We start from the raw sequence: 144,179 nt of genomic DNA on the forward strand, positions 1-144,179 counted from the left end.
CCTGTCAATGAAAGTGTTTCTCGCCAGTCACTGCTTAAAGCTACATAAAAAGGAAAGAAAAAATAGAGATAGAATCTGAAACTGCTTTACTGTGTCAAGTTTCAAGAAGCTAGCACAAACCGTGTTTGATTTAGAGTTCCAAATACATCTATCTATATAGGAGAAAACAGAGTGAAATGCCAGAATGGAAACTGTTACTGGAAACGTTCGCTTCAACATAGAAGAACGAAATTTGGAGAACCAAGTGGGCTTAGTGTACTGATCATTACCTGAAAGTATCATGCAGTTTGGGTGAAAAAATATTTGCTGAGATTTCTGGAGACTCGTAATTTTTGGAAGCTTGCAACCCCTTTCAATGAAAGTGTTTCTCGCCAGTCACTGCTTAGGGCTACATGAAAAGGAAACAAAACATAGAGTTAGAATCTGAAACTGCTTTACTGTGTCAAGTTTCAAGAAGCTAGCACAAACCGTGTTTGATTTAGATTTCCAAATACATCTATCAATATAGGAGAAAACAGAGTGAAACGCCAAAATTGAAACTGTTACTGGAAACGAACGCTTCAACATAGAAGAACGAAATTTGGAGAACCAAGTGGGCTTAGTGTACTGATCATTACCTGAAAGTATCATGCAGTTTGGGTGAAAAAATATTTGCTGAGATTTCTGGAGACTCGTAATTTTTGGAAGCTTGCAACCCCTTTCAATGAAAGTGTTTCTCGCCAGTCACTGCTTAAAGCTACATGAAAAGGAAACAAAACATAGAGTTAGAATCTGAAACTGCTTTACTGTGTCACGTTTTAAAAAGCTAGCACAAACCGTGTTTGATTTAGAGTTCCAAATACATCTATCAATATAGGAGAAAACAGAGTGAAACGACAAAATTCAAACTCTTACTGGAAACAAATGCTTCAACATAGAAGAACGTAATTTGGGGAACCAAGTGGTCTTAGTGTACTGATCATTACCTGAAAGTATCATCCAGTTTGGGTGAAAAAATATTTGCTGAGATTTCTGGAGACTCGTAATTTTTGGAAGCTTGCAACCCCTTTCAATGAAAGTGTTTCTCGCCAGTCACTGCTTAAAGCTACATGAAAAGGAAACAAAAAATAGAGTTAGAATCTGAAACTGCTTTACTGTGTCAAGTTTCAAGAAGCTAGCACAAACCGTGTTTGATTTAGAGTTCCAAATACATCTATCAATATAGGAGAAAACAGAGAAAAATGCCAGAATGGAAACTGTTACTGGAAACAAACGCTTCAACATAGAAGAACGAAATTTGGAGAACCTAGTGGGCTTAGTGTACTGATCAATACCTGAAAGTATCATCCAGTTTGGGTGAAAAATATTTGCTGAGATTTCTGGAGACTCGTAATTTTTGGAAGCTTGCAACCCCTTTCAATGAAAGTGTTTCTCACCAGTCACTGCTTAGGGCTACATGAAAAGGAAACAAAACATAGAGTTAGAATGTGAAACTGCTTTACTGTGTCAAGTTTCAAGAAGCTAGCACAAACCGTGTTTGATTTAGAGTTCCAAATACATCTATCAATATAGGAGATATCAGAGTGAAATACCAGAATGGAAACTGTTACTGGAAACAAACGCTTCACATAGAAGAACGAAATTTGGGGAACCAAGTGGGCTTAGTGTACTGATCATTACCTGAAAGTATCATGCAGTTTGGGTGAAAAAATATTTGCTGAGATTTCTGGAGACTCGTAATTTTTGGAAGCTTGCAACCCCTTTCAATGAAAGTGTTTCTCGCCAGTCACTGCTTAAAGCTACATGAAAAGGAAACAAAACATAGAGTTAGAATCTGAAACTGCTTTACTGTGTCAAGGTTCAAGAAGCTAGCACAAACCGTGTTTGATTTAGAGTTCCAAATACATCTATCAATATAGGAGAAAACAGAGTGAAATGCCAGAATGGAAACTGTTACTGGAAACGAACGCTTCAACATAGAAGATCAAAATTTGGGGAACCAAGTGGGCTTAGTGTACTGATCATTACCTGAAAGTATCATCCAGTTTGGGTGAAAAAATATTTGCTGAGATTTCTGGAGACTCGTAATTTTTGGAAGCTTGCAACCCCTTTCAATGAAAGTGTTTCTCGCCAGTCACTGCTTAGGGCTACATGAAAAGGAAACAAAACATAGAGTTAGAATGTGAAACTGCTTTACTGTGTCAAGTTTCAAGAAGCTAGCACAAACCGTGTTTGATTTAGAGTTCCAAATACATCTATCAATATAGGAGAAAACAGAGTGAAACGACAAAATTCATACTGTAACTGGAAACGATCGCTTCAACATAGAAGAACGAAATTTGGGGAACCAAGTGGGCTTAGTGTACTGATCATTACCTGAAAGTATCATCCAGTTTGGGTAAAAAAATATTTGCTGAGATTTCTGGAGACTCGTAATTTTTGGAAGCTTGCAACCCCTTTCAATGAAAGTGTTTCTCGCCAGTCACTGCTTAGGGCTACAAGAAAAGGTAACAAAACATAGAGTTAGAATGTGAAACTGCTTTACTGTGTCAAGTTTCAAGAAGCTAGCACAAACCGTGTTTGATTTAGAGTTCCAAATACATCTATCAATATAGGAGAAAACAGAGTGAAATGCCAGAATGGAAACTGTTACTGGAAACAAACGCTTCAACATAGAAGAACGAAATTTGGAGAACCAATTGGGCTTAGTGTACTGATCATTACCAGAAAGTATCATCCAGTTTGGGTAAAAAAATATTTGCTGAGATTTCTGGAGACTCGTAATTTTTGGAAGCTTGCAACCCCTTTCAATGAAAGTGTTTCTCGCCAGTCACTGCTTAAAGCTACATGAAAAGGAAAAAAAAACGTAGAGTTAGAATCTGAAACTGCTTTACTGTGTCAAGTTTCAAGGAGCTAGCACAAACCGTGTTTGATTTAGAGTTCCAAATACATCTATCAATATAGGAGAAAACAGAGTGAAACGACAAAATTCAAACTGTTACTGGAAACGAACGCTTCAACATAGAAGAACGAAATTTGGGAAACCAAGTGGGCTGAGTGTACTGATCATTACCTGAAAGTATCATCCAGTTTGGGGGAAAAATATTTGCTGAGATTTCTGGAGACTCGTAATTTTTGGGAGCTTGCAACCCATTTCAATGAAAGTGTTTCTCGCCAGTCACTGCTTAGGGCTACATGAAAAGGAAACAAAACATAGAGTTAGAATGTGAAACTGCTTTACTCTGTCAAGTTTCAAGAAGCTAGCACAAACCGTGTTTTATTTAGAGTTCCAAATACATCTATCAATATAGGAGAAAACAGAGTGAAACGACAAAATTCAAACTGTTACTGGAAACGAACGCTTCAACATAGAAGAACGAAATTTGGGGAACCAAGTGGGCTTAGTGTACTGATCATTACCTGAAAGTATCATCCAGTTTTGGTGAAAAAATATTTGCTGAGATTTCTGGAGACTCGTAATTTTTGGAAGCTTGCAACCCCTTTCAATGAAAGTGTTTCTCGCCAGTCACTGCTTAAAGCTACATGAAAAGGAAACAAAACATAGAGTTAGAATCTGAAACTGCTTTACTGTGTCAAGGTTCAAGAAGCTAGCACAAACCGTGTTTGATTTAGAGTTCCAAATACATCTATCTATATAGGAGAAAACAGAGTGAAATGCCAGAATGGAAACTGTTACTGGAAACGAACGCTTCAACATAGAAGATCGAAATTTGGGGAACCAAGTGGGCTTAGTGTACTGATCATTACCTGAAAGTATCATCCAGTTTGGGTGAAAAAATATTTGCTGAGATTTCTGGAGACTCGTAATTTTTGGAAGCTTGCAACCCCTTTCAATGAAAGTGTTTCTCGCCTGTCACTGCTTAGGGCTACATGAAAAGGAAACAAAACATAGAGTTAGAATGTGAAACTGCTTTACTGTGTCAAGTTTCAAGAAGCTAGCACAAACCGTGTTTGATTTAGAGTTCCAAATACATCTATCAATATAGGAGAAAACAGAGTGAAACGACAAAATTCAAACTGTTACTGGAAACGAACGCTTCAACATAGAAGAACGAAATTTGGGGAACCAAGTGGGCTTAGTGTACTGATCATTACCTGAAAGTATCATCCAGTTTGGGTGAAAAAATATTTGCTGAGATTTCTGGAGACTCGTAATTTTTGGAAGCTTGCAACCCCTTTCAATGAAAGTGTTTCTCGCCAGTCACTGCTTAAAGCTACATGAAAAGGAAACAAAACATAGAGTTAGAATCTGAAACTGCTTTACTGTGTCAAGTTTCAAAAAGCTAGCACAAACCGTGTTTGATTTAGAGTTCCAAATACATCTATCAGTATAGGAGAAAACAGAGTGAAACGACAAAATTCAAACTGTTACTGGAAACGAACGCTTCAACATAGAAGAACGAAATTTGGGGAACCAAGTGGGCTTAGTGTACTGATCATTACCTGAAAGTATCATCCAGTTTGGGTGAAAAAATATTTGCTGAGATTTCTGGAGACTCGTAATTTTTGGAAGCTTGCAACCCCTTTCAATGAAAGTGTTTCTCGCCAGTCACTGCTTAAAGCTACATGAAAAGGAAACAAAACATAGAGTTAGAATGTGAAACTGCTTTACTGTGTCAAGTTTCAAGAAGCTAGCACAAACCGTGTTTGATTTAGAGTTCCAAATACATCTATCAATATAGGAAAAAACAGAGTGAAACGACAAAATTCAAACTGTTACTGGAAACGAACGCTTCAACATAGAAGAATGAAATTTGGGGAACCAAGTGGGCTTAGTGTACTGATCATTACCTGAAAGTATCATCCAGTTTGGGTAAAACAATATTTGCTGAGATTTCTGGAGACTCGTAATTTTTGGAAGCTTGCAACCCCTTTCAATGAAAGTGTTTCTCGCCAGTCAGTGGTTAAAGCTACATGAAAAGGAAACAAAACATAGAGTTAGAATGTGAAACTGCTTTACTGTGTCAAGGTTCAAGAAGCTAGCACAAACCGTGTTTGATTTAGAGTTCCAAATACATCTATCTATATAGGAGAAAACAGAGTGAAATGCCAGAATGGAAACTGTTACTGGAAACAAACACTTCAACATAGAAGAACGAAATTTGGAGAACCAAGTGGGCTTAGTGTACTGATCATTACCAGAAAGTATCATCCAGTTTGGGTGAAAAAATATTTGCTGAGATTTCTGGAGACTCGTAATTTTTGGAATCTTGCAACCCCTTTCAATGAAAGTGCTTCTCGCCAGTCACTGCTTAAAGCTACATGAAAAGGAAACAAAACATAGAGTTAGAATCTGAAACTGCTTTACTGTGTCAAGGTTCAAGAAGCTAGCACAAACCGTGTTTGATTTAGAGTTCCAAATACATCTATCAATATAGGAGAAAACGGAGTGAAACGACAAAATTCAAACTGTTACTGGAAACGAACGCTTCAACATAGAAAAACGAAATTTGGGGAAACAAGTGGGCTTAGTGTACTGATCATTACCTGAAAGTATCATCCAGTTTGGGTGAAAAAATATTTGCTGAGATTTCTGGAGACTCGTAATTTTTGGAAGCTTGCAACCCCTTTCAATGAAAGTGTTTCTCGCCAGTCACTGCTTAGGGCTACATGAAAAGGAATCAAAACATAGAGTTAGAATGTGAAACTGCTTTACTGTGTCAAGTTTCAAGAAGCTAGCACAAACCGTGTTTGATTTAGAGTTCCAAATACATCTATCAATATAGGAGAAAACAGAGTGAAATGCCAGAATGGAAACTGTTACTGGAAACGAACGCTTCAACATAGAAGAACGAAATTTGGAGAACCAAGTGGGCTTAGTGTACTGATCATTACCTGAAAGTATCATCCAGTTTGGGTGAAAAAATATTTGCTGAGATTTCTGGAGACTCGTAATTTTTGGAAGCTTGCAACCCCTTTCAATGAAAGTGTTTCTCGCCTGTCACTGCTTAAAGCTACATGAAAAGGAAACAAAACATAGAGTTAGAATGTGAAACTGCTTTACTGTGTCAAGTTTCAAGAAGCTGTCACAAACCGTGTTTGATTTAGAGATCCAAATACATCTATCAATATAGGAGAAAACAGAGTGAAATGCCAGAATGGAAACTGTTACTGGAAACGAACGCTTCAACATAGAAGAACGAAATTTGGAGAACCAAGTGGGCTTCGTGTACTGATCATTACCTGAAAGTATCATCCAGTTTGGGTGAAAAACTATTTGCTGAGATTTCTGGAGACTCGTAATTTTTGGAAGCTTGCAACCCCTTTCAATGAAAGTGTTTCTCGCCAGTCACTGCTTAGGGCTACATGAAAAGGAAACAAAACATAGAGTTAGAATGTGAAACTGCTTTACTGTGTCAAGTTTCAAGAAGCTAGCACAAACCGTGTTTGATTTAGAGTTCCAAATACATCTATCAATATAGGAGAAAACAGAGTGAAACGACAAAATTCAAACTGTTACTGGAAACGAACGCTTCAACATAGAAGATCGAAATTTGGGGAACCAAGTGGGCTTAGTGTACTGATCATTACCTGAAAGTATCATCCAGTTTGGGTGAAAAAATATTTGCTGAGATTTCTGGAGACTCGTAATTTTTGGAAGCTTGCAACCCCTTTCAATGAAAGTGTTTCTCGCCAGTCACTGCTTAGGGCTACATGAAAAGGAAACAAAACATAGAGTTAGAATGTGAAACTGCTTTACTGTGTCAAGTTTCAAGAAGCTAGCACAAACCGTGTTTGATTTAGAGTTCCAAATACATCTATCAATATAGGAGAAAACAGAGTGAAACGACAAAATTCAAACTGTTACTGGAAACGAACGCTTCAACATAGAAGAACGAAATTTGGGGAACCAAGTGGGCTTAGTGTACTGATCATTACCTGAAAGTATCATCCAGTTTGGGTGAAAAAATATTTGCTGAGATTTCTGGAGACTCGTAATTTTTGGAAGCTTGCAACACCTTTCAATGAAAGTGTTTCTCGCCAGTCACTGCTTAAAGCTACATGAAAAGGAAACAAAACATAGAGTTAGAATCTGAAACTGCTTTACTGTGTCAAGTTTCAAAAAGCTAGCACAAACCGTGTTTGATTTAGAGTTCCAAATACATCTATCAATATAGGAAAAAACAGAGTGAAACGACAAAATTCAAACTGTTACTGGAAACGAACGCTTCAACATAGAAGAATGAAATTTGGGGAACCAAGTGGGCTTAGTGTACTGATCATTACCTGAAAGTATCATCCAGTTTGGGTAAAACAATATTTGCTAGATTTCTGGAGACTCGTAATTTTTGGAAGCTTGCAACCCCTTTCAATGAAAGTGTTTCTCGCCAGTCAGTGCTTAAAGCTACATGAAAAGGAAACAAAACATAGAGTTAGAATGTGAAACTGCTTTACTGTGTCAAGGTTCAAGAAGCTAGCACAAACCGTGTTTGATTTAGAGTTCCAAATACATCTATCTATATAGGAGAAAACAGAGTGAAATGCCAGAATGGAAACTGTTACTGGAAACAAACGCTTCAACATAGAAGAACGAAATTTGGAGATCCAAGTGGGCTTAGTGTACTGATCATTACCAGAAAGTATCATCCAGTTTGGGTGAAAAAATATTTGCTGAGATTTCTGGAGACTCGTAATTTTTGGAAGCTTGCAACCCCTTTCAATGAAAGTGTTTCTCGCCAGTCACTGATTAAAGCTACATGAAAAGGAAACAACACATAGAGTTAGAATGTGAAACTGCTTTACTGTGTCAAGTTTCAAGAAGCTAGCACAAACCGTGTTTGATTTAGAGTTCAAAATACATCTATCTATATAGGAGAAAACAGAGTGAAATGCCAGAATGGAAACTGTTACTGGAAACAAACGCTTCAACATAGAAGAACGAAATTTGGAGAACCAAGTGGGCTTAGTGTACTGATCATTACCAGAAAGTATCATCCAGTTTGGGTGAAAAAATATTTGCTGAGATTTCTGGAGACTCGTAATTTTTGGAATCTTGCAACCCCTTTCAATGAAAGTGCTTCTCGCCAGTCACTGCTTAAAGCTACATGAAAAGGAAACAAAACATAGAGTTAGAATCTGAAACTGCTTTACTGTGTCAAGGTTCAAGAAGCTAGCACAAACCGTGTTTGATTTAGAGTTCCAAATACATCTATCAATATAGGAGAAAACAGAGTGAAACGACAAAATTCAAACTGTTACTGGAAACGAACGCTTCAACATAGAAAAACGAAATTTGGGGAAACAAGTGGGCTTAGTGTACTGATCATTACCTGAAAGTATCATCCAGTTTGGGTGAAAAAATATTTGCTGAGATTTCTGGAGACTCGTAATTTTTGGAAGCTTGCAACCCCTTTCAATGAAAGTGTTTCTCGCCAGTCACTGCTTAGGGCTACATGAAAAGGAATCAAAACATAGAGTTAGAATGTGAAACTGCTTTACTGTGTCAAGTTTCAAGAAGCTAGCACAAACCGTGTTTGATTTAGAGTTCCAAATACATCTATCAATATAGGAGAAAACAGAGTGAAATGCCAGAATGGAAACTGTTACTGGAAACGAACGCTTCAACATAGAAGAACGAAATTTGGAGAACCAAGTGGGCTTAGTGTACTGATCATTACCTGAAAGTATCATCCAGTTTGGGTGAAAAAATATTTGCTGAGATTTCTGGAGACTCGTAATTTTTGGAAGCTTGCAACCCCTTTCAATGAAAGTGTTTCTCGCCTGTCACTGCTTAAAGCTACATGAAAAGGAAACAAAACATAGAGTTAGAATGTGAAACTGCTTTACTGTGTCAAGTTTCAAGAAGCTGTCACAAACCGTGTTTGATTTAGAGATCCAAATACATCTATCAATATAGGAGAAAACAGAGTGAAATGCCAGAATGGAAACTGTTACTGGAAACGAACGCTTCAACATAGAAGAACGAAATTTGGAGAACCAAGTGGGCTTCGTGTACTGATCATTACCTGAAAGTATCATCCAGTTTGGGTGAAAAACTATTTGCTGAGATTTCTGGAGACTCGTAATTTTTGGAAGCTTGCAACCCCTTTCAATGAAAGTGTTTCTCGCCAGTCACTGCTTAGGGCTACATGAAAAGGAAACAAAACATATAGTTAGAATGTGAAACTGCTTTACTGTGTCAAGTTTCAAGAAGCTAGCACAAACCGTGTTTGATTTAGAGTTCCAAATACATCTATCAATATAGGAGAAAACAGAGTGAAACGACAAAATTCAAACTGTTACTGGAAACGAACGCTTCAACATAGAAGAACGAAATTTGGGGAACCAAGTGGGCTTCGTGTACTGATCATTACCTGAAAGTATCATCCAGTTTGGGTGAAAAAATATTTGCTGAGATTTCTGGAGACTCGTAATTTTTGGAAGCTTGCAACCCCTTTCAATGAAAGTGTTTCTCGCCAGTCACTGCTTAGGGCTACATGAAAAGGAAACAAAACATAGAGTTAGAATGTGAAACTGCTTTACTGTGTCAAGTTTCAAGAAGCTAGCACAAACCGTGTTTGATTTAGAGTTCCAAATACATCTATCAATATAGGAGAAAACAGAGTGAAACGACAAAATTCAAACTGTTACTGGAAACGAACGCTTCAACATAGAAGAACGAAATTTGGGGAACCAAGTGGGCTTAGTGTACTGATCATTACCTGAAAGTATCATCCAGTTTGGGTGAAAAAATATTTGCTGAGATTTCTGGAGACTCGTAATTTTTGGAAGCTTGCAACACCTTTCAATGAAAGTGTTTCTCGCCAGTCACTGCTTAAAGCTACATGAAAAGGAAACAAAACATAGAGTTAGAATCTGAAACTGCTTTACTGTGTCAAGTTTCAAAAAGCTAGCACAAACCGTGTTTGATTTAGAGTTCCAAATACATCTATCAATATAGGAAAAAACAGAGTGAAACGACAAAATTCAAACTGTTACTGGAAACGAACGCTTCAACATAGAAGAATGAAATTTGGGGAACCAAGTGGGCTTAGTGTACTGATCATTACCTGAAAGTATCATCCAGTTTGGGTAAAACAATATTTGCTAGATTTCTGGAGACTCGTAATTTTTGGAAGCTTGCAACCCCTTTCAATGAAAGTGTTTCTTGCCAGTCAGTGCTTAAAGCTATATGAAAAGTAAACAAAACATAGAGATAGAATGTGAAACTGCTTTACTGTGTCAAGGTTCAAGAAGCTAGCACAAACCGTGTTTGATTTAGAGTTCCAAATACATCTATCTATACAGGAGAAAACAGAGTGAAATGCCAGAATGGAAACTGTTACTGGAAACAAACGCTTCAACATAGAAGAACGAAATTTGGAGAACCAAGTGGGCTTAGTGTACTGATCATTACCAGAAAGTATCATCCAGTTTGGGTGAAAAAATATTTGCTGAGATTTCTGGAGACTCGTAATTTTTGGAAGCTTGCAACCCCTTTCAATGAAAGTGTTTCTCGCCAGTCACTGATTAAAGCTACATGAAAAGGAAACAAAACATAGAGTTAGAATGTGAAACTGCTTTACTGTGTCAAGTTTCAAGAAGCTAGCACAAACCGTGTTTGATTTAGAGTTCAAAATACATCTATCAATAGAGGAGAAAACAGAGTGAAATGCCAGAATGGAAACTGTTACTGGAAACGAACGCTTCAACATAGAAGAACGAAATTTGGAGAACCAAGTGGGCTTAGTGTACTGATCATTACCTGAAAGTATCATCCAGTTTGGGTGAAAAAATATTTGCTGAGATTTCTGGAGACTCGTAATTTTTGGAAGCTTGCAACCCCTTTCAATGAAAGTGTTTCTCGCCAGTCACTGCTTAGGGCTACATGAAAAGGAAACAAAACATAGAGTTAGAATGTGAAACTGCTTTACTGTGTCAAGTTTCAAGAAGCTAGCACAAACCGTGTTTGATTTAGAGTTCCAAATACATCTATCAATATAGGAGAAAACAGAGTGAAACGACAAAATTCAAACTGTTACTGGAAACGAACGCTTCAACATAGAAGAACGAAATTTGGGGAACCAAGTGGGCTTAGTGTACTGATCATTAGCAGAAAGTATCATCCAGTTTGGGTGAAAAAATATTTGCTGAGATTTCTGGAGACTCGTAATTTTTGGAAGCTTGCAACCCCTTTCAATGAAAGTGCTTCTCGCCAGTCACTGCTTAAAGCTACATGAAAAGGAAACAAAACATAGAGTTAGAATCTGAAACTGCTTTACTGTGTCAAGTTTCAAGAAGCTAGCACAAACCGTGTTTGATTTAGAGTTCCAAATACATCTATCAATATAGGAGAAAACAGAGTGAAACGACAAAATTCAAACTGTTACTGGAAACGAACGCTTCAACATAGAAAAACGAAATTTGGGGAAACAAGTGGGCTTAGAGTACTGATCATTACCTGAAAGTATCATCCAGTTTGGGTGAAAAAATATTTGCTGAGATTTCTGGAGACTCGTAATTTTTGGAAGCTTGCAACCCCTTTCAATGAAAGTGTTTCTCGCCAGTCACTGCTTAGGGCTACATGAAAAGGAATCAAAACATAGAGTTAGAATGTGAAACTGCTTTACTGTGTCAAGTTTCAAAAAGCTAGCACAAACCGTGTTTGATTTAGAGTTCCAAATACATCTATCAATATAGGAGAAAACAGAGTGAAATGCCAGAATGGAAACTGTTACTGGAAAAGAACGCTTCACCATAGAAGAACGAAATTTGGAGAACCAAGTGGGCTTAGTGTACTGATCATTACTTGAAAGTATCTTCCAGTTTGGGTGAAAAAATATTTGCTGAGATTTCTGGAGACTCGTAATTTTTGGAAGCTTGCAACCCCTTTTAATGAAAGTGTTTCTCGCCAGTCACTGCTTAAAGCTACATGAAAAGGAAACAAAAAATAGAGTTATAATCTGAAACTGCTTTACTGTGTCAAGTTTCAAGAAGCTGTCACAAACCGTGTTTGATTTAGAGATCCAAATACATCTATCAATATAGGAGAAAACAGAGTGAAATGCCAGAATGGAAACTGTTACTGGAAACGAACGCTTCAACATAGAAGAACGAAATTTGGAGAACCAAGTGGGCTTAGTGTAGTGATCATTACCTGAAAGTATCATCCAGTTTGGTTGAAAAAATATTTGCTGAGATTTCTGGAGACTCGTAATTTTTGGAAGCTTGCAACCCCTTTCAATGAAAGTGTTTCTCGCCAGTCACTGCTTAGGGCTACGAGAAAAGGTAACAAAACATAGAGTTAGAATGTGAAACTGCTTTACTGTGTCAAGTTTCAAGAAGCTAGCACATACCGTGTTTGATTTAGAGTTCCAAATACATCTATCAATATAGGAGAAAACAGAGTGAAATGCCAGAATGGAAACTGTTACTGGAAACAAACGCTTCAACATAGAAGAATGAAATTTGGAGAACCAAGTGGGCTTAGTGTACTGATCATTACCTGAAAGTATCATCCAGTTTGGGTGAAAAAATATTTGCTGAGATTTCTGGAGACTCGTAATTTTTGGAAGCTTGCAACCCCTTTCAATGAAAGTGTTTCTCGCCAGTCACTGCTTAAAGCTACATGAAAAGGAAACAAAACGTAGAGTTAGAATCTGAAACTGCTTTACTGTGTCAAGTTTCAAGGAGCTAGCACAAACCGTGTTTCATTTAGAGTTCCAAATACATCTATCAATATAGGAGAAAACAGAGTGAAACGACAAAATTCAAACTGTTACTGGAAACGAACGCTTCAACATAGAAGAACGAAATTTGGGAAACCAAGTGGGCTGAGTGTACTGATCATTACCTGAAAGTATCATCCAGTTTGGGTGAAAAATATTTGCTGAGATTTCTGGAGACTCGTAATTTTTGGAAGCTTGCAACCCCTTTCAATGAAAGTGTTTCTCGCCAGTCACTGCTTAGGGCTACATGAAAAGGAAACAAAACATAGAGTTAGAATGTGAAACTGCTTTACTGTGTCAAGTTTCAAGAAGCTAGCACAAACCGTGTTTGATTTAGAGTTCCAAATACATCTATCAATATAGGAGAAAACAGAGTGAAACGACAAAATTCAAACTGTTACTGGAAATGAACGCTTCAACACAGAAGAACGAAATTTGGGGAACCAAGTGGGCTTAGTGTACTGATCATTACCTGAAAGTATCATCCAGTTTTGATGAAAAAATATTTGCTGAGATTTCTGGAGACTCGTAATTTTTGGAAGCTTGCAACCCCTTTCAATGAAAGTGTTTCTCGCCAGTCACTGCTTAAAGCTACATGAAAAGGAAACAAAACATAGAGTTAGAATCTGAAACTGCTTTACTGTGTCAAGGTTCCAGAAGCTAGCACAAACCGTGTTTGATTTAGAGTTCCAAATACATCTATCAATATAGGAGAAAACAGAGTGAAACGACAAAATTCAAACTGTTACTGGAAACGAACGCTTCAACATAGAAGATCGAAATTTCGGGAACCAAGTGGGCTTAGTGTACTGATCATTACCTGAAAGTATCATCCAGTTTGGGTGAAAAAATATTTGCTGAGATTTCTGGAGACTCGTAATTTTTGGAAGCTTGCAACCCCTTTCAATGAAAGTGTTTCTCGCCAGTCACTGCTTAGGGCTACATGAAAAGGAAACAAAACATAGAGTTAGAATGTGAAACTGCTTTACTGTGTCAAGTTTCAAGAAGCTAGCACAAACCGTGTTTGATTTAGATTTCCAAATACATCTATCAATATAGGAGAAAACAGAGTGAAACGACAAAATTCAAACTGTTACTGGAAACGAACGCTTCAACATAGAAGAACGAAATTTGGGGAACCAAGTGGGCTGAGTGTACTGATCATTACCTGAAAGTATCATCCAGTTTGGGTGAAAAATATTTGCTGAGATTTCTGGAGACTCGTAATTTTTGGAAGCTTGCAACCCCTTTCAATGAAAGTGTTTCTCGCCAGCCACTGCTTAAAGCTACATGAAAAGGAAACAAAACATAGAGTTAGAATGTGAAACTGCTTTACTGTGTCAAGTTTCAAAAAGCTAGCACAAACCGTGTTTGATTTAGAGTTCCAAATACATCTATCAGTATAGGAGAAAGCAGAGTGAAACGACAAAATTCAAACTGTTACTGGAAACGAACGCTTCAACATAGAAGAACGAAATTTGGGGAACCAAGTGGGCTTAGTGTACTGATCATTACCAGAAAGTATCATCCAGTTTGGGTGAAAAAATATTTGCTGAGATTTCTGGAGACTCGTAATTTTTGGAAGCTTGCAACCCCTTTCAATGAAAGTGTTTCTCGCCAGTCACTGATTAAAGCTACATGAAAAGGAAACAAAACATAGAGTTAGAATGTGAAACTGCTTTACTGTGTCAAGTTTCAAGAAGCTAGCACAAACCGTGTTTGATTTAGAGTTCCAAATACATCTATCAATTTAGGAGAAAACAGAGTGAAATGCCAGAATGGAAACTGTTACTGGAAAAGAACGCTTCACCATAGAAGAACGAAATTTGGAGAACCAAGTGGGCTTAGTGTACTGATCATTACTTGAAAGTATCATCCAGTTTGGGTGAAAAAATATTTGCTGAGATTTCTGGAGACTCGTAATTTTTGGAAGCTTGCAACCCCTTTTAATGAAAGTGTTTCTCGCCAGTCACTGCTTAAAGCTACATGAAAAGGAAACAAAACATAGAGTTATAATGTGAAACTGCTTTACTGTGTCAAGTTTCAAGAAGCTGTCACAAACCGTGTTTGATTTAGAGATCCAAATACATCTATCAATATAGGAGAAAACAGAGTGAAATGCCAGAATGGAAACTGTTACTGGAAACGAACGCTTCAACATAGAAGAACGAAATTTGGAGAACCAAGTGGGCTTCCTGTACTGATCATTACCTGAAAGTATCATCCAGTTTGGGTGAAAAAATATTTGCTGAGATTTCTGGAGACTCGTAATTTTTGGAAGCTTGCAACCCCTTTCAATGAAAGTGTTTCTCGCCAGTCACTGCTTAGGGCTACATGAAAAGGAAACAAAACATAGAGTTAGAATGAGAAACTGCTTTACTGTGTCAAGTTTCAAGAAGCTAGCACAAACCGTGTTTGATTTAGAGTTCCAAATACATCTATCAATATAGGAGAAAACAGAGTGAAACGACAAAATTCAAACTGGTACTGGAAACGAACGCTTCAACATAGAAAAACGAAATTTGGGGAACCAAGTGGGCTTAGTGTACTGATCATTACCTGAAAGTATCATCCAGTTTGGGTGAAAAAATATTTGCTGAGATTTCTGGAGACTCGTAATTTTTGGAAGCTTGCAACCCCTTTCAATGAAAGTGTTTCTCGCCAGTCACTGCTTAAAGCTACATGAAAAGGAAACAAAACGTAGAGTTAGAATCTGAAACTGCTTTACTGTGTCAAGTTTCAAGGAGCTAGCACAAACCGTGTTTCATTTAGAGTTCCAAATACATCTATCAATATAGGAGAAAACAGAGTGAAACGACAAAATTCAAACTGTTACTGGAAACGAACGCTTCAACATAGAAGAACGAAATTTGGGAAACCAAGTGGGCTGAGTGTACTGATCATTACCTGAAAGTATCATCCAGTTTGGGTGAAAAATATTTGCTGAGATTTCTGGAGACTCGTAATTTTTGGAAGCTTGCAACCCCTTTCAATGAAAGTGTTTCTCGCCAGTCACAGCTTAGGGCTACATGAAAAGGAAACAAAACATAGAGTTAGAATGTGAAACTGCTTTACTGTGTCAAGTTTCAAGAAGCTAGCACAAACCGTGTTTGATTTAGAGTTCCAAATACATCTATCAATATAGGAGAAAACAGAGTGAAACGACAAAATTCAAACTGTTACTGGAAACGAACGCTTCAACACAGAAGAACGAAATTTGGGGAACCAAGTGGGCTTAGTGTACTGATCATTACCTGAAAGTATCATCCAGTTTTGATGAAAAAATATTTGCTGAGATTTCTGGAGACTCGTAATTTTTGGAAGCTTGCAACCCCTTTCAATGAAAGTGTTTCTCGCCAGTCACTGCTTAAAGCTACATGAAAAGGAAACAAAACATAGAGTTAGAATCTGAAACTGCTTTACTGTGTCAAGGTTCCAGAAGCTAGCACAAACCGTGTTTGATTTAGAGTTCCAAATACATCTATCAATATAGGAGAAAACAGAGTGAAACGACAAAATTCAAACTGTTACTGGAAACGAACGCTTCAACATAGAAGATCGAAATTTGGGGAACCAAGTGGGCTTAGTGTACTGATCATTACCTGAAAGTATCATCCAGTTTGGGTGAAAAAATATTTGCTGAGATTTCTGGAGACTCGTAATTTTTGGAAGCTTGCAACCCCTTTCAATGAAAGTGTTTCTCGCCAGTCACTGCTTAGGGCTACATGAAAAGGAAACAAAACATAGAGTTAGAATGTGAAACTGCTTTACTGTGTCAAGTTTCAAGAAGCTAGCACAAACCGTGTTTGATTTAGATTTCCAAATACATCTATCAATATAGGAGAAAACAGAGTGAAACGACAAAATTCAAACTGTTACTGGAAACGAACGCTTCAACATAGAAGAACGAAATTTGGGGAACCAAGTGGGCTGAGTGTACTGATCATTACCTGAAAGTATCATCCAGTTTGGGTGAAAAATATTTGCTGAGATTTCTGGAGACTCGTAATTTTTGGAAGCTTGCAACCCCTTTCAATGAAAGTGTTTCTCGCCAGCCACTGCTTAAAGCTACATGAAAAGGAAACAAAACATAGAGTTAGAATGTGAAACTGCTTTACTGTGTCAAGTTTCAAAAAGCTAGCACAAACCGTGTTTGATTTAGAGTTCCAAATACATCTATCAGTATAGGAGAAAGCAGAGTGAAACGACAAAATTCAAACTGTTACTGGAAACGAACGCTTCAACATAGAAGAACGAAATTTGGGGAACCAAGTGGGCTTAGTGTACTGATCATTACCAGAAAGTATCATCCAGTTTGGGTGAAAAAATATTTGCTGAGATTTCTGGAGACTCGTAATTTTTGGAAGCTTGCAACCCCTTTCAATGAAAGTGTTTCTCGCCAGTCACTGATTAAAGCTACATGAAAAGGAAACAAAACATAGAGTTAGAATGTGAAACTGCTTTACTGTGTCAAGTTTCAAGAAGCTAGCACAAACCGTGTTTGATTTAGAGTTCCAAATACATCTATCAATTTAGGAGAAAACAGAGTGAAATGCCAGAATGGAAACTGTTACTGGAAAAGAACGCTTCACCATAGAAGAACGAAATTTGGAGAACCAAGTGGGCTTAGTGTACTGATCATTACTTGAAAGTATCATCCAGTTTGGGTGAAAAAATATTTGCTGAGATTTCTGGAGACTCGTAATTTTTGGAAGCTTGCAACCCCTTTTAATGAAAGTGTTTCTCGCCAGTCACTGCTTAAAGCTACATGAAAAGGAAACAAAACATAGAGTTATAATGTGAAACTGCTTTACTGTGTCAAGTTTCAAGAAGCTGTCACAAACCGTGTTTGATTTAGAGATCCAAATACATCTATCAATATAGGAGAAAACAGAGTGAAATGCCAGAATGGAAACTGTTACTGGAAACGAACGCTTCAACATAGAAGAACGAAATTTGGAGAACCAAGTGGGCTTCCTGTACTGATCATTACCTGAAAGTATCATCCAGTTTGGGTGAAAAAATATTTGCTGAGATTTCTGGAGACTCGTAATTTTTGGAAGCTTGCAACCCCTTTCAATGAAAGTGTTTCTCGCCAGTCACTGCTTAGGGCTACATGAAAAGGAAACAAAACATAGAGTTAGAATGAGAAACTGCTTTACTGTGTCAAGTTTCAAGAAGCTAGCACAAACCGTGTTTGATTTAGAGTTCCAAATACATCTATCAATATAGGAGAAAACAGAGTGAAACGACAAAATTCAAACTGGTACTGGAAACGAACGCTTCAACATAGAAAAACGAAATTTGGGGAACCAAGTGGGCTTAGTGTACTGATCATTACCTGAAAGTATCATCCAGTTTGGGTGAAAAAATATTTGCTGAGATTTCTGGAGACTCGTAATTTTTGGAAGCTTGCAACCCCTTTCAATGAAAGTGTTTCTCGCCAGTCACTGCTTAAAGCTACATGAAAAGGAAACAAAACATAGAGTTAGAATCTGAAACTGCTTTACTGTGTCAAGGTTCAAGAAGCTAGCACAAACCGTGTTTGATTTAGAGTTCCAAATATATCTATCAATATAGGAGAAAACAGAGTGAAATGCCAGAATGGAAACTGTTACTGGAAACGAACGCTTCAACATAGAAGATCGAAATTTGGGGAACCAAGTGGGCTTAGTGTACTGATCATTACCTGAAAGTATCATGCAGTTTGGGAGAAAAAATATTTGCTGAGATTTCTGGAGACTCGTAATTTTTGGAAGCTTGCAACCCCTTTCAATGAAAGTGTTTCTCGCCAGTCACTGATTAAAGCTACATGAAAAGGAAACAAAAATAGAGTTAGAATGTGAAACTGCTTTACTGTGTCAAGTTTCAAGAAGCTAGCACAAACCATGTTTGATTTAGAGTTCCAAATACATGTATCAATTTAGGAGAAAACAGAGTGAAATGCCAGAATGGAAACTGTTACTGGAAACGAACGCTTCAACATAGAAGAACGAAATTTGGAGAACCAAGTGGGCTGAGTGTACTGATCATTACCTGAAAGTATCATCCAGTTTGGGTGAAAAATATTTGCTGAGATTTCTGGAGACTCGTAATTTTTGGAAGCTTGCAACCCCTTTCAATGAAAGTGTTTCTCGCCAGCCACTGCTTAAAGCTACATGAAAAGGAAACAAAACATAGAGTTAGAATGTGAAACTGCTTTACTGTGTCAAGTTTCAAAAAGCTAGCACAAACCGTGTTTGATTTAGAGTTCCAAATACATCTATCAGTATAGGAGAAAGCAGAGTGAAACGACAAAATTCAAACTGTTACTGGAAACGAACGCTTCAACATAGAAGAACGAAATTTGGGGAACCAAGTGGGCTTAGTGTACTGATCATTACCAGAAAGTATCATCCAGTTTGGGTGAAAAAATATTTGCTGAGATTTCTGGAGACTCGTAATTTTTGGAAGCTTGCAACCCCTTTCAATGAAAGTGTTTCTCGCCAGTCACTGATTAAAGCTACATGAAAAGGAAACAAAACATAGAGTTAGAATGTGAAACTGCTTTACTGTGTCAAGTTTCAAGAAGCTAGCACAAACCGTGTTTGATTTAGAGTTCCAAATACATCTATCAATTTAGGAGAAAACAGAGTGAAATGCCAGAATGGAAACTGTTACTGGAAAAGAACGCTTCACCATAGAAGAACGAAATTTGGAGAACCAAGTGGGCTTAGTGTACTGATCATTACTTGAAAGTATCATCCAGTTTGGTGAAAAAATATTTGCTGAGATTTCTGGAGACTCGTAATTTTTGGAAGCTTGCAACCCCTTTTAATGAAAGTGTTTCTCGCCAGTCACTGCTTAAAGCTACATGAAAAGGAAACAAAACATAGAGTTATAATGTGAAACTGCTTTACTGTGTCAAGTTTCAAGAAGCTGTCACAAACCGTGTTTGATTTAGAGATCCAAATACATCTATCAATATAGGAGAAAACAGAGTGAAATGCCAGAATGGAAACTGTTACTGGAAACGAACGCTTCAACATAGAAGAACGAAATTTGGAGAACCAAGTGGGCTTCCTGTACTGATCATTACCTGAAAGTATCATCCAGTTTGGGTGAAAAAATATTTGCTGAGATTTCTGGAGACTCGTAATTTTTGGAAGCTTGCAACCCCTTTCAATGAAAGTGTTTCTCGCCAGTCACTGCTTAGGGCTACATGAAAAGGAAACAAAACATAGAGTTAGAATGAGAAACTGCTTTACTGTGTCAAGTTTCAAGAAGCTAGCACAAACCGTGTTTGATTTAGAGTTCCAAATACATCTATCAATATAGGAGAAAACAGAGTGAAACGACAAAATTCAAACTGGTACTGGAAACGAACGCTTCAACATAGAAAAACGAAATTTGGGGAACCAAGTGGGCTTAGTGTACTGATCATTACCTGAAAGTATCATCCAGTTTGGGTGAAAAAATATTTGCTGAGATTTCTGGAGACTCGTAATTTTTGGAAGCTTGCAACCCCTTTCAATGAAAGTGTTTCTCGCCAGTCACTGCTTAAAGCTACATGAAAAGGAAACAAAACATAGAGTTAGAATCTGAAACTGCTTTACTGTGTCAAGGTTCAAGAAGCTAGCACAAACCGTGTTTGATTTAGAGTTCCAAATATATCTATCAATATAGGAGAAAACAGAGTGAAATGCCAGAATGGAAACTGTTACTGGAAACGAACGCTTCAACATAGAAGATCGAAATTTGGGGAACCAAGTGGGCTTAGTGTACTGATCATTACCTGAAAGTATCATGCAGTTTGGGAGAAAAAATATTTGCTGAGATTTCTGGAGACTCGTAATTTTTGGAAGCTTGCAACCCCTTTCAATGAAAGTGTTTCTCGCCAGTCACTGATTAAAGCTACATGAAAAGGAAACAAAAATAGAGTTAGAATGTGAAACTGCTTTACTGTGTCAAGTTTCAAGAAGCTAGCACAAACCATGTTTGATTTAGAGTTCCAAATACATGTATCAATTTAGGAGAAAACAGAGTGAAATGCCAGAATGGAAACTGTTACTGGAAACGAACGCTTCAACATAGAAGAACGAAATTTGGAGAACCAAGTGGGCTTAGTGTACTGATCATTACCTGAAAGTATCATCCAGTTTGGGTGAAAAAATATTTGCTGAGATTTCTGGAGACTCGTAATTTTTGGAAGCTTGCAACCCATTTCAATGAAAGTGTTTCTCGCCAGTCACTGCTTAGGGCTACATGAAAAGGAAACAAAACATAGAGTTAGAATGTGAAACTGCTTTACTGTGTCAAGTTTCAAGAAGCTAGCACAAACCGTGTTTGATTTAGAGTTCCAAATACATCTATCAATATAGGAGAAAACAGAGTGAAACGACAAAATTCAAACTGGTACTGGAAACGAACGCTTCAACATAGAAGAACGAAATTTGGGGAACCAAGTGGGCTTAGTGTACTGATCATTACCTGAAAGTATCATCCAGTTTGGGTGAAAAAATATTTGCTGAGATTTCTGGAGACTCGTAATTTTTGGAAGCTTGCAACCCCTTTCAATGAAAGTGTTTCTCGCCAGTCACTGCTTAAAGCTACATGAAAAGGAAACAAAACATAGAGTTAGAATCTGAAACTGCTTTACTGTGTCAAGTTTCAAGAAGCTGTCACAAACCGTGTTTGATTTAGAAATCCAAATACATCTATCAATATAGGAGAAAACAGAGTGAAATGCCAGAATGGAAACAGTTACTGGAAACGAACGCTTCAACATAGAAGAACGAAATTTGGAGAACCAAGTGGGCTTAGTGTACTGATCATTACCTGAAAGTATCATCCAGTTTGGGTGAAAAAATATTTGCTGAGATTTCTGGAGACTCGTAATTTTTGGAAGCTTGCAACCCCTTTCAATGAAAGTGTTTCTCGCCAGTCACTGCTTAAAGCTACATGAAAAGGAAACAAAACATAGAGTTAGAATGTGAAACTGCTTTACTGTGTCAAGTTTCAAGAAGCTAGCACAAACCGTGTTTGATTTAGAGTTCCAAATACATCTATCAATATAGGAGAAAACAGAGTGAAACGACAAAATTCAAACTGTTAGTGGAAACGAACGCTTCAACATAGAAGAACGAAATTTGGGGAACCAAGTGGGCTTAGTGTACTGATCATTACCTGAAAGTATCATCCAGTTTTGGTGAAAAAATATTTGCTGAGATTTCTGGAGACTCGTAATTTTTGGAAGCTTGCAACCCCTTTCAATGAAAGTGTTTCTCGCCAGTCACTGCTTAAAGCTACATGAAAAGGAAACAAAACATAGAGTTAGAATCTGAAACTGCTTTACTGTGTCATGGTTCAAGAAGCTAGCACAAACTGTGTTTGATTTAGAGTTCCAAATACATCTATCAATATAGGAGAAAACAGAGTGAAATGCCAGAATGGAAACTGTTACTGGAAACGAACGCTTCAACATAGAAGATCGAAATTTGGGGAACCAAGTGGGCTTAGTGTACTGATCATTACCTGAAAGTATCATCCAGTTTGGGTGAAAAAATATTTGCTGAGATTTCTGGAGACTCGTAATTTTTGGAAGCTTGCAACCCCTTTCAATGAAAGTGTTTCTCGCCAGTCACTGCTTAGGGCTACATGAAAAGGAAACAAAACATAGAGTTAGAATGTGAAACTGCTTTACTGTGTCAAGTTTCAAGAAGCTAGCACAAACCGTGTTTGATTTAGATTTCCAAATACATCTATCAATATAGGAGAAAACAGAGTGAAACGACAAAATTCAAACTGTTACTGGAAACGAACGCTTCAACATAGAAGAACGAAATTTGGGGAACCAAGTGGGCTGAGTGTACTGATCATTACCTGAAAGTATCATCCAGTTTGGGTGAAAAATATTTGCTGAGATTTCTGGAGACTCGTAATTTTTGGAAGCTTGCAACCCCTTTCAATGAAAGTGTTTCTCGCCAGCCACTGCTTAAAGCTACATGAAAAGGAAACAAAACATAGAGTTAGAATGTGAAACTGCTTTACTGTGTCAAGTTTCAAAAAGCTAGCACAAACCGTGTTTGATTTAGAGTTCCAAATACATCTATCAGTATAGGAGAAAGCAGAGTGAAACGACAAAATTCAAACTGTTACTGGAAACGAACGCTTCAACATAGAAGAACGAAATTTGGGGAACCAAGTGGGCTTAGTGTACTGATCATTACCAGAAAGTATCATCCAGTTTGGGTGAAAAAATATTTGCTGAGATTTCTGGAGACTCGTAATTTTTGGAAGCTTGCAACCCCTTTCAATGAAAGTGTTTCTCGCCAGTCACTGATTAAAGCTACATGAAAAGGAAACAAAACATAGAGTTAGAATGTGAAACTGCTTTACTGTGTCAAGTTTCAAGAAGCTAGCACAAACCGTGTTTGATTTAGAGTTCCAAATACATCTATCAATTTAGGAGAAAACAGAGTGAAATGCCAGAATGGAAACTGTTACTGGAAAAGAACGCTTCACCATAGAAGAACGAAATTTGGAGAACCAAGTGGGCTTAGTGTACTGATCATTACTTGAAAGTATCATCCAGTTTGGGTGAAAAAATATTTGCTGAGATTTCTGGAGACTCGTAATTTTTGGAAGCTTGCAACCCCTTTTAATGAAAGTGTTTCTCGCCAGTCACTGCTTAAAGCTACATGAAAAGGAAACAAAACATAGAGTTATAATGTGAAACTGCTTTACTGTGTCAAGTTTCAAGAAGCTGTCACAAACCGTGTTTGATTTAGAGATCCAAATACATCTATCAATATAGGAGAAAACAGAGTGAAATGCCAGAATGGAAACTGTTACTGGAAACGAACGCTTCAACATAGAAGAACGAAATTTGGAGAACCAAGTGGGCTTCCTGTACTGATCATTACCTGAAAGTATCATCCAGTTTGGGTGAAAAAATATTTGCTGAGATTTCTGGAGACTCGTAATTTTTGGAAGCTTGCAACCCCTTTCAATGAAAGTGTTTCTCGCCAGTCACTGCTTAGGGCTACATGAAAAGGAAACAAAACATAGAGTTAGAATGAGAAACTGCTTTACTGTGTCAAGTTTCAAGAAGCTAGCACAAACCGTGTTTGATTTAGAGTTCCAAATACATCTATCAATATAGGAGAAAACAGAGTGAAACGACAAAATTCAAACTGGTACTGGAAACGAACGCTTCAACATAGAAAAACGAAATTTGGGGAACCAAGTGGGCTTAGTGTACTGATCATTACCTGAAAGTATCATCCAGTTTGGGTGAAAAAATATTTGCTGAGATTTCTGGAGACTCGTAATTTTTGGAAGCTTGCAACCCCTTTCAATGAAAGTGTTTCTCGCCAGTCACTGCTTAAAGCTACATGAAAAGGAAACAAAACATAGAGTTAGAATCTGAAACTGCTTTACTGTGTCAAGGTTCAAGAAGCTAGCACAAACCGTGTTTGATTTAGAGTTCCAAATATATCTATCAATATAGGAGAAAACAGAGTGAAATGCCAGAATGGAAACTGTTACTGGAAACGAACGCTTCAACATAGAAGATCGAAATTTGGGGAACCAAGTGGGCTTAGTGTACTGATCATTACCTGAAAGTATCATGCAGTTTGGGTGAAAAAATATTTGCTGAGATTTCTGGAGACTCGTAATTTTTGGAAGCTTGCAACCCCTTTCAATGAAAGTGTTTCTCGCCAGTCACTGATTAAAGCTACATGAAAAGGAAACAAAAATAGAGTTAGAATGTGAAACTGCTTTACTGTGTCAAGTTTCAAGAAGCTAGCACAAACCATGTTTGATTTAGAGTTCCAAATACATGTATCAATTTAGGAGAAAACAGAGTGAAATGCCAGAATGGAAACTGTTACTGGAAACGAACGCTTCAACATAGAAGAACGAAATTTGGAGAACCAAGTGGGCTTAGTGTACTGATCATTACCTGAAAGTATCATCCAGTTTGGGTGAAAAAATATTTGCTGAGATTTCTGGAGACTCGTAATTTTTGGAAGCTTGCAACCCATTTCAATGAAAGTGTTTCTCGCCAGTCACTGCTTAGGGCTACATGAAAAGGAAACAAAACATAGAGTTAGAATGTGAAACTGCTTTACTGTGTCAAGTTTCAAGAAGCTAGCACAAACCGTGTTTGATTTAGAGTTCCAAATACATCTATCAATATAGGAGAAAACAGAGTGAATCGACAAAATTCAAACTGGTACTGGAAACGAACGCTTCAACATAGAAGAACGAAATTTGGGGAACCAAGTGGGCTTAGTGTACTGATCATTACCTGAAAGTATCATCCAGTTTGGGTGAAAAAATATTTGCTGAGATTTCTGGAGACTCGTAATTTTTGGAAGCTTGCAACCCCTTTCAATGAAAGTGTTTCTCGCCAGTCACTGCTTAAAGCTACATGAAAAGGAAACAAAAAATAGAGTTATAATCTGAAACTGCTTTACTGTGTCAAGTTTCAAGAAGCTGTCACAAACCGTGTTTGATTTAGAGATCCAAATACATCTATCAATATAGGAGAAAACAGAGTGAAATGCCAGAATGGAAACTGTTACTGGAAACGAACGCTTCAACATAGAAGAACGAAATTTGGAGAACCAAGTGGGCTTAGTGTAGTGATCATTACCTGAAAGTATCATCCAGTTTGGTTGAAAAAATATTTGCTGAGATTTCTGGAGACTCGTAATTTTTGGAAGCTTGCAACCCCTTTCAATGAAAGTGTTTCTCGCCAGTCACTGCTTAGGGCTACAAGAAAAGGTAACAAAACATAGAGTTAGAATGTGAAACTGCTTTACTGTGTCAAGTTTCAAGAAGCTAGCACATACCGTGTTTGATTTAGAGTTCCAAATACATCTATCAATATAGGAGAAAACAGAGTGAAATGCCAGAATGGAAACTGTTACTGGAAACAAACGCTTCAACATAGAAGAATGAAATTTGGAGAACCAAGTGGGCTTAGTGTACTGATCATTACCTGAAAGTATCATCCAGTTTGGGTGAAAAAATATTTGCTGAGATTTCTGGAGACTCGTAATTTTTGGAAGCTTGCAACCCCTTTCAATGAAAGTGTTTCTCGCCAGTCACTGCTTAAAGCTACATGAAAAGGAAACAAAACGTAGAGTTAGAATCTGAAACTGCTTTACTGTGTCAAGTTTCAAGGAGCTAGCACAAACCGTGTTTCATTTAGAGTTCCAAATACATCTATCAATATAGGAGAAAACAGAGTGAAACGACAAAATTCAAACTGTTACTGGAAACGAACGCTTCAACATAGAAGAACGAAATTTGGGAAACCAAGTGGGCTGAGTGTACTGATCATTACCTGAAAGTATCATCCAGTTTGGGTGAAAAATATTTGCTGAGATTTCTGGAGACTCGTAATTTTTGGAAGCTTGCAACCCCTTTCAATGAAAGTGTTTCTCGCCAGTCACTGCTTAGGGCTACATGAAAAGGAAACAAAACATAGAGTTAGAATGTGAAACTGCTTTACTGTGTCAAGTTTCAAGAAGCTAGCACAAACCGTGTTTGATTTAGAGTTCCAAATACATCTATCAGTATAGGAGAAAGCAGAGTGAAACGACAAAATTCAAACTGTTACTGGAAACGAACGCTTCAACATAGAAGAACGAAATTTGGGGAACCAAGTGGGCTTAGTGTACTGATCATTACCAGAAAGTATCATCCAGTTTGGGTGAAAAAATATTTGCTGAGATTTCTGGAGACTCGTAATTTTTGGAAGCTTGCAACCCCTTTCAATGAAAGTGTTTCTCGCCAGTCACTGATTAAAGCTACATGAAAAGGAAACAAAACATAGAGTTAGAATGTGAAACTGCTTTACTGTGTCAAGTTTCAAGAAGCTAGCACAAACCGTGTTTGATTTAGAGTTCCAAATACATCTATCAATTTAGGAGAAAACAGAGTGAAATGCCAGAATGGAAACTGTTACTGGAAAAGAACGCTTCACCATAGAAGAACGAAATTTGGAGAACCAAGTGGGCTTAGTGTACTGATCATTACTTGAAAGTATCATCCAGTTTGGGTGAAAAAATATTTGCTGAGATTTCTGGAGACTCGTAATTTTTTGAAGCTTGCAACCCCTTTTAATGAAAGTGTTTCTCGCCAGTCACTGCTTAAAGCTACATGAAAAGGAAACAAAACATAGAGTTATAATGTGAAACTGCTTTACTGTGTCAAGTTTCAAGAAGCTGTCACAAACCGTGTTTGATTTAGAGATCCAAATACATCTATCAATATAGGAGAAAACAGAGTGAAATGCCAGAATGGAAACTGTTACTGGAAACGAACGCTTCAACATAGAAGAACGAAATTTGGAGAACCAAGTGGGCTTCCTGTACTGATCATTACCTGAAAGTATCATCCAGTTTGGGTGAAAAAATATTTGCTGAGATTTCTGGAGACTCGTAATTTTTGGAAGCTTGCAACCCCTTTCAATGAAAGTGTTTCTCGCCAGTCACTGCTTAGGGCTACATGAAAAGGAAACAAAACATAGAGTTAGAATGAGAAACTGCTTTACTGTGTCAAGTTTCAAGAAGCTAGCACAAACCGTGTTTGATTTAGAGTTCCAAATACATCTATCAATATAGGAGAAAACAGAGTGAAACGACAAAATTCAAACTGGTACTGGAAACGAACGCTTCAACATAGAAAAACGAAATTTGGGGAACCAAGTGGGCTTAGTGTACTGATCATTACCTGAAAGTATCATCCAGTTTGGGTGAAAAAATATTTGCTGAGATTTCTGGAGACTCGTAATTTTTGGAAGCTTGCAACCCCTTTCAATGAAAGTGTTTCTCGCCAGTCACTGCTTAAAGCTACATGAAAAGGAAACAAAACATAGAGTTAGAATCTGAAACTGCTTTACTGTGTCAAGGTTCAAGAAGCTAGCACAAACCGTGTTTGATTTAGAGTTCCAAATATATCTATCAATATAGGAGAAAACAGAGTGAAATGCCAGAATGGAAACTGTTACTGGAAACGAACGCTTCAACATAGAAGATCGAAATTTGGGGAACCAAGTGGGCTTAGTGTACTGATCATTACCTGAAAGTATCATGCAGTTTGGGAGAAAAAATATTTGCTGAGATTTCTGGAGACTCGTAATTTTTGGAAGCTTGCAACCCCTTTCAATGAAAGTGTTTCTCGCCAGTCACTGATTAAAGCTACATGAAAAGGAAACAAAAATAGAGTTAGAATGTGAAACTGCTTTACTGTGTCAAGTTTCAAGAAGCTAGCACAAACCATGTTTGATTTAGAGTTCCAAATACATGTATCAATTTAGGAGAAAACAGAGTGAAATGCCAGAATGGAAACTGTTACTGGAAACGAACGCTTCAACATAGAAGAACGAAATTTGGAGAACCAAGTGGGCTTAGTGTACTGATCATTACCTGAAAGTATCATCCAGTTTGGGTGAAAAAATATTTGCTGAGATTTCTGGAGACTCGTAATTTTTGGAAGCTTGCAACCCATTTCAATGAAAGTGTTTCTCGCCAGTCACTGCTTAGGGCTACATGAAAAGGAAACAAAACATAGAGTTAGAATGTGAAACTGCTTTACTGTGTCAAGTTTCAAGAAGCTAGCACAAACCGTGTTTGATTTAGAGTTCCAAATACATCTATCAATATAGGAGAAAACAGAGTGAAACGACAAAATTCAAACTGGTACTGGAAACGAACGCTTCAACATAGAAGAACGAAATTTGGGGAACCAAGTGGGCTTAGTGTACTGATCATTACCTGAAAGTATCATCCAGTTTGGGTGAAAAAATATTTGCTGAGATTTCTGGAGACTCGTAATTTTTGGAAGCTTGCAAACCCTTTCAATGAAAGTGTTTCTCGCCAGTCACTGCTTAAAGCTACATGAAAAGGAAACAAAACATAGAGTTAGAATCTGAAACTGCTTTACTGTGTCAAGTTTCAAGAAGCTGTCACAAACCGTGTTTGATTTAGAAATCCAAATACATCTATCAATATAGGAGAAAACAGAGTGAAATGCCAGAATGGAAACAGTTACTGGAAACGAACGCTTCAACATAGAAGAACGAAATTTGGAGAACCAAGTGGGCTTAGTGTACTGATCATTACCTGAAAGTATCATCCAGTTTGGGTGAAAAAATATTTGCTGAGATTTCTGGAGACTCGTAATTTTTGGAAGCTTGCAACCCCTTTCAATGAAAGTGTTTCTCGCCAGTCACTGCTTAAAGCTACATGAAAAGGAAACAAAACATAGAGTTAGAATGTGAAACTGCTTTACTGTGTCAAGTTTCAAGAAGCTAGCACAAACCGTGTTTGATTTAGAGTTCCAAATACATCTATCAATATAGGAGAAAACAGAGTGAAACGACAAAATTCAAACTGGTACTGGAAACGAACGCTTCAACATAGAAAAACGAAATTTGGGGAACCAAGTGGGCTTAGTGTACTGATCATTACCTGAAAGTATCATCCAGTTTGGGTGAAAAAATATTTGCTGAGATTTCTGGAGACTCGTAATTTTTGGAAGCTTGCAACCCCTTTCAATGAAAGTGTTTCTCGCCAGTCACTGCTTAAAGCTACATGAAAAGGAAACAAAACATAGAGTTAGAATCTGAAACTGCTTTACTGTGTCATGGTTCAAGAAGCTAGCACAAACTGTGTTTGATTTAGAGTTCCAAATACATCTATCAATATAGGAGAAAACAGAGTGAAATGCCAGAATGGAAACTGTTACTGGAAACGAACGCTTCAACATAGAAGATCGAAATTTGGGGAACCAAGTGGGCTTAGTGTACTGATCATTACCTGAAAGTATCATCCAGTTTGGGTGAAAAAATATTTGCTGAGATTTCTGGAGACTCGTAATTTTTGGAAGCTTGCAACCCCTTTCAATGAAAGTGTTTCTCGCCAGTCACTGCTTAGGGCTACATGAAAAGGAAACAAAACATAGAGTTAGAATGTGAAACTGCTTTACTGTGTCAAGTTTCAAGAAGCTAGCACAAACCGTGTTTGATTTAGAGTTCCAAATACATCTATCAATATAGGAGAAAACAGAGTGAATCGACAAAATTCAAACTGGTACTGGAAACGAACGCTTCAACATAGAAGAACGAAATTTGGGGAACCAAGTGGGCTTAGTGTACTGATCATTACCTGAAAGTATCATCCAGTTTGGGTGAAAAAATATTTGCTGAGATTTCTGGAGACTCGTAATTTTTGGAAGCTTGCAACCCCTTTCAATGAAAGTGTTTCTCGCCAGTCACTGCTTAAAGCTACATGAAAAGGAAACAAAAAATAGAGTTATAATCTGAAACTGCTTTACTGTGTCAAGTTTCAAGAAGCTGTCACAAACCGTGTTTGATTTAGAGATCCAAATACATCTATCAATATAGGAGAAAACAGAGTGAAATGCCAGAATGGAAACTGTTACTGGAAACGAACGCTTCAACATAGAAGAACGAAATTTGGAGAACCAAGTGGGCTTAGTGTAGTGATCATTACCTGAAAGTATCATCCAGTTTGGTTGAAAAAATATTTGCTGAGATTTCTGGAGACTCGTAATTTTTGGAAGCTTGCAACCCCTTTCAATGAAAGTGTTTCTCGCCAGTCACTGCTTAGGGCTACAAGAAAAGGTAACAAAACATAGAGTTAGAATGTGAAACTGCTTTACTGTGTCAAGTTTCAAGAAGCTAGCACATACCGTGTTTGATTTAGAGTTCCAAATACATCTATCAATATAGGAGAAAACAGAGTGAAATGCCAGAATGGAAACTGTTACTGGAAACAAACGCTTCAACATAGAAGAATGAAATTTGGAGAACCAAGTGGGCTTAGTGTACTGATCATTACCTGAAAGTATCATCCAGTTTGGGTGAAAAAATATTTGCTGAGATTTCTGGAGACTCGTAATTTTTGGAAGCTTGCAACCCCTTTCAATGAAAGTGTTTCTCGCCAGTCACTGCTTAAAGCTACATGAAAAGGAAACAAAACGTAGAGTTAGAATCTGAAACTGCTTTACTGTGTCAAGTTTCAAGGAGCTAGCACAAACCGTGTTTCATTTAGAGTTCCAAATACATCTATCAATATAGGAGAAAACAGAGTGAAACGACAAAATTCAAACTGTTACTGGAAACGAACGCTTCAACATAGAAGAACGAAATTTGGGAAACCAAGTGGGCTGAGTGTACTGATCATTACCTGAAAGTATCATCCAGTTTGGGTGAAAAATATTTGCTGAGATTTCTGGAGACTCGTAATTTTTGGAAGCTTGCAACCCCTTTCAATGAAAGTGTTTCTCGCCAGTCACTGCTTAGGGCTACATGAAAAGGAAACAAAACATAGAGTTAGAATGTGAAACTGCTTTACTGTGTCAAGTTTCAAGAAGCTAGCACAAACCGTGTTTGATTTAGAGTTCCAAATACATCTATCAATATAGGAGAAAACAGAGTGAAACGACAAAATTCAAACTGTTACTGGAAACGAACGCTTCAACACAGAAGAACGAAATTTGGGGAACCAAGTGGGCTTAGTGTACTGATCATTACCTGAAAGTATCATCCAGTTTTGATGAAAAAATATTTGCTGAGATTTCTGGAGACTCGTAATTTTTGGAAGCTTGCAACCCCTTTCAATGAAAGTGTTTCTCGCCAGTCACTGCTTAAAGCTACATGAAAAGGAAACAAAACATAGAGTTAGAATCTGAAACTGCTTTACTGTGTCAAGGTTCCAGAAGCTAGCACAAACCGTGTTTGATTTAGAGTTCCAAATACATCTATCAATATAGGAGAAAACAGAGTGAAACGACAAAATTCAAACTGTTACTGGAAACGAACGCTTCAACATAGAAGATCGAAATTTGGGGAACCAAGTGGGCTTAGTGTACTGATCATTACCTGAAAGTATCATCCAGTTTGGGTGAAAAAATATTTGCTGAGATTTCTGGAGACTCGTAATTTTTGGAAGCTTGCAACCCCTTTCAATGAAAGTGTTTCTCGCCAGTCACTGCTTAGGGCTACATGAAAAGGAAACAAAACATAGAGTTAGAATGTGAAACTGCTTTACTGTGTCAAGTTTCAAGAAGCTAGCACAAACCGTGTTTGATTTAGATTTCCAAATACATCTATCAATATAGGAGAAAACAGAGTGAAACGACAAAATTCAAACTGTTACTGGAAACGAACGCTTCAACATAGAAGAACGAAATTTGGGGAACCAAGTGGGCTGAGTGTACTGATCATTACCTGAAAGTATCATCCAGTTTGGGTGAAAAAATATTTGCTGAGATTTCTGGAGACTCGTAATTTTTGGAAGCTTGCAACCCCTTTCAATGAAAGTGTTTCTCGCCAGCCACTGCTTAAAGCTACATGAAAAGGAAACAAAACATAGAGTTAGAATGTGAAACTGCTTTACTGTGTCAAGTTTCAAAAAGCTAGCACAAACCGTGTTTGATTTAGAGTTCCAAATACATCTATCAGTATAGGAGAAAGCAGAGTGAAACGACAAAATTCAAACTGTTACTGGAAACGAACGCTTCAACATAGAAGAACGAAATTTGGGGAACCAAGTGGGCTTAGTGTACTGATCATTACCAGAAAGTATCATCCAGTTTGGGTGAAAAAATATTTGCTGAGATTTCTGGAGACTCGTAATTTTTGGAAGCTTGCAACCCCTTTCAATGAAAGTGTTTCTCGCCAGTCACTGATTAAAGCTACATGAAAAGGAAACAAAACATAGAGTTAGAATGTGAAACTGCTTTACTGTGTCAAGTTTCAAGAAGCTAGCACAAACCGTGTTTGATTTAGAGTTCCAAATACATCTATCAATTTAGGAGAAAACAGAGTGAAATGCCAGAATGGAAACTGTTACTGGAAAAGAACGCTTCACCATAGAAGAACGAAATTTGGAGAACCAAGTGGGCTTAGTGTACTGATCATTACTTGAAAGTATCATCCAGTTTGGGTGAAAAAATATTTGCTGAGATTTCTGGAGACTCGTAATTTTTGGAAGCTTGCAACCCCTTTTAATGAAAGTGTTTCTCGCCAGTCACTGCTTAAAGCTACATGAAAAGGAAACAAAACATAGAGTTATAATGTGAAACTGCTTTACTGTGTCAAGTTTCAAGAAGCTGTCACAAACCGTGTTTGATTTAGAGATCCAAATACATCTATCAATATAGGAGAAAACAGAGTGAAATGCCAGAAAGGAAACTGTTACTGGAAACGAACGCTTCAACATAGAAGAACGAAATTTGGAGAACCAAGTGGGCTTCCTGTACTGATCATTACCTGAAAGTATCATCCAGTTTGGGTGAAAAAATATTTGCTGAGATTTCTGGAGACTCGTAATTTTTGGAAGCTTGCAACCCCTTTCAATGAAAGTGTTTCTCGCCAGTCACTGCTTAGGGCTACATGAAAAGGAAACAAAACATAGAGTTAGAATGAGAAACTGCTTTACTGTGTCAAGTTTCAAGAAGCTAGCACAAACCGTGTTTGATTTAGAGTTCCAAATACATCTATCAATATAGGAGAAAACAGAGTGAAACGACAAAATTCAAACTGGTACTGGAAACGAACGCTTCAACATAGAAAAACGAAATTTGGGGAACCAAGTGGGCTTAGTGTACTGATCATTACCTGAAAGTATCATCCAGTTTGGGTGAAAAAATATTTGCTGAGATTTCTGGAGACTCGTAATTTTTGGAAGCTTGCAACCCCTTTCAATGAAAGTGTTTCTCGCCAGTCACTGCTTAAAGCTACATGAAAAGGAAACAAAACATAGAGTTAGAATCTGAAACTGCTTTACTGTGTCAAGGTTCAAGAAGCTAGCACAAACCGTGTTTGATTTAGAGTTCCAAATATATCTATCAATATAGGAGAAAACAGAGTGAAATGCCAGAATGGAAACTGTTACTGGAAACGAACGCTTCAACATAGAAGATCGAAATTTGGGGAACCAAGTGGGCTTAGTGTACTGATCATTACCTGAAAGTATCATGCAGTTTGGGAGAAAAAATATTTGCTGAGATTTCTGGAGACTCGTAATTTTTGGAAGCTTGCAACCCCTTTCAATGAAAGTGTTTCTCGCCAGTCACTGATTAAAGCTACATGAAAAGGAAACAAAAATAGAGTTAGAATGTGAAACTGCTTTACTGTGTCAAGTTTCAAGAAGCTAGCACAAACCATGTTTGATTTAGAGTTCCAAATACATGTATCAATTTAGGAGAAAACAGAGTGAAATGCCAGAATGGAAACTGTTACTGGAAACGAACGCTTCAACATAGAAGAACGAAATTTGGAGAACCAAGTGGGCTTAGTGTACTGATCATTACCTGAAAGTATCATCCAGTTTGGGTGAAAAAATATTTGCTGAGATTTCTGGAGACTCGTAATTTTTGGAAGCTTGCAACCCATTTCAATGAAAGTGTTTCTCGCCAGTCACTGCTTAGGGCTACATGAAAAGGAAACAAAACATAGAGTTAGAATGTGAAACTGCTTTACTGTGTCAAGTTTCAAGAAGCTAGCACAAACCGTGTTTGATTTAGAGTTCCAAATACATCTATCAATATAGGAGAAAACAGAGTGAAACGACAAAATTCAAACTGGTACTGGAAACGAACGCTTCAACATAGAAGAACGAAATTTGGGGAACCAAGTGGGCTTAGTGTACTGATCATTACCTGAAAGTATCATCCAGTTTGGGTGAAAAAATATTTGCTGAGATTTCTGGAGACTCGTAATTTTTGGAAGCTTGCAAACCCTTTCAATGAAAGTGTTTCTCGCCAGTCACTGCTTAAAGCTACATGAAAAGGAAACAAAACATAGAGTTAGAATCTGAAACTGCTTTACTGTGTCAAGTTTCAAGAAGCTGTCACAAACCGTGTTTGATTTAGAAATCCAAATACATCTATCAATATAGGAGAAAACAGAGTGAAATGCCAGAATGGAAACAGTTACTGGAAACGAACGCTTCAACATAGAAGAACGAAATTTGGAGAACCAAGTGGGCTTAGTGTACTGATCATTACCTGAAAGTATCATCCAGTTTGGGTGAAAAAATATTTGCTGAGATTTCTGGAGACTCGTAATTTTTGGAAGCTTGCAACCCCTTTCAATGAAAGTGTTTCTCGCCAGTCACTGCTTAAAGCTACATGAAAAGGAAACAAAACATAGAGTTAGAATGTGAAACTGCTTTACTGTGTCAAGTTTCAAGAAGCTAGCACAAACCGTGTTTGATTTAGAGTTCCAAATACATCTATCAATATAGGAGAAAACAGAGTGAAACGACAAAATTCAAACTGGTACTGGAAACGAACGCTTCAACATAGAAAAACGAAATTTGGGGAACCAAGTGGGCTTAGTGTACTGATCATTACCTGAAAGTATCATCCAGTTTGGGTGAAAAAATATTTGCTGAGATTTCTGGAGACTCGTAATTTTTGGAAGCTTGCAACCCCTTTCAATGAAAGTGTTTCTCGCCAGTCACTGCTTAAAGCTACATGAAAAGGAAACAAAACATAGAGTTAGAATCTGAAACTGCTTTACTGTGTCATGGTTCAAGAAGCTAGCACAAACTGTGTTTGATTTAGAGTTCCAAATACATCTATCAATATAGGAGAAAACAGAGTGAAATGCCAGAATGGAAACTGTTACTGGAAACGAACGCTTCAACATAGAAGATCGAAATTTGGGGAACCAAGTGGGCTTAGTGTACTGATCATTACCTGAAAGTATCATCCAGTTTGGGTGAAAAAATATTTGCTGAGATTTCTGGAGACTCGTAATTTTTGGAAGCTTGCAACCCCTTTCAATGAAAGTGTTTCTCGCCAGTCACTGCTTAGGGCTACATGAAAAGGAAACAAAACATAGAGTTAGAATGTGAAACTGCTTTACTGTGTCAAGTTTCAAGAAGCTAGCACAAACCGTGTTTGATTTAGAGTTCCAAATACATCTATCAATATAGGAGAAAACAGAGTGAAACGACAAAATTCAAACTGTTACTGGAAACGAACGCTTCAACATAGAAGAACGAAATTTGGAGAACCAAGTGGGCTTAGTGTACTGATCATTACCTGAAAGTATCATCCAGTTTGGGTGAAAAAATATTTGCTGAGATTTCTGGAGACTCGTAATTTTTGGAAGCTTGCAACCCATTTCAATGAAAGTGTTTCTCGCCAGTCACTGCTTAGGGCTACATGAAAAGGAAACAAAACATAGAGTTAGAATGTGAAACTGCTTTACTGTGTCAAGTTTCAAGAAGCTAGCACAAACCGTGTTTGATTTAGAGTTCCAAATACATCTATCAATATAGGAGAAAACAGAGTGAATCGACAAAATTCAAACTGGTACTGGAAACGAACGCTTCAACATAGAAGAACGAAATTTGGGGAACCAAGTGGGCTTAGTGTACTGATCATTACCTGAAAGTATCATCCAGTTTGGGTGAAAAAATATTTGCTGAGATTTCTGGAGACTCGTAATTTTTGGAAGCTTGCAACCCCTTTCAATGAAAGTGTTTCTCGCCAGTCACTGCTTAAAGCTACATGAAAAGGAAACAAAAAATAGAGTTATAATCTGAAACTGCTTTACTGTGTCAAGTTTCAAGAAGCTGTCACAAACCGTGTTTGATTTAGAGATCCAAATACATCTATCAATATAGGAGAAAACAGAGTGAAATGCCAGAATGGAAACTGTTACTGGAAACGAACGCTTCAACATAGAAGAACGAAATTTGGAGAACCAAGTGGGCTTAGTGTAGTGATCATTACCTGAAAGTATCATCCAGTTTGGTTGAAAAAATATTTGCTGAGATTTCTGGAGACTCGTAATTTTTGGAAGCTTGCAACCCCTTTCAATGAAAGTGTTTCTCGCCAGTCACTGCTTAGGGCTACAAGAAAAGGTAACAAAACATAGAGTTAGAATGTGAAACTGCTTTACTGTGTCAAGTTTCAAGAAGCTAGCACATACCGTGTTTGATTTAGAGTTCCAAATACATCTATCAATATAGGAGAAAACAGAGTGAAATGCCAGAATGGAAACTGTTACTGGAAACAAACGCTTCAACATAGAAGAATGAAATTTGGAGAACCAAGTGGGCTTAGTGTACTGATCATTACCTGAAAGTATCATCCAGTTTGGGTGAAAAAATATTTGCTGAGATTTCTGGAGACTCGTAATTTTTGGAAGCTTGCAACCCCTTTCAATGAAAGTGTTTCTCGCCAGTCACTGCTTAAAGCTACATGAAAAGGAAACAAAACGTAGAGTTAGAATCTGAAACTGCTTTACTGTGTCAAGTTTCAAGGAGCTAGCACAAACCGTGTTTCATTTAGAGTTCCAAATACATCTATCAATATAGGAGAAAACAGAGTGAAACGACAAAATTCAAACTGTTACTGGAAACGAACGCTTCAACATAGAAGAACGAAATTTGGGAAACCAAGTGGGCTGAGTGTACTGATCATTACCTGAAAGTATCATCCAGTTTGGGTGAAAAATATTTGCTGAGATTTCTGGAGACTCGTAATTTTTGGAAGCTTGCAACCCCTTTCAATGAAAGTGTTTCTCGCCAGTCACTGCTTAGGGCTACATGAAAAGGAAACAAAACATAGAGTTAGAATGTGAAACTGCTTTACTGTGTCAAGTTTCAAGAAGCTAGCACAAACCGTGTTTGATTTAGAGTTCCAAATACATCTATCAATATAGGAGAAAACAGAGTGAAACGACAAAATTCAAACTGTTACTGGAAACGAACGCTTCAACACAGAAGAACGAAATTTGGGGAACCAAGTGGGCTTAGTGTACTGATCATTACCTGAAAGTATCATCCAGTTTCGATGAAAAAATATTTGCTGAGATTTCTGGAGACTCGTAATTTTTGGAAGCTTGCAACCCCTTTCAATGAAAGTGTTTCTCGCCAGTCACTGCTTAAAGCTACATGAAAAGGAAACAAAACATAGAGTTAGAATCTGAAACTGCTTTACTGTGTCAAGGTTCCAGAAGCTAGCACAAACCGTGTTTGATTTAGAGTTCCAAATACATCTATCAATATAGGAGAAAACAGAGTGAAACGACAAAATTCAAACTGTTACTGGAAACGAACGCTTCAACATAGAAGATCGAAATTTGGGGAACCAAGTGGGCTTAGTGTACTGATCATTACCTGAAAGTATCATCCAGTTTGGGTGAAAAAATATTTGCTGAGATTTCTGGAGACTCGTAATTTTTGGAAGCTTGCAACCCCTTTCAATGAAAGTGTTTCTCGCCAGTCACTGCTTAGGGCTACATGAAAAGGAAACAAAACATAGAGTTAGAATGTGAAACTGCTTTACTGTGTCAAGTTTCAAGAAGCTAGCACAAACCGTGTTTGATTTAGATTTCCAAATACATCTATCAATATAGGAGAAAACAGAGTGAAACGACAAAATTCAAACTGTTACTGGAAACGAACGCTTCAACATAGAAGAACGAAATTTGGGGAACCAAGTGGGCTGAGTGTACTGATCATTACCTGAAAGTATCATCCAGTTTGGGTGAAAAAATATTTGCTGAGATTTCTGGAGACTCGTAATTTTTGGAAGCTTGCAACCCCTTTCAATGAAAGTGTTTCTCGCCAGCCACTGCTTAAAGCTACATGAAAAGGAAACAAAACATAGAGTTAGAATGTGAAACTGCTTTACTGTGTCAAGTTTCAAAAAGCTAGCACAAACCGTGTTTGATTTAGAGTTCCAAATACATCTATCAGTATAGGAGAAAGCAGAGTGAAACGACAAAATTCAAACTGTTACTGGAAACGAACGCTTCAACATAGAAGAACGAAATTTGGGGAACCAAGTGGGCTTAGTGTACTGATCATTACCAGAAAGTATCATCCAGTTTGGGTGAAAAAATATTTGCTGAGATTTCTGGAGACTCGTAATTTTTGGAAGCTTGCAACCCCTTTCAATGAAAGTGTTTCTCGCCAGTCACTGATTAAAGCTACATGAAAAGGAAACAAAACATAGAGTTAGAATGTGAAACTGCTTTACTGTGTCAAGTTTCAAGAAGCTAGCACAAACCGTGTTTGATTTAGAGTTCCAAATACATCTATCAATTTAGGAGAAAACAGAGTGAAATGCCAGAATGGAAACTGTTACTGGAAAAGAACGCTTCACCATAGAAGAACGAAATTTGGAGAACCAAGTGGGCTTAGTGTACTGATCATTACTTGAAAGTATCATCCAGTTTGGGTGAAAAAATATTTGCTGAGATTTCTGGAGACTCGTAATTTTTGGAAGCTTGCAACCCCTTTTAATGAAAGTGTTTCTCGCCAGTCACTGCTTAAAGCTACATGAAAAGGAAACAAAACATAGAGTTATAATGTGAAACTGCTTTACTGTGTCAAGTTTCAAGAAGCTGTCACAAACCGTGTTTGATTTAGAGATCCAAATACATCTATCAATATAGGAGAAAACAGAGTGAAATGCCAGAAAGGAAACTGTTACTGGAAACGAACGCTTCAACATAGAAGAACGAAATTTGGAGAACCAAGTGGGCTTCCTGTACTGATCATTACCTGAAAGTATCATCCAGTTTGGGTGAAAAAATATTTGCTGAGATTTCTGGAGACTCGTAATTTTTGGAAGCTTGCAACCCCTTTCAATGAAAGTGTTTCTCGCCAGTCACTGCTTAGGGCTACATGAAAAGGAAACAAAACATAGAGTTAGAATGAGAAACTGCTTTACTGTGTCAAGTTTCAAGAAGCTAGCACAAACCGTGTTTGATTTAGAGTTCCAAATACATCTATCAATATAGGAGAAAACAGAGTGAAACGACAAAATTCAAACTGTTACTGGAAACGAACGCTTCAACATAGAAGATCGAAATTTGGGGAACCAAGTGGGCTTAGTGTACTGATCATTACCTGAAAGTATCATCCAGTTTGGGTGAAAAAATATTTGCTGAGATTTCTGGAGACTCGTAATTTTTGGAAGCTTGCAACCCCTTTCAATGAAAGTGTTTCTCGCCAGTCACTGCTTAGGGCTACATGAAAAGGAAACAAAACATAGAGTTAGAATGTGAAACTGCTTTACTGTGTCAAGTTTCAAGAAGCTAGCACAAACCGTGTTTGATTTAGATTTCCAAATACATCTATCAATATAGGAGAAAACAGAGTGAAACGACAAAATTCAAACTGTTACTGGAAACGAACGCTTCAACATAGAAGAACGAAATTTGGGGAACCAAGTGGGCTGAGTGTACTGATCATTACCTGAAAGTATCATCCAGTTTGGGTGAAAAAATATTTGCTGAGATTTCTGGAGACTCGTAATTTTTGGAAGCTTGCAACCCCTTTCAATGAAAGTGTTTCTCGCCAGCCACTGCTTAAAGCTACATGAAAAGGAAACAAAACATAGAGTTAGAATGTGAAACTGCTTTACTGTGTCAAGTTTCAAAAAGCTAGCACAAACCGTGTTTGATTTAGAGTTCCAAATACATCTATCAGTATAGGAGAAAGCAGAGTGAAACGACAAAATTCAAACTGTTACTGGAAACGAACGCTTCAACATAGAAGAACGAAATTTGGGGAACCAAGTGGGCTTAGTGTACTGATCATTACCAGAAAGTATCATCCAGTTTGGGTGAAAAAATATTTGCTGAGATTTCTGGAGACTCGTAATTTTTGGAAGCTTGCAACCCCTTTCAATGAAAGTGTTTCTCGCCAGTCACTGATTAAAGCTACATGAAAAGGAAACAAAACATAGAGTTAGAATGTGAAACTGCTTTACTGTGTCAAGTTTCAAGAAGCTAGCACAAACCGTGTTTGATTTAGAGTTCCAAATACATCTATCAATTTAGGAGAAAACAGAGTGAAATGCCAGAATGGAAACTGTTACTGGAAAAGAACGCTTCACCATAGAAGAACGAAATTTGGAGAACCAAGTGGGCTTAGTGTACTGATCATTACTTGAAAGTATCATCCAGTTTGGGTGAAAAAATATTTGCTGAGATTTCTGGAGACTCGTAATTTTTGGAAGCTTGCAACCCCTTTTAATGAAAGTGTTTCTCGCCAGTCACTGCTTAAAGCTACATGAAAAGGAAACAAAACATAGAGTTATAATGTGAAACTGCTTTACTGTGTCAAGTTTCAAGAAGCTGTCACAAACCGTGTTTGATTTAGAGATCCAAATACATCTATCAATATAGGAGAAAACAGAGTGAAATGCCAGAAAGGAAACTGTTACTGGAAACGAACGCTTCAACATAGAAGAACGAAATTTGGAGAACCAAGTGGGCTTCCTGTACTGATCATTACCTGAAAGTATCATCCAGTTTGGGTGAAAAAATATTTGCTGAGATTTCTGGAGACTCGTAATTTTTGGAAGCTTGCAACCCCTTTCAATGAAAGTGTTTCTCGCCAGTCACTGCTTAGGGCTACATGAAAAGGAAACAAAACATAGAGTTAGAATGAGAAACTGCTTTACTGTGTCAAGTTTCAAGAAGCTAGCACAAACCGTGTTTGATTTAGAGTTCCAAATACATCTATCAATATAGGAGAAAACAGAGTGAAACGACAAAATTCAAACTGGTACTGGAAACGAACGCTTCAACATAGAAAAACGAAATTTGGGGAACCAAGTGGGCTTAGTGTACTGATCATTACCTGAAAGTATCATCCAGTTTGGGTGAAAAAATATTTGCTGAGATTTCTGGAGACTCGTAATTTTTGGAAGCTTGCAACCCCTTTCAATGAAAGTGTTTCTCGCCAGTCACTGCTTAAAGCTACATGAAAAGGAAACAAAACATAGAGTTAGAATCTGAAACTGCTTTACTGTGTCAAGGTTCAAGAAGCTAGCACAAACCGTGTTTGATTTAGAGTTCCAAATATATCTATCAATATAGGAGAAAACAGAGTGAAATGCCAGAATGGAAACTGTTACTGGAAACGAACGCTTCAACATAGAAGATCGAAATTTGGGGAACCAAGTGGGCTTAGTGTACTGATCATTACCTGAAAGTATCATGCAGTTTGGGAGAAAAAATATTTGCTGAGATTTCTGGAGACTCGTAATTTTTGGAAGCTTGCAACCCCTTTCAATGAAAGTGTTTCTCGCCAGTCACTGATTAAAGCTACATGAAAAGGAAACAAAAATAGAGTTAGAATGTGAAACTGCTTTACTGTGTCAAGTTTCAAGAAGCTAGCACAAACCATGTTTGATTTAGAGTTCCAAATACATGTATCAATTTAGGAGAAAACAGAGTGAAATGCCAGAATGGAAACTGTTACTGGAAACGAACGCTTCAACATAGAAGAACGAAATTTGGAGAACCAAGTGGGCTTAGTGTACTGATCATTACCTGAAAGTATCATCCAGTTTGGGTGAAAAAATATTTGCTGAGATTTCTGGAGACTCGTAATTTTTGGAAGCTTGCAACCCATTTCAATGAAAGTGTTTCTCGCCAGTCACTGCTTAGGGCTACATGAAAAGGAAACAAAACATAGAGTTAGAATGTGAAACTGCTTTACTGTGTCAAGTTTCAAGAAGCTAGCACAAACCGTGTTTGATTTAGAGTTCCAAATACATCTATCAATATAGGAGAAAACAGAGTGAAACGACAAAATTCAAACTGGTACTGGAAACGAACGCTTCAACATAGAAGAACGAAATTTGGGGAACCAAGTGGGCTTAGTGTACTGATCATTACCTGAAAGTATCATCCAGTTTGGGTGAAAAAATATTTGCTGAGATTTCTGGAGACTCGTAATTTTTGGAAGCTTGCAAACCCTTTCAATGAAAGTGTTTCTCGCCAGTCACTGCTTAAAGCTACATGAAAAGGAAACAAAACATAGAGTTAGAATCTGAAACTGCTTTACTGTGTCAAGTTTCAAGAAGCTGTCACAAACCGTGTTTGATTTAGAAATCCAAATACATCTATCAATATAGGAGAAAACAGAGTGAAATGCCAGAATGGAAACAGTTACTGGAAACGAACGCTTCAACATAGAAGAACGAAATTTGGAGAACCAAGTGGGCTTAGTGTACTGATCATTACCTGAAAGTATCATCCAGTTTGGGTGAAAAAATATTTGCTGAGATTTCTGGAGACTCGTAATTTTTGGAAGCTTGCAACCCCTTTCAATGAAAGTGTTTCTCGCCAGTCACTGCTTAAAGCTACATGAAAAGGAAACAAAACATAGAGTTAGAATGTGAAACTGCTTTACTGTGTCAAGTTTCAAGAAGCTAGCACAAACCGTGTTTGATTTAGAGTTCCAAATACATCTATCAATATAGGAGAAAACAGAGTGAAACGACAAAATTCAAACTGTTAGTGGAAACGAACGCTTCAACATAGAAGAACGAAATTTGGGGAACCAAGTGGGCTTAGTGTACTGATCATTACCTGAAAGTATCATCCAGTTTTGGTGAAAAAATATTTGCTGAGATTTCTGGAGACTCGTAATTTTTGGAAGCTTGCAACCCCTTTCAATGAAAGTGTTTCTCGCCAGTCACTGCTTAAAGCTACATGAAAAGGAAACAAAACATAGAGTTAGAATCTGAAACTGCTTTACTGTGTCATGGTTCAAGAAGCTAGCACAAACTGTGTTTGATTTAGAGTTCCAAATACATCTATCAATATAGGAGAAAACAGAGTGAAATGCCAGAATGGAAACTGTTACTGGAAACGAACGCTTCAACATAGAAGATCGAAATTTGGGGAACCAAGTGGGCTTAGTGTACTGATCATTACCTGAAAGTATCATCCAGTTTGGGTGAAAAAATATTTGCTGAGATTTCTGGAGACTCGTAATTTTTGGAAGCTTGCAACCCCTTTCAATGAAAGTGTTTCTCGCCAGTCACTGCTTAGGGCTACATGAAAAGGAAACAAAACATAGAGTTAGAATGTGAAACTGCTTTACTGTGTCAAGTTTCAAGAAGCTAGCACAAACCGTGTTTGATTTAGAGTTCCAAATACATCTATCAATATAGGAGAAAACAGAGTGAAACGACAAAATTCAAACTGTTACTGGAAACGAACGCTTCAACATAGAAGAACGAAATTTGGGGAACCAAGTGGGCTTAGTGTACTGATCATTACCTGAAAGTATAATCCAGTTTGGGTGAAAAAATATTTGCTGAGATTTCTGGAGACTCGTAATTTTTGGAAGCTTGCAACCCATTTCAATGAAAGTGTTTCTCGCCAGTCACTGATTAAAGCTACATGAAAAGGAAACAAAACATAGAGTTAGAATGTGAAACTGCTTTACTGTGTCAAGTTTCAAGAAGCTAGCACAAACCGTGTTTGATTTAGAGTTCCAAATACATCTATCAATTTAGGAGAAAACAGAGTGAAATGCCAGAATGGAAACTGTTACTGGAAACGAACGCTTCAACATAGAAGAACGAAATTTGGAGAACCAAGTGGGCTTAGTGTACTGATCATTACCTGAAAGTATCATCCAGTTTGGGTGAAAAAATATTTGCTGAGATTTCTGGAGACTCGTAATTTTTGGAAGCTTGCAACCCCTTTCAATGAAAGTGTTTCTCGCCAGTCACTGCTTAGGGCTACATGAAAAGGAAACAAAACATAGAGTTAGAATGTGAAACTGCTTTACTGTGTCAAGTTTCAAGAAGCTAGCACAAACCGTGTTTGATTTAGAGTTCCAAATACATCTATCAATATAGGAGAAAACAGAGTGAAACGACAAAATTCAAACTGTTACTGGAAACGAACGCTTCAACATAGAAGAACGAAATTTGGGGAACCAAGTGGGCTTAGTGTACTGATCATTACCTGAAAGTATCATCCAGTTTGGGTGAAAAAATATTTGCTGAGATTTCTGGAGACTCGTAATTTTTGGAAGCTTGCAACCCCTTTCAATGAAAGTGTTTCTCGCCAGTCACTGCTTAGGGCTACATGAAAAGGAATCAAAACATAGAGTTAGAATGTGAAACTGCTTTACTGTGTCAAGTTTTAAAAAGCTAGCACAAACCGTGTTTGATTTAGAGTTCCAAATACATCTATCAATATAGGAGAAAACAGAGTGAAATGCCAGAATGGAAACTGTTACTGGAAAAGAACGCTTCACCATAGAAGAACGAAATTTGGAGAACCAAGTGGGCTTAGTGTACTGATCATTACTTGAAAGTATCATCCAGTTTGGGTGAAAAAATATTTGCTGAGATTTCTGGAGACTCGTAATTTTTGGAAGCTTGCAACCCCTTTTAATGAAAGTGTTTCTCGCCAGTCACTGCTTAAAGCTACATGAAAAGGAAACAAAACATAGAGTTAGAATGTGAAACTGCTTTACTGTGTCAAGTTTCAAGAAGCTGTCAAAACCGTGTTTGATTTAGAGATCCAAATACATATATCAATATAGGAGAAAACAGAGTGAAATGCCAGAATGGAAACTGTTACTGGAAACGAACGCTTCAACATAGAAGAACGAAATTTGGAGAACCAAGTGGGCTTCCTGTACTGATCATTACCTGAAAGTATCATCCAGTTTGGGTGAAAAAATATTTGCTGAGATTTCTGGAGACTCGTAATTTTTGGAAGCTTGCAACCCCTTTCAATGAAAGTGTTTTTCGCCAGTCACTGCTTAAAGCTACATGAAAAGGAAACAAAACATAGAGTTAGAATGTGAAACTGCTTTACTGTGTCAAGTTTCAAGAAGCTAGCACAAACCGTGTTTGATTTAGAGTTCCAAATACATCTATCAATATAGGAGAAAACAGAGTGAAACGACAAAATTCAAACTGTTACTGGAAACGAACGCTTCAACACAGAAGAACGAAATTTGGGGAACCAAGTGGGCTTAGTGTACTGATCATTACCTGAAAGTATCATCCAGTTTTGGTGAAAAAATATTTGCTGAGATTTCTGGAGACTCGTAATTTTTGGAAGCTTGCAACCCCTTTCAATGAAAGTGTTTCTCGCCAGTCACTGCTTAAAGCTACATGAAAAGGAAACAAAACATAGAGTTAGAATCTGAAACTGCTTTACTGTGTCAAGTTTCAAGAAGCTAGCACAAACCGTGTTTGATTTAGAGTTCCAAATACATCTATCAATATAGGAGAAAACAGAGTGAAATGCCAGAATGGAAACTGTTACTGGAAACGAACGCTTCAACATAGAAGATCGAAATTTGGGGAACCAAGTGGGCTTAGTGTACTGATCATTACCTGAAAGTATCATGCAGTTTGGGTGAAAAAATATTTGCTGAGATTTCTGGAGACTCGTAATTTTTGGAAGCTTGCAACCCCTTTCAATGAAAGTGTTTCTCGCCAGTCACTGATTAAAGCTACATGAAAAGGAAACAAAACATAGAGTTAGAATGTGAAACTGCTTTACTGTGTCAAGTTTCAAGAAGCTAGCACAAACCGTGTTTGATTTAGAGTTCCAAATACATGTATCAATTTAGGAAAAAACAGAGTGAAATGCCAGAATGGAAACTGTTACTGGAAACGAACGCTTCAACATAGAAGAACGAAATTTGGAGAACCAAGTGGGCTTAGTGTACTGATCATTACCTGAAAGTATCATCCAGTTTGGGTGAAAAAATATTTGCTGAGATTTCTGGAGACTCGTAATTTTTGGAAGCTTGCAACCCATTTCAATGTAAGTGTTTCTCGCCAGTCACTGCTTAGGGCTACATGAAAAGGAAACAAAACTTAGAGTTAGAATGTGAAACTGCTTTACTGTGTCAAGTTTCAAGAAGCTAGCACAAACCGTGTTTGATTTAGAGTTCCAAATACATCTATCAATATAGGAGAAAACAGAGTGAAACGACAAAATTCAAACTGGTACTGGAAACGAACGCTTCAACATAGAAGATCGAAATTTGGGGAACCAAGTGGGCTTAGTGTACTGATCATTACCTGAAAGTATCATCCAGTTTGGGTGAAAAAATATTTGCTGAGATTTCTGGAGACTCGTAATTTTTGGAAGCTTGCAACCCCTTTCAATGAAAGTGTTTCTCGCCAGTCACTGCTTAAAGCTACATGAAAAGGAAACAAAACATAGAGTTAGAATCTGAAACTGCTTTACTGTGTCAAGTTTCAAGAAGCTGTCACAAACCGTGTTTGATTTAGAAATCCAAATACATCTATCAATATAGGAGAAAACAGAGTGAAATGCCAGAATGGAAACAGTTACTGGAAACGAACGCTTCAACATAGAAGAACGAAATTTGGAGAACCAAGTGGGCTTAGTGTACTGATCATTACCTGAAAGTATCATCCAGTTTGGGTGAAAAAATATTTGCTGAGATTTCTGGAGACCCGTAATTTTTGGAAGCTTGCAACCCCTTTCAATGAAAGTGTTTCTCGCCAGTCACTGCTTAAAGCTACATGAAAAGGAAACAAAACATAGAGTTAGAATCTGAAACTGCTTTACTGTGTCAAGGTTCAAGAAGCTAGCACAAACCGTGTTTGATTTAGAGTTCCAAATACATCTATCAATATAGGAGAAAACAGAGTGAAATGCCAGAATGGAAACTGTTACTGGAAACGAACGCTTCAACATAGAAGATCGAAATTTGGGGAACCAAGTGGGCTTAGTGTACTGATCATTACCTGAAAGTATCATGCAGTTTGGGTGAAAAAATATTTGCTGAGATTTCTGGAGACTCGTAATTTTTGGAAGCTTGCAACCCCTTTCAATGAAAGTGTTTCTCGCCAGTCACTGATTAAAGCTACATGAAAAGGAAACAAAACATAGAGTTAGAATGTGAAACTGCTTTACTGTGTCAAGTTTCAAGAAGCTAGCACAAACCGTGTTTGATTTAGAGTTCCAAATACATGTATCAATTTAGGAAAAAACAGAGTGAAATGCCAGAATGGAAACTGTTACTGGAAACGAACGCTTCAACATAGAAGAACGAAATTTGGAGAACCAAGTGGGCTTAGTGTACTGATCATTACCTGAAAGTATCATCCAGTTTGGGTGAAAAAATATTTGCTGAGATTTCTGGAGACTCGTAATTTTTGGAAGCTTGCAACCCATTTCAATGTAAGTGTTTCTCGCCAGTCACTGCTTAGGGCTACATGAAAAGGAAACAAAACATAGAGTTAGAATGTGAAACTGCTTTACTGTGTCAAGTTTCAAGAAGCTAGCACAAACCGTGTTTGATTTAGAGTTCCAAATACATCTATCAATATAGGAGAAAACAGAGTGAAACGACAAAATTCAAACTGGTACTGGAAACGAACGCTTCAACATAGAAGATCGAAATTTGGGGAACCAAGTGGGCTTAGTGTACTGATCATTACCTGAAAGTATCATCCAGTTTGGGTGAAAAAATATTTGCTGAGATTTCTGGAGACTCGTAATTTTTGGAAGCTTGCAACCCCTTTCAATGAAAGTGTTTCTCGCCAGTCACTGCTTAAAGCTACATGAAAAGGAAACAAAACATAGAGTTAGAATCTGAAACTGCTTTACTGTGTCAAGTTTCAAGAAGCTGTCACAAACCGTGTTTGATTTAGAAATCCAAATACATCTATCAATATAGGAGAAAACAGAGTGAAATGCCAGAATGGAAACAGTTACTGGAAACGAACGCTTCAACATAGAAGAACGAAATTTGGAGAACCAAGTGGGCTTAGTGTACTGATCATTACCTGAAAGTATCATCCAGTTTGGGTGAAAAAATATTTGCTGAGATTTCTGGAGACCCGTAATTTTTGGAAGCTTGCAACCCCTTTCAATGAAAGTGTTTCTCGCCAGTCACTGCTTAAAGCTACATGAAAAGGAAACAAAACATAGAGTTAGAATGTGAAACTGCTTTACTGTGTCAAGTTTCAAGAAGCTAGCACAAACCGTGTTTGATTTAGAGTTCCAAATACATCTATCAATATAGGAGAAAACAGAGTGAAACGACAAAATTCAAACTGTTAGTGGAAACGAACGCTTCAACATAGAAGAACGAAATTTGGGGAACCAAGTGGGCTTAGTGTACTGATCATTACCTGAAAGTATCATCCAGTTTTGGTGAAAAAATATTTGCTGAGATTTCTGGAGACTCGTAATTTTTGGAAGCTTGCAACCCCTTTCAATGAAAGTGTTTCTCGCCAGTCACTGCTTAAAGCTACATGAAAAGGAAACAAAACATAGAGTTAGAATCTGAAACTGCTTTACTGTGTCATGGTTCAAGAAGCTAGCACAAACTGTGTTTGATTTAGAGTTCCAAATACATCTATCAATATAGGAGAAAACAGAGTGAAATGCCAGAATGGAAACTGTTACTGGAAACGAACGCTTCAACATAGAAGATCGAAATTTGGGGAACCAAGTGGGCTTAGTGTACTGATCATTACCTGAAAGTATCATCCAGTTTGGGTGAAAAAATATTTGCTGAGATTTCTGGAGACTCGTAATTTTTGGAAGCTTGCAACCCCTTTCAATGAAAGTGTTTCTCGCCAGTCACTGCTTAGGGCTACATGAAAAGGAAACAAAACATAGAGTTAGAATGTGAAACTGCTTTACTGTGTCAAGTTTCAAGAAGCTAGCACAAACCGTGTTTGATTTAGAGTTCCAAATACATCTATCAATATAGGAGAAAACAGAGTGAAACGACAAAATTCAAACTGTTACTGGAAACGAACGCTTCAACATAGAAGAACGAAATTTGGGGAACCAAGTGGGCTTAGTGTACTGATCATTACCTGAAAGTATAATCCAGTTTGGGTGAAAAAATATTTGCTGAGATCTGGAGACTCGTAATTTTTGGAAGCTTGCAACCCCTTTCAATGAAAGTGTTTCTCGCCAGTCACTGCTTAAAGCTACATGAAAAGGAAACAAAACATAGAGTTAGAATCTGAAACTGCTTTACTGTGTCAAGTTTCAAAAAGCTAGCACAAACCGTGTTTGATTTAGAGTTCCAAATACATCTATCAGTATAGGAGAAAGCAGAGTGAAACGACAAAATTCAAACTGTTACTGGAAACGAACGCTTCATCATAGAAGAACGAAATTTGGGGAACCAAGTGGGCTTAGTGTACTGATCATTACCAGAAAGTATCATCCAGTTTGGGTGAAAAAATATTTGCTGAGATATCTGGAGACTCGTAATTTTTGGAAGCTTGCAACCCCTTTCAATGAAAGTGTTTCTCGCCAGTCACTGATTAAAGCTACATGAAAAGGAAACAAAACATAGAGTTAGAATGTGAAACTGCTTTACTGTGTCAAGTTTCAAGAAGCTAGCACAAACCGTGTTTGATTTAGAGTTCCAAATACATCTATCAATTTAGGAGAAAACAGAGTGAAATGCCAGAATGGAAACTGTTACTGGAAACGAACGCTTCAACATAGAAGAACGAAATTTGGACAACCAAGTGGGCTTAGTGTACTGATCATTACCTGAAAGTATCATCCAGTTTGGGTGAAAAAATATTTGCTGAGATTTCTGGAGACTCGTAATTTTTGGAAGCTTGCAACCCCTTTCAATGAAAGTGTTTCTCGCCAGTCACTGCTTAGGGCTACATGAAAAGGAAACAAAACATAGAGTTAGAATGTGAAACTGCTTTACTGTGTCAAGTTTCAAGAAGCTAGCACAAACCGTGTTTGATTTAGAGTTCCAAATACATCTATCAATATAGGAGAAAACAGAGTGAAACGACAAAATTCAAACTGTTACTGGAAACGAACGCTTCAACATAGAAGAACGAAATTTGGGGAACCAAGTGGGCTTAGTGTACTGATCATTACCTGAAAGTATCATCCAGTTTGGGTGAAAAAATATTTGCTGAGATTTCTGGAGACTCGTAATTTTTGGAAGCTTGCAACCCCTTTCAATGAAAGTGTTTCTCGCCAGTCACTGCTTAGGGCTACATGAAAAGGAATCAAAACATAGAGTTAGAATGTGAAACTGCTTTACTGTGTCAAGTTTTAAAAAGCTAACACAAACCGTGTTTGATTTAGAGTTCCAAATACATCTATCAATATAGGAGAAAACAGAGTGAAATGCCAGAATGGAAACTGTTACTGGAAAAGAACGCTTCACCATAGAAGAACGAAATTTGGAGAACCAAGTGGGCTTAGTGTACTGATCATTACTTGAAAGTATCATCCAGTTTGGGTGAAAAAATATTTGCTGAGATTTCTGGAGACTCGTAATTTTTGGAAGCTTGCAACCCCTTTTAATGAAAGTGTTTCTCGCCAGTCACTGCTTAAAGCTACATGAAAAGGAAACAAAACATAGAGTTATAATGTGAAACTGCTTTACTGTGTCAAGTTTCAAGAAGCTGTCACAAACCGTGTTTGATTTAGAGATCCAAATACATCTATCAATATAGGAGAAAACAGAGTGAAATGCCAGAATGGAAACTGTTACTGGAAACGAACGCTTCAACATAGAAGAACGAAATTTGGAGAACCAAGTGGGCTTAGTGTAGTGATCATTACCTGAAAGTATCATCCAGTTTGGTTGAAAAAATATTTGCTGAGATTTCTGGAGACTCGTAATTTTTGGAAGCTTGCAACCCCTTTCAATGAAAGTGTTTCTCGCCAGTCACTGCTTAGGGCTACAAGAAAAGGTAACAAAACATAGAGTTAGAATGTGAAACTGCTTTACTGTGTCAAGTTTCAAGAAGCTAGCACATACCGTGTTTGATTTAGAGTTCCAAATACATCTATCAATATAGGAGAAAACAGAGTGAAATGCCAGAATGGAAACTGTTACTGGAAACAAACGCTTCAACATAGAAGAATGAAATTTGGAGAACCAAGTGGGCTTAGTGTACTGATCATTACCTGAAAGTATCATCCAGTTTGGGTGAAAAAATATTTGCTGAGATTTCTGGAGACTCGTAATTTTTGGAAGCTTGCAACCCCTTTCAATGAAAGTGTTTCTCGCCAGTCACTGCTTAAAGCTACATGAAAAGGAAACAAAACGTAGAGTTAGAATCTGAAACTGCTTTACTGTGTCAAGTTTCAAGGAGCTAGCACAAACCGTGTTTCATTTAGAGTTCCAAATACATCTATCAATATAGGAGAAAACAGAGTGAAACGACAAAATTCAAACTGTTACTGGAAACGAACGCTTCAACATAGAAGAACGAAATTTGGGAAACCAAGTGGGCTGAGTGTACTGATCATTACCTGAAAGTATCATCCAGTTTGGGTGAAAAATATTTGCTGAGATTTCTGGAGACTCGTAATTTTTGGAAGCTTGCAACCCCTTTCAATGAAAGTGTTTCTCGCCAGTCACTGCTTAGGGCTACATGAAAAGGAAACAAAACATAGAGTTAGAATGTGAAACTGCTTTACTGTGTCAAGTTTCAAGAAGCTAGCACAAACCGTGTTTGATTTAGAGTTCCAAATACATCTATCAGTATAGGAGAAAGCAGAGTGAAACGACAAAATTCAAACTGTTACTGGAAACGAACGCTTCAACATAGAAGAACGAAATTTGGGGAACCAAGTGGGCTTAGTGTACTGATCATTACCAGAAAGTATCATCCAGTTTGGGTGAAAAAATATTTGCTGAGATTTCTGGAGACTCGTAATTTTTGGAAGCTTGCAACCCCTTTCAATGAAAGTGTTTCTCGCCAGTCACTGATTAAAGCTACATGAAAAGGAAACAAAACATAGAGTTAGAATGTGAAACTGCTTTACTGTGTCAAGTTTCAAGAAGCTAGCACAAACCGTGTTTGATTTAGAGTTCCAAATACATCTATCAATTTAGGAGAAAACAGAGTGAAATGCCAGAATGGAAACTGTTACTGGAAAAGAACGCTTCACCATAGAAGAACGAAATTTGGAGAACCAAGTGGGCTTAGTGTACTGATCATTACTTGAAAGTATCATCCAGTTTGGGTGAAAAAATATTTGCTGAGATTTCTGGAGACTCGTAATTTTTGGAAGCTTGCAACCCCTTTCAATGAAAGTGTTTCTCGCCAGTCACTGCTTAGGGCTACATGAAAAGGAAACAAAACATAGAGTTAGAATGAGAAACTGCTTTACTGTGTCAAGTTTCAAGAAGCTAGCACAAACCGTGTTTGATTTAGAGTTCCAAATACATCTATCAATATAGGAGAAAACAGAGTGAAATGCCAGAATGGAAACAGTTACTGGAAACGAACGCTTCAACATAGAAGAACGAAATTTGGAGAACCAAGTGGGCTTAGTGTACTGATCATTACCTGAAAGTATCATCCAGTTTGGGTGAAAAAATATTTGCTGAGATTTCTGGAGACCCGTAATTTTTGGAAGCTTGCAACCCCTTTCAATGAAAGTGTTTCTCGCCAGTCACTGCTTAAAGCTACATGAAAAGGAAACAAAACATAGAGTTAGAATGTGAAACTGCTTTACTGTGTCAAGTTTCAAGAAGCTAGCACAAACCGTGTTTGATTTAGAGTTCCAAATACATCTATCAATATAGGAGAAAACAGAGTGAAACGACAAAATTCAAACTGTTAGTGGAAATGAACGCTTCAACATAGAAGAACGAAATTTGGGGAACCAAGTGGGCTTAGTGTACTGATCATTACCTGAAAGTATCATCCAGTTTTGGTGAAAAAATATTTGCTGAGATTTCTGGAGACTCGTAATTTTTGGAAGCTTGCAACCCCTTTCAATGAAAGTGTTTCTCGCCAGTCACTGCTTAAAGCTACATGAAAAGGAAACAAAACATAGAGTTAGAATCTGAAACTGCTTTACTGTGTCATGGTTCAAGAAGCTAGCACAAACTGTGTTTGATTTAGAGTTCCAAATACATCTATCAATATAGGAGAAAACAGAGTGAAATGCCAGAATGGAAACTGTTACTGGAAACGAACGCTTCAACATAGAAGAACGAAATTTGGGAAACCAAGTGGGCTGAGTGTACTGATCATTACCTGAAAGTATCATCCAGTTTGGGTGAAAAATATTTGCTGAGATTTCTGGAGACTCGTAATTTTTGGAAGCTTGCAACCCCTTTCAATGAAAGTGTTTCTCGCCAGTCACTGCTTAGGGCTACATGAAAAGGAAACAAAACATAGAGTTAGAATGTGAAACTGCTTTACTGTGTCAAGTTTCAAGAAGCTAGCACAAACCGTGTTTGATTTAGAGTTCCAAATACATCTATCAGTATAGGAGAAAGCAGAGTGAAACGACAAAATTCAAACTGTTACTGGAAACGAACGCTTCAACATAGAAGAACGAAATTTGGGGAACCAAGTGGGCTTAGTGTACTGATCATTACCAGAAAGTATCATCCAGTTTGGGTGAAAAAATATTTGCTGAGATTTCTGGAGACTCGTAATTTTTGGAAGCTTGCAACCCCTTTCAATGAAAGTGTTTCTCGCCAGTCACTGATTAAAGCTACATGAAAAGGAAACAAAACATAGAGTTAGAATGTGAAACTGCTTTACTGTGTCAAGTTTCAAGAAGCTAGCACAAACCGTGTTTGATTTAGAGTTCCAAATACATCTATCAATTTAGGAGAAAACAGAGTGAAATGCCAGAATGGAAACTGTTACTGGAAAAGAACGCTTCACCATAGAAGAACGAAATTTGGAGAACCAAGTGGGCTTAGTGTACTGATCATTACTTGAAAGTATCATCCAGTTTGGGTGAAAAAATATTTGCTGAGATTTCTGGAGACTCGTAATTTTTGGAAGCTTGCAACCCCTTTCAATGAAAGTGTTTCTCGCCAGTCACTGCTTAGGGCTACATGAAAAGGAAACAAAACATAGAGTTAGAATGAGAAACTGCTTTACTGTGTCAAGTTTCAAGAAGCTAGCACAAACCGTGTTTGATTTAGAGTTCCAAATACATCTATCAATATAGGAGAAAACAGAGTGAAATGCCAGAATGGAAACAGTTACTGGAAACGAACGCTTCAACATAGAAGAACGAAATTTGGAGAACCAAGTGGGCTTAGTGTACTGATCATTACCTGAAAGTATCATCCAGTTTGGGTGAAAAAATATTTGCTGAGATTTCTGGAGACCCGTAATTTTTGGAAGCTTGCAACCCCTTTCAATGAAAGTGTTTCTCGCCAGTCACTGCTTAAAGCTACATGAAAAGGAAACAAAACATAGAGTTAGAATGTGAAACTGCTTTACTGTGTCAAGTTTCAAGAAGCTAGCACAAACCGTGTTTGATTTAGAGTTCCAAATACATCTATCAATATAGGAGAAAACAGAGTGAAACGACAAAATTCAAACTGTTAGTGGAAACGAACGCTTCAACATAGAAGAACGAAATTTGGGGAACCAAGTGGGCTTAGTGTACTGATCATTACCTGAAAGTATCATCCAGTTTTGGTGAAAAAATATTTGCTGAGATTTCTGGAGACTCGTAATTTTTGGAAGCTTGCAACCCCTTTCAATGAAAGTGTTTCTCGCCAGTCACTGCTTAAAGCTACATGAAAAGGAAACAAAACATAGAGTTAGAATCTGAAACTGCTTTACTGTGTCATGGTTCAAGAAGCTAGCACAAACTGTGTTTGATTTAGAGTTCCAAATACATCTATCAATATAGGAGAAAACAGAGTGAAATGCCAGAATGGAAACTGTTACTGGAAACGAACGCTTCAACATAGAAGATCGAAATTTGGGGAACCAAGTGGGCTTAGTGTACTGATCATTACCTGAAAGTATCATCCAGTTTGGGTGAAAAAATATTTGCTGAGATTTCTGGAGACTCGTAATTTTTGGAAGCTTGCAACCCCTTTCAATGAAAGTGTTTCTCGCCAGTCACTGCTTAGGGCTACATGAAAAGGAAACAAAACATAGAGTTAGAATGTGAAACTGCTTTACTGTGTCAAGTTTCAAGAAGCTAGCACAAACCGTGTTTGATTTAGAGTTCCAAATACATCTATCAATATAGGAGAAAACAGAGTGAAACGACAAAATTCAAACTGTTACTGGAAACGAACGCTTCAACATAGAAGAACGAAATTTGGGGAACCAAGTGGGCTTAGTGTACTGATCATTACCTGAAAGTATAATCCAGTTTGGGTGAAAAAATATTTGCTGAGATCTGGAGACTCGTAATTTTTGGAAGCTTGCAACCCCTTTCAATGAAAGTGTTTCTCGCCAGTCACTGCTTAAAGCTACATGAAAAGGAAACAAAACATAGAGTTAGAATCTGAAACTGCTTTACTGTGTCAAGTTTCAAAAAGCTAGCACAAACCGTGTTTGATTTAGAGTTCCAAATACATCTATCAGTATAGGAGAAAGCAGAGTGAAACGACAAAATTCAAACTGTTACTGGAAACGAACGCTTCATCATAGAAGAACGAAATTTGGGGAACCAAGTGGGCTTAGTGTACTGATCATTACCAGAAAGTATCATCCAGTTTGGGTGAAAAAATATTTGCTGAGATATCTGGAGACTCGTAATTTTTGGAAGCTTGCAACCCCTTTCAATGAAAGTGTTTCTCGCCAGTCACTGATTAAAGCTACATGAAAAGGAAACAAAACATAGAGTTAGAATGTGAAACTGCTTTACTGTGTCAAGTTTCAAGAAGCTAGCACAAACCGTGTTTGATTTAGAGTTCCAAATACATCTATCAATTTAGGAGAAAACAGAGTGAAATGCCAGAATGGAAACTGTTACTGGAAACGAACGCTTCAACATAGAAGAACGAAATTTGGACAACCAAGTGGGCTTAGTGTACTGATCATTACCTGAAAGTATCATCCAGTTTGGGTGAAAAAATATTTGCTGAGATTTCTGGAGACTCGTAATTTTTGGAAGCTTGCAACCCCTTTCAATGAAAGTGTTTCTCGCCAGTCACTGCTTAGGGCTACATGAAAAGGAAACAAAACGTAGAGTTAGAATCTGAAACTGCTTTACTGTGTCAAGTTTCAAGGAGCTAGCACAAACCGTGTTTCATTTAGAGTTCCAAATACATCTATCAATATAGGAGAAAACAGAGTGAAATGCCAGAATGGAAACTGTTACTGGAAAAGAACGCTTCACCATAGAAGAACGAAATTTGGAGAACCAAGTGGGCTTAGTGTACTGATCATTACTTGAAAGTATCATCCAGTTTGGGTGAAAAAATATTTGCTGAGATTTCTGGAGACTCGTAATTTTTGGAAGCTTGCAACCCCTTTTAATGAAAGTGTTTCTCGCCAGTCACTGCTTAAAGCTACATGAAAAGGAAACAAAACATAGAGTTATAATGTGAAACTGCTTTACTGTGTCAAGTTTCAAGAAGCTGTCACAAACCGTGTTTGATTTAGAGATCCAAATACATCTATCAATATAGGAGAAAACAGAGTGAAATGCCAGAATGGAAACTGTTACTGGAAACGAACGCTTCAACATAGAAGAACGAAATTTGGAGAACCAAGTGGGCTTAGTGTAGTGATCATTACCTGAAAGTATCATCCAGTTTGGTTGAAAAAATATTTGCTGAGATTTCTGGAGACTCGTAATTTTTGGAAGCTTGCAACCCCTTTCAATGAAAGTGTTTCTCGCCAGTCACTGCTTAGGGCTACAAGAAAAGGTAACAAAACATAGAGTTAGAATGTGAAACTGCTTTACTGTGTCAAGTTTCAAGAAGCTAGCACATACCGTGTTTGATTTAGAGTTCCAAATACATCTATCAATATAGGAGAAAACAGAGTGAAATGCCAGAATGGAAACTGTTACTGGAAACAAACGCTTCAACATAGAAGAATGAAATTTGGAGAACCAAGTGGGCTTAGTGTACTGATCATTACCTGAAAGTATCATCCAGTTTGGGTGAAAAAATATTTGCTGAGATTTCTGGAGACTCGTAATTTTTGGAAGCTTGCAACCCCTTTCAATGAAAGTGTTTCTCGCCAGTCACTGCTTAAAGCTACATGAAAAGGAAACAAAACGTAGTGTTAGAATCTGAAACTGCTTTACTGTGTCAAGTTTCAAGGAGCTAGCACAAACCGTGTTTCATTTAGAGTTCCAAATACATCTATCAATATAGGAGAAAACAGAGTGAAACGACAAAATTCAAACTGTTACTGGAAACGAACGCTTCAACATAGAAGAACGAAATTTGGGAAACCAAGTGGGCTGAGTGTACTGATCATTACCTGAAAGTATCATCCAGTTTGGGTGAAAAATATTTGCTGAGATTTCTGGAGACTCGTAATTTTTGGAAGCTTGCAACCCCTTTCAATGAAAGTGTTTCTCGCCAGTCACTGCTTAGGGCTACATGAAAAGGAAACAAAACATAGAGTTAGAATGTGAAACTGCTTTACTGTGTCAAGTTTCAAGAAGCTAGCACAAACCGTGTTTGATTTAGAGTTCCAAATACATCTATCAGTATAGGAGAAAGCAGAGTGAAACGACAAAATTCAAACTGTTACTGGAAACGAACGCTTCAACATAGAAGAACGAAATTTGGGGAACCAAGTGGGCTTAGTGTACTGATCATTACCAGAAAGTATCATCCAGTTTGGGTGAAAAAATATTTGCTGAGATTTCTGGAGACTCGTAATTTTTGGAAGCTTGCAACCCCTTTCAATGAAAGTGTTTCTCGCCAGTCACTGATTAAAGCTACATGAAAAGGAAACAAAACATAGAGTTAGAATGTGAAACTGCTTTACTGTGTCAAGTTTCAAGAAGCTAGCACAAACCGTGTTTGATTTAGAGTTCCAAATACATCAATCAATTTAGGAGAAAACAGAGTGAAATGCCAGAATGGAAACTGTTACTGGAAAAGAACGCTTCACCATAGAAGAACGAAATTTGGAGAACCAAGTGGGCTTAGTGTACTGATCATTACTTGAAAGTATCATCCAGTTTGGGTGAAAAAATATTTGCTGAGATTTCTGGAGACTCGTAATTTTTTGAAGCTTGCAACCCCTTTTAATGAAAGTGTTTCTCGCCAGTCACTGCTTAAAGCTACATGAAAAGGAAACAAAACATAGAGTTATAATGTGAAACTGCTTTACTGTGTCAAGTTTCAAGAAGCTGTCACAAACCGTGTTTGATTTAGAGATCCAAATACATCTATCAATATAGGAGAAAACAGAGTGAAATGCCAGAATGGAAACTGTTACTGGAAACGAACGCTTCAACATAGAAGAACGAAATTTGGAGAACCAAGTGGGCTTCCTGTACTGATCATTACCTGAAAGTATCATCCAGTTTGGGTGAAAAAATATTTGCTGAGATTTCTGGAGACTCGTAATTTTTGGAAGCTTGCAACCCCTTTCAATGAAAGTGTTTCTCGCCAGTCACTGCTTAGGGCTACATGAAAAGGAAACAAAACATAGAGTTAGAATGAGAAACTGCTTTACTGTGTCAAGTTTCAAGAAGCTAGCACAAACCGTGTTTGATTTAGAGTTCCAAATACATCTATCAATATAGGAGAAAACAGAGTGAAACGACAAAATTCAAACTGGTACTGGAAACGAACGCTTCAACATAGAAAAACGAAATTTGGGGAACCAAGTGGGCTTAGTGTACTGATCATTACCTGAAAGTATCATCCAGTTTGGGTGAAAAAATATTTGCTGAGATTTCTGGAGACTCGTAATTTTTGGAAGCTTGCAACCCCTTTCAATGAAAGTGTTTCTCGCCAGTCACTGCTTAAAGCTACATGAAAAGGAAACAAAACATAGAGTTAGAATCTGAAACTGCTTTACTGTGTCAAGGTTCAAGAAGCTAGCACAAACCGTGTTTGATTTAGAGTTCCAAATATATCTATCAATATAGGAGAAAACAGAGTGAAATGCCAGAATGGAAACTGTTACTGGAAACGAACGCTTCAACATAGAAGATCGAAATTTGGGGAACCAAGTGGGCTTAGTGTACTGATCATTACCTGAAAGTATCATGCAGTTTGGGAGAAAAAATATTTGCTGAGATTTCTGGAGACTCGTAATTTTTGGAAGCTTGCAACCCCTTTCAATGAAAGTGTTTCTCGCCAGTCACTGATTAAAGCTACATGAAAAGGAAACAAAAATAGAGTTAGAATGTGAAACTGCTTTACTGTGTCAAGTTTCAAGAAGCTAGCACAAACCATGTTTGATTTAGAGTTCCAAATACATGTATCAATTTAGGAGAAAACAGAGTGAAATGCCAGAATGGAAACTGTTACTGGAAACGAACGCTTCAACATAGAAGAACGAAATTTGGAGAACCAAGTGGGCTTAGTGTACTGATCATTACCTGAAAGTATCATCCAGTTTGGGTGAAAAAATATTTGCTGAGATTTCTGGAGACTCGTAATTTTTGGAAGCTTGCAACCCATTTCAATGAAAGTGTTTCTCGCCAGTCACTGCTTAGGGCTACATGAAAAGGAAACAAAACATAGAGTTAGAATGTGAAACTGCTTTACTGTGTCAAGTTTCAAGAAGCTAGCACAAACCGTGTTTGATTTAGAGTTCCAAATACATCTATCAATATAGGAGAAAACAGAGTGAAACGACAAAATTCAAACTGGTACTGGAAACGAACGCTTCAACATAGAAGAACGAAATTTGGGGAACCAAGTGGGCTTAGTGTACTGATCATTACCTGAAAGTATCATCCAGTTTGGGTGAAAAAATATTTGCTGAGATTTCTGGAGACTCGTAATTTTTGGAAGCTTGCAAACCCTTTCAATGAAAGTGTTTCTCGCCAGTCACTGCTTAAAGCTACATGAAAAGGAAACAAAACATAGAGTTAGAATCTGAAACTGCTTTACTGTGTCAAGTTTCAAGAAGCTGTCACAAACCGTGTTTGATTTAGAAATCCAAATACATCTATCAATATAAGAGAAAACAGAGTGAAATGCCAGAATGGAAACAGTTACTGGAAACGAACGCTTCAACATAGAAGAACGAAATTTGGAGAACCAAGTGGGCTTAGTGTACTGATCATTACCTGAAAGTATCATCCAGTTTGGGTGAAAAAATATTTGCTGAGATTTCTGGAGACTCGTAATTTTTGGAAGCTTGCAACCCCTTTCAATGAAAGTGTTTCTCGCCAGTCACTGCTTAAAGCTACATGAAAAGGAAACAAAACATAGAGTTAGAATGTGAAACTGCTTTACTGTGTCAAGTTTCAAGAAGCTAGCACAAACCGTGTTTGATTTAGAGTTCCAAATACATCTATCAATATAGGAGAAAACAGAGTGAAACGACAAAATTCAAACTGGTACTGGAAACGAACGCTTCAACATAGAAAAACGAAATTTGGGGAACCAAGTGGGCTTAGTGTACTGATCATTACCTGAAAGTATCATCCAGTTTGGGTGAAAAAATATTTGCTGAGATTTCTGGAGACTCGTAATTTTTGGAAGCTTGCAACCCCTTTCAATGAAAGTGTTTCTCGCCAGTCACTGCTTAAAGCTACATGAAAAGGAAACAAAACATAGAGTTAGAATCTGAAACTGCTTTACTGTGTCATGGTTCAAGAAGCTAGCACAAACTGTGTTTGATTTAGAGTTCCAAATACATCTATCAATATAGGAGAAAACAGAGTGAAATGCCAGAATGGAAACTGTTACTGGAAACGAACGCTTCAACATAGAAGATCGAAATTTGGGGAACCAAGTGGGCTTAGTGTACTGATCATTACCTGAAAGTATCATCCAGTTTGGGTGAAAAAATATTTGCTGAGATTTCTGGAGACTCGTAATTTTTGGAAGCTTGCAACCCCTTTCAATGAAAGTGTTTCTCGCCAGTCACTGCTTAGGGCTACATGAAAAGGAAACAAAACATAGAGTTAGAATGTGAAACTGCTTTACTGTGTCAAGTTTCAAGAAGCTAGCACAAACCGTGTTTGATTTAGAGTTCCAAATACATCTATCAATATAGGAGAAAACAGAGTGAAACGACAAAATTCAAACTGTTACTGGAAACGAACGCTTCAACATAGAAGAACGAAATTTGGAGAACCAAGTGGGCTTAGTGTACTGATCATTACCTGAAAGTATCATCCAGTTTGGGTGAAAAAATATTTGCTGAGATTTCTGGAGACTCGTAATTTTTGGAAGCTTGCAACCCATTTCAATGAAAGTGTTTCTCGCCAGTCACTGCTTAGGGCTACATGAAAAGGAAACAAAACATAGAGTTAGAATGTGAAACTGCTTTACTGTGTCAAGTTTCAAGAAGCTAGCACAAACCGTGTTTGATTTAGAGTTCCAAATACATCTATCAATATAGGAGAAAACAGAGTGAATCGACAAAATTCAAACTGTTACTGGAAACGAACGCTTCAACATAGAAGAACGAAATTTGGGGAACCAAGTGGGCTTAGTGTACTGATCATTACCTGAAAGTATCATCCAGTTTGGGTGAAAAAATATTTGCTGAGATTTCTGGAGACTCGTAATTTTTGGAAGCTTGCAACCCCTTTCAATGAAAGTGTTTCTCGCCAGTCACTGCTTAAAGCTACATGAAAAGGAAACAAAAAATAGAGTTATAATCTGAAACTGCTTTACTGTGTCAAGTTTCAAGAAGCTGTCACAAACCGTGTTTGATTTAGAGATCCAAATACATCTATCAATATAGGAGAAAACAGAGTGAAATGCCAGAATGGAAACTGTTACTGGAAACGAACGCTTCAACATAGAAGAACGAAATTTGGAGAACCAAGTGGGCTTAGTGTAGTGATCATTACCTGAAAGTATCATCCAGTTTGGTTGAAAAAATATTTGCTGAGATTTCTGGAGACTCGTAATTTTTGGAAGCTTGCAACCCCTTTCAATGAAAGTGTTTCTCGCCAGTCACTGCTTAGGGCTACAAGAAAAGGTAACAAAACATAGAGTTAGAATGTGAAACTGCTTTACTGTGTCAAGTTTCAAGAAGCTAGCACATACCGTGTTTGATTTAGAGTTCCAAATACATCTATCAATATAGGAGAAAACAGAGTGAAATGCCAGAATGGAAACTGTTACTGGAAACAAACGCTTCAACATAGAAGAATGAAATTTGGAGAACCAAGTGGGCTTAGTGTACTGATCATTACCTGAAAGTATCATCCAGTTTGGGTGAAAAAATATTTGCTGAGATTTCTGGAGACTCGTAATTTTTGGAAGCTTGCAACCCCTTTCAATGAAAGTGTTTCTCGCCAGTCACTGCTTAAAGCTACATGAAAAGGAAACAAAACGTAGAGTTAGAATCTGAAACTGCTTTACTGTGTCAAGTTTCAAGGAGCTAGCACAAACCGTGTTTCATTTAGAGTTCCAAATACATCTATCAATATAGGAGAAAACAGAGTGAAACGACAAAATTCAAACTGTTACTGGAAACGAACGCTTCAACATAGAAGAACGAAATTTGGGAAACCAAGTGGGCTGAGTGTACTGATCATTACCTGAAAGTATCATCCAGTTTGGGTGAAAAATATTTGCTGAGATTTCTGGAGACTCGTAATTTTTGGAAGCTTGCAACCCCTTTCAATGAAAGTGTTTCTCGCCAGTCACTGCTTAGGGCTACATGAAAAGGAAACAAAACATAGAGTTAGAATGTGAAACTGCTTTACTGTGTCAAGTTTCAAGAAGCTAGCACAAACCGTGTTTGATTTAGAGTTCCAAATACATCTATCAATATAGGAGAAAACAGAGTGAAACGACAAAATTCAAACTGTTACTGGAAACGAACGCTTCAACACAGAAGAACGAAATTTGGGGAACCAAGTGGGCTTAGTGTACTGATCATTACCTGAAAGTATCATCCAGTTTTGATGAAAAAATATTTGCTGAGATTTCTGGAGACTCGTAATTTTTGGAAGCTTGCAACCCCTTTCAATGAAAGTGTTTCTCGCCAGTCACTGCTTAAAGCTACATGAAAAGGAAACAAAACATAGAGTTAGAATCTGAAACTGCTTTACTGTGTCAAGGTTCCAGAAGCTAGCACAAACCGTGTTTGATTTAGAGTTCCAAATACATCTATCAATATAGGAGAAAACAGAGTGAAACGACAAAATTCAAACTGTTACTGGAAACGAACGCTTCAACATAGAAGATCGAAATTTGGGGAACCAAGTGGGCTTAGTGTACTGATCATTACCTGAAAGTATCATCCAGTTTGGGTGAAAAAATATTTGCTGAGATTTCTGGAGACTCGTAATTTTTGGAAGCTTGCAACCCCTTTCAATGAAAGTGTTTCTCGCCAGTCACTGCTTAGGGCTACATGAAAAGGAAACAAAACATAGAGTTAGAATGTGAAACTGCTTTACTGTGTCAAGTTTCAAGAAGCTAGCACAAACCGTGTTTGATTTAGAGTTCCAAATACATCTATCAATATAGGAGAAAACAGAGTGAAACGACAAAATTCAAACTGTTACTGGAAACGAACGCTTCAACATAGAAGAACGAAATTTGGGGAACCAAGTGGGCTGAGTGTACTGATCATTACCTGAAAGTATCATCCAGTTTGGGTGAAAAAATATTTGCTGAGATTTCTGGAGACTCGTAATTTTTGGAAGCTTGCAACCCCTTTCAATGAAAGTGTTTCTCGCCAGCCACTGCTTAAAGCTACATGAAAAGGAAACAAAACATAGAGTTAGAATGTGAAACTGCTTTACTGTGTCAAGTTTCAAAAAGCTAGCACAAACCGTGTTTGATTTAGAGTTCCAAATACATCTATCAGTATAGGAGAAAGCAGAGTGAAACGACAAAATTCAAACTGTTACTGGAAACGAACGCTTCAACATAGAAGAACGAAATTTGGGGAACCAAGTGGGCTTAGTGTACTGATCATTACCAGAAAGTATCATCCAGTTTGGGTGAAAAAATATTTGCTGAGATTTCTGGAGACTCGTAATTTTTGGAAGCTTGCAACCCCTTTTAATGAAAGTGTTTCTCGCCAGTCACTGCTTAAAGCTACATGAAAAGGAAACAAAACATAGAGTTATAATGTGAAACTGCTTTACTGTGTCAAGTTTCAAGAAGCTGTCACAAACCGTGTTTGATTTAGAGATCCAAATACATCTATCAATATAGGAGAAAACAGAGTGAAATGCCAGAAAGGAAACTGTTACTGGAAACGAACGCTTCAACATAGAAGAACGAAATTTGGAGAACCAAGTGGGCTTCCTGTACTGATCATTACCTGAAAGTATCATCCAGTTTGGGTGAAAAAATATTTGCTGAGATTTCTGGAGACTCGTAATTTTTGGAAGCTTGCAACCCCTTTCAATGAAAGTGTTTCTCGCCAGTCACTGCTTAGGGCTACATGAAAAGGAAACAAAACATAGAGTTAGAATGAGAAACTGCTTTACTGTGTCAAGTTTCAAGAAGCTAGCACAAACCGTGTTTGATTTAGAGTTCCAAATACATCTATCAATATAGGAGAAAACAGAGTGAAACGACAAAATTCAAACTGGTACTGGAAACGAACGCTTCAACATAGAAAAACGAAATTTGGGGAACCAAGTGGGCTTAGTGTACTGATCATTACCTGAAAGTATCATCCAGTTTGGGTGAAAAAATATTTGCTGAGATTTCTGGAGACTCGTAATTTTTGGAAGCTTGCAACCCCTTTCAATGAAAGTGTTTCTCGCCAGTCACTGCTTAAAGCTACATGAAAAGGAAACAAAACATAGAGTTAGAATCTGAAACTGCTTTACTGTGTCAAGGTTCAAGAAGCTAGCACAAACCGTGTTTGATTTAGAGTTCCAAATATATCTATCAATATAGGAGAAAACAGAGTGAAATGCCAGAATGGAAACTGTTACTGGAAACGAACGCTTCAACATAGAAGATCGAAATTTGGGGAACCAAGTGGGCTTAGTGTACTGATCATTACCTGAAAGTATCATGCAGTTTGGGAGAAAAAATATTTGCTGAGATTTCTGGAGACTCGTAATTTTTGGAAGCTTGCAACCCCTTTCAATGAAAGTGTTTCTCGCCAGTCACTGATTAAAGCTACATGAAAAGGAAACAAAAATAGAGTTAGAATGTGAAACTGCTTTACTGTGTCAAGTTTCAAGAAGCTAGCACAAACCATGTTTGATTTAGAGTTCCAAATACATGTATCAATTTAGGAGAAAACAGAGTGAAATGCCAGAATGGAAACTGTTACTGGAAACGAACGCTTCAACATAGAAGAACGAAATTTGGAGAACCAAGTGGGCTTAGTGTACTGATCATTACCTGAAAGTATCATCCAGTTTGGGTGAAAAAATATTTGCTGAGATTTCTGGAGACTCGTAATTTTTGGAAGCTTGCAACCCATTTCAATGAAAGTGTTTCTCGCCAGTCACTGCTTAGGGCTACATGAAAAGGAAACAAAACATAGAGTTAGAATGTGAAACTGCTTTACTGTGTCAAGTTTCAAGAAGCTAGCACAAACCGTGTTTGATTTAGAGTTCCAAATACATCTATCAATATAGGAGAAAACAGAGTGAAACGACAAAATTCAAACTGGTACTGGAAACGAACGCTTCAACATAGAAGAACGAAATTTGGGGAACCAAGTGGGCTTAGTGTACTGATCATTACCTGAAAGTATCATCCAGTTTGGGTGAAAAAATATTTGCTGAGATTTCTGGAGACTCGTAATTTTTGGAAGCTTGCAAACCCTTTCAATGAAAGTGTTTCTCGCCAGTCACTGCTTAAAGCTACATGAAAAGGAAACAAAACATAGAGTTAGAATCTGAAACTGCTTTACTGTGTCAAGTTTCAAGAAGCTGTCACAAACCGTGTTTGATTTAGAAATCCAAATACATCTATCAATATAGGAGAAAACAGAGTGAAATGCCAGAATGGAAACAGTTACTGGAAACGAACGCTTCAACATAGAAGAACGAAATTTGGAGAACCAAGTGGGCTTAGTGTACTGATCATTACCTGAAAGTATCATCCAGTTTGGGTGAAAAAATATTTGCTGAGATTTCTGGAGACTCGTAATTTTTGGAAGCTTGCAACCCCTTTCAATGAAAGTGTTTCTCGCCAGTCACTGCTTAAAGCTACATGAAAAGGAAACAAAACATAGAGTTAGAATGTGAAACTGCTTTACTGTGTCAAGTTTCAAGAAGCTAGCACAAACCGTGTTTGATTTAGAGTTCCAAATACATCTATCAATATAGGAGAAAACAGAGTGAAACGACAAAATTCAAACTGTTAGTGGAAACGAACGCTTCAACATAGAAGAACGAAATTTGGGGAACCAAGTGGGCTTAGTGTACTGATCATTACCTGAAAGTATCATCCAGTTTTGGTGAAAAAATATTTGCTGAGATTTCTGGAGACTCGTAATTTTTGGAAGCTTGCAACCCCTTTCAATGAAAGTGTTTCTCGCCAGTCACTGCTTAAAGCTACATGAAAAGGAAACAAAACATAGAGTTAGAATCTGAAACTGCTTTACTGTGTCATGGTTCAAGAAGCTAGCACAAACTGTGTTTGATTTAGAGTTCCAAATACATCTATCAATATAGGAGAAAACAGAGTGAAATGCCAGAATGGAAACTGTTACTGGAAACGAACGCTTCAACATAGAAGATCGAAATTTGGGGAACCAAGTGGGCTTAGTGTACTGATCATTACCTGAAAGTATCATCCAGTTTGGGTGAAAAAATATTTGCTGAGATTTCTGGAGACTCGTAATTTTTGGAAGCTTGCAACCCCTTTCAATGAAAGTGTTTCTCGCCAGTCACTGCTTAGGGCTACATGAAAAGGAAACAAAACATAGAGTTAGAATGTGAAACTGCTTTACTGTGTCAAGTTTCAAGAAGCTAGCACAAACCGTGTTTGATTTAGAGTTCCAAATACATCTATCAATATAGGAGAAAACAGAGTGAAACGACAAAATTCAAACTGTTACTGGAAACGAACGCTTCAACATAGAAGAACGAAATTTGGGGAACCAAGTGGGCTTAGTGTACTGATCATTACCTGAAAGTATAATCCAGTTTGGGTGAAAAAATATTTGCTGAGATTTCTGGAGACTCGTAATTTTTGGAAGCTTGCAACCCATTTCAATGAAAGTGTTTCTCGCCAGTCACTGATTAAAGCTACATGAAAAGGAAACAAAACATAGAGTTAGAATGTGAAACTGCTTTACTGTGTCAAGTTTCAAGAAGCTAGCACAAACCGTGTTTGATTTAGAGTTCCAAATACATCTATCAATTTAGGAGAAAACAGAGTGAAATGCCAGAATGGAAACTGTTACTGGAAACGAACGCTTCAACATAGAAGAACGAAATTTGGAGAACCAAGTGGGCTTAGTGTACTGATCATTACCTGAAAGTATCATCCAGTTTGGGTGAAAAAATATTTGCTGAGATTTCTGGAGACTCGTAATTTTTGGAAGCTTGCAACCCCTTTCAATGAAAGTGTTTCTCGCCAGTCACTGCTTAGGGCTACATGAAAAGGAAACAAAACATAGAGTTAGAATGTGAAACTGCTTTACTGTGTCAAGTTTCAAGAAGCTAGCACAAACCGTGTTTGATTTAGAGTTCCAAATACATCTATCAATATAGGAGAAAACAGAGTGAAACGACAAAATTCAAACTGTTACTGGAAACGAACGCTTCAACATAGAAGAACGAAATTTGGGGAACCAAGTGGGCTTAGTGTACTGATCATTACCTGAAAGTATCATCCAGTTTGGGTGAAAAAATATTTGCTGAGATTTCTGGAGACTCGTAATTTTTGGAAGCTTGCAACCCCTTTCAATGAAAGTGTTTCTCGCCAGTCACTGCTTAGGGCTACATGAAAAGGAATCAAAACATAGAGTTAGAATGTGAAACTGCTTTACTGTGTCAAGTTTTAAAAAGCTAGCACAAACCGTGTTTGATTTAGAGTTCCAAATACATCTATCAATATAGGAGAAAACAGAGTGAAATGCCAGAATGGAAACTGTTACTGGAAAAGAACGCTTCACCATAGAAGAACGAAATTTGGAGAACCAAGTGGGCTTAGTGTACTGATCATTACTTGAAAGTATCATCCAGTTTGGGTGAAAAAATATTTGCTGAGATTTCTGGAGACTCGTAATTTTTGGAAGCTTGCAACCCCTTTTAATGAAAGTGTTTCTCGCCAGTCACTGCTTAAAGCTACATGAAAAGGAAACAAAACATAGAGTTAGAATGTGAAACTGCTTTACTGTGTCAAGTTTCAAGAAGCTGTCAAAACCGTGTTTGATTTAGAGATCCAAATACATATATCAATATAGGAGAAAACAGAGTGAAATGCCAGAATGGAAACTGTTACTGGAAACGAACGCTTCAACATAGAAGAACGAAATTTGGAGAACCAAGTGGGCTTCCTGTACTGATCATTACCTGAAAGTATCATCCAGTTTGGGTGAAAAAATATTTGCTGAGATTTCTGGAGACTCGTAATTTTTGGAAGCTTGCAACCCCTTTCAATGAAAGTGTTTTTCGCCAGTCACTGCTTAAAGCTACATGAAAAGGAAACAAAACATAGAGTTAGAATGTGAAACTGCTTTACTGTGTCAAGTTTCAAGAAGCTAGCACAAACCGTGTTTGATTTAGAGTTCCAAATACATCTATCAATATAGGAGAAAACAGAGTGAAACGACAAAATTCAAACTGTTACTGGAAACGAACGCTTCAACACAGAAGAACGAAATTTGGGGAACCAAGTGGGCTTAGTGTACTGATCATTACCTGAAAGTATCATCCAGTTTTGGTGAAAAAATATTTGCTGAGATTTCTGGAGACTCGTAATTTTTGGAAGCTTGCAACCCCTTTCAATGAAAGTGTTTCTCGCCAGTCACTGCTTAAAGCTACATGAAAAGGAAACAAAACATAGAGTTAGAATCTGAAACTGCTTTACTGTGTCAAGTTTCAAGAAGCTAGCACAAACCGTGTTTGATTTAGAGTTCCAAATACATCTATCAATATAGGAGAAAACAGAGTGAAATGCCAGAATGGAAACTGTTACTGGAAACGAACGCTTCAACATAGAAGATCGAAATTTGGGGAACCAAGTGGGCTTAGTGTACTGATCATTACCTGAAAGTATCATGCAGTTTGGGTGAAAAAATATTTGCTGAGATTTCTGGAGACTCGTAATTTTTGGAAGCTTGCAACCCCTTTCAATGAAAGTGTTTCTCGCCAGTCACTGATTAAAGCTACATGAAAAGGAAACAAAACATAGAGTTAGAATGTGAAACTGCTTTACTGTGTCAAGTTTCAAGAAGCTAGCACAAACCGTGTTTGATTTAGAGTTCCAAATACATGTATCAATTTAGGAAAAAACAGAGTGAAATGCCAGAATGGAAACTGTTACTGGAAACGAACGCTTCAACATAGAAGAACGAAATTTGGAGAACCAAGTGGGCTTAGTGTACTGATCATTACCTGAAAGTATCATCCAGTTTGGGTGAAAAAATATTTGCTGAGATTTCTGGAGACTCGTAATTTTTGGAAGCTTGCAACCCATTTCAATGTAAGTGTTTCTCGCCAGTCACTGCTTAGGGCTACATGAAAAGGAAACAAAACATAGAGTTAGAATGTGAAACTGCTTTACTGTGTCAAGTTTCAAGAAGCTAGCACAAACCGTGTTTGATTTAGAGTTCCAAATACATCTATCAATATAGGAGAAAACAGAGTGAAACGACAAAATTCAAACTGGTACTGGAAACGAACGCTTCAACATAGAAGATCGAAATTTGGGGAACCAAGTGGGCTTAGTGTACTGATCATTACCTGAAAGTATCATCCAGTTTGGGTGAAAAAATATTTGCTGAGATTTCTGGAGACTCGTAATTTTTGGAAGCTTGCAACCCCTTTCAATGAAAGTGTTTCTCGCCAGTCACTGCTTAAAGCTACATGAAAAGGAAACAAAACATAGAGTTAGAATCTGAAACTGCTTTACTGTGTCAAGTTTCAAGAAGCTGTCACAAACCGTGTTTGATTTAGAAATCCAAATACATCTATCAATATAGGAGAAAACAGAGTGAAATGCCAGAATGGAAACAGTTACTGGAAACGAACGCTTCAACATAGAAGAACGAAATTTGGAGAACCAAGTGGGCTTAGTGTACTGATCATTACCTGAAAGTATCATCCAGTTTGGGTGAAAAAATATTTGCTGAGATTTCTGGAGACCCGTAATTTTTGGAAGCTTGCAACCCCTTTCAATGAAAGTGTTTCTCGCCAGTCACTGCTTAAACCTACATGAAAAGGAAACAAAACATAGAGTTAGAATCTGAAACTGCTTTACTGTGTCAAGGTTCAAGAAGCTAGCACAAACCGTGTTTGATTTAGAGTTCCAAATACATCTATCAATATAGGAGAAAACAGAGTGAAATGCCAGAATGGAAACTGTTACTGGAAACGAACGCTTCAACATAGAAGATCGAAATTTGGGGAACCAAGTGGGCTTAGTGTACTGATCATTACCTGAAAGTATCATGCAGTTTGGGTGAAAAAATATTTGCTGAGATTTCTGGAGACTCGTAATTTTTGGAAGCTTGCAACCCCTTTCAATGAAAGTGTTTCTCGCCAGTCACTGATTAAAGCTACATGAAAAGGAAACAAAACATAGAGTTAGAATGTGAAACTGCTTTACTGTGTCAAGTTTCAAGAAGCTAGCACAAACCGTGTTTGATTTAGAGTTCCAAATACATGTATCAATTTAGGAAAAAACAGAGTGAAATGCCAGAATGGAAACTGTTACTGGAAACGAACGCTTCAACATAGAAGAACGAAATTTGGAGAACCAAGTGGGCTTAGTGTACTGATCATTACCTGAAAGTATCATCCAGTTTGGGTGAAAAAATATTTGCTGAGATTTCTGGAGACTCGTAATTTTTGGAAGCTTGCAACCCATTTCAATGTAAGTGTTTCTCGCCAGTCACTGCTTAGGGCTACATGAAAAGGAAACAAAACATAGAGTTAGAATGTGAAACTGCTTTACTGTGTCAAGTTTCAAGAAGCTAGCACAAACCGTGTTTGATTTAGAGTTCCAAATACATCTATCAATATAGGAGAAAACAGAGTGAAACGACAAAATTCAAACTGGTACTGGAAACGAACGCTTCAACATAGAAGATCGAAATTTGGGGAACCAAGTGGGCTTAGTGTACTGATCATTACCTGAAAGTATCATCCAGTTTGGGTGAAAAAATATTTGCTGAGATTTCTGGAGACTCGTAATTTTTGGAAGCTTGCAACCCCTTTCAATGAAAGTGTTTCTCGCCAGTCACTGCTTAAAGCTACATGAAAAGGAAACAAAACATAGAGTTAGAATCTGAAACTGCTTTACTGTGTCAAGATTCAAGAAGCTGTCACAAACCGTGTTTGATTTAGAAATCCAAATACATCTATCAATATAGGAGAAAACAGAGTGAAATGCCAGAATGGAAACAGTTACTGGAAACGAACGCTTCAACATAGAAGAACGAAATTTGGAGAACCAAGTGGGCTTAGTGTACTGATCATTACCTGAAAGTATCATCCAGTTTGGGTGAAAAAATATTTGCTGAGATTTCTGGAGACCCGTAATTTTTGGAAGCTTGCAACCCCTTTCAATGAAAGTGTTTCTCGCCAGTCACTGCTTAAAGCTACATGAAAAGGAAACAAAACATAGAGTTAGAATGTGAAACTGCTTTACTGTGTCAAGTTTCAAGAAGCTAGCACAAACCGTGTTTGATTTAGAGTTCCAAATACATCTATCAATATAGGAGAAAACAGAGTGAAACGACAAAATTCAAACTGTTAGTGGAAACGAACGCTTCAACATAGAAGAACGAAATTTGGACAACCAAGTGGGCTTAGTGTACTGATCATTACCTGAAAGTATCATCCAGTTTTGGTGAAAAAATATTTGCTGAGATTTCTGGAGACTCGTAATTTTTGGAAGCTTGCAACCCCTTTCAATGAAAGTGTTTCTCGCCAGTCACTGCTTAAAGCTACATGAAAAGGAAACAAAACATAGAGTTAGAATCTGAAACTGCTTTACTGTGTCATGGTTCAAGAAGCTAGCACAAACTGTGTTTGATTTAGAGTTCCAAATACATCTATCAATATAGGAGAAAACAGAGTGAAATGCCAGAATGGAAACTGTTACTGGAAACGAACGCTTCAACATAGAAGATCGAAATTTGGGGAACCAAGTGGGCTTAGTGTACTGATCATTACCTGAAAGTATCATCCAGTTTGGGTGAAAAAATATTTGCTGAGATTTCTGGAGACTCGTAATTTTTGGAAGCTTGCAACCCCTTTCAATGAAAGTGTTTCTCGCCAGTCACTGCTTAGGGCTACATGAAAAGGAAACAAAACATAGAGTTAGAATGTGAAACTGCTTTACTGTGTCAAGTTTCAAGAAGCTAGCACAAACCGTGTTTGATTTAGAGTTCCAAATACATCTATCAATATAGGAGAAAACAGAGTGAAACGACAAAATTCAAACTGTTACTGGAAACGAACGCTTCAACATAGAAGAACGAAATTTGGGGAACCAAGTGGGCTTAGTGTACTGATCATTACCTGAAAGTATAATCCAGTTTGGGTGAAAAAATATTTGCTGAGATCTGGAGACTCGTAATTTTTGGAAGCTTGCAACCCCTTTCAATGAAAGTGTTTCTCGCCAGTCACTGCTTAAAGCTACATGAAAAGGAAACAAAACATAGAGTTAGAATCTGAAACTGCTTTACTGTGTCAAGTTTCAAAAAGCTAGCACAAACCGTGTTTGATTTAGAGTTCCAAATACATCTATCAGTATAGGAGAAAGCAGAGTGAAACGACAAAATTCAAACTGTTACTGGAAACGAACGCTTCATCATAGAAGAACGAAATTTGGGGAACCAAGTGGGCTTAGTGTACTGATCATTACCAGAAAGTATCATCCAGTTTGGGTGAAAAAATATTTGCTGAGATATCTGGAGACTCGTAATTTTTGGAAGCTTGCAACCCCTTTCAATGAAAGTGTTTCTCGCCAGTCACTGATTAAAGCTACATGAAAAGGAAACAAAACATAGAGTTAGAATGTGAAACTGCTTTACTGTGTCAAGTTTCAAGAAGCTAGCACAAACCGTGTTTGATTTAGAGTTCCAAATACATCTATCAATTTAGGAGAAAACAGAGTGAAATGCCAGAATGGAAACTGTTACTGGAAACGAACGCTTCAACATAGAAGAACGAAATTTGGACAACCAAGTGGGCTTAGTGTACTGATCATTACCTGAAAGTATCATCCAGTTTGGGTGAAAAAATATTTGCTGAGATTTCTGGAGACTCGTAATTTTTGGAAGCTTGCAACCCCTTTCAATGAAAGTGTTTCTCGCCAGTCACTGCTTAGGGCTACATGAAAAGGAAACAAAACATAGAGTTAGAATGTGAAACTGCTTTACTGTGTCAAGTTTCAAGAAGCTAGCACAAACCGTGTTTGATTTAGAGTTCCAAATACATCTATCAATATAGGAGAAAACAGAGTGAAACGACAAAATTCAAACTGTTACTGGAAACGAACGCTTCAACATAGAAGAACGAAATTTGGGGAACCAAGTGGGCTTAGTGTACTGATCATTACCTGAAAGTATCATCCAGTTTGGGTGAAAAAATATTTGCTGAGATTTCTGGAGACTCGTAATTTTTGGAAGCTTGCAACCCCTTTCAATGAAAGTGTTTCTCGCCAGTCACTGCTTAAAGCTACATGAAAAGGAAACAAAATATAGAGTTATAATGTGAAACTGCTTTACTGTGTCAAGTTTCAAGAAGCTGTCACAAACCGTGTTTGATTTAGAGATCCAAATACATATATCAATATAGGAGAAAACAGAGTGAAATGCCAGAATGGAAACTGTTACTGGAAACGAACGCTTCAACATAGAAGAACGAAATTTGGAGAACGAAGTGGGCTTCCTGTACTGATCATTACCTGAAAGTATCATCCAGTTTGGGTGAAAAAATATTTGCTGAGATTTCTGGAGACTCGTAATTTTTGGAAGCTTGCAACCCCTTTCAATTAAAGTGTTTTTCGCCAGTCACTGCTTAAAGCTACATGAAAAGGAAACAAAACATAGAGTTAGAATGTGAAACTGCTTTACTGTGTCAAGTTTCAAGAAGCTAGCACAAACCGTGTTTGATTTAGAGTTCCAAATACATCTATCAATATAGGAGAAAACAGAGTGAAACGACAAAATTCAAACTGTTACTGGAAACGAACGCTTCAACACAGAAGAACGAAATTTGGGGAACCAAGTGGGCTTAGTGTACTGATCATTACCTGAAAGTATCATCCAGTTTTGGTGAAAAAATATTTGCTGAGATTTCTGGAGACTCGTAATTTTTGGAAGCTTGCAACCCCTTTCAATGAAAGTGTTTCTCGCCAGTCACTGCTTAAAGCTACATGAAAAGGAAACAAAACATAGAGTTAGAATCTGAAACTGCTTTACTGTGTCAAGGTTCAAGAAGCTAGCACAAACCGTGTTTGATTTAGAGTTCCAAATACATCTATCAATATAGGAGAAAACAGAGTGAAATGCCAGAATGGAAACTGTTACTGGAAACGAACGCTTCAACATAGAAGATCGAAATTTGGGGAACCAAGTGGGCTTAGTGTACTGATCATTACCTGAAAGTATCATGCAGTTTGGGTGAAAAAATATTTGCTGAGATTTCTGGAGACTCGTAATTTTTGGAAGCTTGCAACCCCTTTCAATGAAAGTGTTTCTCGCCAGTCACTGCTTAAAGCTACATGAAAAGGAAACAAAACATAGAGTTAGAATCTGAAACTGCTTTACTGTGTCAAGTTTCAAGAAGCTGTCACAAACCGTGTTTGATTTAGAAATCCAAATACATCTATCAATATAGGAGAAAACAGAGTGAAATGCCAGAATGGAAACAGTTACTGGAAACGAACGCTTCAACATAGAAGAACGAAATTTGGAGAACCAAGTGGGCTTAGTGTACTGATCATTACCTGAAAGTATCATCCAGTTTGGGTGAAAAAATATTTGCTGAGATTTCTGGAGACCCGTAATTTTTGGAAGCTTGCAACCCCTTTCAATGAAAGTGTTTCTCGCCAGTCACTGCTTAAAGCTACATGAAAAGGAAACAAAACATAGAGTTAGAATGTGAAACTGCTTTACTGTGTCAAGTTTCAAGAAGCTAGCACAAACCGTGTTTGATTTAGAGTTCCAAATACATCTATCAATATAGGAGAAAACAGAGTGAAACGACAAAATTCAAACTGTTAGTGGAAACGAACGCTTCAACATAGAAGAACGAAATTTGGGGAACCAAGTGGGCTTAGTGTACTGATCATTACCTGAAAGTATCATCCAGTTTTGGTGAAAAAATATTTGCTGAGATTTCTGGAGACTCGTAATTTTTGGAAGCTTGCAACCCCTTTCAATGAAAGTGTTTCTCGCCAGTCACTGCTTAAAGCTACATGAAAAGGAAACAAAACATAGAGTTAGAATCTGAAACTGCTTTACTGTGTCATGGTTCAAGAAGCTAGCACAAACTGTGTTTGATTTAGAGTTCCAAATACATCTATCAATATAGGAGAAAACAGAGTGAAATGCCAGAATGGAAACTGTTACTGGAAACGAACGCTTCAACATAGAAGATCGAAATTTGGGGAACCAAGTGGGCTTAGTGTACTGATCATTACCTGAAAGTATCATCCAGTTTGGGTGAAAAAATATTTGCTGAGATTTCTGGAGACTCGTAATTTTTGGAAGCTTGCAACCCCTTTCAATGAAAGTGTTTCTCGCCAGTCACTGCTTAGGGCTACATGAAAAGGAAACAAAACATAGAGTTAGAATGTGAAACTGCTTTACTGTGTCAAGTTTCAAGAAGCTAGCACAAACCGTGTTTGATTTAGAGTTCCAAATACATCTATCAATATAGGAGAAAACAGAGTGAAACGACAAAATTCAAACTGTTACTGGAAACGAACGCTTCAACATAGAAGAACGAAATTTGGGGAACCAAGTGGGCTTAGTGTACTGATCATTACCTGAAAGTATAATCCAGTTTGGGTGAAAAAATATTTGCTGAGATCTGGAGACTCGTAATTTTTGGAAGCTTGCAACCCCTTTCAATGAAAGTGTTTCTCGCCAGTCACTGCTTAAAGCTACATGAAAAGGAAACAAAACATAGAGTTAGAATCTGAAACTGCTTTACTGTGTCAAGTTTCAAAAAGCTAGCACAAACCGTGTTTGATTTAGAGTTCCAAATACATCTATCAGTATAGGAGAAAGCAGAGTGAAACGACAAAATTCAAACTGTTACTGGAAACGAACGCTTCATCATAGAAGAACGAAATTTGGGGAACCAAGTGGGCTTAGTGTACTGATCATTACCAGAAAGTATCATCCAGTTTGGGTGAAAAAATATTTGCTGAGATATCTGGAGACTCGTAATTTTTGGAAGCTTGCAACCCCTTTCAATGAAAGTGTTTCTCGCCAGTCACTGATTAAAGCTACATGAAAAGGAAACAAAACATAGAGTTAGAATGTGAAACTGCTTTACTGTGTCAAGTTTCAAGAAGCTAGCACAAACCGTGTTTGATTTAGAGTTCCAAATACATCTATCAATTTAGGAGAAAACAGAGTGAAAAGCCAGAATGGAAACTGTTACTGGAAACGAACGCTTCAACATAGAAGAACGAAATTTGGACAACCAAGTGGGCTTAGTGTACAGATCATTACCTGAAAGTATCATCCAGTTTGGGTGAAAAAATATTTGCTGAGATTTCTGGAGACTCGTAATTTTTGGAAGCTTGCAACCCCTTTCAATGAAAGTGTTTCTCGCCAGTCACTGCTTAGGGCTACATGAAAAGGAAACAAAACATAGAGTTAGAATGTGAAACTGCTTTACTGTGTCAAGTTTCAAGAAGCTAGCACAAACCGTGTTTGATTTAGAGTTCCAAATACATCTATCAATATAGGAGAAAACAGAGTGAAACGACAAAATTCAAACTGTTACTGGAAACGAACGCTGCAACATAGAAGAACGAAATTTGGGGAACCAAGTGGGCTTAGTGTACTGATCATTACCTGAAAGTATCATCCAGTTTGGGTGAAAAAATATTTGCTGAGATTTCTGGAGACTCGTAATTTTTGGAAGCTTGCAACCCCTTTCAATGAAAGTGTTTCTCGCCAGTCACTGCTTAGGGCTACATGAAAAGGAATCAAAACATAGAGTTAGAATGTGAAACTGCTTTACTGTGTCAAGTTTTAAAAAGCTAACACAAACCGTGTTTGATTTAGAGTTCCAAATACATCTATCAATATAGGAGAAAACAGAGTGAAATGCCAGAATGGAAACTGTTACTGGAAAAGAACGCTTCACCATAGAAGAACGAAATTTGGAGAACCAAGTGGGCTTAGTGTACTGATCATTACTTGAAAGTATCATCCAGTTTGGGTGAAAAAATATTTGCTGAGATTTCTGGAGACTCGTAATTTTTGGAAGCTTGCAACCCCTTTTAATGAAAGTGTTTCTCGCCAGTCACTGCTTAAAGCTACATGAAAAGGAAACAAAACATAGAGTTATAATGTGAAACTGCTTTACTGTGTCAAGTTTCAAGAAGCTGTCACAAACCGTGTTTGATTTAGAGATCCAAATACATATATCAATATAGGAGAAAACAGAGTGAAATGCCAGAATGGAAACTGTTACTGGAAACGAACGCTTCAACATAGAAGAACGAAATTTGGGGAACCAAGTGGGCTTAGTGTACTGATCATTACCTGAAAGTATCATGCAGTTTGGGTGAAAAAATATTTGCTGAGATTTCTGGAGACTCGTAATTTTTGGAAGCTTGCAACCCCTTTCAATGAAAGTGTTTCTCGCCAGTCACTGCTTAAAGCTACATGAAAAGGAAACAAAACATAGAGTTAGAATCTGAAACTGCTTTACTGTGTCAAGTTTCAAGAAGCTGTCACAAACTGTGTTTGATTTAGAAATCCAAATACATCTATCAATATAGGAGAAAACAGAGTGAAATGCCAGAATGGAAACAGTTACTGGAAACGAACGCTTCAACATAGAAGAACGAAATTTGGAGAACCAAGTGGGCTTAGTGTACTGATCATTACCTGAAAGTATCATCCAGTTTGGGTGAAAAAATATTTGCTGAGATTTCTGGAGACCCGTAATTTTTGGAAGCTTGCAACCCCTTTCAATGAAAGTGTTTCTCGCCAGTCACTGCTTAAAGCTACATGAAAAGGAAACAAAACATAGAGTTAGAATGTGAAACTGCTTTACTGTGTCAAGTTTCAAGAAGCTAGCACAAACCGTGTTTGATTTAGAGTTCCAAATACATCTATCAATATAGGAGAAAACAGAGTGAAACGACAAAATTCAAACTGTTAGTGGAAACGAACGCTTCAACATAGAAGAACGAAATTTGGGGAACCAAGTGGGCTTAGTGTACTGATCATTACCTGAAAGTATCATCCAGTTTTGGTGAAAAAATATTTGCTGAGATTTCTGGAGACTCGTAATTTTTGGAAGCTTGCAACCCCTTTCAATGAAAGTGTTTCTCGCCAGTCACTGCTTAAAGCTACATGAAAAGGAAACAAAACATAGAGTTAGAATCTGAAACTGCTTTACTGTGTCATGGTTCAAGAAGCTAGCACAAACTGTGTTTGATTTAGAGTTCCAAATACATCTATCAATATAGGAGAAAACAGAGTGAAATGCCAGAATGGAAACTGTTACTGGAAACGAACGCTTCAACATAGAAGATCGAAATTTGGGGAACCAAGTGGGCTTAGTGTACTGATCATTACCTGAAAGTATCATCCAGTTTGGGTGAAAAAATATTTGCTGAGATTTCTGGAGACTCGTAATTTTTGGAAGCTTGCAACCCCTTTCAATGAAAGTGTTTCTCGCCAGTCACTGCTTAGGGCTACATGAAAAGGAAACAAAACATAGAGTTAGAATGTGAAACTGCTTTACTGTGTCAAGTTTCAAGAAGCTAGCACAAACCGTGTTTGATTTAGAGTTCCAAATACATCTATCAATATAGGAGAAAACAGAGTGAAACGACAAAATTCAAACTGTTACTGGAAACGAACGCTTCAACATAGAAGAACGAAATTTGGGGAACCAAGTGGGCTTAGTGTACTGATCATTACCTGAAAGTATAATCCAGTTTGGGTGAAAAAATATTTGCTGAGATCTGGAGACTCGTAATTTTTGGAAGCTTGCAACCCCTTTCAATGAAAGTGTTTCTCGCCAGTCACTGCTTAAAGCTACATGAAAAGGAAACAAAACATAGAGTTAGAATCTGAAACTGCTTTACTGTGTCAAGTTTCAAAAAGCTAGCACAAACCGTGTTTGATTTAGAGTTCCAAATACATCTATCAGTATAGGAGAAAGCAGAGTGAAACGACAAAATTCAAACTGTTACTGGAAACGAACGCTTCATCATAGAAGAACGAAATTTGGGGAACCAAGTGGGCTTAGTGTACTGATCATTACCAGAAAGTATCATCCAGTTTGGGTGAAAAAATATTTGCTGAGATATCTGGAGACTCGTAATTTTTGGAAGCTTGCAACCCCTTTCAATGAAAGTGTTTCTCGCCAGTCACTGATTAAAGCTACATGAAAAGGAAACAAAACATAGAGTTAGAATGTGAAACTGCTTTACTGTGTCAAGTTTCAAGAAGCTAGCACAAACCGTGTTTGATTTAGAGTTCCAAATACATCTATCAATTTAGGAGAAAACAGAGTGAAAAGCCAGAATGGAAACTGTTACTGGAAACGAACGCTTCAACATAGAAGAACGAAATTTGGACAACCAAGTGGGCTTAGTGTACAGATCATTACCTGAAAGTATCATCCAGTTTGGGTGAAAAAATATTTGCTGAGATTTCTGGAGACTCGTAATTTTTGGAAGCTTGCAACCCCTTTCAATGAAAGTGTTTCTCGCCAGTCACTGCTTAGGGCTACATGAAAAGGAAACAAAACATAGAGTTAGAATGTGAAACTGCTTTACTGTGTCAAGTTTCAAGAAGCTAGCACAAACCGTGTTTGATTTAGAGTTCCAAATACATCTATCAATATAGGAGAAAACAGAGTGAAACGACAAAATTCAAACTGTTACTGGAAACGAACGCTGCAACATAGAAGAACGAAATTTGGGGAACCAAGTGGGCTTAGTGTACTGATCATTACCTGAAAGTATCATCCAGTTTGGGTGAAAAAATATTTGCTGAGATTTCTGGAGACTCGTAATTTTTGGAAGCTTGCAACCCCTTTCAATGAAAGTGTTTCTCGCCAGTCACTGCTTAGGGCTACATGAGAAGGAATCAAAACATAGAGTTAGAATGTGAAACTGCTTTACTGTGTCAAGTTTTAAAAAGCTAACACAAACCGTGTTTGATTTAGAGTTCCAAATACATCTATCAATATAGGAGAAAACAGAGTGAAATGCCAGAATGGAAACTGTTACTGGAAAAGAACGCTTCACCATAGAAGAACGAAATTTGGAGAACCAAGTGGGCTTAGTGTACTGATCATTACTTGAAAGTATCATCCAGTTTGGGTGAAAAAATATTTGCTGAGATTTCTGGAGACTCGTAATTTTTGGAAGCTTGCAACCCCTTTTAATGAAAGTGTTTCTCGCCAGTCACTGCTTAAAGCTACATGAAAAGGAAACAAAACATAGAGTTATAATGTGAAACTGCTTTACTGTGTCAAGTTTCAAGAAGCTGTCACAAACCGTGTTTGATTTAGAGATCCAAATACATATATCAATATAGGAGAAAACAGAGTGAAATGCCAGAATGGAAACTGTTACTGGAAACGAACGCTTCAACATAGAAGAACGAAATTTGGAGAACCAAGTGGGCTTCCTGTACTGATCATTACCTGAAAGTATCATCCAGTTTGGGTGAAAAAATATTTGCTGAGATTTCTGGAGACTCGTAATTTTTGGAAGCTTGCAACCCCTTTCAATTAAAGTGTTTTTCGCCAGTCACTGCTTAAAGCTACATGAAAAGGAAACAAAACATAGAGTTAGAATGTGAAACTGCTTTACTGTGTCAAGTTTCAAGAAGCTAGCACAAACCGTGTTTGATTTAGAGTTCCAAATACATCTATCAATATAGGAGAAAACAGAGTGAAACGACAAAATTCAAACTGGTACTGGAAACGAACGCTTCAACACAGAAGAACGAAATTTGGGGAACCAAGTGGGCTTAGTGTACTGATCATTACCTGAAAGTATCATCCAGTTTTGGTGAAAAAATATTTGCTGAGATTTCTGGAGACTCGTAATTTTTGGAAGCTTGCAACCCCTTTCAATGAAAGTGTTTCTCGCCAGTCACTGCTTAAAGCTACATGAAAAGGAAACAAAACATAGAGTTAGAATGTGAAACTGCTTTACTGTGTCAAGTTTCAAGAAGCTAGCACAAACCGTGTTTGATTTAGAGTTCCAAATACATCTATCAATTTAGGAGAAAACAGAGTGAAATGCCAGAATGGAAACTGTTACTGGAAACGAACGCTTCAACATAGAAGAACGAAATTTGGACAACCAAGTGGGCTTAGTGTACTGATCATTACCTGAAAGTATCATCCAGTTTGGGTGAAAAAATATTTGCTGAGATTTCTGGAGACTCGTAATTTTTGGAAGCTTGCAACCCCTTTCAATGAAAGTGTTTCTCGCCAGTCACTGCTTAGGGCTACATGAAAAGGAAACAAAACATAGAGTTAGAATGTGAAACTGCTTTACTGTGTCAAGTTTCAAGAAGCTAGCACAAACCGTGTTTGATTTAGAGTTCCAAATACATCTATCAATATAGGAGAAAACAGAGTGAAACGACAAAATTCAAACTGTTACTGGAAACGAACGCTTCAACATAGAAGAACGAAATTTGGGGAACCAAGTGGGCTTAGTGTACTGATCATTACCTGAAAGTATCATCCAGTTTGGGTGAAAAAATATTTGCTGAGATTTCTGGAGACTCGTAATTTTTGGAAGCTTGCAACCCCTTTCAATGAAAGTGTTTCTCGCCAGTCACTGCTTAGGGCTACATGAAAAGGAATCAAAACATAGAGTTAGAATGTGAAACTGCTTTACTGTGTCAAGTTTTAAAAAGCTAACACAAACCGTGTTTGATTTAGAGTTCCAAATACATCTATCAATATAGGAGAAAACAGAGTGAAATGCCAGAATGGAAACTGTTACTGGAAAAGAACGCTTCACCATAGAAGAACGAAATTTGGAGAACCAAGTGGGCTTAGTGTACTGATCATTACTTGAAAGTATCATCCAGTTTGGGTGAAAAAATATTTGCTGAGATTTCTGGAGACTCGTAATTTTTGGAAGCTTGCAACCCCTTTTAATGAAAGTGTTTCTCGCCAGTCACTGCTTAAAGCTACATGAAAAGGAAACAAAACATAGAGTTATAATGTGAAACTGCTTTACTGTGTCAAGTTTCAAGAAGCTGTCACAAACCGTGTTTGATTTAGAGATCCAAATACATATATCAATATAGGAGAAAACAGAGTGAAATGCCAGAATGGAAACTGTTACTGGAAACGAACGCTTCAACATAGAAGAACGAAATTTGGAGAACCAAGTGGGCTTCCTGTACTGATCATTACCTGAAAGTATCATCCAGTTTGGGTGAAAAAATATTTGCTGAGATTTCTGGAGACTCGTAATTTTTGGAAGCTTGCAACCCCTTTCAATTAAAGTGTTTTTCGCCAGTCACTGCTTAAAGCTACATGAAAAGGAAACAAAACATAGAGTTAGAATGTGAAACTGCTTTACTGTGTCAAGTTTCAAGAAGCTAGCACAAACCGTGTTTGATTTAGAGTTCCAAATACATCTATCAATATAGGAGAAAACAGAGTGAAACGACAAAATTCAAACTGTTACTGGAAACGAACGCTTCAACACAGAAGAACGAAATTTGGGGAACCAAGTGGGCTTAGTGTACTGATCATTACCTGAAAGTATCATCCAGTTTTGGTGAAAAAATATTTGCTGAGATTTCTGGAGACTCGTAATTTTTGGAAGCTTGCAACCCCTTTCAATGAAAGTGTTTCTCGCCAGTCACTGCTTAAAGCTACATGAAAAGGAAACAAAACATAGAGTTAGAATCTGAAACTGCTTTACTGTGTCAAGGTTCAAGAAGCTAGCACAAACCGTGTTTGATTTAGAGTTCCAAATACATCTATCAATATAGGAGAAAACAGAGTGAAATGCCAGAATGGAAACTGTTACTGGAAACGAACGCTTCAACATAGAAGATCGAAATTTGGGGAACCAAGTGGGCTTAGTGTACTGATCATTACCTGAAAGTATCATGCAGTTTGGGTGAAAAAATATTTGCTGAGATTTCTGGAGACTCGTAATTTTTGGAAGCTTGCAACCCCTTTCAATGAAAGTGTTTCTCGCCAGTCACTGCTTAAAGCTACATGAAAAGGAAACAAAACATAGAGTTAGAATCTGAAACTGCTTTACTGTGTCAAGTTTCAAGAAGCTGTCACAAACCGTGTTTGATTTAGAAATCCAAATACATCTATCAATATAGGAGAAAACAGAGTGAAATGCCAGAATGGAAACAGTTACTGGAAACGAACGCTTCAACATAGAAGAACGAAATTTGGAGAACCAAGTGGGCTTAGTGTACTGATCATTACCTGAAAGTATCATCCAGTTTGGGTGAAAAAATATTTGCTGAGATTTCTGGAGACCCGTAATTTTTGGAAGCTTGCAACCCCTTTCAATGAAAGTGTTTCTCGCCAGTCACTGCTTAAAGCTACATGAAAAGGAAACAAAACATAGAGTTAGAATGTGAAACTGCTTTACTGTGTCAAGTTTCAAGAAGCTAGCACAAACCGTGTTTGATTTAGAGTTCCAAATACATCTATCAATATAGGAGAAAACAGAGTGAAACGACAAAATTCAAACTGTTAGTGGAAACGAACGCTTCAACATAGAAGAACGAAATTTGGGGAACCAAGTGGGCTTAGTGTACTGATCATTACCTGAAAGTATCATCCAGTTTTGGTGAAAAAATATTTGCTGAGATTTCTGGAGACTCGTAATTTTTGGAAGCTTGCAACCCCTTTCAATGAAAGTGTTTCTCGCCAGTCACTGCTTAAAGCTACATGAAAAGGAAACAAAACATAGAGTTAGAATCTGAAACTGCTTTACTGTGTCATGGTTCAAGAAGCTAGCACAAACTGTGTTTGATTTAGAGTTCCAAATACATCTATCAATATAGGAGAAAACAGAGTGAAATGCCAGAATGGAAACTGTTACTGGAAACGAACGCTTCAACATAGAAGATCGAAATTTGGGGAACCAAGTGGGCTTAGTGTACTGATCATTACCTGAAAGTATCATCCAGTTTGGGTGAAAAAATATTTGCTGAGATTTCTGGAGACTCGTAATTTTTGGAAGCTTGCAACCCCTTTCAATGAAAGTGTTTCTCGCCAGTCACTGCTTAGGGCTACATGAAAAGGAAACAAAACATAGAGTTAGAATGTGAAACTGCTTTACTGTGTCAAGTTTCAAGAAGCTAGCACAAACCGTGTTTGATTTAGAGTTCCAAATACATCTATCAATATAGGAGAAAACAGAGTGAAACGACAAAATTCAAACTGTTACTGGAAACGAACGCTTCAACATAGAAGAACGAAATTTGGGGAACCAAGTGGGCTTAGTGTACTGATCATTACCTGAAAGTATAATCCAGTTTGGGTGAAAAAATATTTGCTGAGATCTGGAGACTCGTAATTTTTGGAAGCTTGCAACCCCTTTCAATGAAAGTGTTTCTCGCCAGTCACTGCTTAAAGCTACATGAAAAGGAAACAAAACATAGAGTTAGAATCTGAAACTGCTTTACTGTGTCAAGTTTCAAAAAGCTAGCACAAACCGTGTTTGATTTAGAGTTCCAAATACATCTATCAGTATAGGAGAAAGCAGAGTGAAACGACAAAATTCAAACTGTTACTGGAAACGAACGCTTCATCATAGAAGAACGAAATTTGGGGAACCAAGTGGGCTTAGTGTACTGATCATTACCAGAAAGTATCATCCAGTTTGGGTGAAAAAATATTTGCTGAGATATCTGGAGACTCGTAATTTTTGGAAGCTTGCAACCCCTTTCAATGAAAGTGTTTCTCGCCAGTCACTGATTAAAGCTACATGAAAAGGAAACAAAACATAGAGTTAGAATGTGAAACTGCTTTACTGTGTCAAGTTTCAAGAAGCTAGCACAAACCGTGTTTGATTTAGAGTTCCAAATACATCTATCAATTTAGGAGAAAACAGAGTGAAATGCCAGAATGGAAACTGTTACTGGAAACGAACGCTTCAACATAGAAGAACGAAATTTGGACAACCAAGTGGGCTTAGTGTACTGATCATTACCTGAAAGTATCATCCAGTTTGGGTGAAAAAATATTTGCTGAGATTTCTGGAGACTCGTAATTTTTGGAAGCTTGCAACCCCTTTCAATGAAAGTGTTTCTCGCCAGTCACTGCTTAGGGCTACATGAAAAGGAAACAAAACATAGAGTTAGAATGTGAAACTGCTTTACTGTGTCAAGTTTCAAGAAGCTAGCACAAACCGTGTTTGATTTAGAGTTCCAAATACATCTATCAATATAGGAGAAAACAGAGTGAAACGACAAAATTCAAACTGTTACTGGAAACGAACGCTTCAACATAGAAGAACGAAATTTGGGGAACCAAGTGGGCTTAGTGTACTGATCATTACCTGAAAGTATCATCCAGTTTGGGTGAAAAAATATTTGCTGAGATTTCTGGAGACTCGTAATTTTTGGAAGCTTGCAACCCCTTTCAATGAAAGTGTTTCTCGCCAGTCACTGCTTAGGGCTACATGAAAAGGAATCAAAACATAGAGTTAGAATGTGAAACTGCTTTACTGTGTCAAGTTTTAAAAAGCTAACACAAACCGTGTTTGATTTAGAGTTCCAAATACATCTATCAATATAGGAGAAAACAGAGTGAAATGCCAGAATGGAAACTGTTACTGGAAAAGAACGCTTCACCATAGAAGAACGAAATTTGGAGAACCAAGTGGGCTTAGTGTACTGATCATTACTTGAAAGTATCATCCAGTTTGGGTGAAAAAATATTTGCTGAGATTTCTGGAGACTCGTAATTTTTGGAAGCTTGCAACCCCTTTTAATGAAAGTGTTTCTCGCCAGTCACTGCTTAAAGCTACATGAAAAGGAAACAAAACATAGAGTTATAATGTGAAACTGCTTTACTGTGTCAAGTTTCAAGAAGCTGTCACAAACCGTGTTTGATTTAGAGATCCAAATACATATATCAATATAGGAGAAAACAGAGTGAAATGCCAGAATGGAAACTGTTACTGGAAACGAACGCTTCAACATAGAAGAACGAAATTTGGAGAACCAAGTGGGCTTCCTGTACTGATCATTACCTGAAAGTATCATCCAGTTTGGGTGAAAAAATATTTGCTGAGATTTCTGGAGACTCGTAATTTTTGGAAGCTTGCAACCCCTTTCAATTAAAGTGTTTTTCGCCAGTCACTGCTTAAAGCTACATGAAAAGGAAACAAAACATAGAGTTAGAATGTGAAACTGCTTTACTGTGTCAAGTTTCAAGAAGCTAGCACAAACCGTGTTTGATTTAGAGTTCCAAATACATCTATCAATATAGGAGAAAACAGAGTGAAACGACAAAATTCAAACTGTTACTGGAAACGAACGCTTCAACACAGAAGAACGAAATTTGGGGAACCAAGTGGGCTTAGTGTACTGATCATTACCTGAAAGTATCATCCAGTTTTGGTGAAAAAATATTTGCTGAGATTTCTGGAGACTCGTAATTTTTGGAAGCTTGCAACCCCTTTCAATGAAAGTGTTTCTCGCCAGTCACTGCTTAAAGCTACATGAAAAGGAAACAAAACATAGAGTTAGAATCTGAAACTGCTTTACTGTGTCAAGGTTCAAGAAGCTAGCACAAACCGTGTTTGATTTAGAGTTCCAAATACATCTATCAATATAGGAGAAAACAGAGTGAAATGCCAGAATGGAAACTGTTACTGGAAACGAACGCTTCAACATAGAAGATCGAAATTTGGGGAACCAAGTGGGCTTAGTGTACTGATCATTACCTGAAAGTATCATGCAGTTTGGGTGAAAAAATATTTGCTGAGATTTCTGGAGACTCGTAATTTTTGGAAGCTTGCAACCCCTTTCAATGAAAGTGTTTCTCGCCAGTCACTGCTTAAAGCTACATGAAAAGGAAACAAAACATAGAGTTAGAATCTGAAACTGCTTTACTGTGTCAAGTTTCAAGAAGCTGTCACAAACCGTGTTTGATTTAGAAATCCAAATACATCTATCAATATAGGAGAAAACAGAGTGAAATGCCAGAATGGAAACAGTTACTGGAAACGAACGCTTCAACATGGAAGAACGAAATTTGGAGAACCAAGTGGGCTTAGTGTACTGATCATTACCTGAAAGTATCATCCAGTTTGGGTGAAAAAATATTTGCTGAGATTTCTGGAGACTCGTAATTTTTGGAAGCTTGCAACCCCTTTCAATGAAAGTGTTTCTCGCCAGTCACTGCTTAAAGCTACATGAAAAGGAAACAAAACATAGAGTTAGAATGTGAAACTGCTTTACTGTGTCAAGTTTCAAGAAGCTAGCACAAACCGTGTTTGATTTAGAGTTCCAAATACATCTATCAATATAGGAGAAAACAGAGTGAAACGACAAAATTCAAACTGTTAGTGGAAACGAACGCTTCAACATAGAAGAACGAAATTTGGGGAACCAAGTGGGCTTAGTGTACTGATCATTACCTGAAAGTATCATCCAGTTTTGGTGAAAAAATATTTGCTGAGATTTCTGGAGACTCGTAATTTTTGGAAGCTTGCAACCCCTTTCAATGAAAGTGTTTCTCGCCAGTCACTGCTTAAAGCTACATGAAAAGGAAACAAAACATAGAGTTAGAATCTGAAACTGCTTTACTGTGTCATGGTTCAAGAAGCTAGCACAAACTGTGTTTGATTTAGAGTTCCAAATACATCTATCAATATAGGAGAAAACAGAGTGAAATGCCAGAATGGAAACTGTTACTGGAAACGAACGCTTCAACATAGAAGATCGAAATTTGGGGAACCAAGTGGGCTTAGTGTACTGATCATTACCTGAAAGTATCATCCAGTTTGGGTGAAAAAATATTTGCTGAGATTTCTGGAGACTCGTAATTTTTGGAAGCTTGCAACCCCTTTCAATGAAAGTGTTTCTCGCCAGTCACTGCTTAGGGCTACATGAAAAGGAAACAAAACATAGAGTTAGAATGTGAAACTGCTTTACTGTGTCAAGTTTCAAGAAGCTAGCACAAACCGTGTTTGATTTAGAGTTCCAAATACATCTATCAATATAGGAGAAAACAGAGTGAAACGACAAAATTCAAACTGTTACTGGAAACGAACGCTTCAACATAGAAGAACGAAATTTGGGGAACCAAGTGGGCTTAGTGTACTGATCATTACCTGAAAGTATAATCCAGTTTGGGTGAAAAAATATTTGCTGAGATTTCTGGAGACTCGTAATTTTTGGAAGCTTGCAACCCCTTTCAATGAAAGTGTTTCTCGCCAGTCACTGCTTAAAGCTACATGAAAAGGAAACAAAACATAGAGTTAGAATCTGAAACTGCTTTACTGTGTCAAGTTTCAAAAAGCTAGCACAAACCGTGTTTGATTTAGAGTTCCAAATACATCTATCAGTATAGGAGAAAGCAGAGTGAAACGACAAAATTCAAACTGTTACTGGAAACGAACGCTTCATCATAGAAGAACGAAATTTGGGGAACCAAGTGGGCTTAGTGTACTGATCATTACCAGAAAGTATCATCCAGTTTGGGTGAAAAAATATTTGCTGAGATTTCTGGAGACTCGTAATTTTTGGAAGCTTGCAACCCCTTTCAATGAAAGTGTTTCTCGCCAGTCACTGCTTAGGGCTACATGAAAAGGAATCAAAACATAGAGTTAGAATGTGAAACTGCTTTACTGTGTCAAGTTTTAAAAAGCTAGCACAAACCGTGTTTGATTTAGAGTTCCAAATACATCTATCAATATAGGAGAAAACAGAGTGAAATGCCAGAATGGAAACTGTTACTGGAAAAGAACGCTTCACCATAGAAGAACGAAATTTGGAGAACCAAGTGGGCTTAGTGTACTGATCATTACTTGAAAGTATCATCCAGTTTGGGTGAAAAAATATTTGCTGAGATTTCTGGAGACTCGTAATTTTTGGAAGCTTGCAACCCCTTTTAATGAAAGTGTTTCTCGCAAGTCACTGCTTAAAGCTACATGAAAAGGAAACAAAACATAGAGTTATAATGTGAAACTGCTTTACTGTGTCAAGTTTCAAGAAGCTAGCACAAACCGTGTTTGATTTAGAGATCCAAATACATATATCAATATAGGAGAAAACAGAGTGAAATGCCAGAATGGAAACTGTTACTGGAAACGAACGCTTCAACATAGAAGAACGAAATTTGGAGAACCAAGTGGGCTTCCTGTACTGATCATTACCTGAAAGTATCATCCAGTTTGGATGAAAAAATATTTGCTGAGATTTCTGGAGACTCGTAATTTTTGGAAGCTTGCAACCCCTTTCAATGAAAGTGTTTTTCGCCAGTCACTGCTTAAAGCTACATGAAAAGGAAACAAAACATAGAGTTAGAATGTGAAACTGCTTTACTGTGTCAAGTTTCAAGAAGCTAGCACAAACCGTGTTTGATTTAGAGTTCCAAATACATCTATCAATATAGGAGAAAACAGAGTGAAACGACAAAATTCAAACTATTACTGGAAACGAACGCTTCAACACAGAAGAACGAAATTTGGGGAACCAAGTGGGCTTAGTGTACTGATCATTACCTGAAAGTATCATCCAGTTTTGGTGAAAAAATATTTGCTGAGATTTCTGGAGACTCGTAATTTTTGGAAGCTTGCAACCCCTTTCAATGAAAGTGTTTCTCGCCAGTCACTGCTTAAAGCTACATGAAAAGGAAACAAAACATAGAGTTAGAATCTGAAACTGCTTTACTGTGTCAAGGTTCAAGAAGCTAGCACAAACCGTGTTTGATTTAGAGTTCCAAATACATCTATCAATATAGGAGAAAACAGAGTGAAATGCCAGAATGGAAACTGTTACTGGAAACGAACGCTTCAACATAGAAGATCGAAATTTGGGGAACCAAGTGGGCTTAGTGTACTGATCATTACCTGAAAGTATCATCCAGTTTGGGTGAAAAAATATTTGCTGAGATTTCTGGAGACTCGTAATTTTTGGAAGCTTGCAACCCCTTTCAATGAAAGTGTTTCTCGCCAGTCACTGCTTAAAGCTACATGAAAAGGAAACAAAACATAGAGTTAGAATGTGAAACTGCTTTACTGTGTCAAGTTTCAAGAAGCTAGCACAAACCGTGTTTGATTTAGAGTTCCAAATACATCTATCAATATAGGAGAAAACAGAGTGAAACGACAAAATTCAAACTGTTAGTGGAAACGAACGCTTCAACATAGAAGAACGAAATTTGGGGAACCAAGTGGGCTTAGTGTACTGATCATTACCTGAAAGTATCATCCAGTTTTGGTGAAAAAATATTTGCTGAGATTTCTGGAGACTCGTAATTTTTGGAAGCTTGCAACCCCTTTCAATGAAAGTGTTTCTCGCCAGTCACTGCTTAAAGCTACATGAAAAGGAAACAAAACATAGAGTTAGAATCTGAAACTGCTTTACTGTGTCATGGTTCAAGAAGCTAGCACAAACTGTGTTTGATTTAGAGTTCCAAATACATCTATCAATATAGGAGAAAACAGAGTGAAATGCCAGAATGGAAACTGTTACTGGAAACGAACGCTTCAACATAGAAGATCGAAATTTGGGGAACCAAGTGGGCTTAGTGTACTGATCATTACCTGAAAGTATCATCCAGTTTGGGTGAAAAAATATTTGCTGAGATTTCTGGAGACTCGTAATTTTTGGAAGCTTGCAACCCCTTTCAATGAAAGTGTTTCTCGCCAGTCACTGCTTAGGGCTACATGAAAAGGAAACAAAACATAGAGTTAGAATGTGAAACTGCTTTACTGTGTCAAGTTTCAAGAAGCTAGCACAAACCGTGTTTGATTTAGAGTTCCAAATACATCTATCAATATAGGAGAAAACAGAGTGAAACGACAAAATTCAAACTGTTACTGGAAACGAACGCTTCAACATAGAAGAACGAAATTTGGGGAACCAAGTGGGCTTAGTGTACTGATCATTACCTGAAAGTATAATCCAGTTTGGGTGAAAAAATATTTGCTGAGATTTCTGGAGACTCGTAATTTTTGGAAGCTTGCAACCCCTTTCAATGAAAGTGTTTCTCGCCAGTCACTGCTTAAAGCTACATGAAAAGGAAACAAAACATAGAGTTAGAATCTGAAACTGCTTTACTGTGTCAAGTTTCAAAAAGCTAGCACAAACCGTGTTTGATTTAGAGTTCCAAATACATCTATCAGTATAGGAGAAAGCAGAGTGAAACGACAAAATTCAAACTGTTACTGGAAACGAACGCTTCATCATAGAAGAACGAAATTTGGGGAACCAAGTGGGCTTAGTGTACTGATCATTACCAGAAAGTATCATCCAGTTTGGGTGAAAAAATATTTGCTGAGATTTCTGGAGACTCGTAATTTTTGGAAGCTTGCAACCCCTTTCAATGAAAGTGTTTCTCGCCAGTCACTGCTTAGGGCTACATGAAAAGGAATCAAAACATAGAGTTAGAATGTGAAACTGCTTTACTGTGTCAAGTTTTAAAAAGCTAGCACAAACCGTGTTTGATTTAGAGTTCCAAATACATCTATCAATATAGGAGAAAACAGAGTGAAATGCCAGAATGGAAACTGTTACTGGAAAAGAACGCTTCACCATAGAAGAACGAAATTTGGAGAACCAAGTGGGCTTAGTGTACTGATCATTACTTGAAAGTATCATCCAGTTTGGGTGAAAAAATATTTGCTGAGATTTCTGGAGACTCGTAATTTTTGGAAGCTTGCAACCCCTTTTAATGAAAGTGTTTCTCGCAAGTCACTGCTTAAAGCTACATGAAAAGGAAACAAAACATAGAGTTATAATGTGAAACTGCTTTACTGTGTCAAGTTTCAAGAAGCTGTCACAAACCGTGTTTGATTTAGAGATCCAAATACATATATCAATATAGGAGAAAACAGAGTGAAATGCCAGAATGGAAACTGTTACTGGAAACGAACGCTTCAACATAGAAGAACGAAATTTGGAGAACCAAGTGGGCTTCCTGTACTGATCATTACCTGAAAGTATCATCCAGTTTGGATGAAAAAATATTTGCTGAGATTTCTGGAGACTCGTAATTTTTGGAAGCTTGCAACCCCTTTCAATGAAAGTGTTTTTCGCCAGTCACTGCTTAAAGCTACATGAAAAGGAAACAAAACATAGAGTTAGAATGTGAAACTGCTTTACTGTGTCAAGTTTCAAGAAGCTAGCACAAACCGTGTTTGATTTAGAGTTCCAAATACATCTATCAATATAGGAGAAAACAGAGTGAAACGACAAAATTCAAACTGTTACTGGAAACGAACGCTTCAACACAGAAGAACGAAATTTGGGGAACCAAGTGGGCTTAGTGTACTGATCATTACCTGAAAGTATCATCCAGTTTTGGTGAAAAAATATTTGCTGAGATTTCTGGAGACTCGTAATTTTTGGAAGCTTGCAACCCCTTTCAATGAAAGTGTTTCTCGCCAGTCACTGCTTAAAGCTACATGAAAAGGAAACAAAACATAGAGTTAGAATCTGAAACTGCTTTACTGTGTCAAGGTTCAAGAAGCTAGCACAAACCGTGTTTGATTTAGAGTTCCAAATACATCTATCAATATAGGAGAAAACAGAGTGAAATGCCAGAATGGAAACTGTTACTGGAAACGAACGCTTCAACATAGAAGATCGAAATTTGGGGAACCAAGTGGGCTTAGTGTACTGATCATTACCTGAAAGTATCATGCAGTTTGGGTGAAAAAATATTTGCTGAGATTTCTGGAGACTCGTAATTTTTGGAAGCTTGCAACCCCTTTCAATGAAAGTGTTTCTCGCCAGTCACTGATTAAAGCTACATGAAAAGGAAACAAAACATAGAGTTAGAATGTGAAACTGCTTTACTGTGTCAAGTTTCAAGAAGCTAGCACAAACCGTGTTTGATTTAGAGTTCCAAATACATCTATCAATATAGGAGAAAACAGAGTGAAACGACAAAATTCAAACTGTTAGTGGAAACGAACGCTTCAACATAGAAGAACGAAATTTGGGGAACCAAGTGGGCTTAGTGTACTGATCATTACCTGAAAGTATCATCCAGTTTGGGTGAAAAAATATTTGCTGAGATTTCTGGAGACTCGTAATTTTTGGAAGCTTGCAACACCTTTCAATGAAAGTGTTTCTCGCCAGTCACTGCTTAAAGCTACATGAAAAGGAAACAAAACATAGAGTTAGAATCTGAAACTGCTTTACTGTGTCAAGTTTCAAAAAGCTAGCACAAACCGTGTTTGATTTAGAGTTCCAAATACATCTATCAATATAGGAAAAAACAGAGTGAAACGACAAAATTCAAACTGTTACTGGAAACGAACGCTTCAACATAGAAGAATGAAATTTGGGGAACCAAGTGGGCTTAGTGTACTGATCATTACCTGAAAGTATCATCCAGTTTGGGTAAAACAATATTTGCTAGATTTCTGGAGACTCGTAATTTTTGGAAGCTTGCAACCCCTTTCAATGAAAGTGTTTCTTGCCAGTCAGTGCTTAAAGCTACATGAAAAGTAAACAAAACATAGAGATAGAATGTGAAACTGCTTTACTGTGTCAAGGTTCAAGAAGCTAGCACAAACCGTGTTTGATTTAGAGTTCCAAATACATCTATCTATATAGGAGAAAACAGAGTGAAATGCCAGAATGGAAACTGTTACTGGAAACAAACGCTTCAACATAGAAGAACGAAATTTGGAGAACCAAGTGGGCTTAGTGTACTGATCATTACCAGAAAGTATCATCCAGTTTGGGTGAAAAAATATTTGCTGAGATTTCTGGAGACTCGTAATTTTTGGAAGCTTGCAACCCCTTTCAATGAAAGTGTTTCTCGCCAGTCACTGATTAAAGCTACATGAAAAGGAAACAAAACATAGAGTTAGAATGTGAAACTGCTTTACTGTGTCAAGTTTCAAGAAGCTAGCACAAACCGTGTTTGATTTAGAGTTCAAAATACATCTATCAATTATGGAGAAAACAGAGTGAAATGCCAGAATGGAAACTGTTACTGGAAACGAACGCTTCAACATAGAAGAACGAAATTTGGAGAACCAAGTGGGCTTAGTGTACTGATCATTACCAGAAAGTATCATCCAGTTTGGGTGAAAAAATATTTGCTGAGATTTCTGGAGACTCGTAATTTTTGGAAGCTTGCAACCCCTTTCAATGAAAGTGCTTCTCGCCAGTCACTGCTTAAAGCTACATGAAAAGGAAACAAAACATAGAGTTAGAATCTGAAACTGCTTTACTGTGTCAAGTTTCAAGAAGCTAGCACAAACCGTGTTTGATTTAGAGTTCCAAATACATCTATCAATATAGGAGAAAACAGAGTGAAACGACAAAATTCAAACTGTTACTGGAAACGAACGCTTCAACATAGAAAAACGAAATTTGGGGAAACAAGTGGGCTTAGAGTACTGATCATTACCTGAAAGTATCATCCAGTTTGGGTGAAAAAATATTTGCTGAGATTTCTGGAGACTCATAATTTTTGGAAGCTTGCAACCCCTTTCAATGAAAGTGTTTCTCGCCAGTCACTGCTTAGGGCTACATGAAAAGGAATCAAAACATAGAGTTAGAATGTGAAACTGCTTTACTGTGTCAAGTTTCAAAAAGCTAGCACAAACCGTGTTTGATTTAGAGTTCCAAATACATCTATCAATATAGGAGAAAACAGAGTGAAATGCCAGAATGGAAACTGTTACTGGAAAAGAACGCTTCACCATAGAAGAACGAAATTTGGAGAACCAAGTGGGCTTAGTGTACTGATCATTACTTGAAAGTATCTTCCAGTTTGGGTGAAAAAATATTTGCTGAGATTTCTGGAGACTCGTAATTTTTGGAAGCTTGCAACCCCTTTTAATGAAAGTGTTTCTCGCCAGTCACTGCTTAAAGCTACATGAAAAGGAAACAAAAAATAGAGTTATAATCTGAAACTGCTTTACTGTGTCAAGTTTCAAGAAGCTGTCACAAACCGTGTTTGATTTAGAGATCCAAATACATCTATCAATATAGGAGAAAACAGAGTGAAATGCCAGAATGGAAACTGTTACTGGAAACGAACGCTTCAACATAGAAGAACGAAATTTGGAGAACCAAGTGGGCTTAGTGTAGTGATCATTACCTGAAAGTATCATCCAGTTTGGTTGAAAAAATATTTGCTGAGATTTCTGGAGACTCGTAATTTTTGGAAGCTTGCAACCCCTTTCAATGAAAGTGTTTCTCGCCAGTCACTGCTTAGGGCTACAAGAAAAGGTAACAAAACATAGAGTTAGAATGTGAAACTGCTTTACTGTGTCAAGTTTCAAGAAGCTAGCACATACCGTGTTTGATTTAGAGTTCCAAATACATCTATCAATATAGGAGAAAACAGAGTGAAATGCCAGAATGGAAACTGTTACTGGAAACAAACGCTTCAACATAGAAGAATGAAATTTGGAGAATCAAGTGGGCTTAGTGTACTGATCATTACCTGAAAGTATCATCCAGTTTGGGTGAAAAAATATTTGCTGAGATTTCTGGAGACTCGTAATTTTTGGAAGCTTGCAACCCCTTTCAATGAAAGTGTTTCTCGCCAGTCACTGCTTAAAGCTACATGAAAAGGAAACAAAACGTAGAGTTAGAATCTGAAACTGCTTTACTGTGTCAAGTTTCAAGGAGCTAGCACAAACCGTGTTTCATTTAGAGTTCCAAATACATCTATCAATATAGGAGAAAACAGAGTGAAACGACAAAATTCAAACTGTTACTGGAAACGAAGGCTTCAACATAGAAGAACGAAATTTGGGAAACCAAGTGGGCTGAGTGTACTGATCATTACCTGAAAGTATCATCCAGTTTGGGTGAAAAATATTTGCTGAGATTTCTGGAGACTCGTAATTTTTGGAAGCTTGCAACCCCTTTCAATGAAAGTGTTTCTCGCCAGTCACTGCTTAGGGCTACATGAAAAGGAAACAAAACATAGAGTTAGAATGTGAAACTGCTTTACTGTGTCAAGTTTCAAGAAGCTAGCACAAACCGTGTTTGATTTAGAGTTCCAAATACATCTATCAATATAGGAGAAAACAGAGTGAAACGACAAAATTCAAACTGTTACTGGAAACGAACGCTTCAACACAGAAGAACGAAATTTGGGGAACCAAGTGGGCTTAGTGTACTGATCATTACCTGAAAGTATCATCCAGTTTTGATGAAAAAATATTTGCTGAGATTTCTGGAGACTCGTAATTTTTGGAAGCTTGCAACCCCTTTTAATGAAAGTGTTTCTCGCCAGTCACTGCTTAAAGCTACATGAAAAGGAAACAAAACATAGAGTTAGAATCTGAAACTGCTTTACTGTGTCAAGGTTCCAGAAGCTAGCACAAACCGTGTTTGATTTAGAGTTCCAAATACATCTATCAATATAGGAGAAAACAGAGTGAAACGACAAAATTCAAACTGTTACTGGAAACGAACGCTTCAACATAGAAGATCGAAATTTGGGGAACCAAGTGGGCTTAGTGTACTGATCATTACCTGAAAGTATCATCCAGTTTGGGTGAAAAAATATTTGCTGAGATTTCTGGAGACTCGTAATTTTTGGAAGCTTGCAACCCCTTTCAATGAAAGTGTTTCTCGCCAGTCACTGCTTAGGGCTACATGAAAAGGAAACAAAACATAGAGTTAGAATGTGAAACTGCTTTACTGTGTCAAGTTTCAAGAAGCTAGCACAAACCGTGTTTGATTTAGATTTCCAAATACATCTATCAATATAGGAGAAAACAGAGTGAAACGACAAAATTCAAACTGTTACTGGAAACGAACGCTTCAACATAGAAGAACGAAATTTGGGGAACCAAGTGGGCTGAGTGTACTGATCATTACCTGAAAGTATCATCCAGTTTGGGTGAAAAATATTTGCTGAGATTTCTGGAGACTCGTAATTTTTGGAAGCTTGCAACCCCTTTCAATGAAAGTGTTTCTCGCCAGCCACTGCTTAAAGCTACATGAAAAGGAAACAAAACATAGAGTTAGAATGTGAAACTGCTTTACTGTGTCAAGTTTCAAAAAGCTAGCACAAACCGTGTTTGATTTAGAGTTCCAAATACATCTATCAGTATAGGAGAAAGCAGAGTGAAACGACAAAATTCAAACTGTTACTGGAAACGAACGCTTCAACATAGAAGAACGAAATTTGGGGAACCAAGTGGGCTTAGTGTACTGATCATTACCAGAAAGTATCATCCAGTTTGGGTGAAAAAATATTTGCTGAGATTTCTGGAGACTCGTAATTTTTGGAAGCTTGCAACCCCTTTCAATGAAAGTGTTTCTCGCCAGTCACTGATTAAAGCTACATGAAAAGGAAACAAAACATAGAGTTAGAATGTGAAACTGCTTTACTGTGTCAAGTTTCAAGAAGCTAGCACAAACCGTGTTTGATTTAGAGTTCCAAATACATCTATCAATTTAGGAGAAAACAGAGTGAAATGCCAGAATGGAAACTGTTACTGGAAAAGAACGCTTCACCATAGAAGAACGAAATTTGGACAACCAAGTGGGCTTAGTGTACTGATCATTACTTGAAAGTATCATCCAGTTTGGGTGAAAAAATATTTGCTGAGATCTGGAGACTCGTAATTTTTGGAAGCTTGCAACCCCTTTTAATGAAAGTGTTTCTCGCCAGTCACTGCTTAAAGCTACATGAAAAGGAAACAAAACATAGAGTTATAATGTGAAACTGCTTTACTGTGTCAAGTTTCAAGAAGCTGTCACAAACCGTGTTTGATTTAGAGATCCAAATACATCTATCAATATAGGAGAAAACAGAGTGAAATGCCAGAATGGAAACTGTTACTGGAAACGAACGCTTCAACATAGAAGAACGAAATTTGGAGAACCAAGTGGGCTTCCTGTACTGATCATTACCTGAAAGTATCATCCAGTTTGGGTGAAAAAATATTTGCTGAGATTTCTGGAGACTCGTAATTTTTGGAAGCTTGCAACCCCTTTCAATGAAAGTGTTTCTCGCCAGTCACTGCTTAGGGCTACATGAAAAGGAAACAAAACATAGAGTTAGAATGAGAAACTGCTTTACTGTGTCAAGTTTCAAGAAGCTAGCACAAACCGTGTTTGATTTAGAGTTCCAAATACATCTATCAATATAGGAGAAAACAGAGTGAAACGACAAAATTCAAACTGGTACTGGAAACGAACGCTTCAACATAGAAAAACGAAATTTGGGGAACCAAGTGGGCTTAGTGTACTGATCATTACCTGAAAGTATCATCCAGTTTGGGTGAAAAAATATTTGCTGAGATTTCTGGAGACTCGTAATTTTTGGAAGCTTGCAACCCCTTTCAATGAAAGTGTTTCTCGCCAGTCACTGCTTAAAGCTACATGAAAAGGAAACAAAACATAGAGTTAGAATCTGAAACTGCTTTACTGTGTCAAGTTTCAAGAAGCTAGCACAAACAGTGTTTGATTTAGAGTTCCAAATACATCTATCAATATAGGAGAAAACAGAGTGAAACGACAAAATTCAAACTGTTAGTGGAAACGAACGCTTCAACATAGAAGAACGAAATTTGGGGAACCAAGTGGGCTTAGTGTACTGATCATTACCTGAAAGTATCATCCAGTTTTGGTGAAAAAATATTTGCTGAGATTTCTGGAGACTCGTAATTTTTGGAAGCTTGCAACCCCTTTCAATGAAAGTGTTTCTCGCCAGTCACTGCTTAAAGCTACATGAAAAGGAAACAAAACATAGAGTTAGAATCTGAAACTGCTTTACTGTGTCATGGTTCAAGAAGCTAGCACAAACTGTGTTTGATTTAGAGTTCCAAATACATCTATCAATATAGGAGAAAACAGAGTGAAATGCCAGAATGGAAACTGTTACTGGAAACGAACGCTTCAACATAGAAGATCGAAATTTGGGGAACCAAGTGGGCTTAGTGTACTGATCATTACCTGAAAGTATCATCCAGTTTGGGTGAAAAAATATTTGCTGAGATTTCTGGAGACTCGTAATTTTTGGAAGCTTGCAACCCCTTTCAATGAAAGTGTTTCTCGCCAGTCACTGCTTAGGGCTACATGAAAAGGAAACAAAACATAGAGTTAGAATGTGAAACTGCTTTACTGTGTCAAGTTTCAAGAAGCTAGCACAAACCGTGTTTGATTTAGAGTTCCAAATACATCTATCAATATAGGAGAAAACAGAGTGAAACGACAAAATTCAAACTGTTACTGGAAACGAACGCTTCAACATAGAAGAACGAAATTTGGGGAACCAAGTGGGCTTAGTGTACTGATCATTACCTGAAAGTATAATCCAGTTTGGGTGAAAAAATATTTGCTGAGATCTGGAGACTCGTAATTTTTGGAAGCTTGCAACCCCTTTCAATGAAAGTGTTTCTCGCCAGTCACTGCTTAAAGCTACATGAAAAGGAAACAAAACATAGAGTTAGAATCTGAAACTGCTTTACTGTGTCAAGTTTCAAAAAGCTAGCACAAACCGTGTTTGATTTAGAGTTCCAAATACATCTATCAGTATAGGAGAAAGCAGAGTGAAACGACAAAATTCAAACTGTTACTGGAAACGAACGCTTCATCATAGAAGAACGAAATTTGGGGAACCAAGTGGGCTTAGTGTACTGATCATTACCAGAAAGTATCATCCAGTTTGGGTGAAAAAATATTTGCTGAGATATCTGGAGACTCGTAATTTTTGGAAGCTTGCAACCCCTTTCAATGAAAGTGTTTCTCGCCAGTCACTGATTAAAGCTACATGAAAAGGAAACAAAACATAGAGTTAGAATGTGAAACTGCTTTACTGTGTCAACTTTCAAGAAGCTAGCACAAACCGTGTTTGATTTAGAGTTCCAAATACATCTATCAATTTAGGAGAAAACAGAGTGAAATGCCAGAATGGAAACTGTTACTGGAAACGAACGCTTCAACATAGAAGAACGAAATTTGGACAACCAAGTGGGCTTAGTGTACTGATCATTACCTGAAAGTATCATCCAGTTTGGGTGAAAAAATATTTGCTGAGATTTCTGGAGACTCGTAATTTTTGGAAGCTTGCAACCCCTTTCAATGAAAGTGTTTCTCGCCAGTCACTGCTTAGGGCTACATGAAAAGGAAACAAAACATAGAGTTAGAATGTGAAACTGCTTTACTGTGTCAAGTTTCAAGAAGCTAGCACAAACCGTGTTTGATTTAGAGTTCCAAATACATCTATCAATATAGGAGAAAACAGAGTGAAACGACAAAATTCAAACTGTTACTGGAAACGAACGCTTCAACATAGAAGAACGAAATTTGGGGAACCAAGTGGGCTTAGTGTACTGATCATTACCTGAAAGTATCATCCAGTTTGGGTGAAAAAATATTTGCTGAGATTTCTGGAGACTCGTAATTTTTGGAAGCTTGCAACCCCTTTCAATGAAAGTGTTTCTCGCCAGTCACTGCTTAGGGCTACATGAAAAGGAATCAAAACATAGAGTTAGAATGTGAAACTGCTTTACTCTGTCAAGTTTTAAAAAGCTAGCACAAACCGTGTTTGATTTAGAGTTCCAAATACATCTATCAATATATGAGAAAACAGAGTGAAATGCCAGAATGGAAACTGTTACTGGAAAAGAACGCTTCACCATAGAAGAACGAAATTTGGAGAACCAAGTGGGCTTAGTGTACTGATCATTACTTGAAAGTATCATCCAGTTTGGGTGAAAAAATATTTGCTGAGATTTCTGGAGACTCGTAATTTTTGGAAGCTTGCAACCCCTTTTAATGAAAGTGTTTCTCGCCAGTCACTGCTTAAAGCTACATGAAGAGGAAACAAAACATAGAGTTATAATGTGAAACTGCTTTACTGTGTCAAGTTTCAAGAAGCTGTCACAAACCGTGTTTGATTTAGAGATCCAAATACATATATCAATATAGGAGAAAACAGAGTGAAATGCCAGAATGGAAACTGTTACTGGAAACGAACGCTTCAACATAGAAGAACGAAATTTGGAGAACCAAGTGGGCTTCCTGTACTGATCATTACCTGAAAGTATCATCCAGTTTGGGTGAAAAAATATTTGCTGAGATTTCTGGAGACTCGTAATTTTTGGAAGCTTGCAACCCCTTTCAATGAAAGTGTTTTTCGCCAGTCACTGCTTAAAGCTACATGAAAAGGAAACAAAACATAGAGTTAGAATGTGAAACTGCTTTACTGTGTCAAGTTTCAAGAAGCTAGCACAAACCGTGTTTGATTTAGAGTTCCAAATACATCTATCAATATAGGAGAAAACAGAGTGAAACGACAAAATTCAAACTGTTACTGGAAACGAACGCTTCAACACAGAAGAACGAAATTTGGGGAACCAAGTGGGCTTAGTGTACTGATCATTACCTGAAAGTATCATCCAGTTTTGGTGAAAAAATATTTGCTGAGATTTCTGGAGACTCGTAATTTTTGGAAGCTTGCAACCCCTTTCAATGAAAGTGTTTCTCGCCAGTCACTGCTTAAAGCTACATGAAAAGGAAACAAAACATAGAGTTAGAATCTGAAACTGCTTTACTGTGTCAAGGTTCAAGAAGCTAGCACAAACCGTGTTTGATTTAGAGTTCCAAATACATCTATCAATATAGGAGAAAACAGAGTGAAATGCCAGAATGGAAACTGTTACTGGAAACGAACGCTTCAACATAGAAGATCGAAATTTGGGGAACCAAGTGGGCTTAGTGTACTGATCATTACCTGAAAGTATCATGCAGTTTGGGTGAAAAAATATTTGCTGAGATTTCTGGAGACTCGTAATTTTTGGAAGCTTGCAACCCCTTTCAATGAAAGTGTTTCTCGCCAGTCACTGCTTAAAGCTACATGAAAAGGAAACAAAACATAGAGTTAGAATCTGAAACTGCTTTACTGTGTCAAGTTTCAAGAAGCTGTCACAAACCGTGTTTGATTTAGAAATCCAAATACATCTATCAATATAGGAGAAAACAGAGTGAAATGCCAGAATGGAAACAGTTACTGGAAACGAACGCTTCAACATGGAAGAACGAAATTTGGAGAACCAAGTGGGCTTAGTGTACTGATCATTACCTGAAAGTATCATCCAGTTTGGGTGAAAAAATATTTGCTGAGATTTCTGGAGACTCGTAATTTTTGGAAGCTTGCAACCCCTTTCAATGAAAGTGTTTCTCGCCAGTCACTGCTTAAAGCTACATGAAAAGGAAACAAAACATAGAGTTAGAATGTGAAACTGCTTTACTGTGTCAAGTTTCAAGAAGCTAGCACAAACCGTGTTTGATTTAGAGTTCCAAATACATCTATCAATATAGGAGAAAACAGAGTGAAACGACAAAATTCAAACTGTTAGTGGAAACGAACGCTTCAACATAGAAGAACGAAATTTGGGGAACCAAGTGGGCTTAGTGTACTGATCATTACCTGAAAGTATCATCCAGTTTTGGTGAAAAAATATTTGCTGAGATTTCTGGAGACTCGTAATTTTTGGAAGCTTGCAACCCCTTTCAATGAAAGTGTTTCTCGCCAGTCACTGCTTAAAGCTACATGAAAAGGAAACAAAACATAGAGTTAGAATCTGAAACTGCTTTACTGTGTCATGGTTCAAGAAGCTAGCACAAACTGTGTTTGATTTAGAGTTCCAAATACATCTATCAATATAGGAGAAAACAGAGTGAAATGCCAGAATGGAAACTGTTACTGGAAACGAACGCTTCAACATAGAAGATCGAAATTTGGGGAACCAAGTGGGCTTAGTGTACTGATCATTACCTGAAAGTATCATCCAGTTTGGGTGAAAAAATATTTGCTGAGATTTCTGGAGACTCGTAATTTTTGGAAGCTTGCAACCCCTTTCAATGAAAGTGTTTCTCGCCAGTCACTGCTTAGGGCTACATGAAAAGGAAACAAAACATAGAGTTAGAATGTGAAACTGCTTTACTGTGTCAAGTTTCAAGAAGCTAGCACAAACCGTGTTTGATTTAGAGTTCCAAATACATCTATCAATATAGGAGAAAACAGAGTGAAACGACAAAATTCAAACTGTTACTGGAAACGAACGCTTCAACATAGAAGAACGAAATTTGGGGAACCAAGTGGGCTTAGTGTACTGATCATTACCTGAAAGTATAATCCAGTTTGGGTGAAAAAATATTTGCTGAGATTTCTGGAGACTCGTAATTTTTGGAAGCTTGCAACCCCTTTCAATGAAAGTGTTTCTCGCCAGTCACTGCTTAAAGCTACATGAAAAGGAAACAAAACATAGAGTTAGAATCTGAAACTGCTTCACTGTGTCAAGTTTCAAAAAGCTAGCACAAACCGTGTTTGATTTAGAGTTCCAAATACATCTATCAGTATAGGAGAAAGCAGAGTGAAACGACAAAATTCAAACTGTTACTGGAAACGAACGCTTCATCATAGAAGAACGAAATTTGGGGAACCAAGTGGGCTTAGTGTACTGATCATTACCAGAAAGTATCATCCAGTTTGGGTGAAAAAATATTTGCTGAGATTTCTGGAGACTCGTAATTTTTGGAAGCTTGCAACCCCTTTCAATGAAAGTGTTTCTCGCCAGTCACTGCTTAGGGCTACATGAAAAGGAATCAAAACATAGAGTTAGAATGTGAAACTGCTTTACTGTGTCAAGTTTTAAAAAGCTAGCACAAACCGTGTTTGATTTAGAGTTCCAAATACATCTATCAATATAGGAGAAAACAGAGTGAAATGCCAGAATGGAAACTGTTACTGGAAAAGAACGCTTCACCATAGAAGAACGAAATTTGGAGAACCAAGTGGGCTTAGTGTACTGATCATTACTTGAAAGTATCATCCAGTTTGGGTGAAAAAATATTTGCTGAGATTTCTGGAGACTCGTAATTTTTGGAAGCTTGCAACCCCTTTTAATGAAAGTGTTTCTCGCCAGTCACTGCTTAAAGCTACATGAAAAGGAAACAAAACATAGAGTTATAATGTGAAACTGCTTTACTGTGTCAAGTTTCAAGAAGCTGTCACAAACCGTGTTTGATTTAGAGATCCAAATACATATATCAATATAGGAGAAAACAGAGTGAAATGCCAGAATGGAAACTGTTACTGGAAACGAACGCTTCAACATAGAAGAACGAAATTTGGAGAACCAAGTGGGCTTCCTGTACTGATCATTACCTGAAAGTATCATCCAGTTTGGGTGAAAAAATATTTGCTGAGATTTCTGGAGACTCGTAATTTTTGGAAGCTTGCAACCCCTTTCAATGAAAGTGTTTTTCGCCAGTCACTGCTTAAAGCTACATGAAAAGGAAACAAAACATAGAGTTAGAATGTGAAACTGCTTTACTGTGTCAAGTTTCAAGAAGCTAGCACAAACCGTGTTTGATTTAGAGTTCCAAATACATCTATCAATATAGGAGAAAACAGAGTGAAACGACAAAATTCAAACTGTTACTGGAAACGAACGCTTCAACACAGAAGAACGAAATTTGGGGAACCAAGTGGGCTTAGTGTACTGATCATTACCTGAAAGTATCATCCAGTTTTGGTGAAAAAATATTTGCTGAGATTTCTGGAGACTCGTAATTTTTGGAAGCTTGCAACCCCTTTCAATGAAAGTGTTTCTCGCCAGTCACTGCTTAAAGCTACATGAAAAGGAAACAAAACATAGAGTTAGAATCTGAAACTGCTTTACTGTGTCAAGGTTCAAGAAGCTAGCACAAACCGTGTTTGATTTAGAGTTCCAAATACATCTATCAATATAGGAGAAAACAGAGTGAAATGCCAGAATGGAAACTGTTACTGGAAACGAACGCTTCAACATAGAAGATCGAAATTTGGGGAACCAAGTGGGCTTAGTGTACTGATCATTACCTGAAAGTATCATGCAGTTTGGGTGAAAAAATATTTGCTGAGATTTCTGGAGACTCGTAATTTTTGGAAGCTTGCAACCCCTTTCAATGAAAGTGTTTCTCGCCAGTCACTGATTAAAGCTACATGAAAAGGAAACAAAACATAGAGTTAGAATGTGAAACTGCTTTACTGTGTCAAGTTTCAAGAAGCTAGCACAAACCGTGTTTGATTTAGAGTTCCAAATACATCTATCAATATAGGAGAAAACAGAGTGAAACGACAAAATTCAAACTGTTAGTGGAAACGAACGCTTCAACATAGAAGAACGAAATTTGGGGAACCAAGTGGGCTTAGTGTACTGATCATTACCTGAAAGTATCATCCAGTTTTGGTGAAAAAATATTTGCTGAGATTTCTGGAGACTCGTAATTTTTGGAAGCTTGCAACCCCTTTCAATGAAAGTGTTTCTCGCCAGTCACTGCTTAAAGCTACATGAAAAGGAAACAAAACATAGAGTTAGAATCTGAAACTGCTTTACTGTGTCATGGTTCAAGAAGCTAGCACAAACTGTGTTTGATTTAGAGTTCCAAATACATCTATCAATATAGGAGAAAACAGAGTGAAATGCCAGAATGGAAACTGTTACTGGAAACGAACGCTTCAACATAGAAGATCGAAATTTGGGGAACCAAGTGGGCTTAGTGTACTGATCATTACCTGAAAGTATCATCCAGTTTGGGTGAAAAAATATTTGCTGAGATTTCTGGAGACTCGTAATTTTTGGAAGCTTGCAACCCCTTTCAATGAAAGTGTTTCTCGCCAGTCACTGCTTAGGGCTACATGAAAAGGAAACAAAACATAGAGTTAGAATGTGAAACTGCTTTACTGTGTCAAGTTTCAAGAAGCTAGCACAAACCGTGTTTGATTTAGAAATCCAAATACATCTATCAATATAGGAGAAAACAGAGTGAAACGACAAAATTCAAACTGTTACTGGAAACGAACGCTTCAACATAGAAGAACGAAATTTGGGGAACCAAGTGGGCTTAGTGTACTGATCATTACCTGAAAGTATAATCCAGTTTGGGTGAAAAAATATTTGCTGAGATCTGGAGACTCGTAATTTTTGGAAGCTTGCAACCCCTTTCAATGAAAGTGTTTCTCGCCAGTCACTGCTTAAAGCTACATGAAAAGGAAACAAAACATAGAGTTAGAATCTGAAACTGCTTTACTGTGTCAAGTTTCAAAAAGCTAGCACAAACCGTGTTTTATTTAGAGTTCCAAATACATCTATCAGTATAGGAGAAAGCAGAGTGAAACGACAAAATTCAAACTGTTACTGGACACGAACGCTTCATCATAGAAGAACGAAATTTGGGGAACCAAGTGGGCTTAGTGTACTGATCATTACCAGAAAGTATCATCCAGTTTGGGTGAAAAAATATTTGCTGAGATTTCTGGAGACTCGTAATTTTTGGAAGCTTGCAACCCCTTTCAATGAAAGTGTTTCTCGCCAGTCACTGATTAAAGCTACATGAAAAGGAAACAAAACATAGAGTTAGAATGTGAAACTGCTTTACTGTGTCAAGTTTCAAGAAGCTAGCACAAACCGTGTTTGATTTAGAGTTCCAAATACATCTATCAATTTAGGAGAAAACAGAGTGAAATGCCAGAATGGAAACTGTTACTGGAAACGAACGCTTCAACATAGAAGAACGAAATTTGGAGAACCAAGTGGGCTTAGTGTACTGATCATTACCTGAAAGTATCATCCAGTTTGGGTGAAAAAATATTTGCTGAGATTTCTGGAGACTCGTAATTTTTGGAAGCTTGCAACCCCTTTCAATGAAAGTGTTTCTCGCCAGTCACTGCTTAGGGCTACATGAAAAGGAAACAAAACATAGAGTTAGAATGTGAAACTGCTTTACTGTGTCAAGTTTCAAGAAGCTAGCACAAACCGTGTTTGATTTAGAGTTCCAAATACATCTATCAATATAGGAGAAAACAGAGTGAAACGACAAAATTCAAACTGTTACTGGAAACGAACGCTTCAACATAGAAGAACGAAATTTGGGGAACCAAGTGGGCTTAGTGTACTGATCATTACCTGAAAGTATCATCCAGTTTGGGTGAAAAAATATTTGCTGAGATTTCTGGAGACTCGTAATTTTTGGAAGCTTGCAACCCCTTTCAATGAAAGTGTTTCTCGCCAGTCACTGCTTAGGGCTACATGAAAAGGAATCAAAACATAGAGTTAGAATGTGAAACTGCTTTACTGTGTCAAGTTTTAAAAAGCTAGCACAAACCGTGTTTGATTTAGAGTTCCAAATACATCTATCAATATAGGAGAAAACAGAGTGAAATGCCAGAATGGAAACTGTTACTGGAAAAGAACGCTTCACCATAGAAGAACGAAATTTGGAGAACCAAGTGGGCTTAGTGTACTGATCATTACTTGAAAGTATCATCCAGTTTGGGTGAAAAAATATTTGCTGAGATTTCTGGAGACTCGTAATTTTTGGAAGCTTGCAACCCCTTTCAATGAAAGTGTTTCTCGCCAGTCACTGATTAAAGCTACATGAAAAGGAAACAAAACATAGAGTTAGAATGTGAAACTGCTTTACTGTGTCAAGTTTCAAGAAGCTAGCACAAACCGTGTTTGATTTAGAGTTCCAAATACATCTATCAATTTAGGAGAAAACAGAGTGAAATGCCAGAATGGAAACTGTTACTGGAAACGAACGCTTCAACATAGAAGAACGAAATTTGGACAACCAAGTGGGCTTAGTGTACTGATCATTACCTGAAAGTATCATCCAGTTTGGGTGAAAAAATATTTGCTGAGATTTCTGGAGACTCGTAATTTTTGGAAGCTTGCAACCCCTTTCAATGAAAGTGTTTCTCGCCAGTCACTGCTTAGGGCTACATGAAAAAGAAACAAAACATAGAGTTAGAATGTGAAACTGCTTTACTGTGTCAAGTTTCAAGAAGCTAGCACAAACCGTGTTTGATTTAGAGTTCCAAATACATCTATCAATATAGGAGAAAACAGAGTGAAACGACAAAATTCAAACTGTTACTGGAAACGAACGCTTCAACATAGAAGAACGAAATTTGGGGAACCAAGTGGGCTTAGTGTACTGATCATTACCTGAAAGTATCATCCAGTTTGGGTGAAAAAATATTTGCTGAGATTTCTGGAGACTCGTAATTTTTGGAAGCTTGCAACCCCTTTCAATGAAAGTGTTTCTCGCCAGTCACTGCTTAGGGCTACATGAAAAGGAATCAAAACATAGAGTTAGAATGTGAAACTGCTTTACTGTGTCAAGTTTTAAAAAGCTAGCACAAACCGTGTTTGATTTAGAGTTCCAAATACATCTATCAATATAGGAGAAAACAGAGTGAAATGCCAGAATGGAAACTGTTACTGGAAAAGAACGCTTCACCATAGAAGAACGAAATTTGGAGAACCAAGTGGGCTTAGTGTACTGATCATTACTTGAAAGTATCATCCAGTTTGGGTGAAAAAATTTTTGCTGAGATTTCTGGAGACTCGTAATTTTTGGAAGCTTGCAACCCCTTTTAATGAAAGTGTTTCTCGCCAGTCACTGCTTAAAGCTACATGAAAAGGAAACAAAACATAGAGTTATAATGTGAAACTGCTTTACTGTGTCAAGTTTCAAGAAGCTGTCACAAACCGTGTTTGATTTAGAGATCCAAATACATATATCAATATAGGAGAAAACAGAGTGAAATGCCAGAATGGAAACTGTTACTGGAAACGAACGCTTCAACATAGAAGAACGAAATTTGGAGAACCAAGTGGGCTTCCTGTACTGATCATTACCTGAAAGTATCATCCAGTTTGGGTGAAAAAATATTTGCTGAGATTTCTGGAGACTCGTAATTTTTGGAAGCTTGCAACCCCTTTCAATGAAAGTGTTTTTCGCCAGTCACTGCTTAAAGCTACATGAAAAGGAAACAAAACATAGAGTTAGAATGTGAAACTGCTTTACTGTGTCAAGTTTCAAGAAGCTAGCACAAACCGTGTTTGATTTAGAGTTCCAAATACATCTATCAATAATGGAGAAAACAGAGTGAAACGACAAAATTCAAACTGTTACTGGAAACGAACGCTTCAACACAGAAGAACGAAATTTGGGGAACCAAGTGGGCTTAGTGTACTGATCATTACCTGAAAGTATCATCCAGTTTTGGTGAAAAAATATTTGCTGAGATTTCTGGAGACTCGTAATTTTTGGAAGCTTGCAACCCCTTTCAATGAAAGTGTTTCTCGCCAGTCACTGCTTAAAGCTACATGAAAAGGAAACAAAACATAGAGTTAGAATCTGAAACTGCTTTACTGTGTCAAGGTTCAAGAAGCTAGCACAAACCGTGTTTGATTTAGAGTTCCAAATACATCTATCAATATAGGAGAAAACAGAGTGAAACGACAAAATTCAAACTGTTACTGGAAACGAACGCTTCAACATAGAAGATCGAAATTTGGGGAACCAAGTGGGCTTAGTGTACTGATCATTACCTGAAAGTATCATCCAGTTTGGGTGAAAAAATATTTGCTGAGATTTCTGGAGACTCGTAATTTTTGGAAGCTTGCAACCCCTTTCAATGAAAGTGTTTCTCGCCAGTCACTGCTTAAAGCTACATGAAAAGGAAACAAAACATAGAGTTAGAATCTGAAACTGCTTTACTGTGTCAAGTTTCAAGAAGCTGTCACAAACCGTGTTTGATTTAGAAATCCAAATACATCTATCAATATAGGAGAAAACAGAGTGAAATGCCAGAATGGAAACAGTTACTGGAAACTAACGCTTCAACATGGAAGAACGAAATTTGGAGAACCAAGTGGGCTTAGTGTACTGATCATTACCTGAAAGTATCATCCAGTTTGGGTGAAAAAATATTTGCTGAGATTTCTGGAGACTCGTAATTTTTGGAAGCTTGCAACCCCTTTCAATGAAAGTGTTTCTCGCCAGTCACTGCTTAAAGCTACATGAAAAGGAAACAAAACATAGAGTTAGAATGTGAAACTGCTTTACTGTGTCAAGTTTCAAGAAGCTAGCACAAACCGTGTTTGATTTAGAGTTCCAAATACATCTATCAATATAGGAGAAAACAGAGTGAAACGACAAAATTCAAACTGTTAGTGGAAACGAACGCTTCAACATAGAAGAACGAAATTTGGGGAACCAAGTGGGCTTAGTGTACTGATCATTACCTGAAAGTATCATCCAGTTTTGGTGAAAAAATATTTGCTGAGATTTCTGGAGACTCGTAATTTTTGGAAGCTTGCAACCCCTTTCAATGAAAGTGTTTCTCGCCAGTCACTGCTTAAAGCTACATGAAAAGGAAACAAAACATAGAGTTAGAATCTGAAACTGCTTTACTGTGTCATGGTTCAAGAAGCTAGCACAAACTGTGTTTGATTTAGAGTTCCAAATACATCTATCAATATAGGAGAAAACAGAGTGAAATGCCAGAATGGAAACTGTTACTGGAAACGAACGCTTCAACATAGAAGATCGAAATTTGGGGAACCAAGTGGGCTTAGTGTACTGATCATTACCTGAAAGTATCATCCAGTTTGGGTGAAAAAATATTTGCTGAGATTTCTGGAGACTCGTAATTTTTGGAAGCTTGCAACCCCTTTCAATGAAAGTGTTTCTCGCCAGTCACTGCTTAGGGCTACATGAAAAGGAAACAAAACATAGAGTTAGAATGTGAAACTGCTTTACTGTGTCAAGTTTCAAGAAGCTAGCACAAACCGTGTTTGATTTAGAGTTCCAAATACATCTATCAATATAGGAGAAAACAGAGTGAAACGACAAAATTCAAACTGTTACTGGAAACGAACGCTTCAACATAGAAGAACGAAATTTGGGGAACCAAGTGGGCTTAGTGTACTGATCATTACCTGAAAGTATAATCCAGTTTGGGTGAAAAAATATTTGCTGAGATTTCTGGAGACTCGTAATTTTTGGAAGCTTGCAACCCCTTTCAATGAAAGTGTTTCTCGCCAGTCACTGCTTAAAGCTACATGAAAAGGAAACAAAACATAGAGTTAGAATCTGAAACTGCTTTACTGTGTCAAGTTTCAAAAAGCTAGCACAAACCGTGTTTGATTTAGAGTTCCAAATACATCTATCAGTATAGGAGAAAGCAGAGTGAAACGACAAAATTCAAACTGTTACTGGAAACGAACGCTTCATCATAGAAGAACGAAATTTGGGGAACCAAGTGGGCTTAGTGTACTGATCATTACCAGAAAGTATCATCCAGTTTGGGTGAAAAAATATTTGCTGAGATTTCTGGAGACTCGTAATTTTTGGAAGCTTGCAACCCCTTTCAATGAAAGTGTTTCTCGCCAGTCACTGCTTAGGGCTACATGAAAAGGAATCAAAACATAGAGTTAGAATGTGAAACTGCTTTACTGTGTCAAGTTTTAAAAAGCTAGCACAAACCGTGTTTGATTTAGAGTTCCAAATACATCTATCAATATAGGAGAAAACAGAGTGAAATGCCAGAATGGAAACTGTTACTGGAAAAGAACGCTTCACCATAGAAGAACGAAATTTGGAGAACCAAGTGGGCTTAGTGTACTGATCATTACTTGAAAGTATCATCCAGTTTGGGTGAAAAAATATTTGCTGAGATTTCTGGAGACTCGTAATTTTTGGAAGCTTGCAACCCCTTTCAATGAAAGTGTTTCTCGCCAGTCACTGATTAAAGCTACATGAAAAGGAAACAAAACATAGAGTTAGAATGTGAAACTGCTTTACTGTGTCAAGTTTCAAGAAGCTAGCACAAACCGTGTTTGATTTAGAGTTCCAAATACATCTATCAATATAGGAGAAAACAGAGTGAAACGACAAAATTCAAACTGTTAGTGGAAACGAACGCTTCAACATAGAAGAACGAAATTTGGGGAACCAAGTGGGCTTAGTGTACTGATCATTACCTGAAAGTATCATCCAGTTTTGGTGAAAAAATATTTGCTGAGATTTCTGGAGACTCGTAATTTTTGGAAGCTTGCAACCCCTTTCAATGAAAGTGTTTCTCGCCAGTCACTGCTTAAAGCTACATGAAAAGGAAACAAAACATAGAGTTAGAATCTGAAACTGCTTTACTGTGTCATGGTTCAAGAAGCTAGCACAAACTGTGTTTGATTTAGAGTTCCAAATACATCTATCAATATAGGAGAAAACAGAGTGAAATGCCAGAATGGAAACTGTTACTGGAAACGAACGCTTCAACATAGAAGATCGAAATTTGGGGAACCAAGTGGGCTTAGTGTACTGATCATTACCTGAAAGTATCATCCAGTTTGGGTGAAAAAATATTTGCTGAGATTTCTGGAGACTCGTAATTTTTGGAAGCTTGCAACCCCTTTCAATGAAAGTGTTTCTCGCCAGTCACTGCTTAGGGCTACATGAAAAGGAAACAAAACATAGAGTTAGAATGTGAAACTGCTTTACTGTGTCAAGTTTTAAAAAGCTAGCACAAACCGTGTTTGATTTAGAGTTCCAAATACATCTATCAATATAGGAGAAAACAGAGTGAAATGCCAGAATGGAAACTGTTACTGGAAAAGAACGCTTCACCATAGAAGAACGAAATTTGGAGAACCAAGTGGGCTTAGTGTACTGATCATTACTTGAAAGTATCATCCAGTTTGGGTGAAAAAATATTTGCTGAGATTTCTGGAGACTCGTAATTTTTGGAAGCTTGCAACCCCTTTCAATGAAAGTGTTTCTCGCCAGTCACTGATTAAAGCTACATGAAAAGGAAACAAAACATAGAGTTAGAATGTGAAACTGCTTTACTGTGTCAAGTTTCAAGAAGCTAGCACAAACCGTGTTTGATTTAGAGTTCCAAATACATCTATCAATTTAGGAGAAAACAGAGTGAAATGCCAGAATGGAAACTGTTACTGGAAACGAACGCTTCAACATAGAAGAACGAAATTTGGACAACCAAGTGGGCTTAGTGTACTGATCATTACCTGAAAGTATCATCCAGTTTGGGTGAAAAAATATTTGCTGAGATTTCTGGAGACTCGTAATTTTTGGAAGCTTGCAACCCCTTTCAATGAAAGTGTTTCTCGCCAGTCACTGCTTAGGGCTACATGAAAAGGAATCAAAACATAGAGTTAGAATGTGAAACTGCTTTACTGTGTCAAGTTTCAAGAAGCTAGCACAAACCGTGTTTGATTTAGAGTTCCAAATACATCTATCAATTTAGGAGAAAACAGAGTGAAATGCCAGAATGGAAACTGTTACTGGAAACGAACGCTTCAACATAGAAGAACGAAATTTGGAGAACCAAGTGGGCTTAGTGTACTGATCATTACCTGAAAGTATCATCCAGTTTGGGTGAAAAAATATTTGCTGAGATTTCTGGAGACTCGTAATTTTTGGAAGCTTGCAACCCCTTTCAATGAAAGTGTTTCTCGCCAGTCACTGCTTAGGGCTACATGAAAAGGAAACAAAACATAGAGTTAGAATGTGAAACTGCTTTACTGTGTCAAGTTTCAAGAAGCTAGCACAAACCGTGTTTGATTTAGAGTTCCAAATACATCTATCAATATAGGAGAAAACAGAGTGAAACGACAAAATTCAAACTGTTACTGGAAACGAACGCTTCAACATAGAAGAACGAAATTTGGGGAACCAAGTGGGCTTAGTGTACTGATCATTACCTGAAAGTATCATGCAGTTTGGGTGAAAAAATATTTGCTGAGATTTCTGGAGACTCGTAATTTTTGGAAGCTTGCAACCCCTTTCAATGAAAGTGTTTCTCGCCAGTCACTGCTTAGGGCTACATGAAAAGGAATCAAAACATAGAGTTAGAATGTGAAACTGCTTTACTGTGTCAAGTTTTAAAAAGCTAGCACAAACCGTGTTTGATTTAGAGTTCCAAATACATCTATCAATATAGGAGAAAACAGAGTGAAATGCCAGAATGGAAACTGTTACTGGAAAAGAACGCTTCACCATAGAAGAACGAAATTTGGAGAACCAAGTGGGCTTAGTGTACTGATCATTACTTGAAAGTATCATCCAGTTTGGGTGAAAAAATATTTGCTGAGATTTCTGGAGACTCGTAATTTTTGGAAGCTTGCAACCCCTTTCAATGAAAGTGTTTCTCGCCAGTCACTGATTAAAGCTACATGAAAAGGAAACAAAACATAGAGTTAGAATGTGAAACTGCTTTACTGTGTCAAGTTTCAAGAAGCTAGCACAAACCGTGTTTGATTTAGAGTTCCAAATACATCTATCAATTTAGGAGAAAACAGAGTGAAATGCCAGAATGGAAACTGTTACTGGAAACGAACGCTTCAACATAGAAGAACGAAATTTGGACAACCAAGTGGGCTTAGTGTACTGATCATTACCTGAAAGTATCATCCAGTTTGGGTGAAAAAATATTTGCTGAGATTTCTGGAGACTCGTAATTTTTGGAAGCTTGCAACCCCTTTCAATGAAAGTGTTTCTCGCCAGTCACTGCTTAGGGCTACATGAAAAGGAAACAAAACATAGAGTTAGAATGTGAAACTGCTTTACTGTGTCAAGTTTCAAGAAGCTAGCACAAACCGTGTTTGATTTAGAGTTCCAAATACATCTATCAATATAGGAGAAAACGGAGTGAAACGACAAAATTCAAACTGTTACTGGAAACGAACGCTTCAACATAGAAGAACGAAATTTGGGGAACCAAGTGGGCTTAGTGTACTGATCATTACCTGAAAGTATCATCCAGTTTGGGTGAAAAAATATTTGCTGAGATTTCTGGAGACTCGTAATTTTTGGAAGCTTGCAACCCCTTTCAATGAAAGTGTTTCTCGCCAGTCACTGCTTAGGGCTACATGAAAAGGAATCAAAACATAGAGTTATAATGTGAAACTGCTTTACTGTGTCAAGTTTCAAGAAGCTGTCACAAACCGTGTTTGATTTAGAGATCCAAATACATATATCAATATAGGAGAAAACAGAGTGAAATGCCAGAATGGAAACTGTTACTGGAAACGAACGCTTCAACATAGAAGAACGAAATTTGGAGAACCAAGTGGGCTTCCTGTACTGATCATTACCTGAAAGTATCATCCAGTTTGGGTGAAAAAATATTTGCTGAGATTTCTGGAGACTCGTAATTTTTGGAAGCTTGCAACCCCTTTCAATGAAAGTGTTTTTCGCCAGTCACTGCTTAAAGCTACATGAAAAGGAAACAAAACATAGAGTTAGAATGTGAAACTGCTTTACTGTGTCAAGTTTCAAGAAGCTAGCACAAACCGTGTTTGATTTAGAGTTCCAAATACATCTATCAATATAGGAGAAAACAGAGTGAAACGACAAAATTCAAACTGTTACTGGAAACGAACGCTTCAACACAGAAGAACGAAATTTGGGGAACTAAGTGGGCTTAGTGTACTGATCATTACCTGAAAGTATCATCCAGTTTTGGTGAAAAAATATTTGCTGAGATTTCTGGAGACTCGTAATTTTTGGAAGCTTGCAACCCCTTTCAATGAAAGTGTTTCTCGCCAGTCACTGCTTAAAGCTACATGAAAAGGAAACAAAACATAGAGTTAGAATCTGAAACTGCTTTACTGTGTCAAGGTTCAAGAAGCTAGCACAAACCGTGTTTGATTTAGAGTTCCAAATACATCTATCAATATAGGAGAAAACAGAGTGAAACGACAAAATTCAAACTGTTACTGGAAACGAACGCTTCAACATAGAAGATCGAAATTTGGGGAACCAAGTGGGCTTAGTGTACTGATCATTACCTGAAAGTATCATCCAGTTTGGGTGAAAAAATATTTGCTGAGATTTCTGGAGACTCGTAATTTTTGGAAGCTTGCAACCCCTTTCAATGAAAGTGTTTCTCGCCAGTCACTGCTTAAAGCTACATGAAAAGGAAACAAAACATAGAGTTAGAATCTGAAACTGCTTTACTGTGTCAAGTTTCAAGAAGCTGTCACAAACCGTGTTTGATTTAGAAATCCAAATACATCTATCAATATAGGAGAAAACAGAGTGAAATGCCAGAATGGAAACAGTTACTGGAAACGAACGCTTCAACATGGAAGAACGAAATTTGGAGAACCAAGTGGGCTTAGTGTACTGATCATTACCTGAAAGTATCATCCAGTTTGGGTGAAAAAATATTTGCTGAGATTTCTGGAGACTCGTAATTTTTGGAAGCTTGCAACCCCTTTCAATGAAAGTGTTTCTCGCCAGTCACTGCTTAAAGCTACATGAAAAGGAAACAAAACATAGAGTTAGAATGTGAAACTGCTTTACTGTGTCAAGTTTCAAGAAGCTAGCACAAACCGTGTTTGATTTAGAGTTCCAAATACATCTATCAATATAGGAGAAAACAGAGTGAAACGACAAAATTCAAACTGTTAGTGGAAACGAACGCTTCAACATAGAAGAACGAAATTTGGGGAACCAAGTGGGCTTAGTGTACTGATCATTACCTGAAAGTATCATCCAGTTTTGGTGAAAAAATATTTGCTGAGATTTCTGGAGACTCGTAATTTTTGGAAGCTTGCAACCCCTTTCAATGAAAGTGTTTCTCGCCAGTCACTGCTTAAAGCTACATGAAAAGGAAACAAAACATAGAGTTAGAATCTGAAACTGCTTTACTGTGTCATGGTTCAAGAAGCTAGCACAAACTGTGTTTGATTTAGAGTTCCAAATACATCTATCAATATAGGAGAAAACAGAGTGAAATGCCAGAATGGAAACTGTTACTGGAAACGAACGCTTCAACATAGAAGATCGAAATTTGGGGAACCAAGTGGGCTTAGTGTACTGATCATTACCTGAAAGTATCATCCAGTTTGGGTGAAAAAATATTTGCTGAGATTTCTGGAGACTCGTAATTTTTGGAAGCTTGCAACCCCTTTCAATGAAAGTGTTTCTCGCCAGTCACTGCTTAGGGCTACATGAAAAGGAAACAAAACATAGAGTTAGAATGTGAAACTGCTTTACTGTGTCAAGTTTCAAGAAGCTAGCACAAACCGTGTTTGATTTAGAGTTCCAAATACATCTATCAATATAGGAGAAAACAGAGTGAAACGACAAAATTCAAACTGTTACTGGAAACGAACGCTTCAACATAGAAGAACGAAATTTGGGGAACCAAGTGGGCTTAGTGTACTGATCATTACCTGAAAGTATAATCCAGTTTGGGTGAAAAAATATTTGCTGAGATTTCTGGAGACTCGTAATTTTTGGAAGCTTGCAACCCCTTTCAATGAAAGTGTTTCTCGCCAGTCACTGCTTAAAGCTACATGAAAAGGAAACAAAACATAGAGTTAGAATCTGAAACTGCTTTACTGTGTCAAGTTTCAAAAAGCTAGCACAAACCGTGTTTGATTTAGAGTTCCAAATACATCTATCAATATAGGAGAAAACAGAGTGAAACGACAAAATTCAAACTGTTACTGGAAACGAACGCTTCAACATAGAAGAACGAAATTTGGGGAACCAAGTGGGCTTAGTGTACTGATCATTACCTGAAAGTATCATCCAGTTTGGGTGAAAAAATATTTGCTGAGATTTCTGGAGACTCGTAATTTTTGGAAGCTTGCAACCCCTTTCAATGAAAGTGTTTCTCGCCAGTCACTGCTTAGGGCTACATGAAAAGGAATCAAAACATAGAGTTAGAATGTGAAACTGCTTTACTGTGTCAAGTTTTAAAAAGCTAGCACAAACCGTGTTTGATTTAGAGTTCCAAATACATCTATCAATATAGGAGAAAACAGAGTGAAATGCCAGAATGGAAACTGTTACTGGAAAAGAACGCTTCACCATAGAAGAACGAAATTTGGAGAACCAAGTGGGCTTAGTGTACTGATCATTACTTGAAAGTATCATCCAGTTTGGGTGAAAAAATATTTGCTGAGATTTCTGGAGACTCGTAATTTTTGGAAGCTTGCAACCCCTTTTAATGAAAGTGTTTCTCGCCAGTCACTGCTTAAAGCTACATGAAAAGGAAACAAAACATAGAGTTATAATGTGAAACTGCTTTACTGTGTCAAGTTTCAAGAAGCTGTCACAAACCGTGTTTGATTTAGAGATCCAAATACATATATCAATATAGGAGAAAACAGAGTGAAATGCCAGAATGGAAACTGTTACTGGAAACGAACGCTTCAACATAGAAGAACGAAATTTGGAGAACCAAGTGGGCTTCCTGTACTGATCATTACCTGAAAGTATCATCCAGTTTGGGTGAAAAAATATTTGCTGAGATTTCTGGAGACTCGTAATTTTTGGAAGCTTGCAACCCCTTTCAATGAAAGTGTTTTTCGCCAGTCACTGCTTAAAGCTACATGAAAAGGAAACAAAACATAGAGTTAGAATGTGAAACTGCTTTACTGTGTCAAGTTTCAAGAAGCTAGCACAAACCGTGTTTGATTTAGAGTTCCAAATACATCTATCAATATAGGAGAAAACAGAGTGAAACGACAAAATTCAAACTGTTACTGGAAACGAACGCTTCAACACAGAAGAACGAAATTTGGGGAACCAAGTGGGCTTAGTGTACTGATCATTACCTGAAAGTATCATCCAGTTTTGGTGAAAAAATATTTGCTGAGATTTCTGGAGACTCGTAATTTTTGGAAGCTTGCAACCCCTTTCAATGAAAGTGTTTCTCGCCAGTCACTGCTTAAAGCTACATGAAAAGGAAACAAAACATAGAGTTAGAATCTGAAACTGCTTTACTGTGTCAAGGTTCAAGAAGCTAGCGCAAACCGTGTTTGATTTAGAGTTCCAAATACATCTATCAATATAGGAGAAAACAGAGTGAAACGACAAAATTCAAACTGTTACTGGAAACGAACGCTTCAACATAGAAGATCGAAATTTGGGGAACCAAGTGGGCTTAGTGTACTGATCATTACCTGAAAGTATCATCCAGTTTGGGTGAAAAAATATTTGCTGAGATTTCTGGAGACTCGTAATTTTTGGAAGCTTGCAACCCCTTTCAATGAAAGTGTTTCTCGCCAGTCACTGCTTAAAGCTACATGAAAAGGAAACAAAACATAGAGTTAGAATCTGAAACTGCTTTACTGTGTCAAGTTTCAAGAAGCTGTCACAAACCGTGTTTGATTTAGAAATCCAAATACATCTATCAATATAGGAGAAAACAGAGTGAAATGCCAGAATGGAAACAGTTACTGGAAACGAACGCTTCAACATGGAAGAACGAAATTTGGAGAACCAAGTGGGCTTAGTGTACTGATCATTACCTGAAAGTATCATCCAGTTTGGATGAAAAAATATTTGCTGAGATTTCTGGAGACTCGTAATTTTTGGAAGCTTGCAACCCCTTTCAATGAAAGTGTTTCTCGCCAGTCACTGCTTAAAGCTACATGAAAAGGAAACAAAACATAGAGTTAGAATGTGAAACTGCTTTACTGTGTCAAGTTTCAAGAAGCTAGCACAAACCGTGTTTGATTTAGAGTTCCAAATACATCTATCAATATAGGAGAAAACAGAGTGAAACGACAAAATTCAAACTGTTAGTGGAAACGAACGCTTCAACATAGAAGAACGAAATTTGGGGAACCAAGTGGGCTTAGTGTACTGATCATTACCTGAAAGTATCATCCAGTTTTGGTGAAAAAATATTTGCTGAGATTTCTGGAGACTCGTAATTTTTGGAAGCTTGCAACCCCTTTCAATGAAAGTGTTTCTCGCCAGTCACTGCTTAAAGCTACATGAAAAGGAAACAAAACATAGAGTTAGAATCTGAAACTGCTTTACTGTGTCATGGTTCAAGAAGCTAGCACAAACTGTGTTTGATTTAGAGTTCCAAATACATCTATCAATATAGGAGAAAACAGAGTGAAATGCCAGAATGGAAACTGTTACTGGAAATGAACGCTTCAACATAGAAGATCGAAATTTGGGGAACCAAGTGGGCTTAGTGTACTGATCATTACCTGAAAGTATCATCCAGTTTGGGTGAAAAAATATTTGCTGAGATTTCTGGAGACTCGTAATTTTTGGAAGCTTGCAACCCCTTTCAATTAAAGTGTTTCTCGCCAGTCACTGATTAAAGCTACATGAAAAGGAAACAAAACATAGAGTTAGAATGTGAAACTGCTTTACTGTGTCAAGGTTCAAGAAGCTAGCACAAACCGTGTTTGATTTAGAGTTCCAAATACATCTATCAATATAGGAGAAAACAGAGTGAAATGCCAGAATGGAAACTGTTACTGGAAAAGAACGCTTCACCATAGAAGAACGAAATTTGGAGAACCAAGTGGGCTTAGTGTACTGATCATTACTTGAAAGTATCATCCAGTTTGGGTGAAAAAATATTTGCTGAGATTTCTGGAGACTCGTAATTTTTGGAAGCTTGCAACCCCTTTTAATGAAAGTGTTTCTCGCCAGTCACTGCTTAAAGCTACATGAAAAGGAAACAAAACATAGAGTTATAATGTGAAACTGCTTTACTGTGTCAAGTTTCAAGAAGCTGTCACAAACCGTGTTTGATTTAGAGATCCAAATACATATATCAATATAGGAGAAAACAGAGTGAAATGCCAGAATGGAAACTGTTACTGGAAACGAACGCTTCAACATAGAAGAACGAAATTTGGAGAACCAAGTGGGCTTCCTGTACTGATCATTACCTGAAAGTATCATCCAGTTTGGGTGAAAAAATATTTGCTGAGATTTCTGGAGACTCGTAATTTTTGGAAGCTTGCAACCCCTTTCAATGAAAGTGTTTTTCGCCAGTCACTGCTTAAAGCTACATGAAAAGGAAACAAAACATAGAGTTAGAATGTGAAACTGCTTTACTGTGTCAAGTTTCAAGAAGCTAGCACAAACCGTGTTTGATTTAGAGTTCCAAATACATCTATCAATATAGGAGAAAACAGAGTGAAACGACAAAATTCAAACTGTTACTGGAAACGAACGCTTCAACACAGAAGAACGAAATTTGGGGAACCAAGTGGGCTTAGTGTACTGATCATTACCTGAAAGTATCATCCAGTTTTGGTGAAAAAATATTTGCTGAGATTTCTGGAGACTCGTAATTTTTGGAAGCTTGCAACCCCTTTCAATGAAAGTGTTTCTCGCCAGTCACTGCTTAAAGCTACATGAAAAGGAAACAAAACATAGAGTTAGAATCTGAAACTGCTTTACTGTGTCAAGGTTCAAGAAGCTAGCACAAACCGTGTTTGATTTAGAGTTCCAAATACATCTATCAATATAGGAGAAAACAGAGTGAAATGCCAGAATGGAAACTGTTACTGGAAACGAACGCTTCAACATAGAAGATCGAAATTTGGGGAACCAAGTGGGCTTAGTGTACTGATCATTACCTGAAAGTATCATGCAGTTTGGGTGAAAAAATATTTGCTGAGATTTCTGGAGACTCGTAATTTTTGGAAGCTTGCAACCCCTTTCAATTAAAGTGTTTCTCGCCAGTCACTGATTAAAGCTACATGAAAAGGAAACAAAACATAGAGTTAGAATGTGAAACTGCTTTACTGTGTCAAGTTTCAAGAAGCTAGCACAAACCGTGTTTGATTTAGAGTTCCAAATACATGTATCAATTTAGGAAAAAACAGAGTGAAATGCCAGAATGGAAACTGTTACTGGAAACGAACGCTTCAACATAGAAGAACGAAATTTGGAGAACCAAGTGGGCTTAGTGTACTGATCATTACCTGAAAGTATCATCCAGTTTGGGTGAAAAAATATTTGCTGAGATTTCTGGAGACTCGTAATTTTTGGAAGCTTGCAACCCATTTCAATGAAAGTGTTTCTCGCCAGTCACTGCTTAGGGCTACATGAAAAGGAAACAAAACAGAGTTAGAATGTGAAACTGCTTTACTGTGTCAAGTTTCAAGAAGCTAGCACAAACCGTGTTTGATTTAGAGTTCCAAATACATCTATCAATATAGGAGAAAACAGAGTGAAACGACAAAATTCAAACTGGTACTGGAAACGAACGCTTCAACATAGAAGATCGAAATTTGGGGAACCAAGTGGGCTTAGTGTACTGATCATTACCTGAAAGTATCATCCAGTTTGGGTGAAAAAATATTTGCTGAGATTTCTGGAGACTCGTAATTTTTGGAAGCTTGCAACCCCTTTCAATGAAAGTGTTTCTCGCCAGTCACTGCTTAAAGCTACATGAAAAGGAAACAAAACATAGAGTTAGAATCTGAAACTGCTTTACTGTGTCAACTTTCAAAAAGCTGTCACAAACCGTGTTTGATTTAGAAATCCAAATACATCTATCAATATAGGAGAAAACAGAGTGAAATGCCAGAATGGAAACAGTTACTGGAAACGAACGCTTCAACATAGAAGAACGAAATTTGGAGAACCAAGTGGGCTTAGTGTACTGATCATTACCTGAAAGTATCATCCAGTTTGGGTGAAAAAATATTTGCTGAGATTTCTGGAGACTCGTAATTTTTGGAAGCTTGCAACCCCTTTCAATGAAAGTGTTTCTCGCCAGTCACTGCTTAAAGCTACATGAAAAGGAAACAAAACATAGAGTTAGAATGTGAAACTGCTTTACTGTGTCAAGTTTCAAGAAGCTAGCACAAACCGTGTTTGATTTAGAGTTCCAAATACATCTATCAATATAGGAGAAAACAGAGTGAAACGACAAAATTCAAACTGTTAGTGGAAACGAACGCTTCAACATAGAAGAACGAAATTTGGGGAACCAAGTGGGCTTAGTGTACTGATCATTACCTGAAAGTATCATCCAGTTTTGGTGAAAAAATATTTGCTGAGATTTCTGGAGACTCGTAATTTTTGGAAGCTTGCAACCCCTTTCAATGAAAGTGTTTCTCGCCAGTCACTGCTTAAAACTACATGAAAAGGAAACAAAACATAGAGTTAGAATCTGAAACTGCTTTACTGTGTCATGGTTCAAGAAGCTAGCACAAACTGTGTTTGATTTAGAGTTCCAAATACATCTATCAATATAGGAGAAAACAGAGTGAAATGCCAGAATGGAAACTGTTACTGGAAACGAACGCTTCAACATAGAAGATCGAAATTTGGGGAACCAAGTGGGCTTAGTGTACTGATCATTACCTGAAAGTATCATCCAGTTTGGGTGAAAAAATATTTGCTGAGATTTCTGGAGACTCGTAATTTTTGGAAGCTTGCAACCCCTTTCAATGAAAGTGTTTCTCGCCAGTCACTGCTTAGGGCTACATGAAAAGGAAACAAAACATAGAGTTAGAATGTGAAACTGCTTTACTGTGTCAAGTTTCAAGAAGCTAGCACAAACCGTGTTTGATTTAGAAATCCAAATACATCTATCAATATAGGAGAAAACAGAGTGAAATGCCAGAATGGAAACAGTTACTGGAAACGAACGCTTCAACATGGAAGAACGAAATTTGGAGAACCAAGTGGGCTTAGTGTACTGATCATTACCTGAAAGTATCATCCAGTTTGGGTGAAAAAATATTTGCTGAGATTTCTGGAGACTCGTAATTTTTGGAAGCTTGCAACCCCTTTCAATGAAAGTGTTTCTCGCCAGTCACTGCTTAAAGCTACATGAAAAGGAAACAAAACATAGAGTTAGAATGTGAAACTGCTTTACTGTGTCAAGTTTCAAGAAGCTAGCACAAACCGTGTTTGATTTAGAGTTCCAAATACATCTATCAATATAGGAGAAAACAGAGTGAAACGACAAAATTCAAACTGTTAGTGGAAACGAACGCTTCAACATAGAAGAACGAAATTTGGGGAACCAAGTGGGCTTAGTGTACTGATCATTACCTGAAAGTATCATCCAGTTTTGGTGAAAAAATATTTGCTGAGATTTCTGGAGACTCGTAATTTTTGGAAGCTTGCAACCCCTTTCAATGAAAGTGTTTCTCGCCAGTCACTGCTTAAAGCTACATGAAAAGGAAACAAAACATAGAGTTAGAATCTGAAACTGCTTTACTGTGTCATGGTTCAAGAAGCTAGCACAAACTGTGTTTGATTTAGAGTTCCAAATACATCTATCAATATAGGAGAAAACAGAGTGAAATGCCAGAATGGAAACTGTTACTGGAAACGAACGCTTCAACATAGAAGATCGAAATTTGGGGAACCAAGTGGGCTTAGTGTACTGATCATTACCTGAAAGTATCATCCAGTTTGGGTGAAAAAATATTTGCTGAGATTTCTGGAGACTCGTAATTTTTGGAAGCTTGCAACCCCTTTCAATGAAAGTGTTTCTCGCCAGTCACTGCTTAGGGCTACATGAAAAGGAAACAAAACATAGAGTTAGAATGTGAAACTGCTTTACTGTGTCAAGTTTCAAGAAGCTAGCACAAACCGTGTTTGATTTAGAAATCCAAATACATCTATCAATATAGGAGAAAACAGAGTGAAACGACAAAATTCAAACTGTTACTGGAAACGAACGCTTCAACATAGAAGAACGAAATTTGGGGAACCAAGTGGGCTTAGTGTACTGATCATTACCTGAAAGTATAATCCAGTTTGGGTGAAAAAATATTTGCTGAGATCTGGAGACTCGTAATTTTTGGAAGCTTGCAACCCCTTTCAATGAAAGTGTTTCTCGCCAGTCACTGCTTAAAGCTACATGAAAAGGAAACAAAACATAGAGTTAGAATCTGAAACTGCTTTACTGTGTCAAGTTTCAAAAAGCTAGCACAAACCGTGTTTGATTTAGAGTTCCAAATACATCTATCAGTATAGGAGAAAGCAGAGTGAAACGACAAAATTCAAACTGTTACTGGACACGAACGCTTCATCATAGAAGAACGAAATTTGGGGAACCAAGTGGGCTTAGTGTACTGATCATTACCAGAAAGTATCATCCAGTTTGGGTGAAAAAATATTTGCTGAGATTTCTGGAGACTCGTAATTTTTGGAAGCTTGCAACCCCTTTCAATGAAAGTGTTTCTCGCCAGTCACTGATTAAAGCTACATGAAAAGGAAACAAAACATAGAGTTAGAATGTGAAACTGCTTTACTGTGTCAAGTTTCAAGAAGCTAGCACAAACCGTGTTTGATTTAGAGTTCCAAATACATCTATCAATTTAGGAGAAAACAGAGTGAAATGCCAGAATGGAAACTGTTACTGGAAACGAACGCTTCAACATAGAAGAACGAAATTTGGAGAACCAAGTGGGCTTAGTGTACTGATCATTACCTGAAAGTATCATCCAGTTTGGGTGAAAAAATATTTGCTGAGATTTCTGGAGACTCGTAATTTTTGGAAGCTTGCAACCCCTTTCAATGAAAGTGTTTCTCGCCAGTCACTGCTTAGGGCTACATGAAAAGGAAACAAAACATAGAGTTAGAATGTGAAACTGCTTTACTGTGTCAAGTTTCAAGAAGCTAGCACAAACCGTGTTTGATTTAGAGTTCCAAATACATCTATCAATATAGGAGAAAACAGAGTGAAACGACAAAATTCAAACTGTTACTGGAAACGAACGCTTCAACATAGAAGAACGAAATTTGGGGAACCAAGTGGGCTTAGTGTACTGATCATTACCTGAAAGTATCATCCAGTTTGGGTGAAAAAATATTTGCTGAGATTTCTGGAGACTCGTAATTTTTGGAAGCTTGCAACCCCTTTCAATGAAAGTGTTTCTCGCCAGTCACTGCTTAGGGCTACATGAAAAGGAATCAAGACATAGAGTTAGAATGTGAAACTGCTTTACTGTGTCAAGTTTTAAAAAGCTAGCACAAACCGTGTTTGATTTAGAGTTCCAAATACATCTATCAATATAGGAGAAAACAGAGTGAAATGCCAGAATGGAAACTGTTACTGGAAAAGAACGCTTCACCATAGAAGAACGAAATTTGGAGAACCAAGTGGGCTTAGTGTACTGATCATTACTTGAAAGTATCATCCAGTTTGGGTGAAAAAATATTTGCTGAGATTTCTGGAGACTCGTAATTTTTGGAAGCTTGCAACCCCTTTTAATGAAAGTGTTTCTCGCCAGTCACTGCTTAAAGCTACATGAAAAGGAAACAAAACATAGAGTTATAATGTGAAACTGCTTTACTGTGTCAAGTTTCAAGAAGCTGTCACAAACCGTGTTTGATTTAGAGATCCAAATACATATATCAATATAGGAGAAAACAGAGTGAAATGCCAGAATGGAAACTGTTACTGGAAACGAACGCTTCAACATAGAAGAACGAAATTTGGAGAACCAAGTGGGCTTCCTGTACTGATCATTACCTGAAAGTATCATCCAGTTTGGGTGAAAAAATATTTGCTGAGATTTCTGGAGACTCGTAATTTTTGGAAGCTTGCAACCCCTTTCAATGAAAGTGTTTTTCGCCAGTCACTGCTTAAAGCTACATGAAAAGGAAACAAAACATAGAGTTAGAATGTGAAACTGCTTTACTGTGTCAAGTTTCAAGAAGCTAGCACAAACCGTGTTTGATTTAGAGTTCCAAATACATCTATCAATATAGGAGAAAACAGAGTGAAACGACAAAATTCAAACTGTTACTGGAAACGAACGCTTCAACACAGAAGAACGAAATTTGGGGAACCAAGTGGGCTTAGTGTACTGATCATTACCTGAAAGTATCATCCAGTTTTGGTGAAAAAATATTTGCTGAGATTTCTGGAGACTCGTAATTTTTGGAAGCTTGCAACCCCTTTCAATGAAAGTGTTTCTCGCCAGTCACTGCTTAAAGCTACATGAAAAGGAAACAAAACGTAGAGTTAGAATCTGAAACTGCTTTACTGTGTCAAGTTTCAAGAAGCTGTCACAAACCGTGTTTGATTTAGAAATCCAAATACATCTATCAATATAGGAGAAAACAGAGTGAAATGCCAGAATGGAAACAGTTACTGGAAACGAACGCTTCAACATGGAAGAACGAAATTTGGAGAACCAAGTGGGCTTAGTGTACTGATCATTACCTGAAAGTATCATCCAGTTTGGGTGAAAAAATATTTGCTGAGATTTCTGGAGACTCGTAATTTTTGGAAGCTTGCAACCCCTTTCAATGAAAGTGTTTCTCGCCAGTCACTGCTTAAAGCTACATGAAAAGGAAACAAAACATAGAGTTAGAATGTGAAACTGCTTTACTGTGTCAAGTTTCAAGAAGCTAGCACAAACCGTGTTTGATTTAGAGTTCCAAATACATCTATCAATATAGGAGAAAACAGAGTGAAACGACAAAATTCAAACTGTTAGTGGAAACGAACGCTTCAACATAGAAGAACGAAATTTGGGGAACCAAGTGGGCTTAGTGTACTGATCATTACCTGAAAGTATCATCCAGTTTTGGTGAAAAAATATTTGCTGAGATTTCTGGAGACTCGTAATTTTTGGAAGCTTGCAACCCCTTTCAATGAAAGTGTTTCTCGCCAGTCACTGCTTAAAGCTACATGAAAAGGAAACAAAACATAGAGTTAGAATCTGAAACTGCTTTACTGTGTCATGGTTCAAGAAGCTAGCACAAACTGTGTTTGATTTAGAGTTCCAAATACATCTATCAATATAGGAGAAAACAGAGTGAAATGCCAGAATGGAAACTGTTACTGGAAACGAACGCTTCAACATAGAAGATCGAAATTTGGGGAACCAAGTGGGCTTAGTGTACTGATCATTACCTGAAAGTATCATCCAGTTTGGGTGAAAAAATATTTGCTGAGATTTCTGGAGACTCGTAATTTTTGGAAGCTTGCAACCCCTTTCAATGAAAGTGTTTCTCGCCAGTCACTGCTTAGGGCTACATGAAAAGGAAACAAAACATAGAGTTAGAATGTGAAACTGCTTTACTGTGTCAAGTTTCAAGAAGCTAGCACAAACCGTGTTTGATTTAGAGTTCCAAATACATCTATCAATATAGGAGAAAACAGAGTGAAACGACAAAATTCAAACTGTTACTGGAAACGAACGCTTCAACATAGAAGAACGAAATTTGGGGAACCAAGTGGGCTTAGTGTACTGATCATTACCTGAAAGTATCATCCAGTTTGGGTGAAAAAATATTTGCTGAGATTTCTGGAGACTCGTAATTTTTGGAAGCTTGCAACCCCTTTCAATGAAAGTGTTTCTCGCCAGTCACTGCTTAGGGCTACATGAAAAGGAATCAAGACATAGAGTTAGAATGTGAAACTGCTTTACTGTGTCAAGTTTTAAAAAGCTAGCACAAACCGTGTTTGATTTAGAGTTCCAAATACATCTATCAATATAGGAGAAAACAGAGTGAAATGCCAGAATGGAAACTGTTACTGGAAAAGAACGCTTCACCATAGAAGAACGAAATTTGGAGAACCAAGTGGGCTTAGTGTACTGATCATTACTTGAAAGTATCATCCAGTTTGGGTGAAAAAATATTTGCTGAGATTTCTGGAGACTCGTAATTTTTGGAAGCTTGCAACCCCTTTTAATGAAAGTGTTTCTCGCCAGTCACTGCTTAAAGCTACATGAAAAGGAAACAAAACATAGAGTTATAATGTGAAACTGCTTTACTGTGTCAAGTTTCAAGAAGCTGTCACAAACCGTGTTTGATTTAGAGATCCAAATACATATATCAATATAGGAGAAAACAGAGTGAAATGCCAGAATGGAAACTGTTACTGGAAACGAACGCTTCAACATAGAAGAACGAAATTTGGAGAACCAAGTGGGCTTCCTGTACTGATCATTACCTGAAAGTATCATCCAGTTTGGGTGAAAAAATATTTGCTGAGATTTCTGGAGACTCGTAATTTTTGGAAGCTTGCAACCCCTTTCAATGAAAGTGTTTTTCGCCAGTCACTGCTTAAAGCTACATGAAAAGGAAACAAAACATAGAGTTAGAATGTGAAACTGCTTTACTGTGTCAAGTTTCAAGAAGCTAGCACAAACCGTGTTTGATTTAGAGTTCCAAATACATCTATCAATATAGGAGAAAACAGAGTGAAACGACAAAATTCAAACTGTTACTGGAAACGAACGCTTCAACACAGAAGAACGAAATTTGGGGAACCAAGTGGGCTTAGTGTACTGATCATTACCTGAAAGTATCATCCAGTTTTGGTGAAAAAATATTTGCTGAGATTTCTGGAGACTCGTAATTTTTGGAAGCTTGCAACCCCTTTCAATGAAAGTGTTTCTCGCCAGTCACTGCTTAAAGCTACATGAAAAGGAAACAAAACGTAGAGTTAGAATCTGAAACTGCTTTACTGTGTCAAGTTTCAAGAAGCTGTCACAAACCGTGTTTGATTTAGAAATCCAAATACATCTATCAATATAGGAGAAAACAGAGTGAAATGCCAGAATGGAAACAGTTACTGGAAACGAACGCTTCAACATGGAAGAACGAAATTTGGAGAACCAAGTGGGCTTAGTGTACTGATCATTACCTGAAAGTATCATCCAGTTTGGGTGAAAAAATATTTGCTGAGATTTCTGGAGACTCGTAATTTTTGGAAGCTTGCAACCCCTTTCAATGAAAGTGTTTCTCGCCAGTCACTGCTTAAAGCTACATGAAAAGGAAACAAAACATAGAGTTAGAATGTGAAACTGCTTTACTGTGTCAAGTTTCAAGAAGCTAGCACAAACCGTGTTTGATTTAGAGTTCCAAATACATCTATCAATATAGGAGAAAACAGAGTGAAACGACAAAATTCAAACTGTTAGTGGAAACGAACGCTTCAACATAGAAGAACGAAATTTGGGGAACCAAGTGGGCTTAGTGTACTGATCATTACCTGAAAGTATCATCCAGTTTTGGTGAAAAAATATTTGCTGAGATTTCTGGAGACTCGTAATTTTTGGAAGCTTGCAACCCCTTTCAATGAAAGTGTTTCTCGCCAGTCACTGCTTAAAGCTACATGAAAAGGAAACAAAACATAGAGTTAGAATCTGAAACTGCTTTACTGTGTCATGGTTCAAGAAGCTAGCACAAACTGTGTTTGATTTAGAGTTCCAAATACATCTATCAATATAGGAGAAAACAGAGTGAAATGCCAGAATGGAAACTGTTACTGGAAACGAACGCTTCAACATAGAAGATCGAAATTTGGGGAACCAAGTGGGCTTAGTGTACTGATCATTACCTGAAAGTATCATCCAGTTTGGGTGAAAAAATATTTGCTGAGATTTCTGGAGACTCGTAATTTTTGGAAGCTTGCAACCCCTTTCAATGAAAGTGTTTCTCGCCAGTCACTGCTTAGGGCTACATGAAAAGGAAACAAAACATAGAGTTAGAATGTGAAACTGCTTTACTGTGTCAAGTTTCAAGAAGCTAGCACAAACCGTGTTTGATTTAGAGTTCCAAATACATCTATCAATATAGGAGAAAACAGAGTGAAACGACAAAATTCAAACTGTTACTGGAAACGAACGCTTCAACATAGAAGAACGAAATTTGGGGAACCAAGTGGGCTTAGTGTACTGATCATTACCTGAAAGTATAATCCAGTTTGGGTGAAAAAATATTTGCTGAGATTTCTGGAGACTCGTAATTTTTGGAAGCTTGCAACCCCTTTCAATGAAAGTGTTTCTCGCCAGTCACTGCTTAAAGCTACATGAAAAGGAAACAAAACATAGAGTTAGAATCTGAAACTGCTTTACTGTGTCAAGTTTCAAAAAGCTAGCACAAACCGTGTTTGATTTAGAGTTCCAAATACATCTATCAGTATAGGAGAAAGCAGAGTGAAACGACAAAATTCAAACTGTTACTGGAAACGAACGCTTCATCATAGAAGAACGAAATTTGGGGAACCAAGTGGGCTTAGTGTACTGATCATTACCAGAAAGTATCATCCAGTTTGGGTGAAAAAATATTTGCTGAGATTTCTGGAGACTCGTAATTTTTGGAAGCTTGCAACCCCTTTCAATGAAAGTGTTTCTCGCCAGTCACTGATTAAAGCTACATGAAAAGGAAACAAAACATAGAGTTAGAATGTGAAACTGCTTTACTGTGTCAAGTTTCAAGAAGCTAGCACAAACCGTGTTTGATTTAGAGTTCCAAATACATCTATCAATTTAGGAGAAAACAGAGTGAAATGCCAGAATGGAAACTGTTACTGGAAAAGAACGCTTCACCATAGAAGAACGAAATTTGGAGAACCAAGTGGGCTTAGTGTACTGATCATTACTTGAAAGTATCATCCAGTTTTGGTGAAAAAATATTTGCTGAGATTTCTGGAGACTCGTAATTTTTGGAAGCTTGCAACCCCTTTTAATGAAAGTGTTTCTCGCCAGTCACTGCTTAAAGCTACATGAAAAGGAAACAAAACATAGAGTTATAATGTGAAACTGCTTTACTGTGTCAAGTTTCAAGAAGCTGTCAAAACCGTGTTTGATTTAGAGATCCAAATACATATATCAATATAGGAGAAAACAGAGTGAAATGCCAGAATGGAAACTGTTACTGGAAACGAACGCTTCAACATAGAAGAACGAAATTTGGAGAACCAAGTGGGCTTCCTGTACTGATCATTACCTGAAAGTATCATCCAGTTTGGGTGAAAAAATATTTGCTGAGATTTCTGGAGACTCGTAATTTTTGGAAGCTTGCAACCCCTTTCAATGAAAGTGTTTCTCGCCAGTCACTGCTTAGGGCTACATGAAAAGGAAACAAAACATAGAGTTAGAATGTGAAACTGCTTTACTGTGTCAAGTTTCAAGAAGCTAGCACAAACCGTGTTTGATTTAGAGTTCCAAATACATCTATCAATATAGGAGAAAACAGAGTGAAACGACAAAATTCAAACTGTTACTGGAAACAAACGCTTCAACATAGAAGAACGAAATTTGGAGAACCAAGTGGGCTTAGTGTACTGATCATTACCTGAAAGTATCATCCAGTTTGGGTGAAAAAATATTTGCTGAGATTTCTGGAGACTCGTAATTTTTGGAAGCTTGCAACCCCTTTCAATGAAAGTGTTTTTCGCCAGTCACTGCTTAAAGCTACATGAAAAGGAAACAAAACATAGAGTTAGAATCTGAAACTGCTTTACTGTGTCAAGTTTCAAGAAGCTGTCACAAACCGTGTTTGATTTAGAGATCCAAATACATCTATCAATATAGGAGAAAACAGAGTGAAATGCCAGAATGGAGACAGTTACTGGAAACGAACGCTTCAACATAGAAGAACGAAATTTGGAGAACCAAGTGGGCTTAGTGTACTGATCATTACCAGAAAGTATCATCCAGTTTGGGTGAAAAAATATTTGCTGAGATTTCTGGAGACTCGTAATTTTTGGAAGCTTGCAACCCCTTTCAATGAAAGTGTTTCTCCCCAGTCACTGATTAAAGCTACATGAAAAGGAAACAAAACATAGAGTTAGAATGTGAAACTGCTTTACTGTGTCAAGTTTCAAGAAGCTAGCACAAACCGTGTTTGATTTAGAGTTCCAAATACATCTATCAATATAGGAGAAAACAGAGTGAAACGACAAAATTCAAACTGTTACTGGAAACGAACGCTTCAACATAGAAGAACGAAATTTGGACAACCAAGTGGGCTTAGTGTACTGATCATTACCTGAAAGTATCATCCAGTTTGGGTGAAAAAATATTTGCTGAGATTTCTGGAGACTCGTAATTTTTGGAAGCTTGCAACCCCTTTCAATGAAAGTGTTTCTCGCCAGTCACTGCTCAGGGCTACATGAAAAGGAAACAAAACATAGAGTTAGAATGTGAAACTGCTTTACTGTGTCAAGTTTCAAGAAGCTAGAACAAACCATGTTTGATTTAGAGTTCTAAATACATCTATTAATATAGGAGAAAACAGAGTGAAACGAAAAAATTCAAACTGTTACTGGAAACGAACGCTTCAACATAGAAGATCGAAATTTGGGGAACCAAGTGGGCTTAGTGTACTGATCATTACCTGAAAGTATCATCCAGTTTGGGTGAAAAAATATTTGCTGAGATTTCTGGAGACTCGTAATTTTTGGAAGCTTGCAACCCCTTTCAATGAAAGTGTTTCTCGCCAGTCACTGCTTAGGGCTACATGAAAAGGAATCAAAACATAGAGTTAGAATGTGAAACTGCTTTACTGTGTCAAGTTTCAAAAAGCTAGCACAAACCGTGTTTGATTTAGAGTTCCAAATACATCTATCAATTATGGAGAAAACAGAGTGAAATGCCAGAATGGAAACTGTTACTGGAAACGAACGCTTCAACATAGAAGTACGAAATTTGGGGAACCAAGTGGGCTTAGTGTACTGATCATTACCTGAAAGTATCATCCAGTTTGGGTGAAAAAATATTTGCTGAGATTTCTGGAGACTCGTAATTTTTGGAAGCTTGCAACCCCTTTCAATGAAAGTGTTTCTCGCCAGTCACTGCTTAAAGCTACATGAAAAGGAAACAAAACATAGAGTTAGAATCTGAAACTGCTTTACTGTGTCAAGGTTCAAGAAGCTAGCACAAACCGTGTTTGATTTAGAGTTCCAAATACATCTATCAATATAGGAGAAAACAGAGTGAAACGACAAAATTCAAACTGTTACTAGAAACGAACGCTTCAACATAGAAGAACGAAATTTGGGGAACCAAGTGGGCTTAGTGTACTGATCATTACCTGAAAGTATCATCCAGTTTGGGTGAAAAAATATTTGCTGAGATTTCTGGAGACTCGTAATTTTTGGAAGCTTGCAACCCCTTTCAATGAAAGTGTTTCTCGCCAGTCACTGCTTAGGGCTACATGAAAAGGAATCAAAACATAGAGTTAGAATGTGAAACTGCTTTACTGTGTCAAGTTTCAAAAAGCTAGCACAAACCGTGTTTGATTTAGAGTTCCAAATACATCTATCAATTATGGAGAAAACAGAGTGAAATGCCAGAATGGAACCTCTTACTGGAAACGAACGCTTCAACATAGAAGTACAAAATTTGGAGAACCAAGTGGGCTTAGTGTACTGATCTTTACCTGAAAGTATCATCCAGTTTGGGTGAAAAAATATTTGCTGAGATTTCTGGAGACTCGTAAATTTTGGAAGCTTGGCAACCCCTTTCCATGAAAGTGTTTCTCGCCAGTCACTGCTTAAAGCTACATGAAAAGGAAACAAAACATAGAGTTAGAATCTGAAACTGCTTTACTGAGTCAAGTTTCAAGAAGCTAGCACAAACCGTGTTTGATTTAGAGTCCAAATACATCTATCAATATAGGAGAAAACAGAGTGAAACGACAAAATTCAAACTGTTACTGTAAACGAACGCTTCAACATAGAAGAACGAATTTGGAGAACCAAGTGGGCTTAGTGTACTGATCATTACCTGAAAGTATCATCCAGTTTGGGTGAAAAAAATATTTGCTGAGATTTCTAGAGACTCGTAATTTTTGGAAGCTTCCAACCCCTTTCAATGAAAGTGTTTCTCCCCAGTCACTGCTTAAAGCTACATGAAAAGGAAACAAAACATAGAGTTAGAATCTGAAACTGCTTTACTGTGTCAAGTTTCAAGAAGCTAGCACAAACCGTGTTTGATTTAGAGTTCCAAATACATCTATCAATATAGGAGAAAACAGAGTGAAATGCCAGAATGGAAACTGTTACTGGAAACGAACGCTTCAACATAGAAGAACGAAATTTGGAGAACCAAGTGGGCTTAGTGTACTGATCATTACCTGAAAGTATCATCCAGTTTGGGTGAAAAAATATTTGCTGAGATTTCTGGAGACTCGTAATTTTTGGAAGCTTGCAACCCCTTTCAATGAAAGTGTTTCTCGCCAGTCACTGATTAAAACTACATGAAAAGGAAACAAAACATAGAGTTAGAATCTGAAACTGCTTTACTGTGTCAAGTTTCAAGAAGCTAGCACAAACCATGTTTGATTTAGAGTTCCAAATACATCTATCAATATAGGAGAAAACAGAGTGAAATGCCAGAATGGAAACTATTACTGGAAAGAACGCTTCAACATAGAAGATCGAAATTTGGGGAACCAAGTGGGCTTAGTGTACTGATCATTACCTGAAAGTATCATCCAGTTTGGGTGAAAAAATATTTGCTGAGATTTCTGGAGACTCGTAATTTTTGGAAGCTTGCAACCCCTTTCAATGAAAGTGTTTCTCGCCAGTCACTGCTTAGGGCTACAAGAAAAGGTAACAAAACATAGAGTTAGAATGTGAAACTGCTTTACTGTGTCAAGTTTCAAGAAGCTAGCACAAACCGTGTTTGATTTAGAGTTCCAAATACATCTATCAATATAGGAGAAAACAGAGTGAAATGCCAGAATGGAAACTGTTACTGGAAACGAACGCTTCAACATAGAAGAACGAAATTTGGAGAACCAAGTGGGCTTAGTGTACTGATCATTACCTGAAAGTATCATCCAGTTTGGGTGAAAAATATTTGCTGAGATTTCTGGAGACTCGTAATTTTTGAAAGCTTGCAACCCCTTTCAATGAAAGTGTTTCTCGCCAGTCGCTGCTTAAAACTACATGAAAAAGAAACAAAACGTAGAGTTAGAATCTGAAACTGCTTTACTGTGTCAAGTTTCAAGTAGCTAGCACAAACCGTGTTTGATTTAGAGTTCCAAATACATCTATCAATATAGTAGAAAACAGAGTGAAACGACAAAATTCAAACTGTTACTGGAAACGAATGCTTCAACATAGAAGAACGAAATTTGGGGAACCAAGTGTGCTTAGTGTACTGATCATTACCTGAAAGTATCATCCAGTTTGGGTGAAAAATATTTGCTGAGATTTCTGGAGACTCGTAATTTTTGGAAGCTTGCAACCCCTTTCAATGAAAGTGTTTCTCGCCAGTCACTGCTTAGGGCTACATGAAAAGGAAACAAAACATAGAGTTAGAATGTGAAACTGCTTTACTGTGTCAAGTTTCAAGAAGCTAGCACAAACCGTGTTTGATTTAGAGTTCCAAATACATCTATCAATATAGGAGAAAACAGAGTGAAACGACAAAATTCAAACTGTTACTGGAAACGAACACTTCAACATAGAAGAACGAAATTTGGGGAACCAAGTGGGCTTAGTGTACTGATCATTACCTGAAAGTATCATCCAGTTTGGGTGAAAAAATATTTGCTGAGATTTCTGGAGACTCGTAATTTTTGGAAGCTTGCAACCCCTTTCAATGAAAGTGTTTCTCGCCAGTCACTGCTTAAAGCTACATGAAAAGGAAACAAAACATAGAGTTAGAATCTGAAACTGCTTTACTGTTTCAAGTTTCAAGAAGCTAGCACAAACCGTGTTTGATTTAGAGTTCCAAATACATCTATCAATATAGGAGAAAACAGAGTGAAATGACAAAATTCAAACTGTTACTGGAAACGAACGCTTCAACATAGAAGAACGAATTTGGAGAACCAAGTGGGCTTAGTGTACTGATCATTACCTGAAAGTATCATCCAGTTTGGGTGAAAAAATATTTGCTGAGATTTCTGGAGACTCGTAATTTTTGGAAGCTTGCAACCCCTTTCAATGAAAGTGTTTCTCGCCAGTCACTGCTTAGGGCTACATGAAAAGGAAACAAAACATAGAGTTAGAATCTGAAACTGCTTTACTGTGTCAAGTTTCAAGAAGCTACCCCAAAGCGTGTTTGATTTAGAGTTCCAAATATATCTATCAATATAGGAGAAAACAGAGTGAAATGCAAGAATGGAAACTGTTACTGGAAACGAACGCTTCAACATAGAAAAACGAAATTTGGGGAACCAAGTGGGCTTAGTGTACTGATCATTACCTGAAAGTATCATCCAGTTGGGGTGAAAAAATATTTGCTGAGATTTCTGGAGACTCGTAATTTTTGGAAGCTTGCAACCCCTTTCAATGAAAGTGTTTCTCGCCAGTCACTGCTTAGGGCTACATGAAAAGGAATCAAAACATAGAGTTAGAATGTGAAACTGCTTTACTGTGTCAAGTTTCAAAAAGCTAGCACAAACCGTGTTTGATTTAGAGTTCCAAATACATCTATCAATATAGGAGAAAACAGAGTGAAACGACAAAATTCAAACTGTTACTGGAAACGAACGCTTCAACATAGAAGAACGAAATTTGGGGAACCAAGTGTGCTTAGTGTACTGATCTTTACCTGAAAGTATCATCCAGTTTGGGTGAAAAAATATTTGCTGAGATTTCTGGAGACTCGTAATTTTTGGAAGCTTGCAACCCCTTTCAATGAAAGTGTTTCTCGCCAGTCACTGCTTAAAGCTACATGAAAAGGAAACAAAACATAGAGTTAGAATGTGAAACTGCTTTACTGTGTCAAGTTTCAAAAAGCTAGCACAAACCGTGTTTGATTTAGAGTTCCAAATACATCTATCAATATAGGAGAAAACAGAGTGAAACGACAAAATTCAAACTGTTACTGGAAACGAACGCTTCAACATAGAAGAACGAAATTTGGGGAACCAAGTGGGCTTAGTGTACTGATCTTTACCTGAAAGTATCATCCAGTTTGGGTGAAAAAATATTTGCTGAGATTTCTGGAGACTCGTAATTTTTGGAAGCTTGCAACCCCTTTCAATGAATGTGTTTCTCGCCAGTCACTGCTTAGGGCTACATGAAAAGGAAACAAAACATAGAGTTAGAATGTGAAACTGCTTTACTCTGTCAAGTTTCAAGAAGCTAGCACAAACCGTGTTTGTTTTAGAGTTCCAAATACATCTATCAATATAGGAGAAAACAGAGTGAAACGACAAAATTCAAACTGTTACTGGAAACGAACGCTTCAACATAGAAGAACAAAATTTGCGGAACCAAGTGGGCTAAGTGTACTGATCATTACCTGAAAGTATCATCCTGTTTGGGTGAAAAAATATTTGCTGAGATTTCTGGAGACTCGTAATTTTTGGAAGCTTGGCCAGCCCTTTCCATGAAAGTGTTTCTCGCCAGTCACTGCTTAAAGCTACATGAAAAGGAAACAAAACATAAAGTTAGAATCTGAAACTGCTTTACTGTGTCAAGTTTCAAGAAGCTAGCACAAACCGTGTTTGATTTAGAGTTCCAAATACATCTATCAATATAGGAGAAAACAGAGTGAAATGCAAGAATGGAAACTGTTACTGGAAACGAATGCTTCAACATAGAAGAACGAATTTGGAGAACCAAGTGGGCTTAGTGTACTGATCATTACCTGAAAATATCATCCAGTTTGGGTGAAAAAATATTTGCTGAGATTTCTAGAGACTCGTAATTTTTGGAAGCTTGCAACCCCTTTCAATGAAAGTGTTTCTCGCCAGTCACTGCTTAAAGCTACATGAAAAGGAAACAAAACATAGAGTTAGAATGTGAAACTGCTTTACTGTGTCAAGTTTCAAGAAGCTAGCACAAACCGTGTTTGATTTAGAGTTCCAAATACATCTATCAATATAGGAGAAAACAGAGTGAAATGCCAGAATGGAAACTGTTACTGGAAACGAACGCTTCAACATAGAAGAACGAAATTTGGAGAACCAAGTGGGCTTAGTGTACTGATCATTACCTGAAAGTATCATCCAGTTTGGGTGAAAAATATTTGCTGAGATTTCTGGAGACTCGTAATTTTTGGAAGCTTGCAACCCCTTTCAATTAAAGTGTTTCTCGCCAGTCACTGATTAAAGCTACATGAAAAGGAAACAAAACATAGAGTTAGAATCTGAAACTGCTTTACTGTGTCAAGTTTCAAGAAGCTAGCACAAAGCGTGTTTGATTTAGAGTTCCAAATACATCTATCAATATAGGAGAAAACAGAGTGAAATGCCAGAATGGAAACTGTTACTGGAAACGAACGCTTCAACATAGAAGATCTAATTTGGGGAACCAAGTGGGCTTAGTGTACTGATCATTACCTGAAAGTATCATCCAGTTTGGGTGAAAAAATATTTGCTGAGATTTCTGGAGACTCGTAATTTTTGGAAGCTTGCAACCCCTTTCAATGAAAGTGTTTCTCGCCAGTCACTGCTTAGGGCTACAAGAAAAGGTAACAAAACATAGAGTTAGAATGTGAAACTGCTTTACTGTGTCAAGTTTCAAGAAGCTAGCACAAACCGTGTTTGATTTAGAGTTCCAAATACATCTATCAATATAGGAGAAAACAGAGTGAAATGCCAGAATGGAAACTGTTACTGGAAACGAACGCTTCAACATAGAAGAACGAAATTTGGAGAACCAAGTGGGCTTAGTGTACTGATCATTACCTGAAAGTATCATCCAGTTTGGGTGAAAAAATATTTGCTGAGATTTCTGGAGACTCGTAATTTTTGGAAGCTTGCAACCCCTTTCAATGAAAGTGTTTCTCGCCAGTCACTGCTTAAAGCTATATGAAAAGGAAACAAAACGTAGAGTTAGAATCTGAAACTGCTTTACTGTGTCAAGTTTCAAGAAGCTAGCACAAACCGTGTTTGATTTAGAGTTCCAAATACATCTATCAATATAGGAGAAAACAGAGTGAAACGACAAAATTCAAACTGTTACTGGAAACGAACGCTTCAACATAGAAGAACGAAATTTGGGGAACCAAGTGGGCTTAGTGTACTGATCATTACCTGAAAGTATCATCCAGTTTGGGTGAAAAATATTTGCTGAGATTTCTGGAGACTCGTAATTTTTGGAAGCTTGCAACCCCTTTCAATGAAAGTGTTTCTCGCCAGTCACTGCTTAGGGGTACATGAAAAGGAAAGAAAACATAGAGTTAGAATCTGAAACTGCTTTACTGTGTCAAGGTTCAAGAAGCTAGCACAAACCGTGTTTGATTTAGAGTTCCAAATACATCTATCAATATAGGAGAAAACAGAGTGAAATGCCAGAATGGAAACTGTTACTGGAAACGAACGCTTCAACATAGAAGATCGAAATTTGGGGAACCAAGTGGGCTTAGTGTACTGATCATTACCTGAAAGTAGCATCCAGTTTGGGTGAAAAAATATTTGCTGAGATTTCTGGAGACTCGTAATTTTTGGAAGCTTGCAACCCCTTTCAATGAAAGTGTTTCTCGCCAGTCACTGCTTAGGGCTACAAGAAAAGGTAGCAAAACATAGAGTTAGAATGTGAAACTGCTTTACTGTGTCAAGTTTCAAGAAGCTAGCACAAACCGTGTTTGATTTAGAGTTCCAAATACATCTATCAATATAGGAGAAAACAGAGTGAAATGCCAGAATGGAAACTGTTACTGGAAACGAACGCTTCAACATAGAAGAACGAAATTTGGAGAACCAAGTGGGCTTAGTGTACTGATCATTACCTGAAAGTATCATCCAGTTTGGGTGAAAAAATATTTGCTGAGATTTCTGGAGACTCGTAATTTTTGGAAGCTTGCAACCCCTTTCAATGAAAGTATTTCTCGCCAGTCACTGCTTAAAGCAATATGAAAAGGAAACAAAACATAGAGTTAGAATCTGAAACTGCTTTACTGTGTCAAGTTTCAAGAAGCTAGCACAAACCGTGTTTGATTTAGAGTTCCAAATACATCTATCAATAAAGGAGAAAACAGAGTGAAACGACAAAATTCAAACTGTTACTGGAAACGAACGCTTCAACATAGAGGAACGAAATTTGGGGAACCAAGTGGGCTTAGTGTACTGATCATTACCTGAAAGTATCATCCAGTTTGGGTGAAAAATATTTGCTGAGATTTCTGGAGACTCGTAATTTTTGGAAGCTTGCAACCCCTTTCAATGAAAGTGTTTCTCGCCAGTCACTGCTTAGGGCTACATGAAAAGGAAAGAAAACATAGAGTTAGAATCTGAAACTGCTTTACTGTGTCAAGGTTCAAGAAGCTAGCACAAACCATGTTTGATTTAGAGTTCCAAATACATCTATCAATGTAGGAGAAAACAGAGTGAAATGCCAGAATGGAAACTGTTACTGGAAACGAACGCTTCAACATAGAAGATCGAAATTTGGGGAACCAAGTGGGCTTAGTGTACTGATCATTACCTGAAAGTAGCATCCAGTTTGGGTGAAAAAATATTTGCTGAGATTTCTGGAGACTCGTAATTTTTGGAAGCTTGCAACCCCTTTCAATGAAAGTGTTTCTCGCCAGTCACTGCTTAGGGCTACAAGAAAAGGTAACAAAACATAGAGTTAGAATGTGAAACTGCTTTACTGTGTCAAGTTTCAAGAAGCTAGCACAAACCGTGTTTGATTTAGAGTTCCAAATACATCTATCAATATAGGAGAAAACAGAGTGAAATGCCAGAATGGAAACTGTTACTGGAAACGAACACTTCAACATAGAAGAACGAAATTTGGAGAACCAAGTGGGCTTAGTGTACTGATCATTACCTGAAAGTATCATCCAGTTTGGGTGAAAAAATATTTGCTGAGATTTCTGGAGACTCGTAATTTTTGGAAGCTTGCAACCCCTTTCAATGAAAGTGTTTCTAGCCAGTCACTGCTTAAAGCTACATGAAAAGGAAACAAAAAATAGAGTTATAATCTGAAACTGCTTTACTGTGTCAAGTTTCAAGAAGCTGTCACAAACCGTGTTTGATTTAGAGATCCAAATACATCTATCAATATAGGAGAAAACAGAGTGAAATGCCAGAATGGAAACTGTTACTGGAAACGAACGCTTCAACATAGAAGAACGAAATTTGGAGAACCAAGTGGGCTTAGTGTACTGATCATTACCTGAAAGTATCATCCAGTTTGGGTGAAAAAATATTTGCTGAGATTTCTGGAGACTCGTAATTTTTGGAAGCTTGCAACCCCTTTCAATGAAAGTGTTTCTCGCCAGTCACTGCTTAGGGCTACAAGAAAAGGTAACAAAACATAGAGTTAGAATGTGAAACTGCTTTACTGTGTCAAGTTTCAAGAAGCTAGCACAAACCGTGTTTGATTTAGAGTTCCAAATACATCTATCAATATAGGAGAAAACAGAGTGAAATGCCAGAATGGAAACTGTTACTGGAAACAAACGCTTCAACATAGAAGAACGAAATTTGGAGAACCAAGTGGGCTTAGTGTACTGATCATTACCTGAAAGTATCATCCAGTTTGGGTGAAAAAATATTTGCTGAGATTTCTGGAGACTCGTAATTTTTGGAAGCTTGCAACCCCTTTCAATGAAAGTGTTTCTCGCCAGTCACTGCTTAAAGCTACATGAAAAGGAAACAAAACGTAGAGTTAGAATCTGAAACTGCTTTACTGTGTCAAGTTTCAAGGAGCTAGCACAAACCATGTTTGATTTAGAGTTCCAAATACATCTATCAATATAGGAGAAAACAGAGTGAAATGACAAAATTCAAACTGTTACTGGAAACGAACGCTTCAACATATTAGAACGAAATTTGGGGAACCAAGTGGGCTTAGTGTACTGATCATTACCTGAAAGTATCATCCAGTTTGGGTGAAAAAATATTTGCTGAGATTTCTGGAGACTCGTAATTTTTGGAAGCTTGCAACCCCTTTCAATGAAAGTGTTTCTCGCCAGTCACTGCTTAAAGCTACATGAAAAGGAAACAAAACATAGAGTTAGAATCTGAAACTGCTTTACTGTGTCAAGGTTCAAGAAGCTAGCACAAACCGTGTTTGATTTAGAGTTCCAAATACATCTATCAATATAGGAGAAAACAGAGTGAAATGCCAGAATGGAAACTGTTACTGGAAACGAACGCTTCAACATAGAAGATCGAAATTTGGGGAACCAAGTGGGCTTAGTGTACTGATCATTACCTGAAAGTATCATCCAGTTTGGGTGAAAAAATATTTGCTGAGATTTCTGGAGACTCGTAATTTTTGGAAGCTTGCAACCCCTTTCAATGAAAGTGTTTCTCGCCAGTCACTGCTTAGGGCTACATGAAAAGGAAACAAAACATAGAGTTAGAATGTGAAACTGCTTTACTGTGTCAAGTTTCAAGAAGCTAGCACAAACCGTGTTTGATTTAGAGTTACAAATACATCTATCAATATATGAGAAAACAGAGTGAAACAACAAAATTCAAACTGTTACAGGAAACGAACGCTTCAACATAGAAGAACGAAATTTGGGGAACCAAGTGGGCTTAGTGTACTGATCATTACCTGAAAGTATCATCCAGTTTGGGTGAAAAAATATTTGCTGAGATTTCTGGAGACTCGTAATTTTTGGAAGCTTGCAACCCCTTTCAATGAAAGTGTTTCTCGCCAGTCACTGCTTAGGGCTACAAGAAAAGGTAACAAAACATAGAGTTAGAATGTGAAACTGCTTTACTGTGTCAAGTTTCAAGAAGCTAGCACAAACCGTGTTTGATTTAGAGTTCCAAATACATCTATCAATATAGGAGAAAACAGAGTGAAATGCCAGAATGGAAACTGTTACTGGAAACGAACGCTTCAACATAGAAGAACGAAATTTGGAGAACCAAGTGGGCTTAGTGTACTGATCATTACCTGAAAGTATCATCCACTTTGGGTGAAAAAATATTTGCTGAGATTTCTGGAGACTCGTAATTTTTGGAAGCTTGCAACCCCTTTCAATGAAAGTGTTTCTCGCCAGTCACTGCTTAAAGCTATATGAAAAGGAAACAAAACGTAGAGTTAGAATCTGAAACTGCTTTACTGTGTCAAGTTTCAAGAAGCTAGCACAAACCGTGTTTGATTTAGAGTTCCAAATACATCTATCAATATAGGAGAAAACA

The sequence above is a fragment of the Spermophilus citellus genome, assembly GCF_964194105.1.
Source record: "Spermophilus citellus genome assembly, chromosome: 4".
Lineage (NCBI taxonomy): Eukaryota > Metazoa > Chordata > Mammalia > Rodentia > Sciuridae > Spermophilus > Spermophilus citellus.